General features: G+C 41.7%; 2 protein-coding genes across 3 annotated transcripts; both read left to right on the top strand.

Moving 5' to 3' along the window:
• The first annotated feature begins 42,957 nt into the window (after positions 1-42,957).
• On the top strand, positions 42,958-99,505 carry tnr (tenascin R (restrictin, janusin)). Its single transcript, XM_038963259.1, has 21 exons — positions 42,958-43,474; positions 43,782-44,258; positions 48,389-48,652; positions 49,749-49,864; positions 56,478-56,628; positions 58,879-59,148; positions 60,508-60,693; positions 61,495-61,584; positions 63,797-64,060; positions 66,396-66,662; positions 68,866-68,985; positions 69,449-69,592; positions 75,504-75,623; positions 76,290-76,433; positions 84,962-85,092; positions 87,909-88,041; positions 88,337-88,488; positions 88,649-88,745; positions 97,293-97,454; positions 97,934-98,097; positions 99,383-99,505. The coding sequence occupies exons 1-21, from the start codon at positions 42,958-42,960 to the stop codon at positions 99,503-99,505; spliced, it is 4,092 nt and encodes a 1,363-aa protein (XP_038819187.1).
• A 22,479-nt stretch (positions 99,506-121,984) lies between these two features.
• On the top strand, positions 121,985-125,623 carry LOC120020055 (uncharacterized protein KIAA0040). Of its 2 annotated transcripts, none has more exons than XM_038963490.1 (2): positions 121,985-122,082; positions 124,343-125,623. In XM_038963490.1, exon 2 carries the CDS (start codon positions 124,943-124,945, stop codon positions 125,258-125,260), a length of 318 nt encoding a protein of 105 aa, XP_038819418.1. In that variant the 5' UTR covers positions 121,985-122,082; positions 124,343-124,942; the 3' UTR covers positions 125,261-125,623. The 2 variants fall into 2 exon arrangements, with proteins under 2 accessions (XP_038819418.1, XP_038819417.1); XM_038963489.1 differs by having other exon boundaries at positions 121,985-122,253.
• Positions 125,624-144,179: the final 18,556 nt, after the last annotated feature.

Raw genomic sequence — 144,179 nt, 5'->3', positions numbered from 1 at the left:
CTACATCTGTAGCATTTGGGATATTTCCAGTGAGGGAATGGGGCTTGTATGCCTCCAGAAGGCTGTTGTTGTGTTTGCCACGGGCCATAAAGCCATTAAAAACCTCTTAATCAGATGTGGCTTGCCCACAGCACATTACTTGAACTGTCAGTTCTTTTATGCTGACTTTGATGGATACATTTACTAGTTGAAAGCATGGGAAAAACACTGCTCGTAGCGCCCAGCATGGAGTGCATGGGCTTATTTTAAGGTGTTGCTAATGTGGTGCATTTTAAGAAAATAAATAACTAACTGAATGGACTTGGCAGGTCAAACATTTACCTTTTAGGATGGGTTTTAGGGTATACATTCTTGGGTTTTGATATGTAGCCCATTGCTAGTTCGCTATTTGCTGCTTTCTGACTAATGAACTGTGCTTCATTGAACCCTGCCACTCAATGAAATGCAAGAGATAAAAGCACTTAGAAGATCCTTGAGTATGGCAGGCAGGTAAAAAGAAAACTCTCTGCTCCTGGGGTGAAGACTCCTTTAAAAGCTGAAACATGTCTGCTTTTAATTCACCTCTAAAGATAGAGCAAGTGTGGCATTTTATTGTGCAGATACATTTTCCATCAATGAATACATTTTTATTTTTTTGGTCCCCATCACTCCGCTAGAAATTGGCTTATGTTGTTGCCTCTAACTCCAGGGCTCTAATTTGAAGAGGCCTGTGCTAAAATATTGATTTATGGATTTTAATCAGTTGTCTTATTTGGCATGCAGCAATGTCAGATAGTTATAGATATGCACAGCCAATTTTTTCCCACCCTTGGCCTGCCCTGCTGGGAACTGGCAAAGTCCAGATTAATGACTGTGGAAAGGGCCTGTGGTCTGCTGCGTTCAGGTTAATCATACCTGGTACTGCTCTGTGAGAGTTGGCATCCTGATTAACTGAGGATTCGCTTAACTAGCTTAGCTCTGTAAACACCCTTCAGCAACTATTTTGTTTCCTGCCAAAATGCTGTTTCATATCTCATGGACTAGGCTAATAGCTACATAAAATTAATTACTAAAACATGTCTAACAAGAAATACTTGGCCTGGCCTTGCATAAAACATGTATTTGTATACCTGTGGCATTTTTGTATGCAGTGATAGCTAGCGTATAGCCTGTTGCACACAACAATAAACCAAGAAAACGTCAAAGACAATTGAAAGATAAAATGACAAAATAGCAAGTTTATGTAAATAAAGCCGATATATTAGGCCTATTCTTGGACTAAAAGGATTTTCTTCTATAGTTCAATAGACCTTCAACTGTGTTGTTTTTCCTCCTACTGTAATGCTTAGAATACAACACACTGCCGCTGTCTAAATTTACTGTACTGTACAGTCTCTCCTAATACAGCAAGCAAGTTGGTGAGTGTAATGGATTTTGCAACCAGTGTTGAATTCATTATTTCAGTTAGTAGTTTCTGAAATAAAAGCTTGTGTCAAAAGTCTAAGATACTCAGAGAGCTTTGAACCGCTAACAATGGCCCTTTCAGCTTGCAATTATCCCATCAGCCAGCCCAAAAGATCCTTTGTTTCTAGGATGAAAAATGTATCTTAAATTAAAATGCTCCATTTATCCAGTAAATTATTATGCATATAATCATTTGTGTATTGAGGCATGATGCATTTTCATTATCTAAAAAATAGTTTTTCACTAGCGTGAGAAGTTGTCACATTGAGTGGCTTTTCATTTTCATTTCGTTATGCATTCTGAGGTTGAACTTGATATGTCATAGTCTAGGTTTTGAAACTCCAGTTGTGGAACTAACGGTTTCAATATATTGTTTGAGGAAACCTTTAAAAAATACAGTTAATAACAGCTTTTATTACACCCCCCCACCCCTCCCGCTACCCATTTTTTGTTGGTAGAAAATGACAAAACAGGTTTACCATGACAGGTCATAAATGGAGGCTGTGGGGGAATCTATCTGCTGCATCAACACATTGAAAATGGGATCTCCAAAAGATAACAAATTACAAGAAGCCAGCAATGATTCACACAGACCAGCCACAACTGGTATTGTAGAGATCCCATTTTCCTTCTCCTTATAGTCATACTGCTGGCAAAGTGACAAATTCCCCCCAAAACAATCTGTCATGTATGATAGTTTGAAATGTAATGCATTTGGTGTTTGAATTAATAATATGCATTTCTGTTTGCTCAAAATGACTATCATTATTATTAGCTTTGCTGACCTGCTCAATGAACACCAGGAAGCAGTATGAATGACATTTAAAATCCCTTTCTCTCACAACCATATATAAAACAGAATGACCTAAAACAGGATTATCTGTATCGTTCTCCTCCTCCAGGACTGGGACAGCAGAGAAATAGTAAACAATGTGTGTGTCTGTGTGTTTGCTTTTGTGCATGTGTGCATGTGTGTGTGTGGGGCATAATAGTACAAAGTGTACTGATGCCCTTGTGGCCAAGGGCCTTTCTTTTAGGAACACTGAGATAGGTATCATCAGCACCATGTCATATTTGAGATCTAATCCTGCTGCCGTCCTCAGTGTATAATAAAACCGAATAGCTGTCGGAGAGCGAAAATGAAGCAATTTTGACCTATTTGCAATTCCTTACAGCTGACAACACAAGTTGCAAAGGCTGTCGCTTCATCTCCCAGTAGGTGAGGAAAGACCCTGAGGAAGAGACAAGGCGAGGAAAGTAAATGATGATTTCTCTTTTCATGTTGAGAGAAGGATCATCTTCACTACTTTGTGTATTCCAACAGCAGGAGGGTGCTGGCGTAGTATGCATGTTCTTTACTCTGGCTGACAGAGAGCTCATGTTCAAGGGGATAGGCTATGTGTGTGTGTGTGTGTGCGTGCGTGCGTGCGTGCGTGCGTGCGTGCGTGCGTGCGTGCGTGTGTGTGTTTTGTCTGACTATAACACCTCTCCTCTCTTTGTGTGTTGACAGGTGCAGGATTAGTCATCGCCACAGGAAAACCACTGCTTGAATTTAAGGTAAAACAGCATAATCCATAAAGCTATGGTTTATCATTCAGTATTTATGGTTTGGAAGTCAGCATGTATATTGTGTTGACATGTACAGCTTTGCCTTTTCAATGTATCCCTCAGTAAATGAGATGACAGTGAAAAAGCTCTGTTTGTTATTAAAAAAAATATATATATTTCACCTTTATTTAACCAGGTAGGATAGTTGAGAACAAGTTCTCATTTACAACTGCGACCTGGCCAAGATAAAGCAAAGCAGTGCGACAGAAACAACAACACAGAGTTACACATGGAATGAACAAGCATACAGTCAATAACACAATAGAAAAAAGAAAGTCTGAAGAAATGGCGTGAGGAGGTAAGGCAATAAATAGGCCATAGTAGCAAGTAATTACAATTTAGCAATTGAACACTGGAGTGATAGAAGTGCAAGTGGAAATACTGGTGTGCAAAAGAGCAGAAAGGTAGATCAAATTAAAACAATATGGGGATGAGGTAGGTAGATTGGATGGGCTATTTACAGATGGGCTATGTACAGCTGCAGCGATCGGTTAGCTGCTCGGATAGCTGATGTTTAAAGTTAGTGAGGGAAATATAAGTCTCCAGCTTCAGCAATTTTTGCAATTCGTTCCAGTCATTGGCAAGTCAACTGGAAGGAAAGGCGGCCAAAGAGGTGTTGGCTTTGGGGATGACCAGTGAGATATACCTGCTGGAGCGCGTGCTACGGGTGCGTGTTGTTATCGTGACCAGTGAGCTGAGAATAGGCGGAGCTTTACCTAGTTATAAAGCTATCATCCTTACTACTATACATTCGATGAAGCATTTAGAGACCAGTTTTCTTTCATCTTCAATTAAACCTCTAACTTTTCTAAACTGGTTGAAAACAAGTGAGTTATCACTTGTTGCATGCTGGAAAGTATCCTGATGCTCAAGAGGCCAGAGTAACTGTCTGACTGACCTGGCCACGCTTAATTGTTACTAATGTGTTCAGAGCATCACAGCCAGGGCTTAGCACTGAATAAGTAATGGCGTACTGTAGAGATTCATTTATTCGATCCACACAACAGCAGATTAGGATTTTTTATGTATGACGGGAGGAAGCCGGCTCAGAGACTCTAGATGCCTCTGGGATATGGCATCTTTAACTTCTTAATGAAATACTTTGAGGGATTGTTGCTATTGTGGCGGGGCACCAGACATGAGATGAAAGGGAAGTTAGCCACTGGAAGCCTGCAGTCACACACGCACGCACGCACACACGCACGCACGCAGGCACGCACGCACGCAGGCAGGCAGGCAGGCACACACGCACACACGCACCCACGCACACAGCCCCTAATGCTGATGAGTTGTCCTCCCAGGGCAAGGTACACTAGACCTGGCAGTCTAATGGGTGGCTGCCTGTTAATGAATTAGACCTGGAGTCACCTCTCTGGGATATGTTGGGAACTGAACAGATCAGAATTCAATGCCCCTGGTACAGGCAGTGGTGATACATGAATAATCTAGCCAAATCTTACCCTGGCTTGATCAATAATGGATGGAATGGATTGGTTTCACTTTCTACACGTTCCGCTTCCTACACTGCATCATAAAGCTTGTTTCCAAACGAGTAGAGGTGTATCAAAATATCTTATTCATCATAACCAGTCAAATCTTACTAGGTGGAAGTCACGATGAAACAAAGCTTTATGAGTCTGTAATTGTTAGCTATGTCCATTATTTAGTTGTTAACATGCTCCTGTTGAAGTCCTTTCAGTTTTTTCTTCTTTTTTCCCCCTCCACTCCATATACAAACATACACATACGAACAACAACAACTTACAGATGCACAAAAACAATGACTATGTCTCATCTGCCCAGGCCTGCATGCTCACACCCCTATCTCTAGTGCCTGCATGCTCACACCCCTATCTCTAGTGCCTGCATGCTCACACCCCTATCTCTAGTGCCTGCATGCTCACACCCCTATCTATAGTGCCTGCTTTATTGTTTGCCACTTGGCCTTAAATTGTATCAATGTGTTTTTCCTCGCTCACCAAAGCTATTTCAATATTTCAATAATACAATAATACAATTATTAGATTTTTCATTGTGTTAATGATGGAGGATCTTCCAAGAGTCTTGATGATCATCCAGGTGCTTCCAGGTGCTTTTTGGCAAACTTGAGTCAACGTTTTGGACAAGATGGGTCCCATTATGTCTGGTGAAAACCAAACACTGCCTTCCACAGAAATAACCTTATACCAACGGTCAAGCATGGTGGTGGCAGTGTGATGCTTTGGGGATGCTTTGCTGCCTCAGGACCTGGATGACTTGCCTTCATAATCCCAATTGAGATGTTGTGGCAGGATTTAAAACAAGCAGTTCGTGCTTGAAAATCCACAAAAGTTGCTGAGTTAAAGCAGTTCTACATGCATGACTGAGCCAAAATTCCTCCACAGTGTTGTGCGAGACTGTTCAATAACTACAGGAAGCATTTGGTTGGAGTCATTGCAGCTAAAGGTGGCACAGCCAGTTATTGAAATGTAAGGGGGCAATTACTTTTTCACACAGGGGAATTGTGCGTTCAATAACTATGTTCATTAAATAAAATAAGTATGAAAATGTTTTGTTATTTGTAAACGTATTCCTTTATCTAATATTAGCTTTTGGTTGAAGATATGATAACATTCAGTATCAAAAATACAGACAATCAGAAATGGGGCAAATACTTTTTCACGGCACTGTGTTTGTTGTCACTTATTAAGCATCCTAAGTATTGTTACGGCTTTCATATTCCTCCTCCTCGGACGAGGAGAGGCGAGAAGGATCGGACCAATACGCAGAGTGGTTAGTGTCCATAATTTATTAGCATCGAACTGAACACTATATGAAGCAAGATAACAAATAGAAAATCAAACCGACAAACAGTCCCGTGTGGCACAACGACTACACGGAAGACAAACACCCACAAAACACACGTGAAACCAAGGCTGCCTAAGTATGATTCTCAATCAGGGACAACGATTGACAGCTGTCTCTGATTGAGAATCATACCCTGCCGAACACAAACATCCCAACATAGAAAATCAAACATAGACAAACCCACCCAACTCACGCCCTGACCAACTAAATAAATACAAGAAAAAGGAAAACAGGTCAGGAACGTGACAAGTATTCAATATTGTTAGTGGTCCGCTTACTGTAGATTGTGATTATTTTCTTTTTCCTATTGCCATTATTTAATTATTTCCACATAAATATATATCCTGAGATTTTGGAGCATTCTGAAAATATTTTTAGCAAAGGGGGCATTGAGTTTCAATATTGGTCAGGTATATCAGAAAGATCATCTCCAAATGATCAGGAATCAAGGTAAGACCCAGATGCAGAAAGTAACACTGTTTATTGTAGCGACAGGGGCAGGCAAGACAGGTCAAAGCAGGTAGGGGTCGAAGATCCAGGGTAAGGCAAAAGTACAGGACGACAGGCAGGCTCAGGGTCAGGCAGAGAGGTCAGGCAGGCGGGTATAGGGGCAGGACATGCAAAGGTCAAGAACCAGGAGGACGAGGAAAGAGAAGCTGGGAAACGATAGGAGCTGACAGGAAAAACGCTGGTTAGCTTGAACGAACAAGAGAAACTGGCAACAAACAGACAGAGAACACAGGTATAAATACACAGGGGATGATAGGGAAGATGGGCGATACCTGCAGGGGGGTGGAGACAAGCACATGGACAGATGAAACAGATCAAGGCATGACAGTACCCCCCCCCCCCCTCTAGGGACACCACCTGGCATTCCACCTGGGCGAATACCTGAATGACTGGGGTGCCGGCGGTGAAAGTCGGCGATGAGGGCCGGGTCCAAGATGTCTTTAGCACCTCTCTTCTGGGCCATAACCCTAAAAATCAACCAGGTACTGGAAACCCCTGCCCCGTGGTCGAACCCTCAGGAGGTGTTTCACCGTGTACGCTGGCTGGCCATCGATGACACGGGGGGAGAGATGGGCCTAGAAACAGAAGACAAGAGACAGTTAGACATAGTTTTGACTCTCAACACAGAAAAGGTAGGAAAATACGAAGGGTACAGGGCAACAGTGGACGAACAGCAGAGGGGCTAATGATCTTGGAGCGGGGGGGACAGGTCTCGGCTTCTGGGGGTATAGCCATGACACTATAGCAACTTGCCAGTGCCTCAGACTTGACCTTCCTGGATACCGGTCGGTGCTGCAGAAGCGAAGTGGCCCGGGCCATACTGAACCCCTCCCGGAGATCCTGGTACTCTGCAGAGCTGGCGGAGAAGTCCGGGGCAATTTACAAGCCCCCAGGAAGACGTCCCTGGGGGCAGGCAGAGCTGACTTCAGGCAATGAGTGTGGCAGGACTGGGCTCCAGTCCACGATGGCACCAGTAGCCCAGTCAATGGAGGGATTGCGTCGCTGGAGCCAAGAGAATCCCAATATCACAGGAACCTGCGGAGACTCACCAGCAGGAATTGGATGGCCTCGCTGTGGTTCCCCGACACGCGTAGGCTGACGGGGGTGGTCTGGTGGTTGACACGGTCTATAAAGCGCCCATCCAGCGATCTAACACCCATGGGAATGGAGAGGGGTTGAGTGGGGATGCCCAGCTCGGACGCCAGTGTAACATCCATGAGACTCACATCGGCCCCCGAGTCAATTAGTACCTGGAGAGACTTGGACTGGTCGCCCCACAGCAGGGTGGCATAGAGAGTGGGGTGAGTAAGGGGAGTAGAACAATTATCTTTCAGACTCACCAGTGTACTCACTCCAACGAATGAGCTAGCTCTCTTGAAGGGACAAGTTGACACAAAATGACCGGCAGTACCGCATTACAGGCAACTCTGGGTCTCAAGTCTGCGTATGCGTTCGGCTGGAGGCAGTCTAGCCCTGCCGAGCTGCCTTGGCTCGGGAAGAAGTGAATCGGCAGTCTCCGGAGGCTCTTGGAGGGCCTCGGGTAAGCACGGATCCTTTCGGGGACTTCCAGAGTTTACTAGCTGCAAGGTTGGATCCCTGAGTGAGCGATTGGAACCGCAATCGAACCTCTTCTCCCTCCTACGTTCCCGTAGCCGACCATCGATCCAGATGGTTAAAGCGATGAGTGTGTCGAGATCTGTCGGTAGTTCTCGGGCTGCCAGCTCATCCTTTACCTCCTCCGATAATCCATACAGGACCGTGTCGAACAGCGCTTCCGGTTCCAGGTACCGTCCGCTGCTAGCGTGCTGAACTCCACCGCATAGTCTGCCACACTGAGGGTGTCCTGCCGAAGCTGGAGTAACTTCCGGGCAGCCTTTCTCCCGGGTTGCTCAAACTGGGCATACTTGATTTAGTCAGTAAAGATATAAAGGAGTTGAAGGCAGGCCTGGAAATGACTGACAAAAAAAGCTGTGACAATGGATAAAGAAACAAACAAGCTAAAAGTGACAGTCAATATGAAACAGACGTTAATGAACTTATAAAGGAGAACATCTTTCTGAGAGAAGCATTCCTTGATATACAGACCAGATCTATGACAGAAAATCTTACACTTTCTGGTATTCAAGAAAGAGAACGAGAAGTTCCTGAAAGAGTAGTGAATGAATTCTTTCTTACAGCGCTTCAAATCCCAATCGATGCTGTCGATAAAATCCAACTCGAACATGTACACCCTTTCGAACAACGAGGACAGAGTTATGAGCGCCCAATCGTTGCCAAATTTGCTTTCTTTAAAGATAAATAATGGTTAAAAGTCTGTGTAAAATACTCGCTGGCACGAAAATAGGCATGAATGATCAGTTCATGGTCGCCCCACAGCAGAGATTGCAGAACGGGGCAAACTTCTGTGTCCAATCTTCAAGCAGAATAGATTAAAAGGGAAGCGTGCAGCTCTCGTAGTCGATCAACTGTATATTAACAACCAAATGTTCCCGAGACACAAAGACTACTCCATTGCTATTCTAAAAATGTAAAAGTTCTCATAGATGAGTCGAATAATGGAACACCAAAATCTAGCCATGATAGGGATTGTAATAATATATATTTTTGAAATAGATAAAAAAGCAATCAAATTAAACAAATGTTAAATAAACTACAACTACACTATACCATTCAAGATAGGGAATGTTGTAAAATAATTATTTAACTTTCTATTTAAAGTATTTTATAAGTGGATAAGACAGGATTAGAAGAAAGGAAATCTAGCAAAATAATACATATTCAAATATAATGAATTGGAACACAAAAGTACTCAATCAACATGGTGGAGATGTGTGGATGTATTGTGATGGAAGGTGTGGTGTGTGTTTTTGTGTTTGGAAAAGCGTGGCATTAAGTGAGTGAGTAAGGAAACTGTTGCATATCCCAGAACCAATGTGTATTTGTGAGCAGGGTTTGCGAGAGAGAGCTATCAGTTTTGTGCAGATGAGGGATATACATCTTAAAATAAATTCTACATCTAATTTATTTATTGTCCTATCATGATGGAAGGGTCCCCAACCCTATACCCCAGACACCCATCTGAGTGATCCATACACTAAAGAGAAGTCCTTATCTGTTGTATGGGCCAACTGTAAGTAACCTATAAGCAGCCAAAACAGAAAGAGGAATGTGGACAGAGACCTATTAGAGCAGCACCGCCTCCTCAAGATTCTTAGCCTGCTTAGCATGGTTGGTCCTACAAAGCCAGAGCACCCTGATGGGAGTGCATAATATACAAGGAAATTCTCAATGCTGCTAATGAGAACCTTGACGACCTTGTACCTAGCTGGTGGGGATTCCGGTGGGGTACCCCCTCCCAGGTAGTGGCAGTGCTGGCAACACTTGCTGCAGTAACCCAGGGGGAAGGGGTCACAGTCGGACAATCAGAGAGGGGGCATATTATTGTGACCCTTGTGGCACAAAATAATCAAAGGTCTGACTGCACAGACATGCTTGGGAAAGGGGTCACAACAGGGAATCAGTGTGCGTGTGTTTCAGGGAAAGGAGGTGTTTCTGATCTCTAGGACTTAGGACCTAGGACTTGACATTGGTTAACCTTTCTGAACCACCCATCCCGGTATCGGGATAATTGTCATCAGCAACGCTGAATAGCATAGCGCCACAGTCAAATAATATTACTAGAAAATATTCATATTCATGAAATCACAAGTGCAATATTGCAAAACACAGCTTAGCCTTTTGTTAATCCACCTGTCGTCTCAGATTTTGAAATTATGCTTTACAGCGAAAGCAATACAAGCGTTTGTGTAAGTTTATCGATCGCTCGACAAAACATTAAGTACACTTAGCATCAGCTAACTTGGTCACGAAAATCAGAAAAGCAATCAAATTAATTGTTTATCTTTGATGATCTTCGGATGTTTTCACTCAAGAGACTCCCAGTTAGACAACAAATGTTCCTTTTGTTCCATAAAGATTATTTTTATATCCAAATACCTCCGTTCGTTTGGTGCGTTATCCTCAGAAATCCACAGGAAAGAGCGGTCACGACAACGCAGACGAAAATTCCAGATAATATCCATAATGTCCACGGAAACATGTCAAACGTTTTTTATAATCAATCCTCAGGTTGTTTTTCAAATATCTATTCGATAATATATCAACCGGGAGTGTTGGTTTTTCAATAGGACTGGGAGTAACAATGGCCGCCTTTCTCTGTTGCGCAAAACTCACTCTGAGAGCCCCCACCTATCCACTTACTCAATGTGATCGTTCTCGCTCATTTTTCAAAATAAAAGCCTGAAACTATGTCTAAAGGCTGTTGACACCTTAGGGAAGCCATAGAAAAAGGAATCTGGTTGATATCCCTTTAAATGGGTGATAGGGATGCATAAGAACAGAGAGGTTTCAAAAACAAAGGCACTTCCTGATTGGATTTTCCTCAGGTTTTAGCCTGCAATATCAGTTCTGTTAAACTCACAGACAACATTTTGACCATTTTGGAAACTGTAGAGTGTTTTCTATCCTAATCTGACAATTATATGCATATTCTAGTTTCGGGGGCTGAGAAATAGGCAGTTTCAAATGGGTACGTTTTTTAGCCAAAAACGAAAATACTGCCCCCTAAACTTAAGAAGTTTTTAATCAAGTCACCCCATTTTTGCCAATTTTGCTAAATCATGCATGCTTTCTCAAACAGCTGTAACTGTATAGGCATTCGTAAATCAAGTCCTTTCTTGAGTTGGGCTCTGGGATGTAACAACCGTTGAGCATCTGAGCTTATGGTTGATTGTGGGGGAAATGGGTTGAGTGTGTAAGAGTATGTGTGTGTGTGTGTGTGTGTGTGTGTGTGTGTGTGTGTGTGTGTGTGTGTGTGTGTGTGTGTGTGTGTGTGTGTGTGTGTGTGTGTGTGTGTGTGTGTGTGTGTGTGTGTGTGTGTGTGTGTCCCACATCTGTTGCTAGGGGGTAAGGATGTTAGGGACAATATAGGATGAATCACAATAATTGTTTGCTAAAATAATAATTGCTTGACAAAAATGTAATGCAATGACAATCCTGGTTATAAGTAACAATCCTTTGCATGAACTGTCAACATTATTACGCAATAATTTATTAAGATACGCAAGATTTTTGAATATACGTTGTTTTTAATAGCTATATATGAAGCAAATTGTGTTGAGAGCATTGGAAATGCTTTCAGAGGTTGATCTGCTTCTGTTCTGTGGGTGGCACTGTGTGCTCTTTTTGAAGGATGGGTCCTGGCCTCTCGGGGGGCCTAGGGATCCGGGGGTACGGGGGTGGCCTGCCGGTCGATGGGATGACAACCCAACTTGGGATAGGGAGGGGCTTTAGCGGGTGGAATAGTGGAAAACAATCGGAGGGTTACTTAGTAGCAATGCAAATATCATAGTACAGCTATATGGATACTCAATCACTATGATACTTTTTCATGGTAAATGTACATATATATATATTATGATACATATATTTGAAACTTGTATCTCATTATGGTTATTGTATAGCCAGTTATAATTGTAATGGCTACGCAGATAATAAGAAAAGACTAACAATATTTATCTGAGTTAAAGAGAAGGAATATAATACAATTTGGGGCGGCAGGTAGCCTAGTGGTTAGAACGTTGGGCCAGTAACTGGAAGGTTGCTAGATCGAATCCCTGAACTGACAAGGTAAAAATGTGTCGTTCTGCCCCTGAACAAGGCAGTTAACCCACTGTTCCTAGGCTGTCATTGTAAATAAGAATTTGTTCTTAACTGACTTTCCTAGTTAAATAATGACATCTATTGTTTACAGGAAACTTATTCAACAATTTTAGATGAAGTTGTGTGGAAAAAGGACTGGGAGGTGAAATATACTTCTCCCATGAGCAACTCAAAAGGGGTGATGATATTAATTAACAGTAATTTTGACCCGGACGTGCAAATCGTCCAAACAGATCTGCAAGGTAGATGGATGATTTTAAATATGTTTTTGGACCATAAACAGATATGGCTCATTAACCTTTACGGACCAAATAATGATGATCCGTGTTTCTTTGAAAATATATATAATAAATGATCAACCCTACAAGCAATACAAGACTCTATTATTATGGTGGGAGATAATGATACTGTTTTAAATACCTCAATGGACTGTAAAGGAAATCACACTACAAACTATCACCCTCATGCTCTTAAAGAAATCATGAATGTCATGGATATATTGTAACTAGCGGATATATGGAGGCTTATATATCCTGACCTAGTGAGATATACATGGCGGAGGCTCAATTAAGCTAGTCGTCTTGACTACTTTCTTATGTCATTCTCGTTGGCACCAATAGTTTAACCTCTAACGAGCCTCAACCCCGGATCCGGGATCACCCCCCACCCCCCCCCACACTGATTAGCATCGCTAGCATAGCGTCACAATTAAATAGTAGCATCTAAATATCATTAAATCACAAGTCCAAGCCACCTAATGAAAGATACAGATCCTGTGAATAAAGCCACCATTTCAGATTTTTAAAATGTTTTACAGGGAAGACACAATATGTAAATCTATTAGCTAACCACGTTAGCAAAGGACACGATTTTTTTACTCCCAACAGCTTTTTCCTGCGTCAGTAGCTATCACTAATTCGACGAAATAAAAATATATATAGCCACTAACCAAGAAACAACTTCATAAGATGACAGTCTGATAACATATTTATGGTATAGCATAGTTTTTTTTGGGAAAAATGTGCATTTTTCAGGTATAAATCACAGTTCTACATTGCAGCTGCAATCTGAAATAGTGCTGACCCAGCCAGAACAATTACAGAGACCAACGTCATATAACGAATTACTCATCTTAAAACATTTCAGAAAAATACACAGCGTACAGATATTGAAAGCCCAACATCTGGTGAATCCAAACAATATTTCAGATTTATTAAATGTTTTATAACGAAAACAAAATGTAGCGCTAAATTAGCATAGCTATACCAGGCAGATTCGGCTAGGCGCCCACGGCCAGTTCACATGCACAACAGATATGATATAACATCGTAAATTGGGTCTTACTATGGCTGATCTTTCATCAGAATGTTGATCAAAGTGTCCTTTGTCAAGATGAGTCGTTGGTTCCGTTCAGAATTCTTCCTTTCCCACTCCATTTAGCACAGGTACCGGTCGAGTGGCACGGATCTCTCAAACGTAAAAAAATTCAGACAACGGAACACCACAAAACTCCCGAAAAAATTCAAATAATCTGATTAAACTATATTGAAAAAACATACATTACGATGATCTGGTCACATGTATCAAACAAACTTCGAGACGGAGATAGTTTTCATCCATAATGGCCGCACAACAGAAGACAATCGCAGCTAAAAGTCGCACGATTTAGACAACCGGAAGTTGTCGGTCACGCCAAAGAATTAGCTCTTATTTCACGTCAGTCCCAGATAAACAAGATATTTTTCCTCTGACGTCCTCTTGACACCCGGAGGAAGGCCAATGAGGTGTGTTTCGGGTCATAGGGGGCACGACCATATATAGGCAGAGCGTTGAAGCTGGCATACACATCTTGCTTTTTTCTTCTTGGTCATGGAAAGTGCTGTCAAATGACTTCTGTATCACTCAGAGACAAAATTGAAACGGTTTTAGAAACTAGAGATTGTTTTCTTTCCAATGGTATTATTTATATGCATATAGTAAGAGCAATAATTGAATAAGAGGCAGTTTAATCTGTAGAGCAAATTATGCTAATGGGAAAATAGCACCCCCTGTATTCTCAAGAAGTTAAAAAGTGTTGATAGGGGACAGAATTTGGTCGGACCATCAGATAAATTGGCATATACATTACACTTACTGAATTTCCACATGGGATATTGGAAATTTGATCAAAGCCTATTGGATGATAACTTGTTTTTAACTAGGACAGAGGAATTTATAACTGAATGTTTCCGACATAACATAGGTACAGCAGATCCCCTTATTGTATGGGACACTTTTAAATGTGCCTTTAGAGGCCATGCAATTCAGTACTCAGCTCTAAAACAAAAGCAATTTAGGTCAAAAGGAAATAGAAGGTCTAACAGAACAGATACATAGCAATAAAAACTGTACCATAGAGGCTCAGAATAAGTAAGAAGAAAAACAAAAATAAATGTAGGAACTTATTCAAGAAATATCACGTGTAATAATAAAGCAAACTGGATGGAATATGGGGAGAAATGTAACAAATTATTTGTTCATCTTCAACATAGAAATGCTACCAAATACAATTTACTGAAACGTGCCACCCACGATTCACCAAATGATATTTTGAAAGAGGAAGCAAAGTACTTCAAGCATATTTTTTCATTTCAGTCTCCTCCATCTCCTTTAACTAAGCTAATTGTCTCGATTTTTTTTCTATTAATAATGTAAAGTTAACAGCTGTACATAAAGACTCATGTGCAAAATTACATAGGAGGAGCTTCTTGATGCAATTAAAGCCTTTAAGTCCGGTAAAACTCCAGGGCTGGATGGCATGCCAGTTGAGGTATACCAAACCTTTTTTGATATACTCAGAGTACCGTTATTAGCATGTTTTAACCACTCCTATATAAATGGTAGATTATCGGACTGTCACGCCCTGACCATAGTTTGCTTTGTATGTTTCTATGTTTTGTTTGGTCAGGGTGTGATCTGAGTGGGCATTCTATGTTGTATGTCTAGTTTGTCTGTTTCTGTGTTTGGCCATATTTAGGTAGCCTGTTTTGTCATTGTGGGTTGTGGGTGATTGTCTATGTTAGTTGCTTGTGTCAGCACATTTCTTATATAGCTTCACGTTCGTTGTTCGTTTATTGTTTTGTATAGTGTGTTCAGTGTTCTCTGTTTATTAAATTCATGATGAACATATACAACGCTGCATTTTGGTCCTCCGATCCTTCCAACTACTCCTCCTCAGACGAGGAGGAAGACGAACGTGACACGGACAGTAAACACGAAGGTCTGATTTCACTATTACTGAAACAGGATCCAAGTGGTATATATAAAGATCGAGTCCATTTAAAAATTGGAGGCCCTTTACACTTTAGTGTAATGATGCAAAAATTCTAGCAAAATGTATAGCACATAGAATTAAAAAAGTATTGTCGGATATTATTCATTCTAATCAGACAGATTTTTTACATGGACGATACATTGACCGACCAGCTCAAATCGGTCTTACTGTAAGTAGCAACATTTTAAAGTAGAGACTCAGAGCTACAACATTATATATCATATATACTACAGTTGAGGAACAATGGGAAAGTAATATTGCTTTGAAATTTGATTGACTTAAACTCACTTTTGAGAAAATGGCCTTTGAATGTTTTGGTCTATGACTGGAGAGCCCTTCTGTGTCTACACCCATTCAGCATCGTTCACACCCTCTTAAGATTTAGCCCAACCCATCTCTTTAAGGGTTGACCCGAGCGTTCTGTACTAACAGCAACCAAGCACCCAAGCTAACTTGCTAGCTACTTCCAGACACAAATGAGAGAACAGCTCACTGAACATTACTCACCCTAGGAGAGCCTAGAGTTATGTTAGGCTGTTATAGGCTGTTATGTTATCCAGAGCGTTGGTGACTGCAAATGTGCGTCAGATTGCCTGTTCGTAAATTCAAAGCGTTTTGCTCTCGGAGCGTTCTGAGCGTTCTGAGCTCACACTGGACGCTCTGGCCGATGAGTACGGTTGATCCAAACGTTCTGACCTCACAACGGCAGTCAGGGTGGGTATAATTTGTGGAACGTTCCAACAGGAATCTGTTCCAAAAACTTTGTAAAGTACAAGGATGCCAACAAACAATGCATACAAAGTAGCATGATCAATTCACCTAGCTAACTACCTTGTTCTTAATGTTTGTCCATAGGCTACCAGAATGAGGACAGATATTTTTTGGAATAAACATGGTGAGTGAAAACTTATATAAATAGCACACTCCCTACCAAGTATGTTATTCTGCTGCTATACGACTTTGTATGCATTGTTTGTTGGCAACCTTGTTATTTACGAAGTTTTTGGAACAGATTCCTGTTGGAACGTTCCACAAATTATACCCACCCCAGCAGTCAAGCACCCAAGCTAACTGGCTAACATTTGCTAGCTACTTCCAGACAAATAATGAGAGAACACCCTGTCACGACCGTTGTTGTAAGAATCGGACCAAAATGCAACATGGTTTGGGTTCATCATCTTTTATTATGAGAACCGGCACAAAAACAATAAAGAGCAAAAGAAACGAACGTGCAGCTTTGTCGTGCTCAAAGGCAACAATACAAAAACAAGATCCCACAACCAACAGGTAGGAAAAAGCTGCCTAAGTATGAACCCCAATCAGAGACAACGATAGACAGCTGCCTCTGATTGGGAACCATACCAGGCCAACCTAGAAATAAAGAAACTAGAATGCCCACCCTAGTCACACCCCGACCTAACCCAAAATAGAGAATAAAGGATCTCTAAGGTCAGGGCGTGACACACCCCACTTTTACTCACCCTAGCAGAGCTGGTTAGGCTGTTTTCATGTTATCCAGAGCATTGGTGACTGCAACTGTGCTGCTGGCAACAATTTTATTATGCTTTTTTCCCGACGTTTACTACACCGGCCATATTCAACGTGTGTTGAGCGTTCGTAAATTCATCAGTTATTCTGCACTTTGGCACACTCAGACGAGAGTATTTTGTTAAGACATGTAGCTAGCTAGCTAGCTTGGTAAACAATTAACTATAATCCCAACTCATGATGTTACTACCCTGCATAAATCTGCAGGTAGCTAACCAACCAGGTTCAACGTTAGCTAGGTAACATTAGGTTATAACGAGTCAAGCAAATGGCTCTGAGATATGAATAATACACTCATACATGTAACATTAGCTAGCAAGCCAGCCAGCTAACATTAGCTATCTAGCTAACAGTACACTTTAACTTGAAATGAAAAGACTTTATGTAAACATTTGAAATGTGTAATATCTGAAAATGTAGCTAACTAGACAATCTTACCCGTGGTCTGAAATCAGAGTAGATAGCCAGAACGAATTTACCAGCCAGTGACATTCTGTTGAAATGGATATTTGCATAGTGGAGTCTTTTGTTAAGACATATAGCTAGGCTATAACTAGTCAAGCAAATGGCTCTTAGATACAAATAATAAGGTCATACACGTAACGCTAGCTATCGTGCCACCCAGCTAACAGTACACTTTAACTTGAAATGACACCATTTTCTGTCAAAATTAAATGTAGCTAGCTAGACTATCTTACCCGTATACATCATGGATGGACGTGTCTCCTGTCGGATGCCATGGTTGCCCTTAGTTGGAAGATGTAATCATTAGACAGGTGTTTTCTCCATCTCCTTAGCTATCATACTTGAATTCCACTGATTTCAAAACTCGGTCCTCCAGAAACGTTAGCTAGCTAACAGTAAACTTTAACTTGAGATTAGGCTTCTGCAGTTTTTCTACACAATACATTTAAAAAATGCTGCGTTAGGCAGGGTTACCTAGACATACTGACCAGCTCAAATAAACAGAAGCGTGGTATATGGCAGACCAATCCAAACTCATCTCTCGACATGTCAAGCCCACTCATTATCTCAGCCAATCATGGCTAACAGGAAGGTTCCTGACTTTTTCTGTGGCTAAACCAACTAGGTTCGGAATTGAACAATTATATTTGGATTTACAGATGGCATACACATTTGTTATTTCAGGCACATGAAAGTTTACATGTTCGAGCAGGAATTTTTGCCAAAAAACCGCATATTGATAAAAAAAAGTTTACGTTCAAACGGCTCTCCTGTGACGTAGTGACCTGCTACACATGCCTAGTTTCCTGAAATGGGTCACAAATACTGGAAACAATAGAACACTATGTAAGATCTGGGAAACCAGGCCTGCTATTCATAGCTGACATTGAAAAGGCTTTTGATAAAGTACAACTGGAGTTTATATATAAATGCCTGGAATATTTCAATTTTGGAGAATCTCTTATAAAATGGGTCAAAGTCATATATTGTAACCCTAGGTGTAAAATAGTAAATAATGGCTACTTCTCAGAAAGTTTTAAACTGTCAAGAGGAGAAAAACAAGGTTGTTCACTATCGGCATATCTATTTATTATGGCCATCAAAATGTTAGCTATTAAAATCAGATCCAACAATAATATCAAGGGGTTAGAAATCCAGGGCTTAAAAACAAAGGTTGCATTGTACGCTGACGATTCATGGTTTCTTTTAAATCTACAATGTGGATCCCTCCACAGCCTCATAAAGGATTTAGATACTTTTCTATCCTCTCTGGATTACAAACAAATTATGATAAGTGTACACTATATTACGTATTGGACCACAAAAAAATACAAATGTTACATTATCGTGTAGTTTACCATTAAAATGGTCTGATGGTGATGTGGACACACTCGGTATACATATCCCAAAATAAATAAATGATCTCACTCCAATAAATTACAATGGAAAGTTAGCAAAAATAGATACGATTTTGCTCCCATGGAACGGAAAATACCTGTCTATTTGTGGAAAAATCACCCTGATTAACTCTTTAGTCATATCCCAGTTTACCTATGTACTTATGGTCTTGCCTACACCTAGCGAACAGTTATTTAAATTATATGAGAAAAAAATATTCAATTTTATTTGGAATGGCTAGCCAGACAATATTAAACGGGCCTATTTATATAATGAATATGAATTCGGAGGGCATACATTTTTCAATATTAAAGCATAAGACCTCTCACTAAAGGATTCAGTCATACAAAATTATACTTAAATCCAAACTGGTTCTCTAGAAAATTAATAAGAATATCTCAAAATATGTTCAAGAATGGCCTTTTCCCCTTCATTCAGATTACAACCTCACAATTTCAGTTATATGAAAAGGAAATCATCTCCCAAATATCACTATTTTTAAAACAAGACATAGAAAGTTGGTTGCAATTTCAATTTAATCCACCTGAAGAAAAAAAAAGATTTAAAAAAAATATATATATTGTGGTTAAACTCAAATGTACTAATAGATTAAAAATATATATATATTAAAAAAGGTAAAAAAAAGGTATAATCTTTGTAAGTGACATCATAAATAAGACTGGTGGAGTTACAGTATGTCACACATGCAGTTAACAAAAATATGTGGATATGTCTGCTCTACCCAAAATTACAACCAACTAATTGGCAGCATTACCGCAAAAATGGAAAAGGAAAGTGGAAGTGGGGAAAATCAGGGAACTTGTCTGTCGGCTGTGCATTAAGGACCATAATTGGTTAAAGAAAACTGTGATAAATGAAGAAGTATACCAGTTTAATTTAACCTCTAATTCCTCCCAAACCCGGATCCGGGAGCACCCCCATCAGTAAAAAAGCTGACTAGCATAGCCTAGCATAGCGTCACAAGTAAATACTAAATATCATTAAATCACAAGTCCAAGACACCAGATGAAAGATACACATCTTGTGAATCCAGCCATCATTTCTGATTTTTAAAATGTTTTACAGGGAAGACACAATATGTAAATCTATTAGCTAACCACGTTAGCAAAAGACACCACTTTTTTTACTCCACCATTTTTTTTACTGCATCAGTAGCTAACACAAATTCGACCAAATAAAGATATAAATAGCCACTAACCAAGAAACAACTTCATCAGATGACAGTCTGATAACATATTTATTGTATAGCATATGTTTTGTTAGAAAAATGTGCATATTTCAGGTATAAATCATAGTTTACCATTGCAGCCACCATCACAACTCTCACCAAAGCGACTAGAATAACTACAGAGACCATCGTGTATTACCTAAATACTCGTCATAAAACATTTATGAAAAATACACAGCGTACAGCAAATGAAAGACACAGATCTTGTGAATCCAGCCAATATTTCAGATTTTCTAAGTGTTTTACAGCGAAAACACAATATAGCGTTATATTAGCTTACCACAATAGCAAACACACAACAGCATTGATTCAAGCCAAAAATAGCGATAACGTATAAACCACCAAAATATATTAATTTTTTCACTGACCTGCTCAGAATTCTTCAGATGACAGTCCTATAACATCATATTACACAATGCATATAGAGTTTGTTCGAAAATGTGCATATTTAGCGGCACAAATCGTGGTTATACAATGAGAAAAGTAGCCAAGCTGCCAAGAAAATGTCGGGAGAAATCTTGGGAGAGGCACCTATTCTAATCGATAAATAATCATAAACTTGACTAAAAAATACAGGTTGGACAGCAAATGAAAGATAAATTAGTTCTTAATGCAATCGCTGTGTTACATTTTTAAAATTAACGTTACTACAACATACAGCGTGCGTTAAAGCGAGGCTGCACTGAAATTAATGGCGGCTTATGCATTTTACATTTTTCAACAGAACAACGAATTAACAGCATAAATAGTTCTTACTTTTTGATGAACTCCCATCAGAATCTTGGGAAAGGTGTCCTTTGTCCAAAAGAATCGTTGCTCGGTTGTAGAATGTCGTCTTCAACATTGCAATTAGCAGTAAACATTAGCATGTGAGCCAGAGATACCCAACTACCTAGAACGCCACAAAAAGAAATACCCGAAAATCGCAATATACTGACATAAACTGATATAATTCAGTTTAAAATAACAACATTATGATGTCTTTAAAGCCTATATCGAATAAAAACACAGCCGGATATTTCTAAAAGCTATAACCGAAGGTTCTAGTACGATATGCCAAGGTCCTCCGTGCGTCAGAGCGAAGAGGGAAAAGAACAGACACTTCCTTGCCAAGCTATTTATAACCTTTCAGATCTGCGTAGAGACTCCATTTCAACTCTCACTATTCGCTAACATCCAGGGGAAGGCGTATGCAGTGCATCTCAACCAATAGAAGACAGGCAGATTTATAAACAGATCTCAGAGCAGCTTGCAGAATTCTGCATTCTCACATCCACATAGGAAAATTGCTCTAAGTCCAGTTCTGTTTCACTCACAGATATAATTCAAACAGTTTTAGAAACTAGAGAGTGTTTTCTATCCAATAGTAATAATAATATGCATATTGTACGAGCAAGAATTGAGTACGAGGCAGTTTAATTTGGGAACGTAATTATTACAAAGTGCTAACAGCACCCCCTATTGACAAGAAGTTTTAAGGACCAAAAAATTGACAGCTGTGCCACATAGATTGCAAAATAGTTGGGAAAAGATTTTAGACGTACCGATTCCATGGCACATGGTTTATGAATTCATACGCAATACGACACCGGATTCAAAACTTTGAATTTTTCAATTTAAATTATTATACAAAGTTCTTGCAACAAATATAATGTTATATATATGGGGGATACAACCTTCCCAGTTCTGCAGATTCTGCTTCGAAGAAACAGAATCATTAGATAATTTGTTTTGGTACTGTCCATATGTAGCTTCTTTTTGGTCACAGGTCAAGTGATGGCTGAAGAATTGCAACATTTACCTGTAGCTGAAATTATGAGAACAGAAAGGTTCAGATCTTTTGTGAAACATCACAGCACAGCAAAAAAATATATGACAAATAGGAATCCAATATGGATGGTGAAGAGAAAAATGGGAGTGGTTGAATGGAGCTGAAGGTTGGGAATAATAACAACTAATAACAACAAGATAACTAAAGTAAAACATACAGTGTCCATAAAACGTATATAGGTTCAGAACCTTTGTGAAAGAAATAGATGGGAGAGGTTGAGGTTAGAGGAAGAATGCTTTGGTAGCCATGCTGGTTAAATGTGCCTGGAATTCTAAATAAATCACAGACAGTGTCACCAGCAAAGGACCACACACCATCACACCTCCTCCTCTCCTCCATGCTTCACGGTGGGAACCACACATGCAGAGAGATGTTCACCTACTCTGTGTCTCACAAAGACACGGCGGTTGGAACCAAAAATCGCCAATTTGGACTCATCAGACCAAAGGATAGATTTCCACCGGTCTAATGTTCATTGCTCGTGTTTCTTGGCCAAAGCAAGTCTCTTTTTGTTATTGGTGTCCTTTAGTAGTGGTTTCTTTGCAGCAATTCGACCATGAAGGCCTGAATCACACAGTCTCCTCTGAACAGATGCTGTTGAGATGTGACACGATCGCCGTCGTCGTGGAAATGACCGGACCAAGGTGCAGCGTGGTGAGCGTACATTTTTCTTTATTATAAATGTCGCCAACAAAACAAGAAAGAATAGCAACGAACGTGAAGCTTACTAGGGCTATACAGGCCACTAACAAAGACAACTACCCACACAATACAAAAGGAAAAAAGGCTGCCTATGTATGATTCCCAATCAGAGACAACGATAGACAGCTGTCCCTGAACCATACCCGGCCAAAACATAGAAACACAGAACATAGAGTTTCCCACCCGAGTCACACCCTGACCAACAAAACATAGAGAATAAAAACATCTCTACGGTCAGGGCGTGACAGTACCCCCCCCAAAGGTGCGGACTCCGGCCGCAAACCTGACACTATAGGGGACGAACCGGGTGGGCATCTACCTCGGTGGCGGTTCCGGTGCGGGACACAGACCCCGCTCAACCTCTGGCTCCCCCCACTTTGGTGGCGCCTCTGGTGCGGGGACCCTCTCTGCAGGCCCCGGACTGGGGACCCTCTCTGCAGGCCCCGAACTGGGGACCCTCGACGCCGACCCCGGACTGGGGACCCTCGTTGCAAGTCCGGGGTCGGACTTGCAATGGATCCTCACTGCAGGCTCCAGGCCATGGATCATCACTGGAGGCTCGGTGCCATGAATCATCACTGGAGGCTCGGTGCCATGGATCATCACTGGAGGCTTCGGGCCATGGATCATCACTGGAGGCTTCAGGCCATGGATCATCACTGGAGGCTTCGTGCCATGGATCATCACTGGAGGCTTCGTGCCATGGATCATCACTGGAGGCTTCGTGCCGTGGATCATCACTGGAGGCTTCGTGCCATGGATCATCACTGGAGGCTTCGTGCCATGGATCATCACTGGAGGCTTCGTGCCATGGATCATCACTGGAGGCTTCGAACGTGGAGCCGGAACCGGTCTCACCGGACTGAGGAGACGTATGGGAAGCCTGGTGCGTGGAGCTGCCACAGGGCTTACCAGGCTGGGGAGACATACTGGAGGCCTGGTACGTGGAACCGGAACAGGTCTCAGCGGACTGGGGAGATGCACTGGAAGCCTGGTGCGTGGAGCAGGCACCGGATACACTGGGACGTGGAGGCGCACTGGAGGTCTCAAGCGTAGAGCCGGCACAACCCGTCCTGGCTGGATGGTTACTTTCGCCCGGCAAATGCGGGGCGCTGGCACAGGACGCACTGGGCTGTGCAGACGCACCGGAGACACAGTGCGCAGAGCCGGCGCAGGATATCCTGGGCCGAAGAGATGCACTGGAGGCCAGGCGCGCTGAGCCGGCACCATCCGTCCTGGCTGGATGCCCACTCTAGCCCGTCCAATGCGGGGAGCTGGAATGTAGCGCACCGGGCTGTGCACTCGCACTGGACACACCGTGCGCTTTACCGCATAACTCGGTGCCTGACCTGTACCACGCTCCTTGTTAGCTCCGCCAACCTCCCCGTGTGCCCCTCCCCCAAAAATGTTTTTGAGTGGCTTCCCGGTCTTCCTTGCCAGCCTTGACCCAATGTAACGCTGGTCCCCTTGACTAGCTGCTTCCGCCCTCCTCGCTGCTTCCACCTGCTCCCACGGTAGGCGATACTTTCCAGCCAGGATCTCCTCCCACGTCCAGGATCCTTTTCCTTCCTGAATGTCTTCCCATGTCCACTCTGTCTGCTCCTCCCGGCCACGCCGCTTGGTCCGTTTGTGGTGGGTAATTCTGTCACGTTCGCCGTCGTTGTGGAAATGACCGGACCAAGGTGCAGCGTCGTGAGCGTACATTTTTCTTTATTATACATGTCGCCAACAAAACAAGAAACAACAACAACGAACGTGAAGCTTACTAGGGCTATACAGGCCACTAACAAAGACAACTACCCACAAAATACAAAAGGAAAAAAGGCTGCCTAAGTATGATTCCCAATAAGAGACAATGATAGACAGCTGTCCCTGAATGAGAACCATACCTGGCCAAAACATAGAAACACAGAACATATAGTTTCCCACCCGAGTCACACCCTGACCAACCAAACATAGAGAATAAAAACATCTCTACGGTCAGGGCGTGACAAGATGTGTCTGTAACTTTAACTCTGTGAAGCATTTATTTGAGCTGAAATTTCTGAGGCTGGCATCCCAAATTATATCGGGGGTCGGCTTTTCTCTGTCCACTATCTCTACATTTGTATTTGTAAAGGTTTACGTTTTTTCATTTACGTATTTAAATATATTTCTGGGCTCCAAATTCTGTCCCTAAGTGTATTTTCTATTTGTGTAATTGAGCATGATACCGGAGAATGATCCGTTATCACTATATCATGAATTTTTGTATCCAGTAAATTTTTTGGTGCATTTTTTAAAAATGTAGTCCAATCTTGAGTAAAAGGAAAAGTATTTTGTTGTTGGGAATAGTAATCTCCAGGTGTCCTGTAAATTATTTGTAGAGATTACATTTTTCAGCCTCTGGAGGCTGCCTAAAGTTGCCTTTTTTATTACTGCCAATCGTATCGAATGTATGATTTATGTCACCTGCTAAAAAAAAATTATGTCTGGATTTGATCTAATATAGCTTCAATCTAAAAACACCAGATTTGCCCCTGGTGGGATATACAATGAAATCAATGTATATTTTTCACCACGCAAGGTACAATTCAACATTAGAAAACAGCCTTCTTGGTCCATGTGCTGAGATATAAGGGAAAATGGTGTATTCTTATTTATCAGGATGCCTACACCTCTACTGTTACTACAGTACGTGGCAGCATAGGCCTCTCCAACCCAGCTCCTCTTTAAATGTTCAATTTAAAAACAAATTCAATCTAACTCTTGCAAGAAAACCACATCTGCTGACAATATCTTTAAGTGTTTATGAATCGTATGCTCCCCCCCATCATGTAGCCCATGCACATTCCATGTGACAAATTTACCTGAATAGAATCAAAGTTAACCTTATCTGTTCCGTCTACAGTGTCATTGGAGAATCAAGTAAAACATTTTAGCAGGCATAACATAGGAAGGCGGTGGGCATTCCATAAAATGGGAGGATCATTGTATAAATACATAGTTATTGTATACATTACATACAGTATATACAGTAGAGAGTGTGGGCATGTGGGCTGAGTAGACATTTAATAACTAAAAAAATAAACACATAAAGCAAAATACGTGTACTTGAGATGCTATGCCTTTTTAGGGCTTTTAAGCAACGACTCCTCTCTGTTTCAGTATGATATGTTGGATAAAGGAATAAAGACAGACACCAATGTCAAGTTCAATAGCCTTGTTATGCATTGTACAAATCCCTACACGCAGAGTCTGGGGAACAGTCCGGCTAGTCGAATACCTATCATCATCATCCTTTTCAATAGAAAGTGCAAACATAATGACATAACATTAAGTTCTTAACAGTCAAGTCATAACAATTGAAAAAACATGACCTTTTCTTTTTACCTCAGTTGTCATCTTCCTCTTTTTTAATGTAAGTTTGAAAAAATATTTATATTAACAGAGGACAAGTTAACACAGTCTCTTGCTTACAGAGTAAGCCTGTCCGGTGGCTTGCACAGCCGAACCACCCGTGAGTAAGTATTGGCTCTGACAGGGGTAGGATTAGGGCCACGAGCTGGAGAGCTTGGTGGGGTAGAAGCCTCACCTTCAGTTGGCTCATGTCTCAATTCTGCGCCCCTTACCCTTAGGCCTGGACTGTGATCCAGCTCATCTAGGTGAGTGTATGGTGTGTTCTGGTTTGTCTGCTCTGCTACGCGCAGATCCACCCGATTGCAACGACCGATTGCAACGATTAGTTGGTTCTTGGTTAGTTAGGTTGGCTTTGTGCATGCTACCTGTGCTGTGAAAAATGTCTGTCCTTTTTTGTATTTGGTGGTGAGCTAACATAAATATATGTGGTGTTTTCGCTGTAAAACATTTTAAAAATCGGACATGTTGGCTGGATTCACAAGATGTTTATCTTTCATATGCTGTATTGGACTTGTTAATGTGTGAAAGTTAAATATTTCTAAAAAATATATTTTGAATTTCGCGCCCTGCACTTGAAGTGGCTGTTGTCATATTGCAGCCCAAAGAAGTTAACAGGTTTTTTTGCAATCTTGACAGCTGACTCTGCCTTGCCATTTGCTTTTGGGTGTCTTGGAGAGGAGGTCACGTGGTCAAACTCCCATTCTGAGGTGAAACGCTTGAACTGTGCAGTGAATTGTGGGCCATTGTCCGTGATGACCTTGTCAGGCTGACCTTGCCTTGCAGCGCTTCATGACCGTCTCTGCAGACAAGTCAGGGAGCAGTTCAATTTCCCAAAAGTCAGAGTAGTGATCAACAATGAGAAGATAGTCCTTTTGTCTGTGGCTGAATAAGTCCATGCTGACGATTTGCCAGGCCCTTGTGGGCAGTTCGTGTGACATCATGGTTTCTTTTTGCTGTTCATGAGCGTACTTGTTGCATGTGGTACAGCTGCTGACAACGTCTTTAATTTCTGCTTGCATGTTTGGCCAGTATAATGTTTCACGAGCCTGGCAGTAACATGCGTCACCTCCAATGTGACTGGAGTGTATGCGGGTAAGCATCTCTGGACGTAGTGATTTGGGAATAATGACCTTCTGACCTCTGAACAAGACGCCATTTTGCACGCTGATCTCATCTCGAAAGGTCCAGTATTCTCTCACTGTGAAGGGTGTCTCCTCTGTCCGGTACGGCCAACCTGCGAGAGCCATGGACTTCAGTGACTGTAGGTGTTCGTCCTTGTCAGTCTGTTGCCTGATCTGGGCTAGGCGGTGATCTGTGACGTTTAAGTAGTCTGCCTGATTGATCTGTTGAACATCTTGTTATTCCTGTTGTAGCGAACAGATGACATACCACTGATAGGCAGTGCCTCTGCCTGTACATTGTGCTGTTGCCCTGCTCAGTGTGTCGCAGATGTACATCTCTGGTCCTGGCTTGTAAATGACCTTCAGGCTGTAGTTTTGCAGAGTCAAGAGCATGCTTTGAAGCCTCTTGGGCGCGTTGAGGAGAAGTTAACTGAATATGGCAATGAGTGGTTTGTGATCAGTTTCAGCGGTGACCAGCTCTCAACCATATAAGTAGTGATGGAAGTGCTGGCAGGAGAAGATGATGCTGAGGCACTCTTTCTCAAATTGCATAGTTTTGCTCGGTGGGGGTGAGCGCTCTCGAGGCAAACGCAACAGGCTGGCCTTCCTGCATAAGGCAGCATCCAGCGCTTTGTCAGGAGTCGCTCTAGAATGTGACAGGCTTGGTGACGTCGTAGTAGCACAACACTGGCATGGATGAAGCCAGAGATTTAATCTCCTGCACTGTGGCCTCGTGTTTGGGTAGCCAGTTCCGTGGTGTGTCTTTGTCCAGTACCAGCACAGAGGCTCACAGACTGCTAATAGGTGTGGCATGAACTTTGCAAGATAGTTTGCAAAGCTGATGAGACGCTGTACTCCTTTTGCATCAGACGGGTTTGGCATGTCGAGGATCGCTCTGACCTTGTCTGGGTCCGGCTTCAGGCCTTTGGCTGAGAGAATGTGGCCATGGAAGTGGACGTCTTTTACCTTGAACTGCAGCTTCTTCAGGCCAAGACGAAGCTTAACTGATCGACAGTGCTCCATCAGTGCCAGGAGCTTCACATCGTGGCCACGCTCTGCTTCTTCGTCTGTGTCACCACAGCCTACGATCAGGACATCATCGGCGATGGGTTCAATGCCCTTGAGCCCAGCCAGTAACTCGTGCTGCTTGCGTTGGTATACCTCAGGCGCCACTGAGACACCAAACTGGAGCTTGAGCCAGCGTTTCCGACCTCAGGGGGTCCAGAAGGTAGTCATGAAGCTGCTTTCTTCGTTCAGCTTGCATTGAAGGAATGCATCTCAGGCATGCACCAATGTGAAAATTCTGGCCTTGGGAAGCTTGTAGAGGACATCCTCTAGTGCATGATGTAGTGGGATAGTTTCAGCGCTTGGTTCAGATGCTTTGGGTCGATGCAGACCCTCAGCTTCTCTGTTTTTTTCTGTATGACCATATTGCTGATCCAGTCAGTTGGTTCAGTCACAGATGTCATGTGGCCATCGGCCTCATACTTGTCCAGATGGGCCTTCACAGCCACTTTCATTGCAATGGGCACATTGCAAGGAGCACACTGGACTGGAGTGACACTCTCATCCAATTCAAAGTGTACCTCCCCAGGTACTGATTCAACGGGCCTGTTGAATACATCGTCATATGTGCTGAGTAGTTGTTCTTTGGACGGGGTCCATGCTGGACATGCTCCACAATGTGCAGGTCATTTGGTACGGTGAACTGCATCAGTCCCAGGCATTCAAATGTAGAGCCTGAGAGGAGAGGATGTTGACTGGTTTTCACAATCTCAAACTTCAGCTTGTGTTTGCGTCCCCGAATAACCCATTCGGTCTCAAAGATGCCCATAGAGCTCATTAGTTCTCCTGAGTACAGCTTTAGTCTAGTATCGCTGGGCAATAGATGTGTGTCAGGTGCCAGTTTGATTTTGTCTTTGTTGCTCATTACATTGCATGTAGCACCGGAATCCAGTTGACATTGTTGTTGCTTCTTGTGTAATCGTAGTGTCACAAACCATTTCTTCCCTCTTGAGTGTACAGCCCTAATGGATTCATGCATGTAAATGTCACTTTCACTTTTCTGCTCTGAACATTGAGTGACATCAACACAGTGAATCTTGCCCTCACTCACCCTTCTTTTGCTTTTGAGACACACTTTTGCTAAGTGATTATTAGTTCCACAAGCTCTGCATGGTTTTCCGTAGGCAGGACAGTGCTCTTTGCCTCGTGTGTGTGTGTATTCGCACAGTATTTACATGCTATGGGGCTCAACGTCGGTGCGTGGGGTTTCGATTTCCATTGCTCTCATTCTCATGTCAGTGACTTCAGCAGTGCGGCACATTTCCACGGCAGTTACTAATGTTAAGCCTCTCTCTCTTAGTAGATTCCGGCACGTATCCTTATTTGCAATTCCCAGTACTATTTTGTCATGAATCAATTCATCTTTCAATCCCCCGTATTCACAAGTAGCGAATTTTTCTCTCAAATGGGTTACACAGTTGTGTACGGACTCACCCTCTTCCTGTTTGCAGCTTCCGAAAACGAACCGCTCGTAAATGACATTCCTGGCAGGTTTGAACTAATTCTCCAATGCATCCAATATAGCCTTTGCATCACACTGCCTTTGTCGTGCTGTGAGGGTGAGATTGTGCCGGTAGATATGCCTGCATTCGCTGCCCATTAAACTCCTCAGAGTTGCCGCTTGTACCTCGTTGGGTTTCTCATGTAGACCCGTCGCCAGTGCATAGTCCTCGAATTCATCCCTGAAGTTGTCCCAATTAGTGTTCTAGTCCCCTGTGAGAACCATGGGATTTGGTCGTTCGCTGCCATAGCGATGGAATAGGAGATTTCTTTGCCTTCAGCCATTGAGGTAGGTAGTGATGCTACCTAGCAAGCTAACAACGAGTTGATCAGTGTTGTGACTAGGAGTAGGAAACGAAGTGTGTTCGCATATGGAACGTAACTGTGCCTATACTGTACTTAGAAAATAACAGAAATAAAATAACAGAAATAACAAACGTGTGGTTTTTGAGCCACTTCTGATACCATGTTTCAGTATGATATGTTGGATAAAGGAATAAAGACAGACACCAATGTCAAGTTCAATAGCCTTGTTCAAGCATTGTACAAATCCCTACACGCGGAGTCCGGGGAACAGTCCGGGTAGTCAATTACCTATCAACTAGACTCCGTAACACTCTCCTAATGTAACCCAAAAACTAACTGTGGATACATTGTACATACATTTGAATAAAGACTGCAACATAAGTACTGTGGTTAGTTTGTATTACCTTATACATTAAAAACTTCTTCAGGCTAGGGTCTATTTTTCTCCACTTCCTGTCTGACTGTCATGCCCAAAGTAAACTGCCTGTTACTCAGGCCCAGAAGCCAGGATATGCAAATAATTGGTACCATTGGATAGAAAACACTTTGAAGTTTGTAGAAATTTTAAAATAATGTATGAGACTATAACACAATTGACATGGTAGGAGAAAATCCAAAGAAAAACCATCTGGAAAACCATTTTTTGAGAGCCCATACTCTTTCAATGGAATGCTATAGGTCTAAGCGATGATAGCTCCCAGATTGCAATTCATATGGCTTCCACTAGATGTCAACAGTCTTTGTTCAAGGTTTCAGGCTTGTTTCTTCCCAAACGAGGGAGAATTTTGAGTTTTGGTACAGGGAGTCAGAGTTGGAAATCAGTCTGTGCGTGCATGACGAAGAGGACGCTTTTCTATTGAACATACTTCTTTCGCTATGAAATATTATAGATTAATTACATTTTAGGGTACCCAAGTATTTTATAGAAACGTATTTTGACTTGTTTTAACAAAGTTTAGCGGTAGCTTTTTGGATTCCTTTCTCTGCATGAACAAGTGGATTACTCAAATCGATGGTGCCAACTAAACAGGCTTTTTGGGATATAGAAAAGGATTTTAACTAACAAAACAACCATGCATGTTGTAGCTGGGACCCTTGGGATTGCAAATCAGAAGAAGATTTTCAAAAAGTAAATGAATATTTGTTATTTTACGAAGCCTGTGCTGGTTGAAAAATATTGTGGGGTGGGGCGCCGTCCTCAAACAATCGCATGGCATGCTTTCGCTGTAAAGCCTATTGTAAATCGGACAATGCAGTTAGATTAACAAGAATTTAAGCTTTTAACCGATATAAGACACTTGTATGTACTTAGATGTTTAATATCCATCATTTTTATGATTATTTAATTGAATTGCACACCATCCAATTTCACCGGAAGTTGTTGACAGGTGTCCCGCTGACGGGACGACTAGCCCTGAAATTAAATTATAGTAGAGTGGCTGGTGGGGGTCTACTTGGGGTGAGTGGGTCCTCCGAGAGAATGAAATGGGATGATTGGAGGCCCCACACACACCTCAGAGAAGTGTCTTATGTCCTCCCAGTCACCCTATCCCAATCCCCTGGACATAGCCGTTCTCCATTCTCACCAATAACCACCATTAAATCTTAGTTGTAATAGCAAACAAGGAATAATAATGATTCAACATCCTTTCCTAATCTGTCCAGAACTCTTATTCATTTTAAAACAGGTTTACATTGTAATATAATTAAGTCCTTCTCTCTCTCTCCCAAACTAAATATCCCTCTCCACCACCCCCTCCCATCTTTACTCACCCTTACCCCTACAAACTAAGCTTGTCCAAACTTTCCCCCCCCCCCAAACCAAGCTTATCACTTCCTCCCATCCTTGCCCTCCTTTACCCACCCAGACCAAGTTTATCCCAACCTCCATCTCCCCCCTCCCTTCTTCTCAGACACATTTACTATACATCGATTACTCATCCATTCTCATTCATTCACACACAACATACAGTCTATGCCTCCGCACACCCATTCTCTCCCGTCCTCCTGTACATATGCATATTCACGTCGTTCACAGACCCACACTTGACCTACATGCTATATTTCCTCTTATATTGTCTTTTCAGTGACATGTATCTCATTGGCTAATTCTATCGTTACTTCCTGGAGAAGAACAGTTAATTGTATTGGGGTACAGGTAACAGGTAATAGATTGTATTGGGGTGAGAGGGAAAGAATAGTGTCTGAATTTACGATAAGCTGGGCTTGGGCATCACTGTATGTAGCCTAGTGTGCTTTTCTCTTTTTTCTGCTTCTACCTCTCCTCAGGGCATTGAGCTTTCTTTCAATTGGAAAGGTTTCCTACAGCCTGTTCAGGGCTTCATCGGCGCTTGTGAACTCCATTCTCTGTGTTCTCTTCCATACCCACAGCACTGCAGGGAATCAGAGTTGAGACTTGATTCCTCTTTCCTCTGGTGAATCCGAATGAATTGCTTGCGTTTTTTCCTCAGCTTAGCAGACAGGTCCTGGACCAATCAAATGCACTTGCCATGGATTTTGATTTCCTTTCCCCCCTGTGCCTTCAGAATGTTGACTTTGTACTGATAGTTCCACAGCTTAATTATTACCACTTAAGGGTATTTAGAGATCTTCTGTTTCAGATACTCAACTAGTCTAAAGAAGGCCAGTTGTATTGCTTCTTTAATCAGAACAACAGTTTTCAGCTTTGCTAACATAATTGCAAAAGGGTTTTCTAATGATCAATTAGCCTTTTAAGATTATAAACTTGGATTAGCTAACACAGGAGTGTGGAACACAGGAGTGAAGGTTGCTGATAATGGGCCTCTGTACGCCTATGTAGATATTCCATAAAATATCTGCCGTTTCCAGCTACAGTAGTCATTTATAACATTACAATGTCTACACTGTATTTCTGATCATTTTGATGTTATTTTAATGGACAAAAAATTTGCTTTTCTTTCAAATACAAGGACATTTCTAAGTGACCCCATACTTTTTAATGTTAGTGTACATGCCAAGCTTCTCCGATATCAGCTTGATTACTTAGCTAGAAAGGTCTAGTTTTTTCTCATCTTCCGGTAAAGACAATATTCTCATATTATTTTGTCTCGTTCTGTTTTCTAGCTGGTCAAGTTAATCTTCTAAAGTTCGCACATTTGTTTCCAGGTGGCCAATTTAGTTGTCTTATTTCTCCACTTTTTTCTGTACATGCATATCTGACGTGATACTCTACTTTCCCTTCGAGCAAATCTACTTTTTTAACAATAGATTGTGACAGTTTGTTTTGGTGAGCATTGAGAGCATTGAGAGCATTTAGCTATGTTTTCCTGGATATCTTTCAGCTGTTCGTTGCTCTCATTTGCATCTCCAAGTAGTTTTTTCCTCTAAGGGAAGCCATGTCTTGTTGGGTTTGAGTCGCAGCATTGCTTTACCCACAGATTAGTTCGCTGTTGTACGTATATATTTTTTTTATTTAACCTTTATTTAACTAGGCAAGTCAGTTAAGAACAAATTCTTACTTACAGTGATGGCCTACCCCAGCCAAACTCGGATGACGTAAGGCCAATTGTGCTGCACCACATGGGACTCCCAATCACGGCCAGATGTGATACAGCCTATAACTGACCGCTCACTCTTTCCTGGTTGCTTGGGGATATATTGATCTATTGATTATAAAGGCTTAATTTAAACTATGTTGTCTGGCTGTTACATACAGTTGAAGTCGGAAGCTTACATACACTTAGGTTGGAGTCATTAAAACTAGTTTTTCAACCACTCCACACATTTCTTGTTAACAAACTATAGTTCTGACAAGTCAGTTAAGACATCTACTTTTTGCATGACACAAGTAATTTTTCCAACAATTGTTTACAGACAGATTATTTCACTTATAATTCACTGTATCACAATTCCGGTGAGTCAGAGGTTTACATATATTTTGTTGACTGTGCCTTTAAACAGCTTGGGAAATTCCAGAAAATTATGCCATGGCTTTAGAAGCTTCTGTTAGGCTAATTTACATACTTTGAGTCAATTGGAAGTATACCTGTGGATGTATTTCAAGGCTTACCTTCAAACTCAGTGCCTCTTTGCTTGACATCATGGGAAAATCAATAGAAATCAGCCAAGACCTCAGAAAAAAAACTGTAGACCTCCACAGGTCTGGTTCATCCTTGGGAGTCATTTCCAAATGCCTGAAGGTACCACGTTCAATCTGTACAAACAATAATACGCAAGTATAAACGCCATGGGACGACACAGTCGTCATACCGCTCATGAAGGAGACGCGTTCTGTCTCCTAGAGATGAACGTACTTTGGTGCAAAATGTGCATATCAATCCCAGAACAGAAGCAAAGGACCTTGTGAAGATGCTGGAGGAAACAGGTACAAAAGTATCTATATCCACAGTAAAACGAGTCCTATATCGACATAACTTGAAAGGCTGCTCAGCAAGGAAGAAGCCACTGCTCAGAAACCGCCATAAAAAAGACAGACTACGGTTTGCAACTGCACAAAGGGACAAAGATCGTACTTTTGGAGAAATGTCCTCTGGTCTGATGAAACAAAAATAGAACTGTTTGGCCATAATGACCATCGTTATGTTTGTTACGACAGGGAATTTTTACTCAGATTAAATGTCAGGAATTGTGAAAAACTGAGTTTAAATGTACTTTCCAAGGTGTATGTAAACGTCCGACTTCAACTTTATAATCATATTTTTGATGGTACAAAACGGAGCTACTCCCTCCCCATGCATCCTATCGGTACGCGCATGCTCCTCTGACCATTGTTGCATCCCATCAGGAAGTGTTCGATATTTATGACAGTCGACTCAATGTCCAACCTTTCTCGGAGCATATAGACAGCCTTTTTAAAGCTGTTATTTTTAACCCTATCTGAGTTGACATGTAACTTACTTTCAGTGAATCTTCACAAGGTGATTCTGAGTAGTTCTCACAGACAAATTTCCATTTACAAGAGTAAGAGGCTTAAACATTGCTGGATGCATACAGGAAGTTTGCACTTTTATTTCATCCTTAGACCTTCCCTTAGTCTCGTAAAACTTCATATAAAAACTGTTATTTAGCATTTTATTCATATCATTCCATAAAATATCATGTTACACCTTCCAAGCAAAATCAGTGTATCACTGTGATGTGTATAGAAACCTATTTTTGATGATTGAATGAAATCCTAACAAGGTAAAATGATTTATGATTTCCTCTGGTTTGGCATCTAACTCAAACAGGCACCAACAACAAAACACATCTATCCCGTCTTGATTCCTGTATTTATTTTATCTTGTCTCTGACACCTTGTGGTATTATGTTGTTGTGTTGCGCCCTCATTTCTAACTACCTTAAAATCCCTGACTCTTTTTCGTGGCACAAAGGCAGAGAGAAGACATTTCAAATATTTTCATGAAAGGAAGAACAATAACAGTCAGTTCTGGCCCACAGGAAACAACGTCTTCTGAAAGAGGGAGATGAAAGAAAAAAATGACTTAGAGGGGGTTATGGAGACCGGGCTGTTTGGGTTGGATCAGAACAGTGATGTAGCGTAATAGGGAGGAGGAGGATATTAGTGATTGTCAAGCCACAGCATTGACAGATTATTTTATGCTTTGTATAAGTGGGATTCACTGTCAGGTTTGCAAAGAAAGAGGAGTTACAAAAACATGGGTTCATTGGAATGTCATAGTGTCTGACTTATTGGCAGTCATTGGCTTTACATATACTAAATGGGGATTCTCTTATCAAATACTTGAGAACTACACTTAGCTGGTTAAGGCCCAGCAATCTGCTGCAGGACGCAAGGGACAGAATTCAGTCTTTTAGTTAAATAACATGCAAATAATAACATGTGTTAGATAACACATTCATTATTTTTGCATCCATATTTACTCGTACTGTAAATGTGTTATTTTAGACTTGGGCAAAACAAACTTACATCCCAACAATACATAGCCATATATTTAGACACATCCTAAATATATGGCTCTGAAACAATAGATCACAATAGAAGAAGTAGTTCATCTAAAAGCCATCACAATGGTGCCCAGCCCCAGTATGCCTGCAGCCTCTGACCTGAGATAATACAGCCTTGTTCTGGTGATACAAATATGAAATTCAATTCATCCTGAATCTTAGCGTCATGAACTCAGTGATTCTTCATTTAAATGCACCGTGGCTGTTTCCTACATGGCACCATGTTCCCTATAAAGTGTACTACTTTTGACCACAGAGCCCTATGGGCTCTGGTTAAAAGTAGTGCACTAGGGAACATTTCTGTAGATGGCATCTTTTATAGCATTTAAGCCACAATTTCATTTTTGAGGCTACTGAGGACTGACAAGGTCCTTACTTCATTTGGAAATATAGAATTTACATTATTTGTAGACAGGAAACTTTTCCAAATATAATTTGTTAAGCTATACTTTTTTTAAACAATGTGAGTAGTATTGGTACGCATACTTATGCAAAAAAGGCCTAAGGAGTAGGGAGAAGACGAGACCTTCAACCCCTATAGGTCGCAGGTGCTGAAAATGAACAGTGGCCAATGATCCTGAAAGACAAGGCAATTTGCCAAATGCAGCTGGAGTAAAGAGAATACACTGAGTATACCAAATATTAGGAACACCTTCCTAATATTGAGTTGCACCCTCCCTTTTGCCCTGGGAACAGCCTCAATTCATCGTGGCATGGACTCTATAAGGTGTCGAAAGTGTTCCACAGGGATGCTGGCCTATATTGACTCCAATGCTTCCCACGGTTGTGTCAAGTTGGATGGCCTTTGGGTGATGGACCATTCTTGATACACACGTAAAACTGTTGAGCGTGAAAAACCCAGCAGATTTGCAATTCTTGACTCAAACTGGTGTGCCTGGCACCTACTACCATACCCCGTTCAAAGGCACTTAAATATTTTGTCTTGCCTATTCACCCTCTGAATGCACTTATACACAATCCATGTTTCAATTGTCTCAAGGATTAAAATCTTCTTCTTCTTTACCGAGTCTCCTTCCCTTCATCTGCACCGATTTGAGGTGGCTTTAACAAGTGACATCAATAAGGGATCATAGCTTTCACCTGGATTCACCTGGTCAGTCTATGTCATGGAAAGAGCAGGTGTTCTTAATCTTTTGTAAACTCGGTGTAGAATCGTAATGTTACTAGAGAGAGATTTACAAGGTAGAGAGGGGCAGTGTGTCGGAGGAGGCTGGCTATTGGTATAGTGAACATGTCGGGGTGTTTGCACATTAACCTGTGCAAATAGGGGTTACAGATTCACTTCCCAGGGCCTGGGTCTGTCTGCGGTTAGCCAGAGCCTGACAGAGCTCTGTAGCAACCCAGCTCCATTAGGGATTCAGCACCATACATGCAGACATCTCTTTATTCAGCAGCTCTGGTCTGGACAGATACTGTATACTGTGTGAAATAAAGGAGGACAGTTAGAGAGATCTCAAGAGAACGATGGAGTTGAACAGAACCAGGGGGGAAAGGAACAGGTAAAGGATCGATCTTAATTCGACCAGTATTGTCGCAGCAAATTAATCCTTTAGCAACAGGATTTGAATGTTTAGTCCATAATGTTGCTTGATTGGTGGTTAGGCTATTAGCTGGCCAAAAGTAGGCTACATGAAAAGTGCAATACTGTTAATATAACTGTGTGTTAGTGTGGGTTTTCAGTGAATTTATGTAAGTCATGAAGCTTATCTGCGTTTCCAGCGGTACAGGAACATTTTCAGCAACAAAATTAAGATCCTACATCTGTAGCAGCATTACAGAATCACTCTGGTGCTTTGGCCCCCACATGTTCAATTGTGACACAGGACACTGGGTATGAAGAGATACTGACACTTCATTCCCCTAGCACAGTACGTTAAACAGGCAGTTTGACCTCCTGAAGGATCCAGGCAGCCACTAAGCCTCCAAGGCTGGCTTATTTTTGTAGATAGAAAGTCCTCAAGGGGAAAGATATACACATGTGGATTTTAAAACATCTCACAATGTTCAGTACTGGGAAAAGAGGGGGGGGGGGGGGGGGTGGACAGGAGAAGTCAAAAGGCTTTAGGCCTCTGTCCACTCAGATAAGCTTATAAAGTGTATAAAGATATGCAGAGCGTCGCCTCAGTGTTACAACAAGGATGCTATTCCCTGAGGGTGCCGGGTGACACTGTGATCTAGCATGGCACCAGGGAGGGAAGGAACATCAATGTCGCTCTCATATATAATGCAGCATGTGCTGTAATAGCTTGTGTAACCCCTCTTTAAGAACCTCTCAGTGTAATGGCAGCTGAATGAGAAATGAAAGCAGATCAAAATGAGAGCAAGGTGTTGTATAGACACATTTTACAAAAAGTATATTCCCGTCAGATGAAAGTTTTGAAGTTTATTAGAAGTATATATAAAACAACAAGAGGTAGCTTAGTAATATGATTTCTTTCTAACAATTATCCGGTCCTGGCGTTGTGGTGTATCCCAGCCTTCATATTCTTTAGAATCTGAGAAATTGATCTTTGTGCCTTTTTGTCTAATATAAAACCTTACTGCAGGTAATTCAGAATGTCACTCATTGCACACTGAAAGGTTGCAATTACAGCATCTCTGCTATCTCTTTTTTACAGTATGATTTAGGCTTCTCGAGTTTTAATGCTCTGCAAATAAATAGGATTCTGTGTTATGTTAAGGTAAAGGTTCATGTATTTCTTGACCTACACTAGTTGTAACACCATGTAGTTTTCAGCATATTACTGTACATTTTCTTTTAATACTTCCCTACAGCGTTTCTCTATTGATGAGCTCATTAGACGGTAAATACACTCAGAGTCAGTGTCATAGGACAATTTCACAAAAAACACAAGAACACCTCAGGGTTTTGATTATAATTACTGTTGATCAGATCAGACACTGATGTGCGTTTTCCGTTGGCATCATAAACATAAACATCATAAACAAATGTTTGCATATATTTAACAACATACAACAGTTGTACCAACCTACAACAATCTACCACTAACGGACAACAGAACAATGGTGTTACTTGTGTAATTTCACCATTACTACACAGGTATAAAATAACTGTAACAGAATGAAATATATTTTTTTGTTACATATATATTTGTACATTTTTATTTAGACAGTTGGAAACAGATGGGGAAGACAGTCAAGTTGGAGAACAGTAGGAAAGGTGAACACAGCGATTGAACCCCGTTCTGCAGTGGGGAGCAGTGTGACTGACCAGCAACGTTACGGCTAGCCCACAGGCTCAGCACAGAATTCTATTTTTCAAACATCCAGACATGCTATTTATTCCACATGAGCTTTTGTCATACATGCTCCTTGTCCTGACATTTCAATCAAGCCCCAGGCGTCCTTGTACCTGTTCTCTGTGAGACTGAAAAGTGCTATTGGCCGTCAACAGACAGGAGTTATTTCATGGTCTGGCTTGCTGGTAATGTTATGTTCAAGGTGAAAGCAGATGGTCGGGATATATGGGACGCTCAGTACGTTTGTTATTGGAATGGTTGCTTAAAATGCATGACAAGATATGTGTTTTCATTATTGCCTGTACTGATACTCTGCTTTTGTTCCTCTGTGATATGTGATGAGGAGTGGAGCATTTGTCTCCAGTGAAAGTGAAGCACTCTACTGAAAGACTCTCTCGAGTCATCCCTCTTCACTGCCTTCAATGCAACTTTATAAGAAAAGTTATCTTTTTAAACCTCTCTCTCTACATCATTAAGACAAAACCTGATTCTTTGCATAATTGGAGTATGCATATTTCAACTCTTCTCTTATATCATCTCCAGCCTGAGCCATAAAAAGAAAGCTTTGGATGAAAGGGATATTCAGCTTATGGCTGGTCTCTGAAAGAAAATACGTATCTGGCTCAAATCAAGGCTTTTCAACTCTTTTTAAAACACACTTTTAAGCATGCTTTTGGGTGCACGGTGAAATTAAAATGGCTTTCTTTTGGTGAATTATCTGCCTGCTCAGGTCACTTATTGGTTTTTGTGTAATGCTTGTCAATGGCATCCCAAAGCTGTCGGTGCTTACTGAGTGTCCTGTCAGAGTGTGTTGTCAGAGGGTGTACCCAAATGTGTATTATGTAAAGTACAGTTTGTATATTTGATATTGTTTCTGGCAGCCAGTTTTATAGGGTTCATGATCATAAACTTTGAACAGAATTGCTTTATGCCTCAGTGTTTTTTTTGATCATTCCAGCTAGCGGGGGGTTGAGCTGGGAGAACCAATTCACATTCAATTTCCAGAGAAAATTACCACTTTCAGGAAAACTGACACTATTGTTCTCTGGTCATCTACCTTAGAAGGTACTCTACTCACTTTCACACTACTAGTCATTACAGGATATAGCCTAAAATGGCAATATGCCATAGTAGTGCCAAAATAATTTCCTTACTTGTCAACGTGCTCCCAGCTCCCACAGTGCCTCCTCACTTCCACCCGTTCAGCAGTAGGCAGCCCGGAGGCCGTAGGATTGTGAGTTGCCACGCTGTCAGTTCTCATTACGGTCAAGTCAGGAGGATGACCATTAAGTGCATCCAGGGCGGAAATGCGTGATAAAACACCTTGCTCTTGAAGAGTAAATTGAGATAGTCGATGGTGTTGCCCCGAGCCGTTGATCCTCATCCTCCTCTTTGTCGCTTCTAATTGAGAGGCATCCTAATTGAGGCCTGACAACAGGCCTTGATGAAACCCAATTGTCTCCAAACGCTGTGGGCCCACTGCAAATGCAGAGACCTAAACACCTGAGGAAAACGTCCTATGACTCTGTAGTCTCTCTATACAACTTCAATACATTTAGCCCATATGATGCCTGAGCTGGAGAGCAGGGCAATGAGGGCATCAAATCAAATCAAAGTTTATTGTCACGTACACAGATTTTCAGATGTTATCGCGGGTGCAGTGAAATGCTTATGTTGCAACAGTAAAAAAGTCAAAAAGAAATTAAGAAATACCAGAACGAGCAACATCAGAACATGCAATATATAGAATATGGTGTGTATAGAGAAAATTGGCAGTATATGAATAGAAAAAGTGTGTACAGAGTAACTATGTAGGATGAGCCATGACTAGAATACAGTATATACATATAAAGTGGGTAAAACAGTATGTTTTTTACTTACAGTATGCATATTTGTGCAAATAAACTAAACTAAACTTGGTGTATCTCAGTTGCTGTGGCATAGAGGAGCAAGACCATTATACAAGTCCCCATGTGTGTGGCTGAGAGTGAGTCAGAGAGCCATTCAGGGCCTTTTATTGAACATGTCAATTTGACTATAGAACTGCATGTAACACGTTTCACTTTAATCAAAGGGACCCTGCACTAGTTAATGGTTATGAAAATAATTTTGTCCATTTGATTTATTTCTCATCTTTCTGGTTCTCATTAATTTGGTGGATTCGCTGGTTAAATGGCTTGGGTTTTTCACATGAGGACATTTCCTATTATCTACGGGCGGGGGGGGGGGGGGGGGGGGGGGTTAAAAATGTACCTGTCCCAAGTCCAAAGTTGTGTAGGATGATATAGCAGCCAAACCTAATATGTTACCGTATATCACAACGTATATTTAAGCAATAAGGCACAAGGGGGTGTGGTATATGGCCAATATACCACGGCTAAGGGCTGTTCATAAGCACGATGCAAAGCGGAGTTGTGGTATAGCTGTGGTATATTGGCCATATACCACAAACCCCCGAGGTGCCTTATTGTTATTATAAACTGGTTACCAATGTAATTAGAGCAGTAAAAAGGCATGTTTTGTGATACCCGTGGTATACGGTCAGATATACCATGGCTGTCAGCCAATCAGCATTCAGGGCTCGAACCACCCAGTTTATAATTGAACATATCTCCCAACTCTCAAATCCCTGGAGTGACTTACACACCGTCTCGTCTTCAATTTTTTAATGACTGTTTCAGTTCAGCACACATGCACCAAGTCAGTTGTATGTTCTCACCCTGAGGGTGCAGTGCTCATAAGTAACCTTTAAAGATTAGCAGTAATGACATGAACTGCAAACCTCATGCCTGTGGTTGGTTTCAAATATGCAGTCTAGGGGAATTGCCCTGCTTTGTGATAACAAAACAAGAGAATAATATGAAAGGTTGACTTCCCTTTTCAGTAAAAAAAAAAAAAGCAGATTTCAATATCAGATATATTCTTTTGAAAAAGGCTTAAAGTATTCAGACTCCGCAGGCTTCTTGGCATGCTGTGTTTGACTTCCTAAAGATACATCTGAGAGACACAACCTTATACACAGTTCAATTTGTGTCCTCTAAAAACGAATTGTTCCTCCATGAACAGAGAGCATGTGTCATTTAGTGTAAGTCTCACTTTTATTCTGCTGATTGAGCTTTGATAAAATACTTCATCGTTTTAGAACAGCCCTCTGTCTAGTCTGTCTAACAGAGATGGTAAAACGTCATCGCAGATAATCACTTTCTGACCAGGGGCTTTTCTAGTTGGGAAGCAGTCCCTCAATGTGATTCATTCTGCGGTTTGTTCCTGTCCTCAGCCCAGTCACTGGAGAGAGGATTACAGTAGAAGGAAAAATCACTAAAGCCATGGCTCTATTGAATCCCTGTATCAACATGTTCTATGTGCTCAATATTTCAACATCCCTATCCTGTGGGAAAGATCAAATATTTGGTATTGTGTGCAGAAATATATTTAGGGGTTCTAAACATCCCATAAGCATCCAGTTCTTTTCCACAGCCAATTATTCTTTCACAATAGATCAAAGACTATTTTCAATTTTTGGAACAGAGGCAAACCCCAACACCCTACTCAACCACCCACCACAGTTTTTCACTATTATCTCTTCTCTGTAGATCCTATCAGAAGTCTGCCGGTAAGCACGGGGGTGTCAGGAGAGCCCTATCTCTAGGTACGAGGCTCTAACGCCGTGGTGGTTCACCATGGGCCCTGCACGAGGCTGGCTGCTGGGCCTGGTTCTACTCCTTCTGGGGACCCAGGCTGCTCTATCCCCGTCCGGTGAGGAGGGGAAGCTGGTCCGGACCATCAGGGTCAGACGACAGGCACCTTCAGATGGCCCCACCAGCCAATCTAACAACCAGACCATCAAGGAGCAGCCAATGGTCTTCAACCATGTGTACAACATCAACGTGCCCCTAGAGTCTCTGTGCTCGGTGGATCTGGATTCAGCAGTGCCTCCACCTAGCCAGGCCACTAGAGGGGCTGTGTCCAGTGGGGGTGGGGAGGGTGCCACGGAGTTCACAGAGCAGACAGTGGACGCAGACAGCCAGGTCACCTTCACCCACCGCATCAACATCCCCAAACAGGCCTGCGCCTGTCCTACAGCCAACATCGTGCAGCAGCTGGCCATCCGCATCGAGATGTTGGAGAGAGAGGTGTTGCTGCTGAGAGCCCAGTGCAGCTCTGGCAACTGTGGCTGTGGGGAGAGTTCATCCATGGGTAAGTGCGGAATAATAGTACAGTTTGACAGTATTATTAGAGCTACTGTACCCTGGTCATAGGCTAATTTGAGGCCAATGTGGAATGTCAGGCTTTCATTTCATTCAGTTACTGAGCGTCTTGGTTTGAGTAGATAGCACCAGGATATGAAAGCCTGGCGATTTCTAGGGTTCATAGGTTTATTTTAGACTGTTACTTTGTTAAACAAATAAAAATAAATTACACTGTTACAACAGATGATGTTGACATTAGTAAGCCATACAGTATCTTTAGTGATGTTGTTTTGTGTCCTCCTTTATTCCTCTAGGTCACCTGGACTTCATTCCCCAGTGCAGTGGCCATGGCAGCTTCAAAATGGACCTGTGTGGCTGTGTGTGTGAGGACAGCTGGACGGGCAAGAACTGCTCTGAGCCGCGCTGCCCAGACGAATGCTCCGGACAGGGAGTGTGTATGGAGGGTGAGTGTGTGTGTGACAGTGACTTCGGAGGGGACAACTGCTCGGAGCCCCGCTGCCCGGCGGACTGCTCCGGTCGAGGGCTGTGCATGGATGGGGAGTGTATCTGTGAGGAGAACTTCACTGGAGAGGACTGTACACTGGGTCGCTGCCTCAATGACTGCTCTGACCAGGGGCTGTGCACCAACGGAACCTGCCAGTGTCGCCCGGGATACGTAGGAGAAGACTGCTCCTTGGCCTACTGCGCCAACAACTGCAGTCAGAAGGGCATTTGTAAAGAAGGCTTCTGTGTCTGCCAAGATGGCTTCGCTGGAGAAGACTGCTCTGCAGGTGAGAGAAAAAGGAAACCATAGGAAAACATACAGTAACTCCTCTGAGAGAGGAGACTTACATAATTTTTGCTATTGTAGTTTCCAAGAGTGGATATACTGTATATGGGTGGATATTTGGTTATTTGAGACAAGCCTCGTTCGCATTAACCATAAGCACTCGGTTACGTTGCACCGGATGTCATTCACTTGAATGGTGACGGTCCTCAACGGAGTGGAATCGCAACGGCCCCTTGCGGTTGAAGGCTCCGTTGTGAGACGGATGCCGCATACTTCACATTTTTTCTAACTCTGCCTCTTCTTCAGTCCGGCCAGAGTCCGTCGAAGAATAGGAAGTTAACAAACCACAGAAGAAGATTAAAATATCCCGGTTTATATTATATATCAATGGTTTATATTATGGGATAGGATAGTTAGCAACTTGTAAATAATAAAGTACTATTTTAATAATGGCTGATGAGCCAATTATACTTTATGATTGTTGCCTCCCGTTTTAGTTCATTTTAATGGTAATGACGTTTGTTTTGAGTATAATTATTAGGTGGAGGTCACTAGCTACAGTATAGCCTAGCCTAGCTCCAACCCTGTTCCTGCAGAGCTACCATCCTGGTTGTCACTCTAACCCTAATCTAGCGAACCTGATTCTAATAATTAGCTGGTTGATAAGCGGAATCGGGTTAGTAACAACTGGGGTTGCAGTGAAAATCTACAGGACGGTAGCTCTCTAGGAATTAGATGGGAGAGTCCTGTCCTAGCTTTTAGCTGCTCTGTAAGATAGCTTGACTTGCTAGAAGGTTATAGGAACAAGTTGAGGAGAAAGTAACTAAACAAAACAATATGTTTCTCCTGTCTTGAATAAAAAGGTCATATTTTGCCATCTCCCAAAATCTCTGACGAGAGACTCTCCTCCACATTGTCTTGCGTTGTGGAACCCTATGCTCTCCATCCAGTAGCGGAGATTGCAGGAAGATAAGGAATTATGTCACAATGTAAATGGGGCATAAGGCTCAGCATCCCATCATATCTAAAGAAAGTGAATTTTCACAGAGGTTATGGTAAGCAGTATTTTTTTTAAGAAACCTTTATTTAACTTGGCAAGTCAGTTACGAACAAATTATTATTTACAATGACGGCCTAACCCAGCCAATGCTGGGCCAATTATGCGCCACCCAATCACAGGCAGATGTGATACAGTTTGGATTTGAACCAGGGCCTCTAGTGACGCCTTTTGCACTGAGATGCAGTACCTTAGACCGCTGCGCCACTCAGGTCCCATTGGTTCTTTGGGGATATGTAAGCTTTTATTATCTGGAAAATACTTCCAAGAACAGAATATGTCCCGATAATAGAAATGCTCTCCATGCAATAGCAGCTGAATCCACAGCGCTTGACCAAAAACAGGACTCCTGGAGTCAAACACCTCTTGCAAATACCCTGTGCTTCAAACAGTAGCTATACAATTGGTGACAGCTCGCCGGTGTAACAGCATTCATTTGTCAAAAGTCACATTCGCTGGGGAAGATGTGTCACATTAACCTAAGCTGAGACAATATCTGAATCAAGCTAGCTTGGGTTCACAGCTAGTTCTCAGTAAGGCTTCTGATCCCCCCCATTGCTGTAGACAGCTGTCATCTCACAAGGGAAAGGAAAAAAAGAACAAATCATATTACCTATCCTCTACCTCGCTCCCTCTCAATTTCAGCAGGACCTACCGAAGCCAAAATTGCTTATTTCTTTGCAATTAGAGTTAAAGTAGCAGAGGCACGTTTGGGGGAGGTTGCAGAATACAAAAATAGGCCATTCAATTACCAGGGCCTATTCAGGGCTCATAGGGTGGCAGGCATTGTAAGTGTTTCATATTATCAAAGTAGAAAAATCAGGATATGCTTTTGTGGCCCCGTTTTCTCCTGCTATGAGAATAATGAGACTATGGAATTGAAACAAATCAGCAGCATTCACATGATGAGTTTACCGTTCAAAGTGCTATTCATCATTACTCCACCACTTTTGCAAATTATCCCATTGGAAAATAATTATGCGTGACTAAATAGTTTTTATCCCCCCCCCAAAATAGTTTTTATCCCCACCCCCAAAAATAATATATATGCACCTAATGCAAATGGTTTGAAGTTTGTGCCAGAGAAATACAGGAGCTCTCACTAGTAGTCAGGTTGCATGTGAGCCTGTCCATCCTGTCACCTGTTGTTAACAGAGTTGTTCACTGACTGACAGCCACTTTCAGCCAGAGAGAACATATCAATGATCATTGACATCCAGAATACCAACAATATTGAATTAAACATATTTTTTGTCAAAGCCTTGACTTCATACAGTAGCTCAGCTGCATTAAATGACAATAGATTTTTATTTTTTCTATTCAGACTTCATGACATCTGCATTTTGTATCACACTTTTCAATTATTGCTCAACTTAACTGAGTGATGGTGGAGAGTATGAATGTGTTATCAATAGCTCAATCCAGCAGAGATAGAAGTAGCTTTGCTTACCCTCCTCCAGAGCCATATGACTTCACTGTGTCCTCATTAATGCTTTCACTCCAAAAAGTATAGCTAACTCAACATTAGCTTCAATGTTATGGGTCATTTTTAGGATAACCACATTTTTGTTGTTTAAACAACGCTGTTTATTAGTGCTGTTTATTATCTTCCATAATGTTAGCGTAATACAATGACCTATGACCTATTTATAATCCCATCTCTGATAAACAGTCCCTAAAGATTAAACTCCAATCACGCTTCTATAAGTACTCACATTATCAGTCTAAACCCAATGCAACAATATGAGATGAGTTGAGGGAGTTCACCACTTCTACTAATTGTGTTTTGTCCTAATGTACAATATTGGAGGGCCAACCGCTGCCCCGTAAACAGAAGATCAGTCAAGCAGCGAAGGCTGTATCCTGTGAGCAATAACAAATTAAGTGGATGGAAACAAAAAACAGTGATGTGATGTGGTCCTCAGCTGTGCTGTGGGGCCTTGGTCTCATCATGCCAGAATTCTGACCCTCATGACCCCAGTGTAACGCAGTGCAGCAGTGCAGCGGTGCAGTGGTTCACTCCCCTCCTCTCTCTGTTGATCCAGGATGGATCATCCATCCCAATGAAAGTGTGATTAATGAGAGGCAGACATAGCACTGGAGGGAGGGTCTGTCCTGGCTCAAATAATGCATCCTAAATGGCACCCTATTCCCTTTATAGTGCACTTATTTTGACCATGGTCCATAGTAGTGCACTATTAAGAGAATAGGGTGCCTATTGGGATGTACCCAAAGCCCTTCAGCAGGACCGCTGCTCTAAGCATCTATACACTGCTTCACATGGGCACTCTCTCGTGGGTGTCCTTCATTCTGTTGGAAGGCTTAGTTACAGTGCTCACTCCCTATAACCCATATCAATCACTTTACCACTGGTTCACTTTTTTGTGTCTTACTTAAGACTGAATCTGGTCCATGCGATTAATCTTCCTAAGTGAATGCCGCAGGAGTTTTCCTCACTCCAGGGTCAGTCTTGAGGAGGAGGCAGGCTCGGTTCCATCTGTCGTGTTCGTGTGGAAGTAACTCAAACGCTTCCTCGAGTCCCTCAACGGCTCCCCTAGGAGGGCTTAATGCTCAACCACCACCACCACCACTGAGCCCAATCTACAGAGGAAGGCCCACACCACTAGCTGCCTTCAGGACAAGATCTGTTACTCACTCTCTCTGATTGAGCTATAAACGTATCCACTGTTGTTGATGCAGGGCTTCATTTGCATTCTACACTCAAACCTTCTCAGGTTTATGGCCTAGCTCTGTCTCTATTGCCCACAAGAACATCAAAGCCTTTCACGAATCCACACTCATATGCAAGCTTAGTTGTGGTGGTGACGCCACTGGTGTATTGTAAGTTCAAATGAACAGGTCTTGCACTGTTTGTTTTCTCTGCATGTTGAGTGATGCTATTCCAACACGAAATTGGAAGTCAAGTGCAAATCAGAATCTGTTGTTTTTGTAGGTGGGTCAAGTGGGACTGAACAAGAATGAATAAGATCACCTGCTGGATGTAATGTAATGCATGTTCCTACAAGGTTGCAAGGTTTTGATTTCACACTATGCAAATGACATCTCACCCACAGTGGCTCCGGCTCTGAACTTGCGCATGCGGGGAGTGACGGAGCATACCATTGACCTGGAGTGGGAGGGGTCAGTGTTGATGACGGACTACCTGGTCACCTACGTGGCCACCAGCCCAGGTGGGGTCCAGCTGGAGATCAGGATCCCTGGGAACACCACCTCCTGCAGTATCCCAGACCTGGAGCCTGGCATCGAGTACAACATCAACGTCTACGCTGTGCTCAACAACGTCATCAGTGCCCCCACCAACACTCAGGTGTCAACCTGTGAGTACAACAGGCAGCCATTTTCTATAATTATATTCAGGCCTCATCATGCCAAGTGGACCTCTGCTTAAAGGGGCAATCTGGTGATTTATAATTGGCATTCTTCAAGAATCAATGGGTAGGCCTGTATATAAATAATAAAACATTATCTAAATGTATGTACCAAACGCAGATTAGTCCTTTAAGTCCTACACAATGTATTCATTTTCTGCTTAGTTTTCCTGGATACTGTGAAAAATCCATGCACTTAAATTTCACCTTCAAACAAAGTAACCATATCATACATTCTTCTAGGTATACATCTTCTCCTCACTTAAAAATGTTGAAAGTTTTTGACAACAACAATACAAAAACTCCCATATACGTTCACAGCCACATCTTGAGTGAAATGCTGTTGGAAGGAGGACAGACATTTTTGCCTACAGGATGTGACTAGACTCCTGCCACCTGCTGGGTATAAATGTCAGATTGGCAAATTGCTGCAGGCTCTTAGTTTCCATTCAATGCTTCTCAGACATATGCAAAACTCTCACTCCATCCCAGAATATAAATCGTTTTTTTAAAACAGTAAACATTCAATTATCTGTCATGGAATGATTGGGCCTTCGCTAAAAATTACAATTCCCGTCGGCAGGCAACACTCCTAGTTCTGATATGATCACACATTTTGAGTATGTTCATGCAATTCTACTCAAGCTTTTTTCTCCCGATAATACAATATATTTGTGAAGCTTTACATAGTTAGTTCTTTGCATATCTATTTGAGTCCTTCTGATTTAGACTGATCTAGTGTATTTGGAAATGTTACTTTCATGATGATGTGTTTATAGATCAAAGCTTACCCAATGAGGAAAATGTTTACATAGGGGCTATGCTAACTACCACAGTATTCAACAGTTTGTTTAAAAGCAATGGATGTGCACCTGCTGCCTGGCCTGCCCTCCACTATGAAAGAAACATGGTTTAACCACAGGGTGAGGTATTCTTCCCCCTGCCCCTATTCCCGGAGAGGAATTGTCTCTGCCTCTGTAAAGAGGGTGATTTATTGAGCATACAGAAGATGGACGCCTATAATACATCTCTTCTTGCCTCCTAGATCTCTCAAATCCAGACGGTTTACTCTTCAAATCCATCACGGAGACATCCGTGGAGGTGCAGTGGCAACCTTTCTACTACTCATTTGATGGCTGGGAAATAAGCTTCATTCCCAAGGTAAGGTTTCACAGGCAGAGAGGACAGATGTGGATGGATATTCAACTTTAGCCACATACTGTAAATAAAGCATTTGAATGAATGCAGAGTAAATAGTACAGGGTAGATATGATTTGTTACATTGTACCTACAATCTCTGGAATCCCCTCTCATGTAAATAATCTGTCTCTGTCTAGGGATTTGGGTAAACATATTTCAGGGTTTGGAACCAGTTCAGGTAACAAAACCTGAAAAGACGAATCAAAACCAGGAACCAAAGTGATCTATACTGTTCCGGAACAGAACCGTTATTTTCAAATCATGGGAACTGGTTAATAACGTTATTTTACGTTCCAAGCATTTTCTCCCCACAAAAAACGCTACAACGCAAAGTCCTCACTCTGTCACTCAGAAATGTATTCCAGTGTGTGTGCGTGGACCCAGATAGCAATGAGGAATCGGCCCAGAAGCGGCCTTCTTCCGGGTGGCCGGAACTGATTGAATCGGCCCGGATTCGGGTGTCGGACTCGGCCCGCAATCAAAATGAATGACTGCCCAGAATAGGCTCAAGTACATCGGGCCGTTTCTGTCTACCGGAATTCAGCCGACTTTGCCGGCATCTTACCAGAATCCCCTCAGAAGCGGCCAGATGAAAATTTTAATAAATGTATAAAAAATGACCCAAGTTAGTAATTTTTAACTTCACTATTATACATTTTATACCCATCCACAAAAAAACATTTTGTGTCGGAGGAAACACCATGCCATGTCAGTGTGCATGCGCCTGTCCCCCTAAAGGACTTGCTACTGTACTATGGGACAAGGATATCCCTGCCGGACAAACCCTCCCGTAACTCGGACGACGCTGGATCAATTGTGCGTCGCCTCATGGGTCTCCCGGGCACGGGTCTCGAACCAGCCTCTGTAGCAATGCAGTTTGCATTGCTATGCAGTGTCCTAGACCGCTGAGCCACTCAGGAGGCTCCAACCACAACGTTTTTAATGCTTATCAATGCCTTGCACAAAGTATCACAATACTAAAATACTACACATGACTCTTAATGTTCTTGGATTATTTTGAGAACATTCCCAATGTCGAATAGTTGGTGGACCGAAGCCTTAAAATGTGAAGTTGATCGATTCCTGTAGACAGAGGAGCGGATTTTTGCTTCTATCTATGATATAAACAGCCTCTTGTGAAAATGCGAGCTGCTTTCTGATGAAGAAGAAAAAATATAGTTAGCTAGCTACCAGACTGAAATAAGATACATGTCTGTTTTCAAGTGCACCTGGTGTCCAATTTACAGTAGCTATTACACTGAAAGAACACCATGCTATTGTTTGAGGAGTGTGCACAATTTTGAACATGAAAAGTTATTAATCAACAAATTAGGCATATTTGGGCAGTCTTGATACAAAAATGTTAACAAAAATGCAATGGTTCATTGGATCAGCCTAAAACGTTGCACATACACTGCTGCCATCTAGTGGCCAAAATCTAAATTGCACCTAGGCTGGAATAATACAATATGGTCTTTCTCTTGCATTTCAAAGATGATGGTACAAAAGAAATACAAAAGAACGGTTCTTTTTTTCTTTGTATTACCTTTTACCAGATCTATTGTGTTATATTCTACTACATTCCTTTCACATTTCCACAAACTTCAAAGTGTTTCCATTCAAATGGTTCCAAGAATATGCTTATCCTTGCTTCATGGCCTGAGCTACAGGCAGTTATATTTTGGTATGTCATTTTAGGTGAAAATTAAAAAAGAGGGGCGGATCCTTAAGAAGTTTTAAAGAATTTCATTTTATTGTTAATTGTATTTTTTGATCACAGAAACAATAAGAAAATATGGAAAAATAAATAATGAAATGTTAATTATATAAAGCAGCCCGTGTAATCATCTGCCAGAGAGTAGCCCCAATCGGCCCGGGCACCAGGTAATACATTTGGTACAGATAACTCACAGGGGAATCGGCCCGAGCTCAGTCCCCGCATCCTAGCCATAAGTAATACTGCCAAAGGCGGCTCAGACTTGGGCCACAGGACGTTGGCCGAGTCTGACTCTCAGCCAGAATCGTTCCAGATCCACTGTGCTAGCTGGGTTGGCTACCTGCCCCTTCGAAGCATAGGCTACTGTAGCCTACTAACGTTACAAGCTTTATTCAGAAATAAGGGAGATATTTTTAATTAGAGAAGAATTGATTAACTTTGCTAGTTAAGGATAATATAGTTATCATGTTTCACATTGGATTTACTAACTAGAATAATGCATGTCATAACATTTTTGGTTCCAGCCCCCTAACATATTTTGAACAAAACAGAAGTTTACATAACATGAAACAACATTATACATATTTTGTCATTCAGGAACAAGAAGAATACACAGTCAACATACACTACCGTTCAAAAGTTTGGGGTCACTTAGAAATGTCCTTGTATTTGAAAGAAAAGCACATTTTTTATCCATTAAAACAACATAAAATTGATCAGAAATACAGTGTAGACATTATTAATGTTGTAAATGACTATTGTAGCTGGAAACAGTAGATTTTTTATGGAATATCTACATAGGCGTACAGAGGCCCATTATCAGCAACCATCACTCCTGTGTTCCAATGGCACGTACTGTTAGCTAATCCAATTTTATCAATTTAAAACTCAAAAGATCATTAGAAAAACCTTTTGCAATTATGTTAGCACAGCTGAAAACTGTTGTGCTGATTAGAGAAGCAATAAAACTGTCCTTCTTTAGACTAGTTGAGTATCTAGAGCATCAGCATTTGTGAGATAGATTACAGGCTCAAACCCACAAATACTGATGCTCCAGATACTCAACTAGTCTAAAGAAGGCCCGTTTTATTGCTTCTTTAATCAGGACAACAGTTTTCAGCTGTACTAACCTAATTGCGAAAGGGTTTCTAATGATCAATTAGCCTTTTAAAATTATAAACTTGGATTAGCTAACACAACGTGCCACTGGAACACAGGAGCAATAGTTGCTGATAATGGGCCTCTGTACGCCTATGTACAGTAGATATTTCATAAAAAATCTGCCGCTTCCAGCTACAATAGTCATTTACAACATTAAACTTGTCTAGGACAGGGGTTCCCGCCCACATTCCACTGAAAAGGCAGCGCGCGAAATTCAAAAGATATTTTTTAGAAATATTTAACTTTCACACATTAACAAGTCCAATACAGCAAATGAAAGATAAACATCTTGTGAATCCAGCCAACATGTCTGATTTTTTAAATGTTTTACAGCGAAAACACCACGTATATTTATGTTAGCTCACCACCAAATACAAAAAAGCACAGACATTTCTTTCACAGCACAGGTAGCTTGCACAAAACCAACCAAACTAACCAAGAACCAACCAAACTAACCAATAAACAACTTCATCAGATGACAGTCTTATAACATGTTATACAATAAATCTATGTTTTGTTCGAAAAATGTGCATATTTCAGGTATAAATCATAGTTTTACATTGCAGCTACCATCACAAATAGCACCAAAGCAGCCAGAATAATTATAGAGAGCAACGTGAAATTCCTAAATACTCATCATAAAACATTTATGAAAAATACATGGTGTACAGCAAATGAAAGACAAACATCAAACAATCCAGCCAATATTTCAGATTTTTTAAGTGTTTTACAGCGAAAACACAATATAGCATTATATTAGCTTACCACAATAGCCAAAAACACAACCCATTTATCAGCAGCAAAAGTTAGCGATCGCAAAAAAACAGCAAAAGATATATAATTTTTCACTAACCTTGACAAGCTTCATCAGATGACAGTCCTATAACATCAGGTTATACAATACACTTATGTTTTGTTCGAAAATGTGCATATTTAGAGCTGAAATCCGTGGTTATACATTGTGAAAACGTAGCAACTTTTTTTCCAGAATCTCCGGATATATTTCTGACACTCACCTATTCTGACCAAATAACTCATCATAAACTTTACTAAAAAATACATGTTGTACAGCAAATGATAGATACACTAGTTCTTAATGCAATCGCCGTGTTAGAATTCTAAAATAACTTTAGTACGACATACAGCTTAGGTTATAGCGAGACAGCGCCCAAAATCAGGGCGGAAAATAATACTAAACATTTTCGACAGAAATACGAAATAACATCATAAATGGGTCCTACTTTTGCTGAGCTTCCATCAGAATCTTGTACAAGGGGTCCTTTGTCCAGAATAATCGTTGTTTGGATTTAGAATGTCCTCTTCGTCTGTCGAATTAGCAACCAAAGCTAGCCAAGTGGCGCGAAGCTGTCCATCGTCACCAAACGCGTCACTAAACTTTCAATAATCTGATAAAACTATATTGAAAAAACATACTTTACGATGATATTATCACATTTATCAAATAAAATCAAAGCCGGAGATATTAGCCGTCTATAACGAAAGCTTTTCAGAAGGCAATCCAGAGTTCCTTCCCGCGCCTTGCTGAACAAAGGAAATTGGGGTCATGTCATTCCAAGAGCTCTCTTTTGACCTCAGATAAAGCTAGACACCCCATTTCACCTCTCACTGCCTATTGACATCTAGTGGAAGGCGTATGAAGTGCATGTATATCCATAGATTTCAAGCAAATGAATAGGGAGGCCCTGGAACAGAGCCTCGATTTCAGATTTTTTACTTTCTGACAGGAAGTTTGCTGCAAAATGAGTTCTGTTTTACTCACAGATATAATTCAAACGGTTTTAGAAACTTGAGAGTGTTTTCTATCCAATAGTAATAATAATATGCATATTGTACGAGCAAGAATAGAGTACGAGGCTGTTTAAATTGGGCACGATTTTTTCCCAAAGTGAAAACAGCGCCCTCTATCCCAAACAGGTTTTAACAACGTCTACACTGTATTTCTGATCAATTTGATGTTATTTTAATGGACAAAAAATTTGCTTTTCTTTCAAAAACAAGGACATTTCTAATTGACCCCAAACTTTTGAACGGTAGTGTACATATGCAGCTTCCCCATGGAGTTGAAAACATTCAGTCCCTCTGGCTTCAAAACATTCAGAACATGGTTGGCGATGTTCTGGGAAGAGCAACGTAATTCTGTACACGGCAGTATGCTGAAGAGCAACAAATACAAAAACAACAACAAACTGTACAATAAAACCTGTCTTTGTCAGCTCAGGTGAGTTCTATCTCAGGAGGCTTTAAAAAAAAATTACCAACATTATATTGCCAAACCAAATTTAACATGCATTTTTGATATGCCCATCCTTGGCTAGATTTTGACTCTCGGATTGTTGAAAAAGTGGAACATTTTGGGAGGGGGATTGATTTCTCACCGTTCAACTTAAAGTCTCTGTCAAATTAGATGATGGATTGCCCAAGGCTTAATGACGATTAGGTGGATCAGCAAGCAGGCGCCGTCTTCAAACTCATAACCATAATAGCTACAGGTTCAAAGTTAGGAGAGCTTTCCCTTTAATTCCCTCTATAAACACAAGGTACTCTAATCCTCAGTACCTCTCTCCATAATTGGCTTTCTCATTTAGGTGTTCCCGGCTAGGAAGGATAGAAGTTTGGCTGGGCTCAAAGACTTTAAGCCTGGGGCTTTTAGATGAAAAGCATAAATGCCATGGACATTAACTTGGAAAGCTTTTTTGGAGGTGACAGGCTATGAATACCAAATGGCATGGGAGCAGTTGGGTCACAGTGCACTTCAATCTACATCATTTGGTATGATTCTGTCTAAGAGACTGTCTGCTATCTATCCCCTTCCCCATAAGGGTTTGAGGGGTTCAAGCTCAACGTCAACACTTGGGAAATCATATTAGAAGTCAGAGTCTCAACCTCTGTGGGTTTAATCCAAAAGTGACCTGAAACTTGACAATATCGTAATGGATGTGAGCAGAAAAGCAGTGACTAGTGACAAACAAGAGTTCACAGTGCCAAAAGAAATGAGAGATGAGGGCTCACCCACCCTACACCAACAGCAGTTATCTGAGACATGGTGGCCTGGCAATATTACATATTCACAGTTGTTTACACAATATACCATACCAATGTACTTATCAGGATTGTTCACTTTTCAATCATCCAGTCAGAGAGTCAGTCAGTCAGTTAGTCAATCAATCAATCAATCAATCATCAACCTGTCAATCAAATATTATGTGGATCACCCTTTTTACAATGTCATTTATCACAGAACTCTTAACAAGACCTGGAGCTTAACCGCCAAAAGAACAACTAACTCGAGCTGAATTTATCATAAAGCCAGTCACAATATTATATTTATGGATGCCATAGCTTGGTGCTCGTCAGAGCAGTGAGGTTTGAGGTTTGTTCAGATCCTTCCCCTGCACTACCGTCTGTCCAGGAGTAGCCCAGGTGGAACCATAAATCACTCCTGCACGGGCAGCAGGTGGGGTTGTTTACCTGTGTATGTATATTATAGTGAAGACAGAATGTGTATCCCAAATTGCACCCTGTTCCTTTTATAGCGCACTACTTTTGACCAGAGCCTATGATAAGTAGTGCACTATATAGGGAATAGGATTCCATTTGGAAACCATACTATGTACTGTATGACAAGAGGAGCCCAAGTGAAGCCAAAGCGTTATGCTCGTTTGTGTTCTCTGACAGGACAATGATGGAGGGATGACAGCCCAGCTACCCAGCACCATCACTTCGTTCCACCAGACAGGCCTGAGACCAGGGGAGGAGTATACCGTCAACCTGGTAGCTCTGAGAGACCAAGGCCGCAGCCAGCCTGTATCCGCCACCGTCACCACATGTATGTATGGTTCTGTGATTGCTCAAATCTCACCAAACTATAATTCACAAACTTCTATCTATCTAATATGTCCATAAACATTTGGTTGTTGAAATATCCCTGCTGGTAAGTTTTTGAGGGCATAGACCTGTGGGTATCTTGTGTATGGCATCCATATTAGGAACTCCCTCAGTTGGCTCACAGTTTCCATATACTTACTGCAGCTTTTGTTTCTGTATTATCCCCATGTCACTGAAAATGAGTCTCTTTGCCGCTGTTGTCTCCACAGGATGTGTTCCCGTATGCCCACCCCTATCCTGTTCTTTCCATGTGATAGTCTTCAGGCTAATCAGTGGAGCTCAGAAAAAGACCACTCAAGATGTGGGGGACTCACACATACACATCTCACATACACTACATGCATCACACGGCTGAGACTAATGGGAAATGTCACCTTGACGAATGACTTGGTCTGCCAGCAATTATGCACTTAATGTAAACTTCACCCAGGAATTCCTCAGACTGACAGTTCCAGACAGTGGGATTAGATTCAATTGAACTTTTCCATAACAATTCAAATTACGTGTCCGCAGTGAAAACACCATTAATTTTCCAACCCAGGCCCACTGTCGGTTGTAATTAAGGCATTCATAATTCATGAGCGTTCATACATTTTTCACCATGTCCACCCACAGATACCTTATTGGATAAAGAAAGACACATTTTAAGTCACTCAATTATTTATAGGCGTAAAGATTTAGCCATCCTTCTTTGAGGAAAGAAAAAAAAGAGAGAAAGATACCAAACTTCTGGTGAGGGAATGAGGGAATTCATTCTTGGCCAAGAATCTTGAAACCCCTAGTGTGATCTTCGAGAAAACACAGCAAACTGTTTTCTGTCTGGTTTATCACATTAATAGTTTAGCAGTCAATTACAGTAGGTGTTTCAGGTGTTAATCTTCAGGTCAGAAGAAATGGATGAGGTTTAGCTTAGTTACAAGGCCTTTTGAAGCAGCAGATGTTCCCTGCAGACTCAGTGAAAAACTAGTAAATTACAAGGACAGCCAATTAGCACTCTCTGAGAGAAACGTGACCAATCAGAGGGCACCACTTTGACATTGGTTCCTCACAGAATGACAACGCTATAAATGTAGTGTACTGTTCAGTCGCGCTAACTACACTGCAGCAAATGTTCCTCCACCTCCAATAACATTTAGTTGTTTATGCTTGTATAAACAACAGCATCATTTGTTTTCTCAGATGTAATCAAATTATTTAAGAATCCACACAATTGCCATGGAAACTATTTGATTATTGGGTGTATTTTTGTAGTTATTTCAGTAATGCCCCAAGTCTCTTGTTTTGTTTTACATGGTCAGCAACTACTAAACTGCATTCCCTGCCTATCATGACACAAGGTGAAAACCAGATGCAGACACAGGAGGCAGATGGTTGGAGTCTTACATTATTTATTAATCCAATAGGGTAAGGCAAGAGAATGGTCTTGGACAGGCAAAAGGGTCAAAAACAGTTCAGAGTCCAAAAGGTACCTAAGGGCAAGCAGAATCAAGGTCAGGGCAGGCAGGATGATCAGGCAGGCGGAAAAGTAGTCCATAGTCAGGAAGGGGTCAAAACCGGGAAGACTATCAAAAAGAGAATGGCAAAAGGAAAAACACGCGGGAAAGACACACGAGAAAAACACGCTGGTTGACTAACATACAAGACGAACTGGCACAGAAAGACAGGAAACACAGGGATAAGTACACTGGGGAAAATAAGCAACTCCTGTAGGTGTTGGAGACAATCACAGGAACAGGTGAAACAGATCAGGGCGTGACACTACCAACACTGCCAACAAATTTCAAAAGGCACTTGAGCGAACATCTGATATACTGTACATGTATCTTGCTGCAGGTGCATCATGGAAACAGCGATAATTTCAAAGAAAGAGAAACCCACACACTGCTCTTGCTTGTATCACTTATTTTTTATCGAAGCTTATGTTTCTAAAAGTGCAAAGCAATGGTTTTTAATTAATTCTGGTGCTACTTGGTACAACAATAGTCATGGTGGCCATGCCTCTTGCAGTATTAGTGTGAACTGTATAGATGCTTAAATGGCACCCTATCCCTTATATAGTGCTGTACTTTTAACCAGAACCTTATGTGCCTTGGTCAAAAGTAGCACACTACATAGGGAATAGGGTGTGATTTTGGAATCACATTAGATCATGAACCCTGTCATGTAGATTTACCTCTCCTGTCCCCTACAGTGATTGATGGGCCGACACAGCTGATAGTGCGTGATGTCTCGGACTCGGTGACCTTCGTGGAGTGGACCAATCCCAAGGCCAAGATGGACCAGATAGTGCTGCGTTATGGCCTGGTAGGAGGGGACAGGCCCAAGACTACTTTCCGTCTGCAGCCCACCCTCAGCCAGTACTCCCTGCAGATGCTGAGGCCAGGCTCGCGCTATGAGGTGTCCATCAGTGGTGTTCGCAAGGGCAATGAGAGTGGAACAATCTCCACAGAATTCAGCACCGGTGAGGACCATACAACAATAGGACCGTACTGTACAAGCAGCTGCTTCCACATTATTGTGTTTGATGGAATAAGATGTTTTCTTGTGAATACATACAGCACTGTAGACACAGCCATCACTATAGACACAGCCATCACTATAGACACAGCCATCACTATAGACACAGCAATCACTATATACACATCCATCACTATAGACACATCCATCGAATATACACTACCGTTCAAAAGTTTGGGGTCATTTAGAAATGTCCTTGTTTTTGAAAGAAAAACACATTTTTTGTCCATTAAAATAACATTGAATTGATCAGGAATACAGTGTAGACATTCCATTTTAAATGTAATATCTACATAGGCGTACAGAGGCCCATTATCAACAACCATCACTCCTGTGTTCCAATGGCACGTTGTGTTAGCTAATCCAAGTTTATAATTTTAAAAGGCTAATTGATCATTAGAAAACCTTTTGCAATTATGTTAGCACTGCTGAAAACTGTTGTTCTGATTAAAGAAGCAATACAACTGGCCTTCTTTAGACTAGTTGAGTATCTGGAGCATCAGCATTTGTGGGTTCGATTAAAGGCTCAAAATTACCCGAAACAAAGGACTTTCTTCTGAAACTTGTCAGTCTATTCTTGTTCTGAGAAATGAAGGCTATTCCATGTGAAAAATTGCCAAGAAACTGAAGATCTCGTACAACGCTGTGTACTACTCCCTTCACAGAACAGCGCAAACTGGCTCTAATCATTCTGTGAATGGAGTAGTACGCAGTGTTGTACGAGATCTTCAGTTTCTTGGCAATTTCTCGCATGGAAAAACCTTAATCTCTCAGAACAAGAATAGACTGACGAGTTTCAGAAGAAAGTCCTTTGTTTCTGGCCATTAGCCTTTTAAAAGGATAAACTTGGATTAGCTAACACAACGTGCCATTGGAACACAGGAGTGATGGTTGCTGATAATGAGCCTCTGTTCACCTATGTAAAAATCAGCCGTTTCCAGCTACAGTAGTCATTTACAACATTAACAATGTCTACACTGTATTTATGATCAATTTGATGTTATTTTAATGGACAAAAAATTTGCTTTTCTTTCAAAACAAGGACATTTCTAAGTGGCCCCAAACTTTTGAACAGTAGTGTAGCACCTACTGTACTCTTGGCTCTTGACATTTTCACAATGTCTTCTCTTACAAATACAATAAAGAATGGCATAGAAATAGTCATTAGTAATTTTATTTCTATGGTCATATCATCCTTTTTTACGATCTGACTTGCTGATGGAACTGCACGTGGAAACTATGTCCCACTTCTGATGATTGGTCTCAGTGGCCCCAACATTGTCAGTTCTGGTGTTCCTCTCAGAGATCGACGCCCCCAAGAACTTGCGAGTGCTGTCCAAGTTCTCCACCACCCTGGAGCTGGAGTGGGACAACAGTGAGGCGGAGGTAGAGGGGTACCAGGTGGTCTACAGCACCCTAGCAGGGGACCAATACGAGAAGGTCATTGTCCCACTCAACGATGGACCCACCAGCAAGACCACACTCACAAGTGGGGATAATTTGAGTTTTTGTTACACCTCTGTTTTTAGGACAAATTAATGTAATGTTGCTTACTCATGATTCACTATAGTGGCATTGTGTAGTATGATAAGGATGTCTGTTGAATGACCGAGTGAGATTCAAATGTTGTACACTTTATTAAGACGTTTTAACTAAAGAGTATTGATAAGTTGCCGACATTAACAGTTTTCAGATATTTGAGAAACGGTATGGTGTCTGTCTTACGTAAAGAGCATATCAGAATAAGGGAAGGCCTTGTCTGCGCGGCATGACAGCAATCAATGCTCTCCTCTCTCCATTTCTGTAACCTGATAAGCTTACTGTTGTAATATCGATTTTGACTCTGATTAATTATGCTTTTGGAAAAAGGTTAGCAGAAATTTTAAGAAAACATATTGATGAACATGGTATGTGGCAAGCCCTTCATTATTAATGCAGTTTTTAATAGGCAGTTCTGAAAGGCTCCATCTGCCTGCTCATTTTTCCTCTTTAATATCATCATACTGTATTGTCCGCCGGGGTATTGTATGGAAAGATTAATTCACATAACCAGCTTATGTTTATGGTTTTCTATTCACATACAAATTAAAATCAATAGTTGTTGAGGTATTGTCTATGTTTTGTCTCTTTCCATCTGTCATATTCTCATTCTCATTCTCATTCTCATTCTCATTCTCCTCTCCTCTCCTCTCCTCTCCTCTCCTCTCCTCTCCTCTCCTCTCCTCTCCTCTCCTCTCCTCTCCTCTCCTCTCCTCTCCTCTCCTCTCCTCTCCTCTCCTCCCTCTCACAGACTTGTTGCCAGGTACAGAGTATGGTATTGGCATATCGGCTATGCTTGGCACCAACCAGAGTTCTCCTGCCACAATGAACGCCAGAACTGGTAAGTGAGTTAATCGCCTGGCTCATCTGTGCAAATCAGTGATCTGACACAGAAAATCACAACTACCAGTATCAGTAAACAGAAATTCACCACCCTGTTCTCTTTTGTTTCTTACATGTTTTGTTTGTTTAAATTTTATTGAAGCATGAAAGAAAAGCATGTCAAAATACCGATTTGCAGTGCCTTCAGAAAGCATTCATACCCCTTTACTAATTCCACATTTTGTTGTGATACAACCTGAATTGTCTCACCCATCTACACACATTTCCTCATAATGGCAAAATGAAAACATGTTTTTAGAAATGTTAGCAAATATATTGAAAATGAAATACAGCAATATCTAATTTACATGTGTTTTCACACCCCTGAGTCAATACATGTTAGAATCACATTTGGCAGCCATTACAGCTGTGAGTCTTTCTGGGTAAGTCTCTAAAGAGCTTTGCACACCTGGATGGTACAATATTTGCACATTATGCTTTAAAAATTCTTCAATCTCTGTCAAGTTGGTTGATGAGCATTGCTATACAGCCATTTTCAAGTCTTTCCATAGATTTTTAAGCAGACTTAAGTCAAAACTGTAACTAGGCCACTCAGGAACATTCAATGTTGTCTTGGTACGCAACTCCAGTGTATATTTGTGCCTTGTTTTTTAGGTTATTGTCCTGCTGAAAGGTCAATTTGTCTCCCAGTGTCTGTTGGAAAGCAGACTTAACCAGGCTTTCCACTATGATGTTGCTTAGCTCTATTTAGTCTATTTTTACCCTAAGAAAGTCCCTAGTCCTTGCCGATGACAAACATACCCATGACATGATGCAGCCACCACCATACTTGAAAATATGAAGAGTAGTACTCAGTGATGTGTTGTGTTGGATTTGCCCCAAACATAATGCTTTGTATTCAGGACATAAAATACATTTCTTTACCACATTTTTTGCAGTTTTAATGTAGTGCCTTATTTCAAACAGGATGCATGTTTTGGAATGTTTTCTTCTTTGCAGGCTTCCTTCTTTTTACTGTTTCATTTAGGTTAGTATTGGTGGAGTAACTATAATGTTATTGATCCATCCTCAGTTTTCTCCTATCACAGCAATTAAACTCTGTAACTGTTTCAAATTCACCATTGGCCTCATGGTGAAATCCCTGAGTGTTGTTCTTCTTCACCGGCAACTGAGTTAGGAAGGATGCCCGTATCTTTGTAGTGACTGGGTGTGGTGATACACCATCGAAAGTGTAATTAATAACTTCACCATGCTCAAAGGGATATTCAACGTCTGCTTATTTTTTAACCCATCTACCAATAGGTGCCCTTCTTTGCGAGGCATTGGAAAACCTCCCTGGTCTTTGTGGTTGAATCTGTGTTTGAAATTCACTGCTCAACTGAGGGACCTTACAGATAATTGTTTTTATGGGGTTCAGCAATGATGTAGTCATTCAAAAATCATGTTAAAATCTATTATTGCACACAGAGGGAATGGGAATACCTAGTCAGTTGCACAACTGAATACATTCAATTGAAATGTGTCTTCCGCATTTAACCCAACCCTTCTGAATCAGAGAGGTGCAGGGGGCTGACTTAATCAATGTCCACATCATTGCCGAACAGTTGTTGTTGGGGGTTAACTGACTTGCTCAATGGCAGAACGGCAGATTTTTCCAATTTGCTGGCTCAGGGATTCGAACCAGCGACCTTTTAGTTACTCACCCAATGCTCTTAGTCCATGCAACTTATTATGTGACTTGTTAACTTTATTTTTACTCCTGAACTTATTTATGCTTTGTCACGTACCACGCTGCACCTTGGTCTCATCTTTCCAACGAGCGTTACATGCTTGCCATAACAAAGGGGTTGAATACTTATTGACTCAAGACATTTCACCTTATATTTTTATATAACTATCTATATAAAAAGATAGTTCCGCTTTGATGTTATGTGTAGGCCAGTGACAATAAATCTCAATTTAATCCAATTTAGATTCAGGCTGTAACACAACACAATGTGGAATAAGTCAAGAGGTGTGAATACTTTCTGAAGGCACCTGTATACTGTATGTATATTTTTGTCTCTGTTTTAATTAGCTGCACTAAATCAAATTCTTTACAACTTTGGTTGGTATGGCAATCAAGAATTGAATCTTAAATATAAATCGTTTTATTGGTATGTTTACTATATGTTGATTATACTTGAACTACTCTTTACTGTGCGTTTCAGGTCTGGATGTCCCCATGGACCTGACTGTGACGGCGTCCACAGACAACACCATCACCCTGCTGTGGGGGGTGGTCCAGGGGCCTATCGACCACTACATGGTTACCTACACCTCCTCATCTGGCCTGACCACGGAGGTGACCGTCCCCAAGGACGTGACCACCACCACGCTCAATGACCTGGAGCCAGGCACAGAATACACCATCACTGTAGCTGCCCAGAGGGGAAGGCAGCAAAGCACTGCAGCCACCATTGATGGCTTCACAGGTACTGGAACTGTACTTTACCAGGACCAAGTAACTGACACAACTGACATTACATTGTACTATTATGAATAGCAGAGGTGGAAGTAGTCTGAACAGAGCAATAGCATTTACCCAGTGGTGGAAAAAGTACCCAGTTGTAATGCTTGAGTAAAAGTATAGATACCTTAATAGAAAGTTACTGAAATAAAAGTGGAAGTCACCCAGTGAAATACTACTTGAGTAAAAGTCTAAAAGTATTTGGTTCTAAATATACTTAAGTATCAAAAGTAAAACTGTACATCATTTCAAATTGCTTATATTAGAAAAGCAGATGGCACCATTTTGTTATTGTTAAAATGTACGGATAGCCAGGGGCACACTCTAACACTCAGACATCATTTATAAAAGATGCATTTGTGTTTAGTAAGTTCACCAGATCAGAGGCAGTAGGGATGACCAGGGATGTTCTCTTGATAAGTGCGTGAATTGGACCATTTTCTTGTCCCGTTAAGCATTCAAGTGCTTCTGGGTGTCATGGAAAATGTAGGGAGTAAAAGTACATTATTTTCTTTAGGACCGTAGTGAAGTAAAAGTAAATGTTGGCCAAAATATAAATAGTAAAGTAAAGTACAGATACTCCAAAAAATTATTTAAGTAGGTCCTTAAAGTATTTTTTACACCACTGCATTTACCCCATGAGTTAGCCATGGTCAGACGTTATTTACCCCTTCTAGGGATTCTATTGGGCTCTGATCAAAATTAGTACCCTATGCCATTTAGGATGCGGACTGGACTGTAACTGCACCTGTATCAGTTTCAGCGGCAGGTAGCTTAGCCAGTAACGCGAAAAGTTGTTAGTTCGAATCCCTGAGCTGACAAGGTAAAATAAATATGTTGATGTGCCCTTGACCAAGGCACTAAGTCAATTGTATTTATCACATGCTTTGTAAAACAACAGGCGTAGACTAACAGTGAAATGCTAATGGACCCTTCCCAACAATGCAGAGAGAAAAAACATTTCATTTAAAAAAGAAAATAACACAAGGAATAAATACACAAAGAGTAACGATAACTTGGCTATATACATAGGGTACCAGTACCGAGTCAATGCAGTGGTACGAGGTAATTGAGATCGATGTGTACATATAGGTATGGATAGAGTGACTAGGAAACAGGATAGATAATAAACAGTAACAGCAGCGTGTGTAATGAGTCAAAAGAGTTAGTGAGTTAGTGCAAAAGGGGTCATATAGTCCACTTAGCTATTGGTTAACTATTTACGTAGCAGTCTTATAGCTTGGGGGTTGTTTAGGGTCCTGCTGGTTCCAGACTTGGTGCATCGGTACCCTAATTGCTCCAGGGTTGCCGTTGATAATGGCTAACCCTGGCCATGACCCCACTCTCTGAGTGTGTCTTAGATATGCAAAACCACATTTCCAATTCACACATGCGTTTAATACACACTTGTACATGCAAAATAGTACAAATAGGCATCCACCAAATTAATCTATTAGATGAATAGATGATGTACAGTAGTCTATAAATAAAGGTTTATTTTCAAATAAACTGGATAAAGGTGAGCTTTTTCAGTGAAGTGCTCACATCCCTAAATAAGCAATTATGTTGCTGAAAAGTAGAGATTATTGCTGTACTAGAGAATAGGCTTGACATTGGCATGTCATGTGGAACTACTTTGGGAAGGAGACTACAAATCGAGCTATTAGGTAGTGTCAAGCTTTGATGCAACAATTCATGTTAATAATTGACAGTTAGCTATTTCATGAGGTTGTTAATCGCATAACCGTCCTTCATCAAATTGACCCATCCAATGGAGAAAAACATTATATCAATATTTATTTGCGTTCACTCCGTTAATCTTTCCTGTCCCTCTTTCTTTCACACTCATCTACATCAGACAGCAAACTGTCCTGGCAGTCTTTATATTTCCTATTGCTTCTTCTTGTTCTGACAACACACTTCAACCAGTGTCTTTTATTGGTGAATCTTTCAAAAACAGCCATGCCTCGTTGACAGACATGTTTTCATCCAGTCTCTGCTGTCAACTTTGACATTCGTCCTTTGCTCAGCATTCAGCCTCATTCCATTGTCACGGGCCTTCCACGCTGTGTGTATTCCATTTGCAGCTCTTCACTTCCATGCTCCCCCGTCATGCTCATTACTTTACTGCCAGTCTCACTGAGAAGGAGAGAACCTCCAGAGAGATCTGCCAATTAATAACCAGCCATACCATCCACTGACTGACTGAGAACCTCAGCACCACCTGCCATATTGACAGCAGCTGTCCCTTACAGCCCTTCATGACCATGCAGCCAGTATCTTTGACCTTTGACTTTCAGGCTCCCGCCCCATCATAGCACTCTACTTGTCTGATGTCACATGGGACTCGGTGACGGTGGCATGGAGCGCCCCTGCCCCACCCGCAGACCTCTACATCCTCACCTATAGCTCTGAGGACGGCACTGACACGTCCAAGGTTACCCTGGATGGATCCAAGACCCGGTCCTCTATCAAGGGACTCCTGCCCTCCACAGAGTACACCGTCAGCCTTATCACCATACATGGAGAGGTGAAGTCTGAGGCTGTCACAGCCACGCTCACCACAGGTAGGCTATTTATCTCTGCAAGGGGAAACAAGGTTGTATTCATTAGGCACCAAATGGAAGAAAACAGACTGAAACAATGATAAACAAACAACAACAAAAAATTCCCGCTGCAAAACGTTTCGCTACGGTGTGCCCTAATGCATACGACCCAGAGCTACGCTGGAGGTTCCCATGGTTCATGGAGGGTCAAACAGGAACAACAACAAGGCTAAATAACTACTGACTAATACAAAACTGCTGCAACATCTTATGCATTGATTGTCCACAGGGTGCATTGATGTCTGATTTTGGCTGATTGTTTGCTGACAAGACAGTTGCTAACGAAGGACTACATTTTAGGATATATAAAACTTCCTGTACTTAGGATACACATCACATTATACATGCAGTACGTGCTTGGAGTTTATTGTGGTATTCAAATGGCGTTCTGTTTGTCAGCAAGTAGTCTAGCTCCAGAACAGAACAACATCTTGACACTTTTATGGCATGTCTCCTCTTGCTCATTAAGATTCTTACACACACAGCTGCACTCACTGCAGAACAACGTTCCCCTCCACCTTTCATTTCTTTATTAATGCTTGGGTGTGTAATCCTCCCTTAATTACCCCTGCCTAAACCTGGAGGTGTCAGGAATATTCAGCTGTCGCATCAGCAGGCTGTTACTCACAGTTACAGCTGCCAAGCCCAAGGGAAGATCTATTGTCTGAGGAGGACAGGACAGCTCTCTAAACACTCTGATATTAACTCTGCGGATAGCCACCTGCATACTGCTGTCTGATTACTGCTCTACATGCCAACTATCTTAGTCACTGTCTGCCAGAGTGCCAGCCATTTTCTCTTTGTCTGGTGACATACAGATTTCTGGAATGAAGGCTAGGGGTATCGCAGATTCAGACGGATGCATTTGTTGCAGCTCTTTGGCATCTGTGTGTTTTGTTATTGCGTTGCTTTTTTCAGCTTGTTATCACACTATGTTATTATATGCAAATTAACCACAGGGTTGGTGGGCTTGCTGTGGCACCTGACCGTCTTTGTAGGTTGAAAGTTCTTTATGTTTAAGTGGTAGTTCTTATGGTAAATCTGAATAAAGTGATGACAACATGTTTACTGTACCATATGTTGTAATGCCTCAGGTGAATGCAGGTTAGACTTGGGTTGCATCCCAAATGGCCCCTATTCCCCATTTAGTGCACTACTTTTGACCAGGGCCCAAAGGGCTCTGATCGAAAGTAGTGTAGTTTGTGGGGAATATGTATCATTTGGGACGCACCTTGGAGCAGCAGAGCACATTGATGCAGTCTGTCAGTTTGCACAAATTATCTCATGTCACATGAATACTGAGTCTAAATTCAGAGCTATTACAGCAGCCTGCACTGCTGAATGGGAAATAATTAAAGATAGGCATACATGAATAATCACAACTTATTTACACCACTCTTTCCTACTAGCAGAATTTAAATGAGGCTGAAGCCTAACTTATGAATCGTCGTCAGTGCTGGTGAATAATATTCATTATTGTAATGGAAATTGGAGGGTGGTGGCGTTGGTTTTACAAGCATTTCTATAGCTTCATTCCACAACAATAGAGAGAACCAATCTCTCTATCCCTTCCCTCCATAATGGATGCCGACCTTATAAGTCACTTTAATTGTTTGCTCACATTGTCTCTGGTAACCTTTGCTGTCGCAGCGGTAAGAGCTCTGGGGACACATAAACAAATCATGAACTAATCCCTTATGGGCAACCAAACTCGATCACAATGCAAATATCCCTCTCTGTTCTCCTGGCTCTGGCCAGAGAAGCATGCTATTTTAGTACATATTTTATGATGTACCTAATATGCAGGATAAACACAGTGCTTTTTACACTATGGGAGGAAAATGTGTCCAGAAATGCATTGTTTTTATCAATAAAGAAGCATTTTTATCTACGCTTTATTTAACTTCCAGTGCCTTGAGTGTCCTCCAAGAGTAGCTGAATTTCCTCTTCACTTCTGTTTGTTCCCCAATTCATGCACCTTGATTGGAGACAGAGATAGTGTCAGTGTTCCCTTCCCTTTCATATACATGGAGACATGGAGCTAGCCGTTTTCATGAGAAGGTTATGTCAAATGTCAAGAACATCTTGTATTAGTGTATAGTGTGTGTCTCAATAGCAAGGACATCTCTTCATTCTTAACATGTACTATGATTCTCTATTGGAGGAATGGATCCACCTAAAGAGATGACTGTGTCATATGCCACTGAAGACTCCGTCATCATATCATGGTTGAGACCATTCGCTCCCTTCGACTACTACAAGATGTCCTATCAATCAGCAAGAGGTAAGCAAACATTTCTGGCATGTTTTCATTGAAAAGTTCATTAAACAATTATGGGTAACACTTTATTTGGATAGACCCAAGTAGATGGTTTGTAGATATTCCGTAGATGTTCAATAACTGTCAACCACATTTCAACAAACTATCCACTAACACCGTAACCCAAACCCTAACCTTAACCCTCATCCTAACCCTAAACTTAACCCTTACCATAAGCTTAACCCTTAACCTAATCATTATTCTGAACCTAACCCTAACCGTAACCTTAGTAAGCAGTTGCTTATCAACCTATAGTGTGTTGATAGTATAACCGTCTGTAGATCATCTATATGGGACGATCCAAATCCAAGTGTGACCAAATCATGTTTTTACATTGTTTGGCATTGGAGGAGAAAGTTCAACTTCTTATAAAAGAAAGACTGCGTACTGTAACAGTGCGACATTAAATGAATACAATGTTCTTCAGGGACAGTGGACAGCGTGGTAATTGACAATGACGTCACTAACTACACCCTGTCCAGCCTGCACCCAGCAACAGAGTATGAGATCAACCTGAACGTTGTGCGGGGCAGCCAGGAGAGCAAGTCCATCACCACCAGTGTCTTCACAGGTCTGACCTCTGACCCCTTACTATCTTTTCTGACCCCTTACGATCCTGTACTGCTTCAGCTATAATGCCACTATAGAGAGGAACTGACAATGTATATCATTATATAATCTTTGTCTCCACATCCTATACAACTTCTGCAAACATGCTGTGGTACCCCTAAACTATCAAACAACAACCAATACAATCCTGTTTTGGTAACTTTTCCAGTGAGTCAATGTTTTCTTGACTGACAAGTGAGCTAGCTTGTTTGCTAAAATGATAGCTAGAGTTATTATTATATGTGCTCCTCGGAGTATGAGATTGGGGAACAAAATGTTCTGGAGTCAGACAGAGCGTCTTTCCAAGATAAATGGAACGTTCTGTCTTTTCAGTGAATTTTTTTCTTAGTACCCACTCCGTGGATCTCTCACATTGCCACCTGCACACTAAGAAATTATGTTCAGACACAGACAGTAGAATACCTGCCTCTCATTGCTGCTGTAGCGATTGTAGCTACCATTACCCCCTTGGCCTTAAAATTGTTAGCCTCACCTTATTTCTGTCTCTGCTTCTCCTCTGTCAGACAGGCAGTCAGGCAGTCAGGCAGTTTGTCAGTCAGATAGACAGACCTCCGTAGCATTGAGCTGTGTGAGATGTGAGATATATTTTACATCTAGTGAACTACCAGAGAGAGGTGTGTAGGCTGCAGCAGCTCCTCTGGGTGTGAAGTGAACTCCGCTAACATGGGCTTAACCAGCTCGCCACTGCATGCAAAGGGAGTGCACCACTGCATACTGATGAGCCAGGTAGAGATGTCTTTCCAAAACCAAAAGGTTCAGGACTCCACACACAGAGAGAGACAGAGAGAGACAGAGAGAGACACCCCCAAATAAACAAAAAAGGGAAAACAATCTTCATGTAATTCAAAACTAGAAAACACGCTAACGTTTACTTTGCTATTAACTTATTTTCAGAGAAACAGATGAACACTAGCATTCTGCTAATGCTGCAGAGTCGCAGGCAGTGTTTTACAAAACTATGTGAAGGAGCACTTGGCAGCGCTCATTAAAACAGGGTCATAAGTAGAACAATATCATGTGGTGTGGTTCAGCAAGACAGAGATAAAAACCGTTACGGAAAGAGGAGCTCGCTGTGCCTAAAAGTGTCTCAAAGTCCAAGGTGTGAGATGAGAAGCTCTGCCATGAACGGAGCTGGGCTGGTGCTCCACTTACAGGTCAGAAACAAAAACACAGACAGCTTATTAAGATCCTTAGCGCTAAGGAAGAGTTTTTGTGCAGTCGCTGGAGAGTCCTGCCGGCCGGGTAGCTACTGTTGTCAGGCACTGAGGCACTAGCTGCAATTCCAAAGGTAATGACTGTCCAGGATTCACTCGATCTGAGTCAACTGTCCAGCTAATGGCTGTGGCTGGGTCAGACAGGTACTGTGGTTCAGCAGATTCTGGTGTTTTTACTACGTTGCATTAATATTAGCTATTAAAAAGATTGCCTAGTCAGACCATTACTACTGTTCCAGCTGGCTGGTAGGCGTTATTTCTTAGGTAGTGTAAAGCGTAGCACAGATCATTTTTGAACAACCTTTACTTGGCGATACTTCCTCAATTCCTGACTTGGAAGACAACGCATGTCATTTAAACTTCCATGGCTAGTTGCAGGTTGTTCGTTTGAATTTACAAAATGCTCTGTTATTAGAATAAATATTTTTTTTGCTCCATGAAGTAATCCATCAAATCTTATCTCATTGATTGAGACAGGTGACTACATCACGTGAAAAGGTTATCCCCTACCTTTTCAAGAGACCCAGTTTGCCTGACAAAAACCCAGCATTCTGATTGTTCTAAACTTTGCTACCAACCCTCATTGAAAGTTACATGTACAGTAGTCCATATCGAATTCATAATGATGAAAGATGACAGACGACGTTTATCATGGTAAAAACCATATGGTAACTTTATTGGTAAACCCACAATGATATTTACATAGCAAAAGTCATGCTATAACTAACAGAATGTTGTGTTTGCTATGCTAACGCTGAAGTTTACTTAGAAAGCGACGAAACAAAGCGTTTCCCTTCCTGGTTGTCCACTAGGTTGAAGATAACAAAGGCGCAGTACAGTCAAAACCATTCATTCCAGGCCTCCCGGGTGGCGCAGTGGTCTAGGGCACTAGCAGCTAGCCCTAGTGGTCTAGGGCTAGCTGCGCCACCAGAGACTCTGGGTTCGCGCCCAGGCTCTGTCGCAGCCGGCCGCGACCGGGAGGTCCGTGGGGCGATGCACAATTGGCCTAGCGTCGTCCGGGTTAGGGAGGGTTTGGCCGGTAGGGATATCCTTGTCTCATCGTGCACCAGCGACTCCTGTGGCGGGCCGGGCGCAGTGTGTGCTAAACAAGGGAGCCAGGTGCACGGTGTTTCCTCTGACACATTGGTGCTGCTGGCTTCCGGGTTGGAGGCGCGCTGTGTTAAGAAGCAGTGCGGCTTGGTTGGGTTGTGTTTCGGAGGACGCATGGCTTTCGACCTTCGTCTCTGCCGATACGGGAGTTGTAGCGATGAGACAAGATAGTAATTACTAACAATTGGATACCACGAAACCATGTTTTTTTATGATATTTCCACAATATGAGGTTGAAATAACATGAAATAACATACCCGTTTAGTGTAAGAGCTTTTTGAAATCAACGCCTGGATTTTCAGCCTTGGGATGGAAATGGTTTTGGGATGGCCCACAGCATGACATCACAATCTCATCTGATTATTCTGACCAATGACCAGACATCTTTTATTTTAATATGTATCCTCATACTTTAAAGGGGTAAGCGGGGTAGGCTCTAGAGCCTAGACGATCCTATCTGCCAATCAGAGCCGTGGGTATGTAAATATATTACAATTTGTGTCATCATGAGAATGAGAATTTCAATGGCAAAAGGAGGCTCAGTCAAAACCTACTCATTCAAGGGTGTTTCTTTATTTTTACTATTTTCTACATTGTAGAATAATAGTGAAGACATCAAAACTATGAAATAACACATATGGAATCATGTAGTAACCAAAAAGGTGTTATATTTGAGATTCTTCAAAGTAGCCACCCTTTGCCTTGATGACAGCATTGCACACTCTTGGCATTCTCTCAACCAGCTTCACCTGGAATGCTTTTCCAACAGTCTTGAAGTAGTTCCCACATATGCTGAGCACTTGTTGGCTGCTTTTCCTTCACTCTGCGGTCCAATTCATTCCAATTCATCCCAAACCATCTCAATTGGGTAGAGGTCGGGTGATTGTGGAGGCCAGGTCATCAGATGCATCACTCCATCACTCTCTTTCTTGGTCAAATAGCCCTTACACAGCATGGTGGTGTGATAGTCCCACTAAGCGAAAACCAGATGGGATGGCGTATCGCTGCAGAATCCTGTGGTAGCCATGCCTTGAATTCTAAATAAATCACTGACAGTGTCACCAGAAAAGCACCCCCACACCTCACGTGGGAATCACACATGCGTAGATCATCCGTTCACCTACTCTGCGTCTCACAAAGACAGAGCGGTTGGAACGAAAACTCACCAATTAGTGTTTTTTAAATTTAACTAGGCAAGTTAAAAGAACAAATTCTTATTTTTAATGACAGCCTAGAAACAGTGTGTTAACTGCCTTGTTCAGGGGCAGAACGACAGAATTTTACCTTAACAGCTCAGGGATTCAATCTTGCAACCTTTTAGTTACTAGTCCAACGCTCTAACCACTAGGCTACCTGCCGCACCATTTCTTTGCAGCAATTCAACCATGAAGGCCTGATTCACACAGTCGCCTCAAAATAGTTGATGTTGAGATATGTCTGTTACTTGAACCCTGTGAAGCATTTATTTGGGTAGAATTTCTGAGGCTGGTAACTCTAATGACCTTATCCTTTGCAGCAGAGGTAACTCTGGGTCTTCTTTTCCAGTGGCAGTCCTCATGAGACCCAGTTTCATCATAGCGTTTGATGGTTTTTGCGACTGCACATGAAGAAATGTCTTGAAACTTTCCGGATTGACTGACCTTCATGTCTTGAATAAATGATGGACTGTCGTTTCTCTTTGCTTATTTGAGCTGTTCTTGCCTTAATATGGACTTGGTCTTTTACCAAATAGGGCTATCTTCTGTATACCAACCCTACCTTGTCACAACAACTGATTGGCTCACCTGTTAATTGAAATGTATTCCAGGAGACTACCTCAGTGTTGATGTCTTCACTATTATTCTACAATGTAGAAAATAGTAAAAATAACAAAAAACCTGGAATGAGTAGGAATGAGTAGGTGTGTCTAAACTTGTGACTTTTACTGTATATTTGGAGTTATTTTCATGAAATATACACACAAAGGGATTTATTAGACATACAGTGATGATTTAATAAATAAAATGCAAATTCTCCATGGGGCTTTAAGACAGCATCAACATTCCATACAGAAGGGTTCTGAAATAAACAAATTTGGGAAAAACGAGAATGTCTGGATGTGAATTTTATCAGAACAGTTTGCCATCAAAGTGGAAAATAAATGAACACAAATAAGTACCTTACTGTGATCGTTTTCAATTAAAATTGTCAAAAAGAAACAAAATAGCTTCTTAGCAAAGAGCAATTTCTCAAAAAAGAATTTTGCATAGACTGTCTGGTAGTGGTCTGAGTGGGGAGGAGAAAACTGAAAACTAGCTGTTATTGGCAGAGGTTAGGAACTCTCTTTCTTATTAGCCTATTAACTAATCTACCGCCTGGTGACAGGCAGAACAAAACTCCATACAACCAAAACAGGTGGAAATTTAATGCGGTCTTTACAAACATCTCTTACGCTAAAGGGCATTATCATCACAATTTCACAGTATTATTCCAACCTCATAGTTGGAAAAAGCATTTACTCTATACTTCCGGATGTTTAGCCTACCCGTTTTTTAGTTTATTTGTACTTTATTCTGATTAAGCTTTCTTTTGTCATTTTCATTTTCCCGGAAATATATTTATTTATACATATTATACATGAATTATTTATTTTTGTAACAATTTTTGTTAATAAATCTACCACCTCTTTTGCACCCGATTTCTGGCATTCCGCTTCCATCCTTCTCCATGCGCCATCATCTTTAAAGGTTCATCCAGTACCAACTAGTCACAAACACATCCCTACTCAGTAGTGGTGCTACTGACATCCCCACACATCATTACACACTTTATTCAATCTAATATATATTTTTTATATATATAATTTGTTTTGACATATATTCATTAGTTTCAAATAGGACAATCAACAGTTACAGAAATACAATTATTGTTTTTATTCAAATCTAATCTAATTCAATTTTATTTCACTTCAATTTGGCAGCTTTTATTAGATTAAATTAAATATTTTTGTAATTTAAGTAATGAGTGTAATCAAACACCTTTCATTCACAAGCAGTGTGACTAAAGTTCCTAGATATAATCTTAGCCATTTCCCAGACATGAGGGTATGGTGAATTAACGGTTGATTCAAGTCCTTTCAAGGCAAGCTGTTTATTTCTGTGTTCTCTATACTTTTTCTGTTAAGCCAAAAATCCATATGAAAACTTGGAGGTTAAAACACTAAGTTAAACGTGTAATTAAATTCCTACTCTCTCTTGGTTTTCCGGTAGGTAGGGAGTCTGAAATAAAAGCTTTTAAGAACTCTTCTTCTGTGTACTGTACAGAATATTTGACTGTATAATTTGTCTTTGATTTAAAGTTATACTAGCAAAAAGTGTGATCTCACTGGAGAAGAGAGTCATTATAAATTAGCCTCAATCTGCAGAGTATATAGTCCACATGGTGGTCTGCAAATTGGAACATACAGTTGATTACATTTTGGAAAGTGATGGGGCCATCTTGGTACCCTCTCTGAGCCATACATTGCTTTCATCTCTTTCTTTGATATAGCGATGGACATGCCAATGGAACTAACAGCCCTCAACATTACCCCACAAGGAGCTTTACTCCGGTGGAACCCTCCTCTGTCCAGCGTTGACAACTACGTGTTCACCCTCACCTGCAACCAGGGTAGGTGGATTTATTGTCTTCTCACAGCCACGTTTCTCCGCTACAGGGGTGGAGCGTGCAGAGCACCCTGAGTCTGTAGAGTGAGACCAGCTGGACTGGACTCCTGCCAAGTCGGCTCTCAGAGGAAAGTGTCGCACAGCTACTTGGAAATCAGCTCAGACATCCGCTTGCTAGTCGATGCAGCTTTCATCAATATGGCCACAAATTATGGTTCTTCAGCAACCTCTTGCCAATGTGTTCTATTGACTCTTTGGTGTGTTCATTAGGTGTCCTTTCTAATTTACTCAGCCAGGCAATGAAATCAAGGCTGAACATTTTTGTTAACCTATTATTTTTCACCATCGACATGGATCCTGGTATTTCTGAGGCTACAGCAAGCCATTTATTAAACAGGCAATTTATTTAGATTTATTGTACAAAGTTTAGTCGTGCAAACAAATAAGGAATGATGAATTTGAGCTAAATGGATTTAAACCTGACCCATGTAACACCCATAGGAACCGCAATCTACCAGCCCTGACCGCGAGCATGCATATCCAAGGCAACCGCTATACATTAATAATTAAGACTCCAAATTGTTTAATGTAATCATAAAAGTCAGGTTTGTTTACTATCTCATATATTCTCCTAATCTAATATGTATTTGTGTTCCTCCTACTCTTGCAGTGACAGCTAATACCTTCCTGGTGGAAGGTGTGAAACAGGAGCACCAGCTTAGTAAACTCAAGCCCAGCACCACTTACTCTGTAGCCCTCTACGCCACCAAGGGACCCTTGACCAGTGGAACCGTCATTGCCAACTTTGAAACACGTATGTTAGTTACTTTACTTGCTTAGTTACTTACCTCCTACCTGTTCAGAAGCAACCCACACAGACTAAGAGCAGCTACAGTACATATACAGTGCCTTCAGAAAATATTCATACCCCTTGACTTATTCCAAATTGTATTGTGTTATAGCCTGAATACAACTCATAACACTCATAATACCCCATAATGACAAAGTGAAAACATGTTTTGAAACATTTTTGCAAACGTATTTCAAATTAAAAACAGAAATATTTCATTTACATAGAGTTGAAGTCGGAAGTTTACCTACACCTTAGCCAAATGAACACTGCTCAAAAAAATAAAGGGAACACTTAAACAACACAATTTAACTCCAAGTCAATCACACTTCTGTGAAATCAAACTGTCCACTTAGGAAGCAACACTGATTGACAATAAATGTCACATGCTGTTGTGCAAATGGAATAGACAACAGATGGAAATTATAGGCAATTAGCAAGACACCCCCAATAAAGGAGTGGTTCTGCAGGTGGTGACCACAGACCACTTCTCAGTTCCTATGCTTCCTGGCTGATGTTTTGGTCACTTTTGAATGCTGGCGGTGCTTTCACTCTAGTGGTAGCATGAGACGGAGTCTACAACCCACACAAGTGTCTCAGGTAGTGCAGCTCATCCAGGATGGCACATCAATGCGAGCTGTGGCAAGAAGGTTTGCTGTGTCTGTCAGCGTAGTGTCCAGAGCTTGGAGGCGCTACCAGGAGACAGGCCAGTACATCAGGAGACGTGGAGGAGGCCGTAGGAGGGCAACAACCCAGCAGCAGGACCGCTACCTCCGCCTTTGTGCAAGGAGGAGCACTGCCAGAGCCCTGCAAAATGACCTCCAGCAGGCCACAAATGTGCATGTGTCTGCTCAAACGGTGAGAAACAGACTCCATGAGGGTGGTATGAGGGCCCGACGTCCACAGGTGGGGGTTGTGCTTACAGCCCAACACCGTGCAGGAAGTTTGGCATTTGTCAGAGAACACCAAGATTGGCAAACTTGCCACTGGCGCCCAGTGCTCTTCACAGATGAAAGCAGGTTCACACTGAGCACATGTGACAGACGTGACAGTCTGGAGACGCCGTGGAGAACGTTCTGCTGCCTGCAACATCCTCCAGCATGACCGGTTTGGCGGTGGGTCAGTCATGGTGTGGGGTGGCATTTCTTTGGGGGGCCGCACAGCCCTACATGGGCTCGCCAGAGGTAGCCTGACTGCCATTAGGTACCGAGATGAGATCCTCAGACCCCTTGTGAGACCATATGCTGGTGCGGTTGGCCCTGGGTTCCTCCTAATGCAAGACAATGCTAGACCTCATGTGGCTGGAGTGTGTCAGCAGTTCCTGCAAGAGGAAGGCATTGATGCTATGGACTGGCCCGCCCGTTCCCCAGACCTGAATCCAATTGAGCACATCTGGGACATCATGTCTCGCTCCATCCACCAACGCCACGTTGCACCAGACTGTCCAGGAGTTGGCGGATGCTTTAGTCCAGGTCTGGGAGGAGATCCCTCAGGAGACCATCCGCCACCTCATCAGGAGCATGCCCAGGCATTGTAGGGAGGTCATACAGGCACGTGGAGGCCACACACACTACTGAGCCTCATTTTGACTTGTTTTAAGGACATTACATCAAAGTTGGATCAGCCTGTAGTGTGGTTTTCCACTTTAATTTTGAGTGTGACTCCAAATCCAGACCTCCATGGGTTGATAAATTTGATTTCCATTGATAATTTTTGTGTGATTTTGTTGTCAGCACATTCAACTATGTAAAGAAAAAAGTATTTAATAAGAATATTTCATTCATTCAGATCTAGGATGTGTTATTTTAGTGTTCCCTTTATTTTTTTGAGCATTGTATTTAAACTCAGTTTTTCACAATTCCAGACATTTAATCTAAGTAAAAATTACCTGTTTTAGGTCAGTTAGGATCACCACCTTATTTTAAGAATGTGAAATGTCAGAATAAAAGAAAAGAGAATGATTTATTTCAGATTATATTTCTTTAATCACCTTTCCAGCGGGTCAGAAGTTTACATACACTCAATTAGTATTTGGTAGCATTGCCTTTAAATTGTTTAACTTGGGTCAAACGTTTCGGGTAGCCTTCCACAAGCTTCCCACAATAAATTAGGTGAATTTTGACCCATTCCTCCTGACAGAGCTGGTGGTACTGAGTCATGTTTGTAGGCCTCCTTGCTCGCACATGCTTTTTCAGTTCTGCCCACAAATCTTCTATGGGATTGAGGTCAGGGCTCTGTGATGGCCACTCCAATACCTTGACTTTGTTGCCCTTTAGCCATTTTGCCACAACTTTGGAAGTATGCTTGGGGTCATTGTCCATTTGGAAGACCCATTTCCGACCAAGCTTTAACTTCCTGACTAATGTCTTGAGATGTTGCTTCAATATATCCACATAATTTTCCTACCTCATGATGCCATCTATTTTGTGAAGTGCACCAGTCCCTCCTGCAGCAAAGCAACCCCACAACATGATGCTGCCACCCCCGTGGTTCACGGTTGGGATGGTGTTCTTCGGCTTGCAAGCGTCCCCCTTTTTCCTCCAAACATAACGATGGTCATTATGGCCAAACAGTTCTATTTTTGTTTCATCAGACCAGAGGACATATCTCCAAAAAGTACAATCTTTGTCCCCATGTGCAGTTGCAAACTGTAGTCTGGATTTTTTATGGTGGTTTTGGAGCAGTGGCTTCTTCCTTGCTGAGCGGCCTTTCAGGTTATGTCGATATAGGACTCGTTTTACTGTGGATATAGATACTTCTGTACCTGTTTCCTCCAGCATCGTCACAAGGTCCTTTGCTGTTGTTCTGGGATTGATTTGCACTTTTCGCACCAAAGTACGTTCATCTCTTGGAGACAGAACGCGTCTCCTTACTGAGCGGTATGACGGCTGCGTGGTCCCATGGTGTTTATACTTGCATACTATTGTTGGGTACTTGTGTACAGATTAACGTGGTACCTTCAGGCATTTGGAAATTACTCCCAAGGATGAACCAGACTTGTGGAGGTCTACAATTTATTTTCTGAGGTCTTGGCTGATTTCTTTTGATTTTCCCTTGATGTCAAGCGAAGAAGCACTGAGTTTGAAGGTAGGCCTCGAAATACATCCACAGGTACACCTCCAATTGACTCAAATTATGTCAATTAGCCTTTCAGAAGCTTCTAAAGCCATGACATCATTTTCTGGAATTTTCCAAGCTGTTTAAAGGCACAGTCAACTTAGTTTATGTAAACTGCTGACCCACTGGAATTGTGATATAGTGAATTATAAGTGAAATAATCTGTCTGTAAACAATTGTTGGAAATGTACTTGTGTCATACACAAAGTAGATGTCCTAACTGACTTGCCAAAACTATAGTTTGTTAACAAGACATTTGTGGAATGGTTGAAAAACAAGTTTTAATGACGCCAACCTAAGTGTATGTAAACTTCCGACTTCAACTGTAAGTATTCATACCCCTAGTCAATACAATACAAGTATCTAAGAGCTTTCCACACCTGGATTGTACAATATTTAAACATTATTCTTGTTAACGTCGATCAAGCTCTGTCAAGATAGTTGTTGATCATTGCTATACGGCCATTTTCAAGTCTTACCATAGATTTTCAAGCCGATTTTAGTCAAAACTGTAACTAGGCCCCTCAGGAGCATTCAATGTTGTTTTTGTAAGCAACTCCTGTATATATTTGGCCTTGTGTTTTAGGCTATTGTCCTATTGAAAGGTGAATTTGTCTCCCAGTGTCTGTTGGAAAGCAGACTGAACCACATTTTCCTCTAGGATTTTGCCTGCGCTTAGCTCCATTTATTTTTATATAAAAATAAAAAAAATCCCTATTCCTTTCCGATGACAAGCATAGCCATAACATGATGCAGCCACAGCCATGCTTGAAAATATGAAGAGTAGTACTCAGTGGTGTGTTGTGTTGGATTTGCCCCAAAAATAACGCTTTGCATTCAGGACATGAAGTTAATTTCTTTGCCACATTTTTTGCAGTTTTCCTTTAGTTCCTTATTGCAAACAGGATGCATGTTTTGGGATATTATTATCATGTACAGGCTTCCTTCTTTTCACCCTGTCATTTAAGTTAGTTTTGTGGAGTAACTAGAATGTTGTTGATCCATCCTCAGTTTTCTCCTATCAAAGCCATCAAACTCTGTAACTGTTTAAAATAACCATTGGCTTCATGGTGAAATCCCTGAGTGGTTTCCTTCCACTCCGGCAACTGAGTTCGGAAGGACATCTGTATCTTTGTTAAGACTGCCTGTATTGATACACCATGCAAAATGTAATGAATTACTTCACCATGCTCAAAGGGATATTCAACGTCTGCTTTTATTTTACCCATCTACCAATAGATGCCCTTTGCGAGGCATTGGAAAACCTCCCTGGTCTTTGTGGTTGAATCTGTGTTTGAAATTCACTGCTCGACTGAGGGACCTTACAGATAAATGTATGTGTGGGGTGTGGAGATAAGGTAGACATTAAATATTCACGTTAAACACTATTATTCCAAACAGAGTCCATCCATGCAACTTATTACAGTGATTCCTCCATTAAAAGTTGCGTCATACTGTAGCACACCTTGTGGGCTGCTGCAGCATTCTGTGGCACGTTATTTAATTGTCAGCCAGTTTTTCTGTTAATTCAAGTTAGTGCTAGTTTGACCCTCCAGAGGGCATCTTTGAGAAGCATTTGATAGTCTTCCATATTGGCATTACCAGATAATTTAAAACCTTTTTTGTAATAACATAGTATATGGGATTGATTTGAAGAAATTTAGCTTAATTAATTTGATTAATATTATGGTGTTTCTTTTCCGAGAAAAACAAAAAACGAAACTCTCAGGGTTTCTGTTAGGATGGAATGGAAACTATGGCGCTGTACAACATGACGGTCGGGAGTAGGCTACAGCATAAGAGGATTGGAGGATTCTAATTGTTTGCCTTCATTAGACAACTTTGTTCCAATATTTCTGTAAATCAGTGATAATTATTCCCATAGTAATTCGTTATGGATCCATAACTAAATCAACATCTGCATGTTGAAAATAGTATTTTTATCATAATTCCTTACATAAGGGAGAGCAGTGTCTGTACTAGAGAATGCGGGGATGCAGGAGACCGGGGTTCAATTCCTCGATGGGGAGGAAGGAGTACGCTGTCCTTGTAAATAAGAATTTGTTCTTAACTGATTCCATATGTGTTATTTCATAGTTGTGATGGCTTCACTATTATTCTACAATGTAGAAAAAAGTAAAGATAAAGAAAAATCCTGGAATGAGAAATTGTGTCCAAACGTTTAACTTGTACTTGCTTAATTAATTTGATTAATATTATGGTGTTTCTATTCCAAGAAAAACAAAAACCCCTCTGGGTTTCCATTAGGATGAAATGGAAAATCAGGCGCTTGTACAACGTGACAGTCGGCAGTACAGTACTAGGTTATTTAGCAAAATAATCCCTGTGTCTTGCGGGCAGGGCACGCGGGAGACCGGGGTTCAATTCCCCGATGGGGAGGAAGAAGTAGGCTGTCCTTGTAAATAAGACTTTGTTCTTAACTGACTTGCCTAGTTAAATAAAGGTTACACTAAGAGCATAACATTTCTGCACCCTAATTTTCTAATTCTAGTCTAACCAATACCCAAACGGAGATTAAGTGAAAATAAAAATCTTATTGATTTATCAAGACCAGCCCCCATGCTTGTCTCAGAGCAGCGCAAAACGATGCTAAAATATTTGTAGGCTATTACTTCAAATCCTATTTCTTCTAACTTCAATATGCTATTTAAATAAATAAGACCTACACCACTTTTAACAGCACATTACTCAACACTAGTGAGACTAACTTTGCCTATGGTAGGCCTACAGTATATCTAAAAATACATTTTTCAATGACGTGTCTCTCTGCCAATGATTACATTTAGAGGATTGGAGGATTCTAAATTAATATCTAAGGGGCATTTTCTGTTAGGATCTGTGAGAATATCTGAGAATATCTAAAGGGCTTTTATATAATTCTAAATTCATTAATTATAATAATAATAATAATCTCTTTGTTTAAAAAGTAACAATATTTTGGAGATTTCATTTTTATTTAACCTAGAGTGAATGAGAAAAAGCCAATTCTTGAACTTGGGGTGTGACTTGTTATGCACATTTTTACTCCTGAAGTGATTTAGGCTTTCCATAACAAAGGGGTTGAATACTTATTGACTCAAGACATTTCAGCTTTTCATTTTAAATTAATTTGTTAAAACATAATTCCACTTCAACGTGGGGTATTGTGTGTAGGCCAGAGACACAACATCTAAATATAATGCATTTTAAATCCAGACTATAACACATCAAAATGTGGAATTTCTGATGGCACATGTTCAAGAAGCAGACTACTCAGAGAAAGGCAAGCTACCTGGAGCTACTTGAAACTTGCTCCTATTCAATTAACAGGTGCCCTTTTACACCTCCCAGATAAAGTGTGTCTAATTAGCAACAGGAATCATTGCCCCTCTTATTGAGGCCCTTGCAGTGTGATCACTGACTGACCATGTTTCTACTCCTGCTATACAGTGTCCATATTAGGACAGCCTCAGTCTCAGCAAGATTTTTTTCAATCTCCGCAAGAGTTGCCGAGACTGAGGCTGTCCTAATATGCCGCCTTACTCCTAGCTAACGACCTCCACAAGCCAATGAGATCATACCTACTCTACGGCAGGGGAGGGAGAAGAGGAGGGGAGAAAAATGGTCTAGTTTAGTTTAGTTGGGGCTCTAAACTTATTTTTGAGACAAAAATTCTCTGTCAGCAGCAGGCCATTAATATCCCCAAGGGAGCAGAGCAGCAGAGTTTTACCCAGTCTGCACAGTGCTGGAGCTGCATGAACATTTCCAGAACAAGTGGGCTGCTGCTCTGCCTCTGTAGAGTACAAAAACTTATGTCCAGAAAAAAGAACAACCAGTACTTTTTTCTGGCTTTCTTTTGTATTGTGTCTTGCAGTAAAAGTCTCCCTAGAATGAGGGGCGATTCCCATATGTTTAATCAAACAGTGGCCTTTGCAAAACTTAATTTATAGACACTGTTTTTGGATAAATTAATTTGTTAAAAGTGTCACAGGCCATTGGCTTTGCTACTCCAGTGCCAGCCTTGTTGTCTGATGTTGACACATAATCACTGGATGGGATGGCCAAATTCACCAGACTTTTTTGCTCTTAATTTGCATCTCATTAAATGTTTTTGATGTGGTTATGCATTGCTTATGCTTTGTTTTGCTAGCTGTTATTCTCTGATAAATAGTTCCAGAGTTGATGACCTCTTATGAGCATGAAGTTATTGGTTGACTCACTTTCTAAAATACTTGACCAGTGAGAGACATGTTATTCACAGAAGTTTTTATGTTTCTTCCAAATAACTAAAGTTTGGTTTAGTGTCCACCTGAACCAGTGCATTGGGATTAACTTATTAATGGTTTGATGGAAACACATTTATTTTGTCTCAGTACAATGCATACAGGAGTAATAGTAATAATAATTAATTACTGCCCTTGACATCTGTTTGTCTATTAAGACACCTCTACATTTGCATGTGGCAAAACTATAGAACATTAGAATATTACAGAACGTCCTAATGTAAAAAGTGTTAACACGCCTCCGAGTGCAGGTATACTGTAATTAAAGAGAGGGAATGAGAGAGAGAGTCGAGAAAGAATTGACAGAGATCAGAGATTGAGAGAGTGAGCGAGAGAGAAAAGAAACAAGAGAGAAGTGTAGGCATTGTGATGGCTGAAAAAGCTTCTGAGATGTGCCCTCGGACTACATGAAAATGTTGAATCAGTGTCCATCACAATGAAAGGGGGATGAAAGGAAAAGGAAAGATAAACACTCTCTCAGGCATTGCAGTCATGTTGAGGAGACAGGAGGAGAATGACAGTCTCTCCTGGAAGAGGCAGTCAGGTCAGTGTGGACATCCACATTGTAATTTTCTCTAGTCGGCACTACTGCAGTGTTGAGATGTCATTGCATCTCATGTAGAAAATCCTTCAGTCCTGAGGCTATCAGTGGTAGAACACGCTGTTAATTACTGAACTGTCATAGATCCCCCCCTAAAAACACCTGAGGACAACAGGAGGAGGGAGATATGAAAATGAGAAAGATAGGAAAAGGAGTGCATGTATCAGCTATCTAGATGTGAGAGGAGGATAGGGTCTTGGGTAAAAATCTTCTGTTTGGAATGGCTAATTCTTTTTAGTGTGAATTTTCAGCAGATAAAACATTTTGCAGTTATGGATGCTGGGTAAAGGACATGAGAATGCATGTTCAGAAGGGTGACTTCAACTAAGGTCCGCTAGAGGGGGGTCATCAGATTAGGAGATAGACCATATTTGGGCAATATTTCCAATTTAAGTACAGTATATGGATAAAAAAAATTGGCCACCAGACATAATGATTTGACTCAATGGAACTGTTATGTGATAATCTGCAATTTGATTGGTCCCCTGTAGCCATGGACGCTCCTCTGAACCTGACGGCTAGCGAGGTGAACCACCGCAGTGCCCTCATCTCCTGGCAACCGCCCATCGCAGACATCGACAATTACATGCTCACATACAAGTCAGTGGACGGCAACAGAAAGGTAAGTAGAATACAGTAGGGCTTATCTAACTTCCTCAACAAGAGTTTACAATCACTCTCACACAGACACACACTGAACTGTTACTGTATAATCAAGCCAAAGAGGAATTGAGATGTAGGGCTGTGACGATCATGGAATTTTGGATGAAGGTAATTGGCCTGCCAGATGACCACGGTCACCATATTTTTTTTTTTAAACAGTTGAACATTTTACATTTCAGCTAGGATCAATAACCATACAAATTCCCGTCTGTCCCTGTTCGTTCCACCCAAAACATTTTTGACTTATTTTATTTTCATGAGGGTTTTCATCCATAACTGTCAGTAATTTTTTTTGTTTAAATTTTTTTTTACACGGTTACACTGTAATTGTGCCAGCCCTATTGATATGAGCCATAAGTGTTATGTGTAGTGTTTTCCAGCTGCCAAAATAGCCTGGTCCCGGATCTGTCTGTGCTCTTGTCTTCTCCATTGCTGTCATTGTCAAGTCAAACATTGGCATGACAATGAATTAGTGACAAGGAGTTGGCATCATAGCCCAAACATACAGGCTACCAAAATACTGCCTTAACTTTGTCTATGAATTTCCAATCTCAATCACACACTGTAGACCTCCATGCTGTATCATCAAGCCAAACATGCTCACAGGAGATATGATTGATAATATATGAGCCGTAATGTGAATGTTACCGGTAGCGTTTTGAAGCTACCAAAACAGTATACATCCTGTATCGCCCAGACAAATTGCCTCTTAATACAGACCCATGCAGCTCTACTCCACAGTGGATGCCAAGGCAATAGAGCCGTTTAGATCTTTTCATTTGCCTCCTGGAACATTTTTCATTTTAATAAAATTCTTTGATGTAGCTGGGTAATAATAATAAAGTAGATTAACTGGTCTATTCTGATGCAATACCTCTATTAATGACTCACCAGGAACAATTCCCCTGATATTCTGCAGCAGATATCTCTCTCAACTAATTACATCATACAGACAGAGCCCAAGGATACGTTCCAAATGGTAACCTATTCCCAGAGGGCTCTGGTAAAATGTAGTGCACTATAAAGGGAATAGGGTGCCATTTGGAACGAAGTCACAGAAAGAGCTCAAATCAAATCAAGTTTATTTTATATAGCCCTTCGTACATCAGCTAATATCTCGAAGTGCTGTACAGAAACCCAGCCTAAAACCCCAAACAGCAAGCAATGCAGGTGTAGAAGCACGGTGGCTGGGAAAAACTCCCTAGAAAGGCCAAAACCTAGGAAGAAACCTAGAGAGGAACCAGGCTATGAGGGGTGGCCAGTCCTCTTCTGGCTGTGCCGGGTGGAGATTATAACAGAACATGGCCAAGATGTACTCAAGACTGTACTGTCCTCACTGTCTTCGTCTTTTCTATATCTATCAACACACACACACACACACACACACACACACACACACACACACACACACACACACACACACACACACACACACACACACACACACACACACACACACACACACACACACACACACACACACACACACACACACACACACACACACACACACACACACACTTGCACATCTGTTAAGATGCATGTGTTTTACTATATTGACCTTTTTTGGTGCTTGTGTTTGTCCAGTGGGTGTCAGTCATGTACAGAGGATTTGGTTTAAGTCACAGACTATGTTGTTTTACTCTGTTTGAGTTCATTTCTGTCCCCATAAATTATTCCCAACCTGTTCTCTCTGTTAATATAATGTTCATATTCACCACAGCAATCTGTTTTAGTTTGGTTATGAATCATATGTTGACCTTCCAGATTAGAGCAATACTAGATTATATACAGTAATTAGGCAACCTCTATTGTAAATGATTCCTTGTACACGATCAACAATTCCAAACATGCAAATATTTTATATCAGTAACAAGTCATTCTAACAAAAAATAATAATCTTTACAAAAAAACGACAGTGAAACAGTGTAAGGTCCATTGTGAGAGAAACATCAATTAAAGAGTGGCTTTAACTGCATAATTCATCCAACAAATTGCCTTAAAATGTGTGACTTTTTACAAAATGGCTGAATATTTCATCCAGTTCTTCATAGATATTTCATGTGGCTCAAAGCCCCATTAAATTCACAGTTCACTCTGCTGTCACGGCAGGCTCCTAGAGAGCTTATCAAAGAGATCTCTTTTTCATCTGCCAGAAAAAGAGATCTCTGAGAGAAACATGATGCCATCAGAAGATCCGATTGATGAAAGTCGGTTTGTCAAAAGCAACGAAAGGGAATTGAGCCATCTTGAGATTTTGACAGAAATATAAATTATTCTTCTTCCTGGCAGCTCCTTATAGCACCAGTGTCTGATAAGGTCCTTTCCTCTCCTCAATCTGTGGTATCCTTCTTAACTCTAAGAAAAACACGGGACAGAGTTGTATAAGGGCCAACACCACTGACTAATGAATTCAACATGTAAATGGGCCTGACATACATTTTTCATTTCTGTAGATGTGCCTGGGTGCTTTTGTTGTTTGTTGGTACAGTAGGAGTCAGATAGTGTCCCCTCTTTGGGCTACTGTCTGCTGTACAATTGTTAGGATTGGATCTAGCTAAAACAGTTTGCTGTACCGTATCCACTCATAGTTCCGGTTCCCTGATCTCCGTGTGTGTGTGTGTGTGTGTGTGTGTGTGTGTGTGTGTGTGTGTGTGTGTGTGTGTGTGTGTGTGTGTGTGTGTGTGTGTGTGTGTGTGTGTGTGTGTGTGTGTGTGTGTGTGTGTGTGTGTGTGTGTGTGTGTGTGTGTGTGTGTGTGTGTGGTACTATTACAGGAGCTGATCCTGGATGCCGAGGACACTTGGATCCGTCTGGAGGGGCTGGCAGAGACCACAGAATACACTGTGAGGTTGCAGGCTGCCAGGGGATTAGAGACCAGCGGAATCGTCTCTACGGCCTTCACAACAGGTAAACACACACACGTACGCAAGCACACAGATATACACACACACATTTACCATTTATCCCCATATCCACAATCTCTATCTAAAGTCCAGTCCCATATTCAATAAGCATCTCAGAGTAATATAGCTAATCTAGGATCAGATCTCCCCTATCTATATAATCTTATTCACTATAATCCTATATCAGCAGTCCTATATAAGCAGTCCTACTATGACACACTTTATGAATACGGGCCCAGTCCTAATGATTCTCCATTGTGTTGAGCTGATCTCATGTGCTCTGTTCTCCTCTTCTCCAGGAAACCGTCTGTTTGCCACCCCCCAGAACTGTGCCCAGCATCTGCTGAACGGGGAGTCCCTCAATGGCGTCTACACCATCTACATCAACAGAGACACCAATCAGGGAGTGCAAGTCTACTGTGATATGACCACAGACGAAGGAGGTTGGATCGTAAGTGTCTCATAGCAAGATTTATACCTTGCAGACAAACACCCAACAACACCCAACATTTCAGTGCAAAGGGTGCCATTTGGGACATGTACTTTATCAAAATGTAGGTAGAATAAAGTTTTGTCACCTGGTCTTATCTCTATCTGTATCTGTGTTTCAGGTGTTCCAACGTCGTCAGAACGGCCTGACAGATTTCTCCAGGAAGTGGAGTGACTACAGGGTCGGCTTTGGAAACCTAGAGGATGAATTCTGGCTCGGTAAGACCGTTTTCTAGATGACTCATCTCAACCCCATAACACTTTTTCGGAGGTACTTTATATCTAGCTCTCTAGAGAGGTACCCCCACTCCTGGGATAGAGAATGTAGTTTGTACACTACTTAATTGTACACTACTTAAATACATGCTCCAGTACTTTGGAGACTAAGAAAGTATTTTTTAAATACTTTGGGCTGGATGTGTCAATGTGTAGTTAACGCATAAGCTATGAAAATAATTACTGTCTCACCTCAATTTGCCACGAAATCCATAGTTTGAAAGCGACTGTTTTCCTGAAGTTGGGCCTTAACATTTTTTTTTTTTTTTTTTTTCACCTTTTTTTCACCTTTATAACAAGTTATAACAAGTTCTCATTTACAACTGCGACCTGGCCAAGATAAAGCAAAGCAGTGCGACAAAAACCACAACGCAGAGTTACTCATAAACAAACGTACAGTCAATAACACAAAAGAAAATTAAAAATTAAAAATCTATGTACAGTGTGTGCACATGTAGAAGATTAGGGAAGTAAGGCAATAAATAGGCCATAGAGGTGAAAATAATTACAATTTAGCATTAATACTGGAGTGATAGATGTGCAGATAATGATGTGCAAGTAGAGATACTGGGGTGCAAAAGAGCAAGAGGTTAAGTAATAATATGGGGATGAGGTAGTTGGGTGTGCTATTTACAGATTGGCTGTGTACAGGTACAGTGATCGGTAAGCTGCTCTGACAGCTGATGCTTAAAGTTAGAGAGGGAGATTTAAGACTCCAGCTTCAGAGATTTTTGCAATTCGTTCCAGTCATAGGAATCAGAGAACTGGAAGGAAAGGCGACCAAAGGAAATGCTGGCTTTGGGGATGACCAGTGCAATATACCTGCTGGAGCGCGTGCTACGGGTGGGTGTTGTTATGGTGACCAGTGAGCTGAGATAAGGCGGGGCTTTACCTAGCAAAGACTTATAGATGACCTGGAGCCAGTGGGTTTGGCGACGAATATGAAGCGAGGGCCAGCCAACGAGAGCATACAGGTCGCAGTGGTAGGTAGTATATGGAGCTTTGGTGATAAAAGGGATGGCACTGTGATAGACTACATCCAGTTTGCTGAGTAGAGTGTTGGGGGCTATTTTGTAAATGACATCACCGAAGTCAAGGATCGGTAGGATAGGCAGTTTTATGAGGGTATGTTTGGCGGCATGAGTAAAGGAGGCTTTGTTGCGAAATAGGAAGCCGATTCTAGATTTCATTTTGGATTGGAGATGCTTAATGTGAGTCTGGAAGGAGAGTTTACAGTCTAACTAGACATCTAGGTATTTGTAGTTGTCCACATATTCTAGGTCAGAACCGTTCAGAGTAGTGATGCTAGTCGGGCGGGAGGGTACGGGCAGCAATCGGTTGAAGAGCATGCTCTTAGTTTTACTAGCATTTAAAAGCAGTTGGAGGCCACGGAAGGAGTGTTGCATGGCAATGAAGCTCGTTTGGAGGTTAGTTAACACAGTGTCCAAAGAAGTTCCAGATGTATACAGAATGGTGTCGTCTGCGTAGAGGTGGATCAGAGAATCACCAGCAGCAAGAGTGACGTCATTGATATATACAGAGAAAAGAGTCGGCCCGAGAATTGAACCGTGTGGCACCCCCATAGAGACTGCCAGAGGTCCGGACAACAGGCCCTCCGATTTTAACCAACAAGGTTGCAGGGTGGGCCCAACAGCTCAGTGGACACAGCAGAGAGAGAGAGATAGAGAGCAATGACGTGGTGCACGTAGTACAGATTTCAGGGGACCACTTTGGCTCGTGAGTACTATTTTCAGAACTACAGGCTAAAAAGTACAAAAAGTACAGAAGAATCTCTTTAAAATAGGAATAGGAGGCCCTTGTGTTGCAGTCTCTGCTTCTGCTTATCTCTCCCAGAGCAGGGATAACAGTTGACTTCATTTAGACATTTGTTTGTAGTCTGTTCTCTCTCTCTCTCTCTCTCTCTCTCTCTCTCTCTCTCTCTCTCTCTCTCTCTCTCTCTCTCTCTCTCTCTCTCTCTCTCTCTCTCTCTCTCTCATTTTATTACTTCACAACACTAGGTCTGTGATTTATTAATGGATGTATTCTGCTCTCATTTCTCACTGCATGGTAATTGTTTTTCATAAATTCTCTGATTCTGAAACAAAACAAAAGGCTCACTCCTTTGATGCACTGTGAAACATTTCTGCAAATCTCATTATAAAAGCCATAATTATATTCATTAGAAAAGCTGTTTCTTCATGGGCCAGTTTTCATGTTATTGTTTTGGAAATAGATAAAAGATTGTACCCATGAATACTTCATAATAGAGATCCCAACCTTGAGAAATACTTTTGGTACTTTTAATTAGAAAAATAGAATGACAATACAGTACACTTTCAGAACCAAAATCTGTTTGTTTGATAAAAGGATTGTTAAATAATTTAACCTTTAGAACATTACAGAGTCTTGATGACCCTGCATTTACGTCAGAGCGTTCATCCATGCCTCTTTCTATATCAGCAAATGCCACTAAGCCCCTATTCAGGCTGTACCACATGTACTAGTGACACACAGATCCTGGTAAACGACTATGATTCATGACTCCTTCCTGATTGGTAAAAACACTTCTCATCCAGTAAATATTCCTTATGACTTGTTTCATTTCCCCTGACTCAGTGCTGTGTTCACTCCTGCTGGAAGGCCCATGCTGCACCCCAAATGGCTGATCAGGGGTGTATTCATTCTGCCGATTCTGTTAAAAACGTTTCTTAAACGGTAGTAAACCGAACAAAACTGGGATAGACATACCTGAATTTGTCCAGTAGAAACTCTCATTTGCAACTGTTGGACTAATGATTACACCCTATATCAGCTAGATGCAGGCAAGAGTGTGCAAGGCGTTATTGAATGTCACTGTCTGTCCATGTGTCACTGTCTGTCGCCTCAAATTTGTCTCTTGACCTGTGTGCACCTACGTTGTAAACTTTCATTCATAGGCTAGGTTGTAGCAACCTCATGATGGGTGTAGCAAACAATTTGAGTATCATGTAGTAGCCTAAACCTATCACTGTTACATTGAACTGGGTGAATGGAATATGAATGAGAGTCATCCAAGATGCTGTAATAGAAATCAATTGGTATAGATAGATATGACCATGAGAGGAGAATAGTGGTGCTCCCGGAGGACAGCATAGTGGAGCTTCAGATGATGTAAGCACGCAGCACCTGACCTTATCTACAACATCCTGCAGTACATGCTGCTGTTGTGAGACCCGGGAGACACAATAACATTTGGTTTAACTACCCTGATATGGAGGAGCTCTATCTACTGGGACACTTAAGATTAAGATTTGCTCACACTGAAGAAACGGGAATTAGCGGATGCTATTATCAGTAGCCGTTTAAAAAAAGCCAATTTTTGTTACAGTTGTGGCGCTATCCATTAATCGGACTCATTGACCTGACCCTGGCCAAATATATTGTCAATTTGAGGTCGTAATATAAAGAAATTGATGCAGTTGTGCAATATGCAATTATTATTGCTCTTTTTAATTTGCCCCCTCATTTCTGTGGAAGTGTAGGAGTAAGATGGGTAATAAAATGATAAGAGATGTTAATTTAGGAGATAAAATTAGAACAGAATACAGCCTCTGAATGCATTTTTAATCCTGCTGGCAATTTGTAATGAAAAACTAAGCTATCTAAGCGATGAATAGCAGATGATCCTGCATTCTGCGATGGCAATTCTGAGTTCACTCAATGTTTAACACATCTTATTACAGCAATTGCTTTTCCCCTGTCACCACCAAGTGCCTTCTTTGCTTTCTAATGCCGACTGTATCTTTTGCTGACATATCGAAGACCAAGCCCAGTTTTGCCCTGGTTCAGCCCAATGCTTGTCATCGGAAGCTTGACGTTTTTTCATATGGTTTCAAAAAACTGCCATCTGCTATCATGAGGCATCTACAACATCATATGATTTTCAGCTTGAGGTTAAACAGGAAACATCCATGCCAAGCAGGAAGGTTCGTTATCTTGGGAAAGATAGGTATAATCTCCCTGGTCCTTATCATCACAGCCTGGCTAGGCTCTGGGCTGGCAACAGCAGCAAGGCCAAATCCGCCACAGACTGTTGACTGGAAGATATGGACAGTTTTCAACATTTGCCCGTTATCTCTACATGTCATTTGCTGTGTGCATCAGTTTTAACCATGTCAAGGTACAGGTAGAAGTTAATTTTAGACTTATGTAAGTGACAGTTATCATTTGAAATGAGCAATGATTTTATATACATAGAGTACCAGTCAAAAGTTTGGACACACCTACTCCAATGGTTTTTCTTTGTTTTTACTATTTTCTACATTGTAGAACGATAGCGTAGACATCAAAACTATGAAATTACACATATGGAATCATGTAGTAACCAAAAAGTGTTAAACAAATCAAAATATATTTTATATTAGCCACTCTTTGCCTTGATGACAGCTTTGCACACTCTTGGCATACTCTCAGCCAGCTTCATGAGGTAGTCACCTGGAATGCATTTCAATTAACAGGTGTGCCTTGTTAAAAGTTAATTTGTGGAATTTGTGGAATTTCTTTCCTTCTTAATGCATTTGAGCCAATCAGTTGTATAGTGGCACGGTAGGGATGATATACAGAAGATTGCCCTATTTGGTAAAAGGCCAAGTCCATATTATGGAAAGAACAGCTCAAGTAAGCAAAGAGAAATGACAGGCCATCATTATTTCAAGACATAAAGGTCAGTCAATCCGGAAAATGACAAGAACTTTGAAAGTTTCTTCAAGTGCAGTCGCAAGCGCTATGGTGAAACTGGCTCTCATAAAAACAGCCACAGGAAAGGAAGACCCAGAGTTACCTCTGCTGCAGAGGATAAGTTCATCAGAGTTACCAGACTCAGAAATTGCAGCCCAAATAAGTGCTTCACAGAGTTCAAGCAACAGACACATCTCAACATCAACTGTTCAGAGGAGACTGCGTGAAACAGGCCTTCATGGCCGAATCGCTGCAAAGAAACCACTACTAAAGGACTCCAATAAGAAGAGGAGACTTGCTTGGGCCAAGTAACACGAGCAAAGGACATTAGACAGGTAGAAATCTGTCCTTTGGTCTGATGAGTCCAAATTTGAGATTTTTGGTTCCAACCGCCATGTCTTTGTGAGGAGCAGAGTAGGTGAACGGATGATCTCTGCATGTGTGGTTCCTACCGTGAAGCATGGAGGAGGTGTTTTGGTGTAGGGGTGCTTTGCTGGTGACACTGTGGGCAATTTATTAAGAGTTCCAGGCATTCTTAACAAGCATTCTGCAGTGATACGCCATCCCATCTGGTTTCCGCTTAGTGTGACTATCATTTGTTTTTCAACAGGACAATGAACCAACACACTTCCAGGCCGTGTAAGGGCTATTTTACCAAGAAGGAGAGTGATGGAGTGCTGCATCAGATGATCTGTCTTCCACAATCACCCGACCTCAACCCAATTGAGATAGTTTGGGATGAATTGGACAGCAGAGTGAAGGAAAAGCAGCCAAAAAAAGTGCTCAGCATATGTGGGAACTCCTTCAAGACAGTTGCAAAAGCATTCCAGGTGAAGCTGGTTGAGAGTATGTCAAGAGTGTGCAAAGCCGTCTTCAAGGCAAAGGGTGGTTTCTTTGAATAATTACTACCTGATTCCACATGTGTTATTTAATAGTGTTGATGTCTTCACTATTATTCTACAATGTAGAAAAAAGTAAATATAAAGAAAAACCCTTGAATGAGTAGGTGTGTCCAAACTTTTGACTTGTCTTGTATATATATACTGTATATATATACACAGTGCACTCGGAAAGTATTAAGACCAATTTCCTTTTTCCACATTTTGTTACGTTACAGCCTTATTGTAATATGTTTGAAATAGTTTTTCCCCCCTCCTCAATCTACACACAATACCCCATAATGATGAAGCAAAAAATCAGTTTATATAATATCACATTTACATAATTATTCAGACCCTTTACTCAGTACTTTGTTGAAGCACCTTCTGCAGCGATTACAGCTTTGAGTCGTCTTGGGTATGACATGCTTAACACACCTGTATTTGGGGAGTTTCTCCCATTCTTCTCTGCATATCCTCTCAAGCTCTGTCAGGTTGGATGGGGAGCGTCGCTGCACAGCTATTTTCAGGTCTCTCCAAAGATGTTGGATTGGGTTCACGTCCAGGCTCTGCTGAGCCACTCAAGGAAATTCAGACTTGTCCCGAAGCCACTCCTGCGTTGTCTTAGCTGTGTGCTTATGACCATTGTCCTGTTGGAAGGTGAACCTTCGCCTCAGTCTGAGGTCCTGAGCGTTCTGGAGCAGGTTTTCATCAAGGATCTCTTTCTACTTTAATCCGTTCATCTTTCCCTCGATCCTGATTAGTCTCCCAGTCCCTGCAGCTGAAAAACATCCCCACAGCATGATGCTGCCAACACCATGCTTCACCGTAGGGATGGTGCCAGCTTTCCTCCAGACGTGACGATTGGCAATAAGGCAATAGAGTGGGGGACCTTAAATAGACAGGCGGTGTGCCTTTCCAAATCATGTCCAATCAATTCAATTTACCACAGATGGACTCCAATCAAGTTTTAGAAACATCTCAAGGATGATCAATGGAAACAGGATGCACCTGAGCTCAATTTCGAGTCTCATAGCAAAGGTTCTGAATACTTATGTAATAAAGGTATTTCTGTTTTTTTTATTTTAATACATTTTCAAACATTTCTAAAAACCTGTTTCCACTTTGTCATTTTGGGGTATTGTGTGTAGATTTATGAGGAAAACATTTATTCAATTAATTTTAGAATAAGGCTGTAATGTAACAAAATGTGGAAAAAGTCAAGGGGTCTGAATACTTTCCGAATGCACTATATATACTACATGACCAAAAGTATGTGGACACCTGCTTGTCGAACATCTCATTCCAAAATCATGGGCATTAATATGCAGTTGGTTTCCCCTTTGCTGATAAAACAACCTCCACTCTTCTAGGAAGGCTTTCCACTAGATGTTTGAACATTGCTGAAGGGGACTTGCTTCCATTCAGCCACAAGAGCATTCGTGAGGTCGGCACCGATATTGGCCGATTAGGCCTGGCTCGCAGTCAGCGTTCCAATACATCCCAAAAGTCTTCGATGGGGCTGAGGTCAGGGCTCTGTGCAGACCAGTCAAGTTCTTCCACACCAATCTCGACAAACCATTTCTGTATAGACCTTGCTTTGTGCACGGGGCATTGTCATGCTGAAACAGGAAAGGGCCTTCCCCAAACTGTTGCCACAGAGTTGGAAGTACAGAATAGTCTAGAATGTCATTGTATGCTGTAGCGTTAAGATTTCCCTTCACTGGAACTAAAGGACCTAGCCCAAACCATGAAAAACAGTCCCAGACCCTTATTCCTCCTCCACCAAACTTTACAGTTGCCACTATGCATTGGGGCAGGTAGCGAACTCCTGGCATCCGCTAAACCCAGAATTGTCCGTCGGACTACCAGATGGTGAAGCGTGATTCATCACTCCAGAGTCCAATGGCGGCGAGCTATACACCACTCCAGCTGACGCTTGGCATTGCGCATGGTGATCTTAGGCTTGTGGGCGGCAGCTCGGCCATGGAAACCCATTTCACGAAGCTCCCGAGTAAATAGTTATTGTGCTGACGTTGCTTCGAGAAGCAGTTTGGAACTCAGTTGTGAGTGCATTACGCACTTCAGCACACGGCGGTCCCGTTCTGTGAGCTTGTGTGGCCTATCACTTCGCGGCTGAGCTGTTCATAGATTCCACTTAACAATAACAGCACTTACAGTTGACCGGGGCAGCTCTAACAGGGCAGACATTTGACAAACTGCCTTGTTGGAAAGGTGACATCCTATGACAGTGCCACATTGAATGTCACTGAGCTCTTCAGTACTGGCCGTTCTACTACCAATGTTTGTCTATGGATATTACATCGCTGTGTGCCCGATTTTATACACCTGTCAGCAACAGTATGGCTGAAATGGACAAATCCACTAATTTGAAGGGGTGTCCACATACTTTTGTATATATAGTGTGTATACACAGTATCAGTCAAATATTTGGACACACTTATTAATTCAAGGGTTTTTCTTTATTTTACTATTTTCTACATTGTAGTATAATAGTGAAGACCGCAGTGTGATGGAAAAGCCGCCAACAGGTGCTCAGTGTATGTGGGAACTCCTTCAAGACTGTTGGAAAAGCATTCCAGGTGAAGCTGGTTGAGAGAATGCCAAGAGTGTGTAAATCTGTCATCAAGGCAAAGGATTGCTACTTTGAAGAATCTCAAATATAATATATATTTGATTTGTTTAACACTTTTTTGCTTACTACATGATTCCATATGTGTTATTTCATAGTTTTGATGTCTTCACTATTATTCTACAATGTAGAAAATAGTAAAAATAAAGAAAAACCCTTGAATGAGTAGGTGTGTCCAAACTTTTGACTGGTACTGTATGTATGTATAATATTTGTGTGTTTTTATTGTCACTTCTTTTTCAGGTTTGGACAACATACAGAAGCTCTCAGCTCAAGGTCGCTATGAGCTCCGGATCGACATGAAGGATGGCCAGGAGTCTGTCTACGCCAGCTATGACAAGTTCGCCATTGGAGACGCCAGGAATCTGTACAAACTCAGGATAGGAGAGTACAATGGCACAGCTGGTGAGCATTTATGTACACTCTACTCTATGTGGTGCTGATTTAAGACTAATCAACTGATCTATTGAACATATATGACCTCTAACAGCCAAGACATTTTTTTATTTTACCAGGCAAATCAGTTAAGAATAAATTCTTATTTACAATGATGGCCTAGGAACAGTAGGTTAACTGCCTTGTTCAGGGGCAGAACAACAGATTCAGAACAGACCTTGTCAGCTCGGGGATTCGATCTAGCAACCTTTCGGTTACTGGCCCAACACTCTAACCACTAGGCTACCTGCCGCCCCACTGAACAATAAAAGCCGTTTTCCTCCATCTTCTTTATGGTTTCTTGAGGAAACGTGTTGTACTTATTTTATCTCCCATCCCTCAACACTCGGCTCCAGCCCTATAGTATTATACGCTTCAGACTGCCAGTGTACGTACCCATGTCATGTGCTGGTTCCGTCAGTTCAATTCATTTTCATTCCCTGTCACAGGGGACTCGCTGAGCTATCACCAAGGCCGTCCCTTCTCCACCAAGGACAGAGACAATGACATTGCCGTGACCAACTGTGCTCTGTCCTACAAAGGAGCCTGGTGGTACAAAAACTGCCATCGGGCCAACCTGAACGGGAAATACGGCGAGTCGAGACACAGTCAGGTTGGTGTCCCTGTTATCATCCGCACTGGGACTGAGCAGTGGGACTGAGCAGCTGCCTCAGCTTACCACTGTGATGACTGGCATTAAAGGCCACACTCTGTGAGATTCCCAGTCATTTCCATTAAAGACGTAAAGAAAACTTTAAATCTGCTACTGCTTTCCCAACAGTGTGATATTTGTTACAAGTAAGAGTCTTGTAAAGAGCTTTTGATGAGACTACTACAGAAGCCTTGCAACATTACACAGATCAGCAGTTTCCAATATCTTTAACCTTTTGATGACATGAAATGATCTCAGACATAAAAAGAGGAACTAGCTACAGGTAACTACCAAAATAAAGGAAACACCAACATAAAGTATCTTAATAGGGCGTTGGGCCACCACGAGCTGCCAGAACAGCTTCAATGTGCTTTGGCATAGATTCTACAAGTGTCTGGAACTCTATTGGAGGGATGCGTCATCATTCTTGCATAAGAAATTCCATAATTTGGTGTTTTATTGATGGTGGTGGAAAACGCTGTTTCAATGGCCGCTCCAGAATCTCCCACCGGTGCTCAATTGAGATCTCGTGACTGAGACACACACACACCCTTTAAACCCCCTATACTCCTTTGAGAATCTTCTGTCAAAGTCACTGAGATCTCTTCTAGCCATGGTAGCCAAAATAATGGGCAACTGGACTTATTTATACATGACCCTAAGCATGATGGGATGTTAATTGTTTCATTAAACTCAGGAACCACACCTGTGTGGAAGCACCTGCTTTCAATATACTTTGTATCCCTCATTTAATCAAGTGTTTCCTTTATTTTGGCAGTTACCTGTGCATTGTACTGTAGGTAAGATAAGAATGTCTGCATTATTTTTATCCACTAATTGAGTTATGGTCTACAATGACCATAGTGAGATCAAACCACAAATAGCATTGAAAATGTTTACACATTTTTCTGAACACCACAATGGGCAATATTAGAAATACCACTAAGGTTGGTCTGAGTCAGCTGAGGAAATGGGAGACCGCTGAGGAGACAGGAGACAGCTGAAAAGACAGGAGACAGCTGAGCATGTCACATTTGAATTAGTAGTGAACTGAACATTGAGCACAATATCCATATTAGACATACTGTATAAGTCATATAGTAAAGTTTGTGGCCGTACGCACATCCTTGATAAAGAAGTGCACTGTACATATTCTAAGAAAACCATGTTGTGTCATATCAGATATCTCTGTTTCCAAACACTGTTCTCTCTTGATCCTACATTGTCCTCTCTTCATCCAATACAGGGTATCAACTGGTACCACTGGAAGGGCCATGAGTTCTCTGTCCCCTTTGTGGAGATGAAAATGAGGCCGTTCAACTACCGCAGCATCAGTGGCAAGCGAAGGAGGTCCACTCCTCCAGAATAAACCCCTACACCTTACCCCTCAACCCCAATCCAGCTTGCTGTTCCTACTTTTACATAAGGCTGAAAGACAAAAGGAGGAGCTATGCAATTTATACAAAATTTGAATGACAATGGTTCTGTTAGCTAGCCTGGATATGCAGACTGAATTCAGCTCTGTTTCATGTTTGTTTCACAATCCATTCAGTCTGGATTTTAAGGCTATCTATTTGCTAAAATAGGGAGGTAAACCATAAGATTTTTGTGTTTAGTTATTTGCCCTGTCCTGGAAGGTGAAGAGATGAACTCAGAGTAGCTGTCATGAACTTCTCTCTATCTATACAATATAAGTACATGAGAGCTAGGATTATTTTCCCCATTAAAAAAAGTAATTTTAACAAAATTCTATATGCCCGTAAACAAGTAAGATATCTCTATTTTTATAACTGATATTGTAACAAAGTTAATTTATTACATGATATAATTTGATGCCTTGTTATTGATATTTTTATTGAAATAGCAACCCTCCATGAGTTTCATAGTCAAATGCCTGCATGGAGCAATTCATTGGACATTGACAAAACATTGGCACTCATAATGAGCCAATCAGCATTCACCAAGCTACACACCAGCCTGTAGCAGTGGATTCAACATCAGCTATTGACTTATTTATTTATGTCCATTTGTCCAATTTGCTTTTGAATGTACAATAAAATCCCAAATCCACACCCTGGTTGGAATGGAAGAAACAGGATCATCAAACAATAGCTGCTCAACTTGAAATGTATAGGCCTAGACTCCAGTGCCCCATTTAGTAAGAAAATAACAGTGAGCAAGTTATTTGCGCTGAGGTAATACATAGTATGACCATTGTCATTCAATACTTGTCTTTACACTGCCCTGCATAACTCAAATATATAACATTGTTGACCAATATTCACATACGGTATTCTCCATGAGGAAATTCCAACTCCACAAACAAATACAAAGCTGTGTGAAGATCCTGTATAGGAGGTAGCGCTCTCAAATGTTTCCACACTATGTTACTTGCATTGATGGTGCTAATAGTTCTGACATGAAACCAAAGATTTGCTGAAGAGAAAATGCGCTGTCGACAGAGCTCTCTTTCTTTGTAACCTCATCATCACCTTAGCAGATGTTTCTGTGATCCTCGGTTTTAGGCCCAGCAACAATTCTCGTGGTTACTTTTTGAACATTAGTTCTTTGTCAGTATTTTAGTAAATGATTTGAAATTGATAAGCTCATTTACTGTATGTTGGTGTTCGATAGTCGTCCTGTACATTATACAATCCTCCTGTCTCACCCGTATTTAATGTTTAACTATGTTATGCCACCAGTGCAAGTAACACTTGGCCTGCTGTAGAGAACCCCTCATGTCCTCCATGTACATCTGATGGATACACTGTAATCCTACTTATCCAATACTTTCATCAAATCGTTTAATTGTGTTGTTCTCCTTAGTTGTTTTTATTGACTAATTGACTAATATTTTCATTCAGATATGGCTTAAATACCCTCACCCAATCTCTACAAACTGTAACAACCACACAGTGGGTCATAATCATTTTGTACATTTTATGTCGTTCATTGTCCTTTAGACTTGATGACTTGAAACAATGGTGATTGTCCATCCTATAGACTACTGGTACTAATATATCCATATAAGAATTAGGAGGAGGAGACATATTTCAGTATTTACCCTTGTAGATGCAGAGTAATATAGAAGCATTAAGAAACGCTGATACTACTTCCCCTATTGTTCTAACCATAGTTGTTAACACAGACTTGTTTTGAAAAGCGGTGAGCCTACTGCATGCTAACAATCATGATCAACACCTTCATGGTAATAACAAACGTGTCATCAGAATCTGCATCGTTGGGAAGGGCTCGTAAAGCAAGCATTTCACGGTAAATTCCACACCCTTTGTATTCAGCGCATGTAACAAATAAAATGTGATTTGATTTTGATTTACTTTTGAATTTAAATGTAGAAATTCTCCTCTGAATTCTGCTTGTCAAGTGACTGTTTCAGATCTGTTAATGCAATGCATCTCCCAGAGCAAGACATAGTGTTTTCTTTTTCACTAGAATAGGATGTGTACTTATTTATTAACTACTTAGACTAACTTTGCCTCATGGCACTTTTTGCAAGGAATGAGAGTGATGAAGCTCTGTAGATAACAGATGGAATGTATGTAACATAAGATATATCACTTTTGTCAAACGCTGGTGTGCCCGAATTGTAATCCAAATGCTTACTGACTCCTGCTCTCTTTTACAGAAATCTGAAATTAATGAATTGTCAATCAATCAATCAGAATGACACAGTCTTATTTTGCAAAGCCTCAAGCTTGGTCAAGTGAAGTGTTCTGATTATCCAGAAGATTATCCAGAAGTTGTTGCAGGCCTATTCCAAGCTGTAGGACAGGTATTCTGTAGTTCTTATTTATGTTATGATTCCTTTCAGTAACTTAACCTTTTCCTTCACACCCCTGGTTTAGCAGGGCTGTGTGCAATGTGCACACACATTAAGCTAGTTGTCACTATTTAAACCCCCAGAATCTCTGCCAAGAATTCAAGTTGAGGTCTGAGCTGGAAAAGTTATATTTCAAATGCAGTGACTAAATACCCTTACCTGTTTTGATTTGGTTTCAGGGGAGCCTAAAGAGAGAATATCTACAAAGAACTAGAATTTTGATCGAACGGTGTTAGAGTAGTAAGATACTGTTATCTTGTGTTAGGCTTGCGATGTAAAAGCACATCTAACTATTGAAGGGAACCTCAAGTGCAAATGCATGTAATCAATGATGGCTGAGAGAATGCTGAGTGCTAAAGAATATAAACAGATTGAGGGATACTGAGGAGGAAAATAAAACCCACAAAAAATGTATTGTCTGTAAGAAAGGTAATAGAATCTCAATATGCTGAATATAACGTTGTTTAATCATGCCTTTACAAATCAGGACAACACTTTGCACATGCACAAAATTGTCAAAAGTATGTGGACACCCCTTCAAATTAGTGGATTCAGCTACTTCAGCCACACCCATTGCTGACAGGTGTATACAATCGAGCACACCGCCATGCAATCTCCATAGACAAACATTGGCTGTACAATGTCCCGTACTGAAGATCTCAGTGACTTTCAATTTGGCACCAACAAGTCAGTTCGTCAAATTTCTGCCTTGCTACAGCTGCCCCGGTCAACTGTAAGTGCTGTTATTGTGAAGTGGAAACGTCTAGGAGCAATAACTGCTCAGCTGCAAAGTGGTAGGCCATACAAGCTTACAGAACAGGACCACCGAGTGCTGAAGCGCAAAGCGTGTAAAAATTGTTCAACCTCAGTTGCAACACACTATCAAGTTCCAAACTGCCTCTGGAAGCGACGTCAGCACAGCTTCAGCACAGCTTCATGAAATGGGTTTCCATGGCCGAGCAGCCGCACACAAGCCCAAGATCACCATGCGCAATGCCAAGTGTCGGCTGGAGTGGTGTACAGTTCGCCACCATTGGACTCTGGAGCAGTGGAAACGCGTTCTATGGAGTGATAAATTAGGCTTCACCATCTGGTAGTCCGACGGACAATTCTGGGTTTGGCAGATGCCAGGAGAACGTTCCCTGTCCGACTGCATAGTGACAACTGTAAAGTTTGGTGGAGGAGAAATAATGATCTGGGGCTGTTTTTCATGGTTCAGGCTAGGCCCTTTAATTCCAGTAAAGGGAAATCTTAACGCCACAGGATGCAATGACATTCTAGACAATTCTGTGCTCCGAACTTTGTGGCAACAGTTTGGGGAAGGCCCTTTTCTGTTTCAGCATGATTTCAGGTCCATACAGAAATGGTTTGTCGAGATTGTTGTGGAAGAACTTGACTGGAACTGCACAGAGCCCTGACCTCAAACCTTCGGGATGAATTTGAACGCCGACTGCGAACAAGGCCTAATCGACCAACATCAGTGCCCGACTTCAGTAATGCTATTGTGGCTGAATGGAAGCAAGTCCCTGCAGCAATGTTCCGACATCTAACGGAAAGCCTTCACAGAAGAATGAAGGCTGTTATAGCAGCAAAGGGGGACCAACTTCATATTAATGCCCATGATTTTGGAACGAGATGTTTGACAAGCAAGTGTCCATATACTTTTGGCCATGTAGTGTACGTGACAGGAGTATTTGTGAAGCTGGTACTAATTCCATAAACTGTGGAAACCGAACCGTGTAAATAAAGTATACCTCTACCAGGCATTGTCAGACCTCTACTAGACAGCAACTGTGAAGCAGAATAATAGACAGTACCATTCAAAAGTTTGGACACACCCACTCATTCCAGGGTTTTCTTTATTTATCCTATTTTTTACATTATAGAATAATAGTGAAGACATCAAAACAAAAAAAAATACACATACGGAATCATGTAGTAACCAAAAAATTATTTGAGATACTTCAAAGTAGCCACCCTTAGCATGGATTACACCTTTGCACACTTTTGGCATTCTCTCAACTATCTTCACTTGGAATGCTTTTCCAACAGTCTTGAAGGAGTTCCCATGTCTAATGAGCACTTGTTTGCTGCTTTTCCTTCACTCTGTGGTCCAACTCATCCCAAACCATCTCAATTGGGTAGAGGTTGGGTGATTGTGGAGGCCAGGTCATCTGATGTAGCACTCCATCACTCTCCTTCTTGGTCAAGTAGCCCTTAAACAGCATGGAGGTGTGTTGGGTCATTGTCCTGTTGAAAAACAAATTATAGTCACACTAAGTGCAAACCAAATGGGATGGTGTATCACTGCAGAATGCTGTGGTAGCCATGCTGGTTATGTGTGCCTTGAATTCTAAATAAATCACTGACAGTGTCACAGCAAAGCACACCCACACCATCACACCTCATCCTCCATGCTTCATGGTGGGAAACACACATGCAGAGAGCATCCGTTCACCTACTCTGCGTCTCACAAAGACCAAAGGACAGATTTCCACCGGTCTAATGTCCATTGCTGGTGTTTCTTGGCCCAATCAAGTCTCTTCTTCTTTTTGGTGTCCTTTACTAGTGGTTACTTTTCAGCAATTCGACCATGAAGGCCTGATTAACACAGTTTCCTCTGAACAGTTGATGTTGAGATGTGTCTGTTGCTTGAACTCTGTGAAGCACTTATTTGGGCTGCAATTTCTGAGGCTGGTTACTCTAATTAACTTATCCTCTGCAGCAGAGGTAACTCTGGGTCTTCCTTTCCTGTGGTGGTCCTCATGAGAGCCAGTTTTATCATAGCGCTTGATGGTTTTTGCGACTGCACTTGAAGAAACTTTCAAAGTTCTTGTCATTTTCCGGATTGATTGAACTTCATGTCTTAAAGTAATGATGGACTGTCGTCTCTTTGCTTATTTAAGCTGTTCCTGCAATAATATTGACTTCGTCTTTTACCAAATAGAAACATCTTCTGTATACCACCCCTACCTTGTCACAACACAACTGATTGACTCAAACGCATTAAGAAGGAAAGAAAATCCACAAATTAACTTTTAACAAGGCACACCTTTTAATTAAAATGCTTTCCAGGTGACTACTTCATGATACTGGTTGAGATAATGCCAAGCGTGTGCAAAGCTGTCATCAAGGCAAACAGTGCCTACTTTGAAGAATATAAATATAATATATATTTTGATTTGTTGAACACTTTTTTTGGTTATTTAATGATTCCATATGTGTTATTTCATAGTTTTGCTGTCTTCACTATTATCTTACAATGTAGAAAATAGTAAAAATAAAGAAAAACCCTTGAATGAGTAGGTGTGTCCAAACTTTTGACTGGAACTGTATAGATGTTTTTATTTTATTTAACTAGGCAAGTCAGTTAAGAACAAATTCTTATTTCCGGGTTAGGCCAAACCCTAACCCGGAGGACGCTGAGCCAATTGTGCGCCGCCCTATGGGACTCTCAATCACAGCTGGTTGTGATACAGCCCAGGATCAAACCAGGGTTTGTAGTGACACCTCTAGCACTGAAATGCAGTGTCTTAGTCTGCTGCTCCACTCGGGAAGAATGTGGTTAATTCTTACATTTTGGGGGAAAAAATGTATTTCCCCTTAGGGCCAACTCGATCTGTCCTACTATTGCTCCCATGCCATCACTTTCATCATAAAGGAAAAGGAATAGTTCTGATCTTAGAAATATAATCACGAGAATGGGTCTAACACACACCGTTGTGATTCCATTTCTATGGTTCTGATAATAGGACTGCACATAATCAACCTCACAGAAAAGACTAATGCTTTAGTTACAGTTTATCACAGATCCTATGTAAATTAAATGACGGACAATTGCATGGCTGTATAAAACATCATGCAGATTATGGGTGAATTATCTCATCACTTTAGGATGATTATATCACCGACAGAAGAAGGAGCTAGATGTCTCACAAGATGCATTAATCTGAAGCATTGTTTTACAATTTCCACTCACCATCAAATATAATGATGAGAGGAAGTCCAGTGGCGAGATGTGGGAGAAAATTGATCTAGAAGAAAACTGGCCGACATTCTGCTAATTAACATTGCTCTCAGTACAGTTTTCTGTTCCCAAAACTAGAATCTGTTACGAACAGAGTGCAAATAATGTGTTGTTAGTAGGAGTACAAGGGCGAATTGAGTTATTGCACACACGTACTTCACAGAGAAGGCGTTCCCTAACAGAAATATGCAAATACATGCTAAAAAGCACCAGTAGGATCTCACTAGCTCGTGCTTGGCTCTGCCCACGTCCTTGCTTGTTCTGCCACAGTGCTTCATTTGCTCCCCTTGGAAACAACGGCATTTAGATACCTTGGTTTGTTTACTAGTATCTTTGATTACATTGCCCTAGAATCATTAGTGCTTAGTGCTCAGAAATATAGATTTGATATGCTGTAGGAATAACATTGCTGTTACTCTGTTAGTAGGCATTCTAAATTAATGTTGTTGCCCTCTCTACCCAGTAGCTGATGTAGGAGGATCAGGACAATAGTCAGATTGGACCTACATCCCAAATGGTACCCTATTCCCTGACCAGGGTCAAAAGTAGTGCACTATATACAGAATAGTGTGCCATGTGGGATGCAGTTAGGGTTTTGAATGTGATAGCCTGAGGCCAAGTTAGCATCTCGACCTTAAAGGATTTATGAGCGGTGACTTGTATGAGAAGCTGTGGTCTGCTCTTCTATTTGAACAGATGAGATACTGTGAAGCGTCTCTGTTTTATCTGGAACACATACAGCAGATCTTTGTATTTATATCTGAGAGAGGTTTCAAGATTTTTCCTGTGTAAGGATGGGAGTGAAATTAAGACTGCATTTTTCTAACAATGTTGAGGGCAGACTTTACTCTATTATTCATTTGCATAACAGATGGTAGCAGCTCATCTAGTGCTTCAGAATGTTCCATATTTCCCCGTTACTTAACCAATCACAGCTTCCCAATTTACTGGAACAACAACTCGCACTGGCTCACAACTCAAACCCACAATCTGTTCCTCTGTTGTGTCATTTAATCAGGCTTATAGTAAGTGTGTGGAATATTTTCCTGTCATTTATTTATATTGTGGTATATATGACTACTAGACACAGCTATGTTATTAATTTTTCAATTGATGCAACACTGTTGTATAGCTGAAAAGAGCCCCAAGGAATGTTAAAAGGTGTACTTTACCTGTTTGGCTTAAGATCCCATGAAGAATGTTGAGGAAGGTTGAGACCGTGGAAAAGCTACTTTGATTAGTATCTGGATTGTGTTGTATAATCTTGGATATTACTGATCAGATTAGTTCTAGTTTGACTTAAAAACATGTACTGTATAGTAAAATTTTTAATACATTTTCTACATATTAATAAAATATTCCAATAGTCAATGTTGCTGTTTACAAGTGCAGTTATTTCAGATGTTATTTTCTGTTTCAAGTCCATTTACATGTTTTATAAATGAACACAACAATCTAACAATAATTTCACTTACACTAATAGTTGTTTTTTGCTTGAATATATATCATTCAATATCTTTCAAATCTCTTGGCCTATTTTTTTTACAGAGAATGTATTCTCAGTAACTCACATGTACAGTATGTTGTGAGTTCATGAAAGTGTGTGAGTGATTTTGTGTTGTGTTGGGTCATGCAATGATGGGATTCTCTGTGATGGCTGCAGCAAAGAGGCTGCCATCAAACCCAACACTAACTGACCCACAGAGGAAGAGCCTGACGGAAACTTGAGGCTGTGTCCCAAATAGCAACGCGACCGATCCCGGGAGAGTTATCTTTTCTTTGTGAAGGGCAGGGCACCCTGGAATGGGTTTGCTCCGAGAGGGGCCCAAGCCCTGGAAAGCGTTGTGGTTCCGGTGGCGTCCGGTGAGCTCTCGCTGGCCCTTGAAAATCCGTGGGAGAGGGTGTAAATCTCGCGCCACCCTATTCCCTATATAGTGCACTTATTTTGATCAAGTAGTGCATTACATAGGGACACAACCTCAGAGTCTGACAGACACTCACACAACCTGGATATCATGCTTAAGCTTTAAAAATTAAATAAAATCAAACTTTATTTGTTACATTCGCCAAATAAAACAAGTGTAGACCTTACCGTGAAATGCTTACTTACAAGCCCTTAACCAACAGTACAGTTCAAGAAGATATTGACCAAATAACTAAAGTAAAACATAAAAAAATATTAAAAAGTAACACAATAACATGACAATAACGAGGCCATATACAGGGGGTACCGGTACCAAGTCAGTGTGCGGGGGTACAGGTTAGAGGTAATTTGTACATGTAGGTAGGGGTGAAGTGACAATGCATAGATAATAAACAGCGAGTAGCTACAGTGTACAAAACAAATAGAGGGGGGATCAATGTAATAGTCCGGTGGCCATTTGATTAATTGTTCAGTAGTCTTATGGCTTGGTGGTAGAAGCAGTTACGGAGCATTTTGGTCATAGACTTGGCGCTCCAGTACCGCTTGCCGTGCGGTAGCAGAGAAAACAGTCTACGACTTGGGTGACTGGAGATTCTGACAATTTTAATGGGCTTTCCTCGGACACTGCCTAGTATATAGGTCCTGGATGGCAGGAAGCTTGGCCCCAGTGATGTACTGGGCCATACACATTACCCTCTGTAGCGCATTATGGTCAGATGCCTAGCAGTTGCCACACCAGGCAGTGATGCAACCGGTCAGGATGCTCTCGATGGTGCAACTGTAGAACTTTTTTGAGGATCTGGGGACCCATGACAAATCTTTTTAGTCTCCTGAGGGGGAAAAGGTGTTGTCCTGACCTCTAAACGACTGTCTTGGTGTGTTTGGACCATGATAGTTTGTTGGTGATGTGGACACTCTTGACCCGCTCCACTACAGCCCCATTGATGTTAATGGTGGCCTGTTCGGCCAGCCTTTTCCTGTAGTCCACGATCAGCTCCTTTGTCTTGCTCACATTGAGCGAGAGGTTTATGTCCTGGCACCACACTGCCAGTTCTCTGACCTCCCATAGGCTGTGTCGTCATTGTCGGTGATGAGGCCTACCACTGTTGTGTCGTCAGCAAACTTAATGATGGTGTTAGAGTTGTGTTTGGCCACGCAGTCGTGGGTGAAAAGGGAGTACAGGAGCGGACAAAGTACACACCTCTGAGGGGCCCCAGTGTTGAGGATTAGCTTGGCAAACGTGTTGTTGCCTACCCTTACCACCTGGGGGCGGCCCGTCAGGAAGTCCAGGATCCAGTTTCAGAAGGAGGTGTTTAGTCCCAGGGTCCTTAGCTTAGTTTTGAGCTTCATCGGCACTATGGTGTTGAACGTTGAGCTGTAGTTAATGAACAGCATTCTCACATACGTAGGTGTTCCTTTTGTCCAGGTGGGAAATCATTAAGGCAGGTTACCTTCGCTTGCTTGAGCACAGGGACTATGGTGGTCTGCTTGAAACATGTAGGTATTACACACTCAGTCAGGGAGAGGTAGAAAATGTCAGTGAAGACTACCGAGAGCATTATCACACAGTCATCCAGAACAGCTGGTGCTCTCATGCATGCTTCAGTGTTGCTTGCCTCGAAGCGAGCATAAAAGGCATTTAGCTCATCTGGTTTGTTCGCGTCACTGGCAGCTCACGTCTGGGTTTCCCTTTGTAGTCCGTAATAGTTTTTGTAATAGTTTCCTGGCCAGCCGACTGAGGCATAGGAGCCTGACGTCAAGGCTGAGGCATGAACGCCTGTCGATCCCGCCGCGTGTGAAAGCCCGATGATCCGTCGGAGACGGAACAGTCTAACGAGCCAGCTGGGTGAACAAGACCTGACGATCCGGCTGAGGCCCAACGTGGGATGGGCGGAAGGAAACCTCTCGAGCCAGCTAGGGCGTGGAAGCCCGACGAGCTGGCTAGGCACCTCCAGTTCCATCGGCGGCGACCCAGGACCGACGTCACCACCAACCGGAACACCAGTACTCCCCGATGCTTCGTGTCATGGCTTTGCGATTCTGTAAGGGCCAACGCCGGACAGGAGAAGTAGGTAGTCAGACATTTATTCGGGAACAGACAAGGAAACAAGACAGGAACAGCGTTGGAACATGGGTAACACAGACATGAGACAATTAATCCCAAAGCAGGGAACAGAGCTTGGGAACAGACGCAAGTAATTGAGTGAGTCCAATGATCGCTGATGCGCGTGACAGGGGGGTGGCAGGTGTGCGTACTAATGGTGGCTTGAGTGCGTAATGCTGGGGATCCTGGCGCCCTTGAGTGCCAGCGGGAGGAAGAGCGTGAGCTGGCGTGACAATAATGGCATGTCTTAATTAGTCATTAATTAAATAAAAATGTCTAGCGAGCAGAAATGATGCACTAAATAATGAACAACACAATTACTGCCGGAAGTAGTTATGTTAAAAACAGAACAGCATACTGCGGGAAAGACCAAAGATTAGGCCCAAGTCATGGCTATCTATACTCTGTCCTTATCCAAATATAACATGGACAGCGCTGCTTTTGAAAACATAATTCTGTCTGCCTTAATTGAAAAAACATGTCACTGACTCCAGGTTGTCACGAGGTATTGCAATATACTGTGGTAAAACAATAATGAACCTATAACAAACAGTAACATAGGATAAATGTCAACACCTGATGTTTGGTGTCTGTAGCCAGCTTGAGCTTAACACCAGAATAGGACTCTTGGTATTCTTCACTGTGCTCGTCATAACGTGTGTGTACTCCTGCTTAACTGCACAATTGTCTCACACATACTGTATAAGGACGAAAACCATTAATGGGTCCTGAGGTCCCTCTGTCCCTCTTCCAACACACCAGTCATTTCACAGATCACTGGGAGGAATGTGATGAAAGGCGACACTGTAAAACCAGCCCCAAACCTCGGCCTGGTTGGGCGGCTTGCGTTGGTTTCACAACTCACTGAGCCCTGGAAGCAAATTGGGTCTGACAAGTGCTGCTCTCCGTTGGATTGTGTAATAGTGCCGGTAACACGTTGGCTTAATTGAGAATTGAGGGACCGGGAACGGATTGATGGGCAGCATTGATACTTCTGACATAGCTAACATTTAGTAAGCCAGTGGGGCTACTCAACATGAATGTTTCCAGGCCATGAAGAAGACTAGTGACAACTCCATTGGAGGCAGGAAAATAAGAGGTATGAGTTTTTGGCTACATGTTGTGCTGTCTCTCTCTTGCTTTTTCTCTTCTTGTAGGGCGCGATTTAGTCAGTGATCTAGTGTTGTGTATGTTTGTGTGCAAGGTGACGATGTCATTATCTGAACTGATCACATAGAGTTTTGCCAGCAAATCACTGATAACTCATCAATAGTGAATAGCCATGATTACAAAGGCAAACTATGTCAGCATTATGCAGTTATTGAAATGGGCTTGCATGTTATAATTAAAGAATCATAAGATATCCGTCCTCATGTTTTGTTAAACAGTCCATGACGAGGACTATGACAAATGAGGACTATGCAATACTTGCATGTGGCGACATGCTTACAAAGCATCATTTCTGGAGTGTAAATATTCTGGTCAGAGTTGACTCCTATCACATGCTGAGATAATACAGGAAAGAGAGCGTCTGTGTATAAGTCAACATGGCCAGAAGGTATAGAATTACTCTACAATGTGCAATCTTTTGTTGTAATTGATGCTCAAAGGCATCATCTCTGTACAAATCCCATCCTCCTTCCATCCATGGGTCTATTCAAACCATTCTCTTTTGTCCCATTTATTAATATGCCACAGCATAGACAATCACAAAAGTGCCTCTTAAGGCTGTGGACTGGGCAAGCATTGTTAATGCTTTGCTTCTTCGTCTCCAAAATAAGTAATGTTTTGTCCTGGAGACCTTATTGCTGCCCCTCTGGAAGGAGTCCAAGTAAGCACTTCCTGGTCCATGTGAATGTGAAGTCTCAGGCCCACTTTATCGTTCTGCCTCAAGGCTCTGGGCTCTGTTCTATATCTGTCCAGCTCAGAGCTGTTACAGGCCGTTCAGGGTGAAAAAGTATAGGAATGCGCCCCAATAGCACTATAAGTAGTAGTGCACTATAAAGGGAATAGGGTTCCATTTGGGAAGTAGACTAGAAGTAATAGAATTGAAATCTCAGGACATGCCAGTGAAAACATTCAAGACACAGCAGCATTTCATTTTAACTGCTCTCTAGTTCTATTTTGTGGGTTAAACCATACAGTTAGATAATGTCATGTTATACGACGGAACGCACAATGTTTGACCTCTGTTACTGTCTCTTTAATGTAATTTTACATTGATGATTGAATCATAATCTAAGTCATGCTGTGTAGCATGTGCCTCTTCTAGACTCTAGCTTGGAGCTAGAGCTATTATTATGTTTGTATTATTTTGAGTGAGCTCATTGCTCTTGAAGAATTTTAGGCCAGGAATGAACATGAGGTCAATCCACTGCCTGGTGGGAAACTCTCTACAATGTGTCTGTTCTTTTAGAGGAGGGGTAAAATATGCCTATTTATTTAACCAGGCAAGTCAGTTAAGAACAAATTCTTATTTACAATGATGGCCCAGACCCAGACGACGCTGGGCCAATTGTGCAACGCCCTATGGGACTCCCAATCCCGACTGGATATGATACAGCCTGGATTCAAAACAGGGACTGTAGTGATGCCTTTTACACTAAGATGCAGTGCCTTAAAACTTCTTGTCAATAGGGGGGGCGCTGTTTTCACTTTGGAAAAAATCGTGCCCAAATTAAACTGCCTCGTACTCTATTCTAGATCATACAATATGCATATTATTATTACTATTGGATAGAAAACACTCTCAAGTTTCTAAAACTGTTTGAATTATATCTGTGAGTAAAACAGAACTCATTTTGCAGCAAACTTCCATACAGGAAGTGAAAAATCTGAAAACGATGCTCTGTTCCAGGGCCTGCCTATTCAATTGCCTTATATTTATTGATATGCATGCACTTCATACGCCTTCCACTAGATGTCAACAGGCAGTGGAAGGTGGAATGGGGTGTCTAGCTTGATCTGAGGCCGAACAAGAGCTTTTGGAGTGACAGGTCTGGAAATTTCTTTGTCTTCTCTGGCGCGCGAAGTACGTCGACATTGTCTTCTGATAAGTGTTCGGTATACACGGCGGATATCTCCGGCTCTGATTTTATTTGATACATGTGATAATAACATCATAAAGTAGGTTTTTTCAACCGAGTTTTATCAGTTTATTCAACGTTTATTGGGACTTTTGGAATTTTCCGTTCTTTGCGTCAAGAGAAGATGGGCATGTTCGCGCCACATGGCTAGCTAAGGTTGCTAATTCGACAGAAGAAATGGACATTCTAAAACCAAACAACGATTTATTCTGGACCACGGACTCCTTGTACAAGATTCTGATGGAAGCTCAGCAAAAGTAAGAACAATTTATGATGTTATTTCGTATTTCTGTGGAAAATGTTGATTCCTATTCTCTGCCGTTTTGGGAGCGCTGTCTCGCAATAACGCAAGCTGTTTGTTATGGTAAAGTTATTTTTTTAAATCTAACACGGCGGTTGCATTAAGAACCAGTGTATCTTTCATTTGCCATACAACAAGTATTTTTATGTAAAGTTTATGATGAGTTCTTTGGTCAGATTAGGTGAGTGTCCAAAATAGCTCCGGACATTCTGGTGAATCCATGCTACATATTCACAATGTATAACCACGGTTTGCAGCTCTAAATATGCACATTTTCGAACAAAACATAAGTGTATTGTATAACCTGATGTTATAAGACTGTCATCTGATGAAGTTGGTCAAGGTTAGTGATTAATTTTATATCTTTTGCTGGTTTTTGCGATAGCTACCTTTTGCGGTGAATAAATGCATTTGTGTGTTTGGCTATTGTGGTAAGCTAATATAATTCTATATTGTGTTTTCGCTGTAAAACGGATATATTGGCTGGATTCACAAGATGTTTATCTTTCATTTGCTGTACACCATGTATTTTTCATAAATATTTTATGATGAGTATTTATGTATTTCACGTTGCTCTCTGTAATTATTCTGGCTGCTTCGGTGCTATTTGTGATGGTAGCTGCAATGTAAAACTATGATTTATACCTCAAATATGCAAATTTTTCGAACAAAACATTAATATAACATGTTATAAGACTGTCATCTGATGAAGTTGTTTCTTGGTTAGTGACTAATTATATCTCTATTTGGTCGGTTTTGTGATAGCTACCTATGCGGTAGAAACATGGTGAAAATATGCGGTTGAGTCTTTGGCTATTGTGGTTAGCTAATAGAAATACATATTGTGTTTTCGCTGTAAAACATTTTAAAAATCGGAAATGATGGCTGGATTCACAAGATGTTTATCTTTCATTTGCTGTATTGGACTTGTGATTTCATGAAAATTATATTATATGATATCCCTGTCCCGTTAGGCTAGGCTATGCTAGTCAGCTTTTTTGATGAGGAGGATCCCGGATCCGGGATGGATATTAAGTAACCGCTGTGCCACTCGGGAGCCCTATAATCATAAGATTCCACAACTGCCTGAAATATAAAGTTAGGAAACATCCAGTTACATATGTTGTGGCAGGTATCCTTATGGGAACTGCATAGATCATTACCAGCAATTCAGTTATTGATTATTTGAGTTGCATATAATGAAGGTAAAGTACCTACTTTAATATATTGATTAATGACAGTTACCTGAAAAATAGATGTCACTGGCATTCATAATAAAACAAACTAATACGAGATTAACCAAGCTTTTCAAATGAAAAAGTATCTCCAGAATTATTGGCATCCTTGATGAAGATGATAAAAAAAAGACTGTATAAAATATATACAGTGCCTTCGGAAAGTATTCAGACCCCTTGACTTTTTCCATATTTTGTTACTTTACAGCGTTATTCTAAAATGGATTACATGTTTTTTAAATCCTCAGCAATCTACACACAATACCAATCTACACACAATACCCCATAATGGCAAAGCAAAAACAGGTTTTTAGAGATGTTTGCTAATTTATGAAAAAAAACTGAAACAGAAATAATTTATTTACATAAATATTCAGACCCTTTGATATGAAACTCGAAATTTAGCTGAGGTGCTTCCTGTATCCAGGAATCATTCTTGAGATGTTTCTTGATTGGAGTCCACCTGTGGTAAATTCAATTGATGTAACATGATTTGGAAAGGCACACACCTGTCTATATTAGGTCCCACAGTCGACAGTGCATGTCAGAGCAAAAATCAAACCATGAGGTTGAAGAAATTGTCCGTAGAACTCAGAGACAGGATTGTGTCGAGGCAGAGATATGGAGAAGGGTACAAAAGAATTTCTGCAGCATTGAAAGTCCCCAAGAACACAGTAGCCTCCACCATTCTTAAATATGGGGAGGCAGGGTAGCCTAGTGGTTAGAGCGTTGGGCTAGTAACCGAAAGGTTGCAAGTTCAAATCCCCGAGCTGACAAGGTACAAATCTGTCGTTCTGCCCCTGAACAAGGCAGTTAACCCACTGTTCCTAGGCCGTCATTGAAAATAAGAATTTGTTCTTAACTGACTTGCCAAGTTAAATAAAGGTTAAATGTAAGTCGCTCTGGATAAGAGTGTCTGCTAAATGACTTAAATGTAAATGTAAATGGAAGAAGTTTGGAACCACCAAGACTCTTCCTAGAGCTGGCCACCCGGCCAAATTGAGCAATCAGGGGAGAAGGGCCTTCGTCAGGGAGGTTACCAAGAACCAGATGGTCACTCTGACAGAGCTCTAGAGTTCCTCTGTGGAGATGGGAGAACCTTCCAGAAGGACAACCCTCTCTGTAGCACTCCACTAATCAGGCCTTTATGGTACAGACGGAAGCCACTCCTTGGTAAAAGGCACATGACAGCCCACTTGGAGATTCTCTGGTCTGATGAAACCAAGATTGAACCCGTTGGCCTGAATGCCAAGCGTCACGTCTGGAGGAAAGCTGGCACCATCCCAGGTCTCCCGAGTGGTGCAGTGGTCTAAGGCACTGCATCTCAGTGCAAGAGGCATCACTACAGTCCCTGGTTCAAATCCATGGCTCAATCACAGCTGACCATGATTGGGAGTCCCATAGGGCGGTGCACAATTGGCCCAGCGTCGTCTGGGTTTGGCCAGGGTAAGCCTTCATTCTAAATAAGAATTTGTTAGTTAAATAAAGGATAAATGAAAATCCTCACGGTGAAGCATGGTGGTGGCAGCATCATGCTGTGGGGATGTTTTTCAGCGGCAGAGACTGGGAGACTAGTCAGGATCGAGAAAAAGATGAAAGGTGCAAAGTACAGAGAGATCCTTAAAACTTTCTCCAGAGCGCTCAGGACCTCAGACTGCAGCAAATGTTCACCTTCCAACAGGACAATCACCCTAAGCACACAGCCAAGACAATGCAGGAGTGGCTTCGGGGCAAGTCTCTGAATGTCCTTGAGTGGCCCAGCCAGAGACCGGACTTGAACCCGATCAAACATCTCTGGAGAGACCTGAAAATAGCTGTGCAGCTATGCTCCCCATGCAACCTGACAGAGCTTGAGAGGATCTGCAGAGAACAATGGGAGAAACTTCCCAAATAAAGGTGTGCCAAGCTTGTAGCGTCATACCCAAAAAGTCTCGAGCCTGTAATCACTGCCAAAGGTGCTTCAACAAAGTACTGAGTAAAGGGTCTGAATAGAGCTGACGCTTTCAAGGAGCTGGACTCTAACCCAGACACTTATAAGAAATCCCGCTATGCCCTCCGATGAACCATCAATCGTACAACACCGGCTCCGACGCTCGTCGGATGTGGCAGGTCTTGCAAACTATTACGGACTACAAAAAGGCAAGCAACACCGAAGCATGCATGAGAGCATCAGCTGTTCCGGACGAACATCTGATCACGCTCTCCGTAGCCGATAAGAGTAAGACCTTTAAACAAGTCAACATTCACAAGGCCGCAGGGCCAGATGGATTACCAGGATGTGTACTCCGAGCATGCGCTGACCAACTGGCAAGTGTCTTCACTGACATTTTCAACCTGTGCCTGACCGAGTCTGTAATACCAACATGTTTCAAGCAGACCACCATAGTCCCTGTGCCCAAGAACACCAAGGTAACCTGCTTAAATGACTACTAACCCGTAGCATTCACATCTGTAGCCATGAAGTAATTTGAAAGGCTGGTCATGGCTCACATCAACACCATCATCCCGGAAACCCTAGACCCACTCGCATACCGCCCCAATAGATCCACAGACGATGCAATTTTAATCGCACTCCAAACTGCCCTTTCGCACATGGACAAAAGGAACACCTATGTGAGAATGCTGTTCATTGACTAAAGCTCAGTGTTCAACACCATAGTCTCCACAAAGCTCATCACTAAGCTAAGGACCCTGGGACTAAACACCTCCCTCTGCAACTGGATCCTGGACTTTCTAACGGGCCGCACCCAGGTGGTAAGGGTAGGTAACAACACATCTGCCACTCTGATCCTCAACCCTGGGGCCCCTCAGGGGTGTGTGCTTTGTCCCCTCCTGTACTCCCTTTTCACCCACGACTGCGTGGCCAAACACAACTCAAACACCATCACTAGGTTTGCTGACGACACAACAGTGGTAGGACTGATCACCTACAACAATGAGACAGCCTATAGGGAGGAGGTCAGAGACCTGGCAATGTGGTGCCAGGACAAAAACCTCTCCCTCAATGTGAGCAAGACAAAGGAGCTGATCGTGGACTACAGGAAAAGGCGGGCTGACAGGCCACCATTAACATCAACGGGGCTGTAGGGGAGTGGGTCGAGAGTTTCAAGTTCCTTGGTGTCCACATCACCAACAAACTATCATGGTTCAAACACACCAAGACAGTTGTGAAGAGGGCACGATAACATATTTTCCCCCTCAGGAGACTGAAAAAGATTTGTCATGGGTCCCCAGATCCTCAAAAAGTTCTACAGCTGCACCATCGAGAGCATCCTTACTGGTTGCATCACTTTCTGGTATGGCAACTGCTAGGCATCTGACCGTAAGAGGCTACAGAGAGTAGTGCGTACGGCCCAGTACATCACTGGGGCCAAGCTTCCTGTCACCCAGGACCTGTGTCAGAGGAAGGCCCAAAAAATTGTCAAAGACTCCAGTCCCCCAAGTCATAGACTGTTCTCTCTGCTACCGCACGGCAAGCGGTACCGGAGCGCCAAGTCTATGATCAAAAGGCTCCTTAACAGCTTCTACCCCCAAGCCATAAGACTGCTGAACATATAATCAAATGGTCTCCCGACTATTTACATTGACATGTTTCAGTATGATAATACACAACCCCATATCACAAGGCTCTGTACACAATTCCTGGAAGCTGAAAATGTCCCAGTTGTTCCATGGCCTGCATACTCACCAGACATGTCACCCATTGAGCATGCAAATGGTGGTCACACTTGATACTGGCTGGTTTTCTGATCCATGCCTCTACTTTTTTTAAGGTGACTGATTTCCTTATATGAACTGTAATTCAGGAAAATCTGTAAAATAGTTGCATGTTGCGTTTATATTTTTGTTTTTGTTTGAACTTGCAGGTTATTGCGAATACAATAACATAACAACCCACTAGGCTGTTATGTTGTTGTTTCCACATAATTTCAACAAAAATAAATAAATGTGATGATGTTGAATCAACATGGAAAACGGATTGAATTTGCAAAAAGTCATCAACGGAGGGAATTTAGTATATTTTTCACCCAACTTTTATCCTAAAACCAATAACATAGTGATTTTTTTGGTTGATTTCACGTTGAATTCACATTAGTTGACAGCGTTGGGCCAGTAACCGAAAGGTTGCTAGGTCGAGTCCCCTAGCTGACAAGGTAAAAATCTGTCGTTCTGCTCCTGAACAAGGCAGTTAACCCACTGTTCCTAGGCCGTCATTGTAAATAAGAATTTGTTCTTAATTGACTTGCCTAGTTAAATAAAGCTAAAAATAAATAAAAATATATACTTTTTTAAAAACTCAACCAAATGTCATTCAAAACTAGACGTTGAAATGATGTCTGTGCCAAGTGGGTAAAGTTACTCCCCCCCAAAAAAATATGCACTTCTTTAGGAGTTTCTGCGGAATTACTTCCTTTCTGTGTACATACCACATGGTGATACTGGGTAACTTACTGAGAAATGCAACAGAACAATACAGACAGAGAAACAGAAAGTAAGTTGCCAGACCACACAAGTTCCTGTCTCCATCTTGCTGATTTCCTCCTGAAAACAGACGCTTCTATTCATACTATAGATGTTGTCTGACTTACTGGACTGTATGTACCAGACAGTATACCCTAGTAGTCAACTACTGAGAATAACAAATCCAAGCATTGGTAGGGTCTCTTAATCCATGTCCGGACAGGTTGACAAGGTGCCTTCTTTATTCTGCCTTTTAAAATACTTGAATAACGGGAAGGAAGAGATGAGTCATGTGGGAATAACCAACCGGTTTAAACAGTGTGTCCAGTATATCATGTGGTCAAATGTACCTTGAGTCAGTGGTGTAATTTCAGCTAATCCACGTCATTTTTATAAAGTTATTTACTGCATTTCTACACAATTTAAAACCATTCGTAGAACACCTTGGCTGCTGTAGCTTCATTCACCTCAGCTGACAAGGGACATACATTTTGACGACAACAATTCATACAGCACGTCATACAGCAATTTGTTTCTATGCACTGGGATTAAAAACTGTAGTTTCGTTTCATATCAAGTCAAACAGGAGTTACGTAGTCATCTACAGCCATCTTCCACCTCTGCATTCTTTAGAGCTGTTCACTGCAGCGAGGCAAACAGCCTCCCCGTCCACTCTGAGCTGCCCGCATGGTCTTAAAACCAGCCCGTTAAATGTTAAGTTTTAATATTGCATGCAAAAGTATAGTGAAATGCCTTTCTTGCAAACCTAATTTCCTTTTAATCGGGATTGGAATGATTTTTGTAGCCTATTTTAAATTGTTGGTGTTGAGCTAGGGTATGTTGTCTGCTGTACTCTGCCATACCCAATTGACGCCCCTGCCTCAAGTTCGACCTTTAGCCTGGAATTGATTGGCTACTTATTGACGTACTTTCGAAATCAATAGTCTCTTTAACATGAATCTGATATCACAGTCAAATTACTTTCATCCAGTCACATTTACACAAGCTGTATGTTGGACCAGTCAGTCAGAAAGTGGATTGGAAAGTTCCTAAACAGGCCTTTGTTTACATCAGAGCTAATAACTACTTTTTTTACAATGCCATCACTGAAAATACAGGAGAGGTACTTCCATATATAGAGTAATCTCCATCAAATCAACTTTGTGTGTTCTTCAGATCCCTCCTCCTGTTTTCATTGCACTGGGCCAAAACATTTTACAGGAGTGACTCATGGCCTGCTTTGCTTTTGGGACTGGTTAGCAACGGAACGGCCTAGCCTATTTTTGGCCTCCGCATCCTTCTGATTTACTTTTCATTAGCACACGAGCTCATAAAATGTGCAGAGTAACGTTTCAAAGGCACCCTAATGCTGCTGTGCAGGGCAATATTTAGCCTACCCCCAAAGATTCCCAAGAAGAGCCACTTCTTTATGAGAATGTTTTCTGCTGAGCAGTGTTCTTGGTTTCTGCCACATATTATGAAAATTGAGAATAGAGTTTCCAAACAGGAAATTAGGAGAGATAATGGGTTGATTTAGCAGCACAAATAGGGGAATCCTAGCTTTGAGCAATGACTGCGGTAGTGCTAGTCTTTACATCCTGATTACAGTTCCTTTACCTCTTTACAATCTTTGAAAAAAGGGTTCCAAACGGGTTATTTGGCTGTCCCCATAGGAGCACCCTTTTTGGATCAAGGTAGAACGAACCCTTTTCGGTTCCATGTAGAATCCTCTGTGGAAAGTTTTCTACATGGAACCCAAAAGGTTATACCTGGAACCAAAAAAGGTTATTCAAAGGGTTCTCCTGTGAGGACAGACAAAGAACACTTTTCTAAGAGTGTACGATTCAGTCCTCACCCCTCAATGTGAAGTACGACAGTATATAGCCTACAGACAGGTAACTGGGTGTAGCGTATCCCAATAAACTCCACATTAAAACAAAGCCTGGAGCAAACAGAATAAATCTCACATTCTTATTGCAAAATGAGGATTACTGTGATCATGAAACACATATACTCACTTGGCCACAGCCCGCGTATTCATGGTTCATTAGGAGGTTAACAAAATAATACATATTTCCAATAGGGGACACTTTTTGGTGTCAGTCAGACAGTCAGAGCACCTATTTGGTTTAGAAGAACATATTTCAGTGTGTATTTTCCCTCTTTCTCTCCTCATCTCTCTCTGTGAATTACAGTACAAGGGTCAAAGTGTGTATGTTGTGGGATGTGACAGTCTCTTACCAGTGAGTGCATGTTGTTTGCCACAGGCATGGATGAGGTCCATTCTCCTCACGAACAGGGTCACATGATCTCTCACAGATTTCAACAAAGCAGTCACACATCAGTGCATCTCTCTCTGCTTCACCTGTTTCCCTGCTCTGTCCACACCCTGAGCATACAGGACTCACACACGCACACACACACACACACACACACACACACACACACACACACACACACACACACACACACACACACATACACACACACACACACACACACACACACACCCACACCCACACACACCCACGCATGCACACACACTTTCATTTCCTCTTTCCAATTAGAGTTAGTGAGGTAGCGCTGAAATGGGTGAGGTGTTTTGGTTAATTTTAGGTTTATAACACTTATAATTATGTGCATTAATGTTGTGGTAAAGCGTTCAAACACTAAAGTCAGCAGCTCTTTAGAATATGAATTTGAAAACATCAAGTTACAAACTGCAGACAAATCCAATTAATTATGAGCAGTGGGATTCTCAGGGGAGCTCTCTGTCCTCTCTCTTTTTTTCTCTCTCGCTCTCTCTCTGACATCACTGGGAACTTGTGTGTATAAAGTAACCACAAGAATGCAGCGTGTCAGGCAAGGGAACGCGAATACAGACAGAGGGCCCTTTCTTACACAGGGTGTGCAGGGCAGAGAGAAGGGACGCTGCACTGAGAGAGTGACACACACGGGCAGAGAGAGGTAAAGAGATACAGGCACAAAGAGCACAGTTCAATACATACAAGGTATGGGGCAACATTGAGAGCTTAGAGAATATCAACAAAAAGCAGCAGCCGATATTAAAGAGGATTTACAAGAAAGAGGAGAGGGAAAAACAGCTTTACTGGCCCGGACTTCTAAAACCTTTTGCCGGTAAGGTGTACATTTCAAAAGTCTGTTGAGAAATGATGAATGGGAAGCTGTTGATCTTGAATGCTGTTGATCTTATTTGGTTGAGTATCTGTGGCTAAGGAGTCAATGTATATACTTATAATACTATGCGTGAACTGGAAGTCTGTTGTTTTGGAAAGTCCCCTCCATCGGTTTAACAGGTATTGTGATGTACCAGATGATATGTTGCTAGTCAGTCACTACTCAGTGCCATTCTATAGCATATCTCTTTCAGGAAATGTAAATCTTAAATATAGCGTTGGGCCATTGCACAATGCTTTGCACATTGTCTATGACTAGTGACATTATGGTTTCGATGGTTGAACCTAAGGTTCACCTAAGATCTTAAATGTCTGAGATTTCTATAATTTGATTTGAAACTTTGCCTCGTTATGCTCTCTCCTCTACTTATACTATTTCACTCTCCCTGACTCAAAGGTTACCTTTCAGCTTGAACTGTAATGCATTGAGACAATGTCCTCTCTTATACTGTGTGGAGATATGGTCATGTTCCCAACTGTTCCCATCAAAAATATGCAATCTTGTGTTTCTTACCACGACACTGATTTTGAGTAAAGATATGAATTTGGTACACTAATGCATGACTTTTGCTGTCTCTAAACTTTTGACTATCCCTGCAAAAGACTGTTGACTGACTCTTATTATTAAGATAATTAGAATTGAACATTCGCCATTTCTTTTTCATAAGGGTTTTTCAACAAATTACCGTGGGCCATTCATTAAATATTCCTGTTTTGCCTTGTGTTGCCTTCTGTCATTCAGGCTTTAAGGTTGGGCAGAACAGAGTTCCAAGTTCCATAAATAGCTGTAGCTTACTGATGAAGTCATAAGAGTTTTTTCCCCATCCTGGCTTTGTGAGCCACTGAAAGTATCTTCCTGTTTACAGCTGATCATAGGCCAAGACAATGTTATGTCAATTTGTTACATTGTTGTTATTTTACATTCATTCCACAGCCTGACCAGAGTGCAAAGACCGTCTAATAGCATGACACTCTATGGAATGGGGATGTTGTGATAGAGAATAAGATCTTGATATATTTTTCAATGCATTGAGATTTCATTGATTCTCTTCATTCTCAATTTCTGCTTGAAAACTACTCTCCAAGTTCTTCACAGCGTCTGTAAATTGATGTGGTGTACACTACAACAAACCTCTGACCATTTTCTACTCTAGCGAGGAAAACTATTCTTACACCTTGCTAGACAATGCTAATGAGTGATATCCTACTGGGAACAGATGTAAACTCAACATCTATTTTACATTGAACCAACATTTCATTGAAATGGCGTGGCATTGATTCAACCAGTGTGTGCCCAGTGGGATTGTTACTCATTCCTTCCAGTCATCATACCTTGTATGTCTCAACTTTAGACTCAACATCACCATAAAACAAATGCATAGACCTACATACATGAATAATGGAGAAGCTTACATTTAATGGATTTGGTGAAAAAATGTGTTTAGCTGAAATGGGACCTTCATTTTGACAAACTGCAAGTAGGTGCAGCCTTCTTAACTCAATGCAACAAAGTAGCAGCAGCGCGCAGTTTCCTGTTTTGTTATGCTAGGAAGGAAGTGAAGCTGACTATGGGTAAGCCAATTTCACACATGGGCTGTGAGACAAACACAACCTTCTTGCTGTTCACTTGCAATCAGATACATATGGCTTAGAAAGTGGAGCAGGCAATATAATATTTTTTTTAAATCTTTCCTCACAGGGCCATAATCCTAGTCAACATAAACCTATAAACTACCCTTTGACCTCCTGGATACCCATAACGGTTACCATTGATCCAAGTTACGGTGGAGTGCTACACTCAGTCAATGTTAAAGTCAAAACCATCAAAGCTAGGCCGCCATTAGCCGGCACATTTAAATGTATTTCCCTCCATGGTGCATTCAGGCAGCCAGAGCCATGACATTTTCCTGTAACTTTAATGAGAGTTAAGCTGAATAAGATACTTGAGCAGGGGAGGGAAGAGAGCGAAAAGGCACCAGTGGGACTGGGGTTCACTCTGCTCACCTTCTTCTCTCTAATTCTCTCCACAGAAAATGTCCTCATTCCATCACTTCTCCCAGAGGAGAATGGATTAAAATAGAGAGGAGACTCCAGAGGACGTGAGGTAGGATCCCAAATCCCAAAAGAGGAAACAAACAAACTACACAAACAGGCAGACTTCATAGACCTTCCCATCAAGGCAAGGAGAGATTGGAATCATTACAGCAACTGAAGGATTACAAAGGAAAACCCCCCCTCTCTCATAAACAATTGATCTTTGGACTTCAAACTTTCATAAAAAAATGCGTTGGTCTTCAAACCCCCAGATAAGGCGGTTAAGGAAGGAGGGGAGGATAAAGAGATTCTCCCTGCATCAATGATTTTTCTAGTCTGTCCCATCCTCCCTTTCCTTCATCAGATATTCATTGTGACTGGGATGTCCTACTATATCAGCGAAATCTTCAATGTCATGAGTTCACCAGGAAACTGAAACCAGCACTAGATCAGGGTCAAATCACCACAAGAACAATCCCCTGATAACAGCAACACCCTTGCTGACTACTTCAATCAGAACGTGTTCACTATTGTAATTGGTTTCTTCTTCAATAGATTACCCTCAAGAGGAGTTGTTCAGACACTGTCAGTGAACCATGAAGGAAGACATCTTGGATTTTTTCAGTGACTTGTGGAAGGTGGCCACCACTAAGCATGACCAGGGGATCTATAACACAGTCTGCCTGGTGGTGCTGCTAGCCCTGCCTATGGTGGTGCTCTTCACTTCTCTGGTGGTGTGCTGCCACTGCTGCTGCTGTCGCCGGGCCAACTCCGCTGGTTGCTGTGCAGACAGCCCCAGCTCAGCCACAGCAAAATCAGACAAAAATAAGAAGATTCCGAAAGATGAGGACTTGTGGATCTCGGTCAAAACAGGACCTATGACACCAGACAGGGTTGCCCTGACGATGGTGTAAGGTTCAGATAAGGTTTTATCCTTTTGTATTCACATGAAGCTCTTTTTTTACTGCAAGGTACAGGTGCATGATGCCGAGCACTGGTGTTCAATATGCTCGACAGAAACGGTTGAAAGACAGTAAAAGAGCCAACGATACGTCATTGATTGTGTGTGTGTGTGTGTGTGTGTGTGTGTGTGTGTGTGTGTGTGTGTGTGTGTGTGTGTGTGTGTGTGTGTGTGTGTGTGTGTGTGTGTGTGTGTTGGTTCTTCTATCCATGTCGGGACCTAAAATCCCCAAAAGTCCCCACAACGATAGTAAAACAAGTCAAATTCCCATGTCCTCATGAGGACAAAGACTATCGGGTTAGGGTTAGGGTTAGAATTAGGGTTAGGGTAGGGATTAGGTTTAGGGTTAGAATTAGGGTTAGGGTAAGGGTAAGGGATTAGGTTTAGGAGTAAGGTTCAGGGTTTGGGTTAGGGTTACAGGTTAAGGTTAGGGAAAATAGGATTTTGAATGGAAATCAAATTGTAGGTCCCCACAAGGATAGAAGAACAAAACTTCTGTCTGTGTGCGTGTGTGCGTGTGTGCTTGCATACGTGGGTGTGTGCGTGTGCATGAGCAAATGGGTGTATGTGCATGGGAGAGTGATAGATGGCACATGGCGTATGTGTTAGTGTGCACTTCTGTGTGAAATTCACTGTCTTCACATTTGGGGACTATTTATATTTCCAATGCTGGAAGCCAGCAATCTAGTATTGTGATTCAGTTAGAAGACTATTTTTAATAGGTTAGACCATTTTAAGTTCAAAGCACTTGCAGTTATTGCACTTACAACAGAAATTTGTGTAACTACTTTGAAATATTTTGCTGTATTTGCTATACCCACTGAATGGAGATCTTAATTACATTTATGAGTTAATTATCAAACGCAGAATTTAATAGAACCAAGTGAAGCACTGAGATCTTTCAATTACATTGCTCAATGTATATGTTTCTTTCCCCGTAGAGTATCCTACATACAGCAGCTAGTATTGTTGATGAAAAAATGTATCTAACAGTTCCGTGTTTTACGCTGCCTTATGCTCAGATTGATGACACAGATTCATGTTTACTGTCTTGCACTGTCCCAATTGGTTCATAATATCATTATGCATGGACACCAGGCTCTCAGATTTATGGGGCGCTGAGTGGATCCTTCTTATATCATCATCCCTCAGTGCCAATGTAGCCCTCTGACTTAAAATAATAGTTATTCTATCTCAAAACTGTGATTCCTAAAAAATGTGTCCGAAGATTTGGTCAACTTCCGTCAGATGTTTAAAATCCTATATTCATCAGGAATGAGCAGGGTCAGCTATACCATAAGGACCCCTTATTCATGTCCTCATTACATGTAGTGTAGCAAGACCACTCCTGGTCTGTAAAGTTCTCTACTTTTGATAGATTTAAACAAACAATATTGAAATCACAATGGTCACAACCATAAACGGTCAAGAAAAAGGCAATTTTTGTCAATTCCATTAAACTCCGTCAGATTTTTGTCTGACGTCAAGTCCATCAGAGTGCTGTAAGATCTGAGAATTGTTGTGTTTTTATTGGGGATTTTCAAATGAATCATTTTCTATATTTTACAAATGTTTGTATTTTTGAAACAAAAGTAGATATTGTTCCGTCTTTCAAGAATCTCTGAATTGATTTCCAATTTACAAATCCAGTGACAAATCAGTTTTATTTGTTATGTATTCATGATCCTTATTTTGAGCTTAAAGACTTCTGCATTAGTTATTCATCTATAAAAAGTCTGAGGGTGGAAAAATACTTTTCCTTTGTAAAGTTTTTCTTTTCAATTCACAGGATCGGGGTGGGGGGGGATTTGCCCTTTGTTTAAACAGTAAATCTGCCATAGATGATAGTTTCACATTCTATCACTGAAGCTGTGATCTGTCCCAATTATGCATGAGAACATACTGTATATTCTGGCTGTTTGTTATTACACAAGAAAAAGCTGAGGCAATCATTCAAGTTATGAGCTCAGGCCAAGGTGGATACCGCATGCATAATTTATCCTATCATTTGATTTTACATAACAGCTATATGGAGAAAAGGGAGACAAAAAATAAAGTATTTTTTATGCATTGTTAATTATTTGTTGTTTGGTTAATGTTTGGCTCAGGCTCACAATATGTGCAATTAGATTAGGGCTCTATTCAGTCTATATCGCTGAAGCGGTACAGATTGCACAATATAAATGTGAAGGCAATTTCCGATTGTGTATCACAATCTCAACTAACGCGGGAAAATTGCATTTAAATTTCAATGACGCTGTAACGCTGAACTTCTGCGATATGAATTGAATAGAGCCCTAACAAAATATGATACATTATATAACGGAAAGTGTAGGCCTTTACCTTGAGAGCTATTTCCATTTTGTTATTAATCATGTCCTGGCCTCGAAAGTAGTTTATGGACACCAACTAGTCGCTGCAATCCAGTGATTATGCCCATTCACATATCAGACCCATCTTCACTTGGAGATCATCATACATCATTTCTGTCATCTTTGTTGTACAAGTTGACTTCATCCCTACAGGGTTTGGGCAATTTTATCATCATTTTATCTGATGTTTGGTAACTGACAAACCATTAGCATCCACACACACTGGATTTCGAATTGATACATAATGATACATAGTCTGGCTCGGTAACAGTGACTAGCTAATGGTGTGTCAAGTGTATGGTGTGGGGGTTTCCCACTCTCTGTCACACATACTGTGTAGCTGAGTCCTACAGCGCTGACAAGCCCAACCATCCAGAGGCAGAACACAGCCATGCAGTGGAAAGTGTCTGCGAGCTGATGGCAGCTTGTCTGCCATGACACACCCCTCCCACTAACTACTCCACCTCTGAACAAAAAAGCCTTGTTCGAATATTACACTACCACGCATGGAAAAAAATACATAAACCCTACGCATAGCCGCCTCAACTGTTAATCAGTTTATGTTCATGGGTACACAGTTGTTTGAAAGTCCTCGTCAGATGACACATGCTTTGGAATCTGTTGAAGTCCAAACTTGTGCTCATGTTAAACTTGTTCCCTGGGAGTGAGACAAAAATAGACACATACTAAAATCAAACTTTTGAGCTTCTAGTCATGAAATCTATGCAGCCTACGCAATCACTTTTTATAGCTACTGTTGACAGGCCTCCTGGGCCATATTGTAACGATCTGGGTGTAGTGGGTGCGAAGTCAGGCGTAGGAAGCAGAGAGTTGTGGTATTTAATGCACAAAACGGCGAACATAAGCCACCCCACAACACACAGGGAGCACACAAAACAAATGCCCCAAAACCGGGGACTGAAACAGTCCAGCAAAACCCACAAAATAGGAAACACGTAAACCTCAAACGTGCACCCTAGTCACACAAACAATCCCGCACAAATAGCAGGCGGGCCTACTGGTTAATATAGCCCGACTAATCAACCAAACACAAAACAGGTGAAACCAATAAACAGAAAAGTGGAAAAAAGGATCAGTGACAGCTAGTAGGGCGGTGACGACGACAGCCGAGCGCCACCCGAACAGGAAGGGGAGCCACCTTCTGTAGGAACCGTGACACATATACAGCGTTCCTCACTGAGTTCCCTGAATTCCTATCGGACCGTGTAGTCATAGCAGATAATATTCTAATTTTTGGTGATTTTAATATTCACATGGAAAAGTCCACAGACCCACTCCAAAAGGCTTTCGGAGCCATCATCGACTCAGTGGGTTTTGTCCAACATGTCTCTGGACCTACTCACTGTCACAGTCATACTCTGGACCTAGTTTTGTCCCATGGAATAAATGTTGTAGATCTTAATGTTTTTCCTCATAATCCTGGATTATCGGACCACCATTTTATTACGTTTGCAATCACAACAAATAATCTGCTCAGACCCCAACCAAGGAGCATCAAAAGTCGTGCTATAAATTCTCAGACAACACAAAGATTCCTTGATGCCCTTCCAGACTCCCTCTGCCTACCCAAGGACGTCAGAGGACAAAAATCAGTTAACCACCTAACTGAGGAACTCAATTTAACCTTGCGCAATACCCTAGATGCATAGTTTGCACCCCTAAAAACGAAAAACATTTGTCATAAGAAACTAGCTCCCTGGTATACAGAAAATACCCGAGCTCTGAAGCACGCTTCAAAATTGGAACGGAAATGGCGCCACACCAAACTGGAAGTCTTCCGACTAGCTTGGAAAGACAGTACCGTGCAGTATCGAAGAGCCCTCACTGCTGCTCGATCATCCTATTTTTCCAACTTAATTGAGGAAAATAAGAACAATCCTAAATTTATTTTTGATACTGTCGCAAAGCTAACTAAAAAGCAGCATTCCCCAAGTGAGAATGGCTTTCACTTCAGCAGTAATAAATTCATGAACTTCTTTTAGGAAAAGATCATGATCATTAGAAAGCAAATTACGGACTCCTCTTTAAATCTGTGTATTCCTCCAAAGCTCAGCTGTCCTGAGTCTGCACAACTCTACCAGGACCTAGGATCAAGAGAGACACTTAAGTGTTTTAGTACTATATCTCTTGACACAATGATGAAAATAATCATGGCCTCTAAACCTTCAAGCTGCATACTGGACCCTATTCCAACTAAACTACTGAAAGAGCTGCTTCCTGTGCTCGGCCCTCCTATGTTGAACATAATAAACGTCTCTCTATCCACCGGATGTGTACCAAACTCACTAAAAGTGGCAGTAATAAAGCCAAACCTTGACCCAGAAAATATAAAAAACTATCGGCCTATATCGAATCTTCCATTCCTCTCAAACATTTTAGAAAAATCTGTTGCGCAGCAACTCACTGCCTTCCTGAAGACAAACAATGTATACGAAATGCTTCAGTCTGGTTTAAGACCCCATCATAGCACTGAGACTGCACTTGTGAAGGTGGTAAATGACCTTTTAATGACGTCAGACCGAGGCTCTGCATCTGTCCTCGTGCTCCTAGACCTTAGTGCTGCCTTTGATACCATCGATCACCACATTCTTTTGGAATGGACAAGTTCTGGCCTGGTTTAGATCTTATCTGTCGGAAAGATATCAGTTTGTCTGGTTTGCCTTCTGACAAATCAACTGTACATTTCGGTGTTACTCAAGGTTCCGTTTTGGGACCACTATTGTTTTCACTATATATTTTACCTCTTGGGGATGTCATTTTAAAACATAATGTTAACTTTCACTGCTATGCGGATGACACACAGCTGTACATTTCAATGAAACATGGTGAAGCCCCAAAATTGCCCTCGCTAGAAGCCTGTGTTTCAGACATAAGGAAGTGGATGGCTGCAAACTTTCTACTTTTAAACTCGGACAAAACAGAGATGCTTGTTCTAGGTCCCAAGAAACAAAGAGATCTTCTGTTAAATCTGACAATTAATCTTGATGGTTGTAAAGTCGTCTCAAATAAAACTGTGAAGGACCTCGGCGTTACTCTGGACCCTGATCTCTCTTTTGACGAACATATCAAGACTGTTTCAAGGACAGCTTTTTTCCATCTACGTAACATTGCAAGAATCAGAAACTTTCTGTCCAAAAATGATGCAGAAAAATGAATCCATGCTTTTGTTACTTCTAGGTTAGACTACTGCAATGCTCTACTTTCCGGCTACCCGGATAAAGCACTAAATAAACTTCAGTTAGTGCAAAATACGGCTGCTAGAATCCTGACTAGAACCAAAAAATGTGATCATATTACTCCAGTGCTAGCCTCCCTACACTGGCTTCCTGTTAAGGCAAGGGCTGATTTCAAGGTTTTACTGCTAACCTACAAAGCTTTACATGGGCTTGCGCCTACCTATCTTTCCGATTTGGTCCTGCCGTACATACCTACACGTACGCTACAGTCACAAGACGCAGGCCTCCTAATTGTCCCTAGAATTTCTAAGCAAACAGCTGGAGGCAGGGCTTTCTCATATAGAGCTCCATTTTTATGGAATGGTCTGCCTACCCATGTGAGAGACGTAGACTCGGTCTCAACTTTTAAGTCTTTACTGAAGACTCATCTCTTCAGTGGGTCATATGATTGAGTGTAGTCTGACCCAGGAGTGTGAAGGTGAACGGAAAGGCTCTGGAGCAACGAACCGCCCTTGCTGTCTCTGACTGCTCTCCACTGGGATTCTCTGCCTATAACCCTATTACAGGGGCTGAGTCACTGGCTTACTGGTGCTCTTTCATGCCGTCTCTAGGAGGGGTGCATCACTTTTTTTATTTTATTTTATTTCACCTTTATTTAACCAGGTAGGCAAGTTGAGAACACGTTCTCATTTACAATTTACAATTGCGACCTGGCCAAGATAAAGCAAAGCAGTTCAACACATATAACAACACATAGTTACACATGGAGTAAAACAAACATACAGTCAATAATACAGTGAAAAATAAGTCTATATACAATGTGAGCAAGTGAGGTGAGATAAGGGAGGTGGAGGCAAACAAAATATATATATAAATAAAAATATAAAAAATGGCCATGGTGGCGAAGTAAATACAATATAGCAAGTAAAAACACTGGAATGGTTGGTTTGCAGTGGAAGAATGTGCAAAGTAGAGATAGAAATAATGGGGTGCAAAGGAGCAAAATAAATAAATAAATACAGTAGGTAAAGAGGTAGTTGTTTGGGCTAAATTATAGATGGGCTATGTACAGGTGCAGTAATCTATGAGCTGCTCTGACAGCTGGTGCTTAAAGCTAGTGAGGGAGATAAGTGTTTCCAGTTTCAGAGATTTTTGTAGTTCGTTCCAGTCATTGGCAGCAGAGAACTGGAAGGAGAGGCGGCCAAAGGAAGAATTGGTTTTGGGGGTGACCAGAGAGATATACCTGCTGGAGCGCGTGCTACAGGTAGGTGCTGCTATGGTGACCAGCGAGCTGAGATAAGGGGGGACTTTACCTAGCAGGGTCTTGTAGATGACCTGGAGCCAGTGGGTTTGGCGACGAGTATGAAGCGAGGGCCAGCCAACGAGAGTGTACAGGTCGCAGTGGTGGGTAGTATATGGGGCTTTGGTGACAAAACGGATGGCACTGTGATAGACTGCATCCAATTTATTGAGTAGGGTTTTGGAGGCTATTTTGTAAATGACATCACCGAAGTCGAGGATTGGTAGGATGGTCAGTTTTACAAGGGTATGTTTGGCAGCATGAGTGAAGGATGCTTTGTTGCGGAATAGGAAGCCAATTCTAGATTTAACTTTGGATTGGAGATGTTTGATGTGAGTCTGGAAGGAGAGTTTACAGTCTAACCAGACACCTAGGTATTTGTAGTTGTCCACATATTCTAAGTCAGAGCCGTCCAGATTAGTGATGTTGGACAGGCGGGCAGGTGCAGGCAGCGATCGGTTGAAGAGCATGCATTTAGTTTTACTTGTATTTAAGAGCAATTGGAGGCCACGGAAGGAGAGTTGTATGGCATTGAAGCTTGCCTGGAGGGTTGTTAACACAGTGTCAAAAGAAGGGCCAGAAGTATACAGAATAGTGTCGTCTGTGTAGAGGTGGATCAGAGACTCACCAGCAGCAAGAGCGACATCATTGATGTATACAGAGAAGAGAGTCGGTCCAAGAATTGAACTCTGTGGCACCCCCATAGAGACTGCCAGAGGCCCGGACAACAGACCCTCCGATTTGACACACTGAACTCGATCAGAGAAGTAGTTGGTGAACCAGGCGAGGCAATCATTAGAGAAACCAAGGCTGTCGAGTCTGCCGATGAGGATGTGGTGATTGACAGAGTCAAAAGCCTTGGCCAGGTCAATGAATACGGCTGCACAGTATTGTTTCTTATCGATGGCGGTTAAGATATCGTTTATGACCTTGAGCGTGGCTGAGGTGCACCCATGACCAGCTCTGAAACCAGATTGCATAGCGGAGAAGGTATGGTGGGATTCGAAATGGTCGGTAATCTGTTTGTTGACTTGGCTTTCGAAGACCTTAGAAAGGCAGGGTAGGATAGATATAGGTCTGTAGCTGTTTGGGTCAAGAGTGTCCCCCCCTTTGAAGAGGGGGATGACCGCAGCTGCTTTCCAATCTTTGGGAATCTCAGACGACACGAAAGAGAGGTTGAAAAGGCTAGTAATAGGGGTGGCAACAATTTCAGCAGATAGTTTTAGAAAGAAAGGGTCCAGATTATCTAGCCCGGCTGATTTGTAGGGGTCCAGATTTTGCAGCTCTTTCAGAACATCAGCTGACTGTATTTGGGAGAAAGAGAAATGGGGAAGGCTTGGGCGAGTAGCTGAGGGGAGGGCAGAGCTGTTGACCGGGGTAGGGGTAGCCAGGTGGAAAGCATGGCCAGCCGTAGAAAAATGCTTATTGAAATTCTCAATTATAGTGGATTTGTCGGTGGTGACAGTGTTTCCTATCTTCAGTGCAGTTGGAAGCTGGGAAGAGGTGTTCTTATTCTCCATGGACTTTACAGTGTCCCAGAACTTTTTTGAGTTTGTGTTGCAGGAGGCAAATTTCTGCTTGAAAAAGCTAGCCTTGGCTTTTCTAACTGCCTGTGTATATTGGTTTCTAGCTTCCCTGAAAAGTTGCATATCACGGGGGCTGTTCGATGCTAATGCAGAACGCCATAGGATGTTTTTGTGTTGGTTAAGGGCAGTCAGGTCTGGAGAGAACCAAGGGCTATATCTGTTCCTGGTTCTAAATTTCTTGAATGGGGCATGCTTATTTAAGATGGTGAGGAAGGCCTTTAAAAAAAATAACCAGGCATCCTCTACTGACTGGATGAGATCAATATCCTTCCAGGATACCCCGGCCAGGTCGATTAGAAAGGCCTGCTCGCTGAAGTGTTTCAGGGAGCGTTTGACAGTGATGAGTGGAGGTCGTTTGACTGCTGACCCATTACGGATGCAGGCAATGAGGCAGTGATCGCTGAGATCTTGGTTGAAAACAGCAGAGGTGTATTTGGAGGGCAAGTTGGTTAGGATGATATCTATGAGGGTACCCGTGTTTACGGATTTGGGGTGGTACCTGGTAGGTTCATTGATAATTTGTGTGAGATTGAGGGCATCAAGCTTAGATTGTAGGATGGCTGGGGTGTTAAGCATGTTCCAATTTAGGTCGCCTAGCAGCACGAGCTCTGAAGATAGATGGGGGGCAATCAGTTCACATATGGTGTCCAGAGCACAGCTGGGGGCAGAGGGTGGTCTATAGCAGGCGGCAACGGTGAGAGACTTGTTTTTAGAGAGGTGGATTTTTAAAAGTAGAAGTTCAAATTGTTTGGGAACAGACCTGGATAGTAAAACAGAACTCTGCAGGCAATCTTTGTAGTAGATTGCAACACCGCCCCCTTTGGCCGTTCTATCTTGTCTGAAAATCTTGTAGTTAGGGATGAAAATTTCATCAGAATTTTTGGTGGTCTTCCTAAGCCAGAATTCAGACACGGCTAAAACATCCGGGTTGGCAGAGTGTGCTAAAGCAGTGAACAAAACAAACTTAGGGAGGAGGCTTCTAATGTTAACATGCATGAAACCAAGGCTATTACGGTTACAGAAGTCATCAAAAGAGAGCGCCTGGGGAATAGGAGTGGAGCTAGGTACTGCAGGGCCTGGATTCACCTCTACATCACCAGAGGAACAGAGGAGGAGTAGGATAAGGGTACGGCTAAAAGCTATGAGAATTGGTCGTCTAGAAGGTCTAGAACAGAGAGTAAAAGGAAGTTTCTGGGGGCGATAAAATAGCTTCAAGGAATAATGTACAGACAAAGGTATGGTAGGATGTGAATACAGTGGAGGTAAACCTAGGTATTGAGTGATGATGAAAGAGATATTGTCTCTAGAAACATCATTGAAACCAGGTGATGTCATCGCATATGTGGGTGGTGGAACTGAAAGGTTGGATATGGTATAGTGAGCAGGGCTAGAGGCTCTACAGTGAAATAAGCCAATAAACACTAACCAGAACAGCAATGGACAAGGCATATTGACATTAAGGAGAGGCATGCTTAATCGAGTGATCATAAGGGTCCAGTGAGTAGAGGTTGGTTGGGGTCACGGCGATCCAGACAGCTGGCCGGGTAGCTGGCTATCGGTAGCAAGATAGCATAGGATGGAGGTCTATTTTTAGTCACCTCGTGCGTTTCCGTCGGTAGATTAGTGGGGTTCCGTGTGGTAGAGGGGATCAATCCAATTGGCAAAATAGATATAGTTATAGTGACCCAAGAAAAATTGTCCGATATACTTATTCAGATAGCAGCCGATTAGACAGCTAACGATTAGCGGGCCCCAGATGAGCGTTCAGGTAACGTTGCGACGGAGGTGCCAGTTGGATAACTCCCTCGGGCAGATAACGTCGGTAGTCAGTCGTGAAGGCCCGGTGGGGCTCCGCATTTGTAGTAAAAACGGGTCCGGATAGGTGATTGTAGCCCAGGAATGGCTGATGGAACTCTTCAGCTGGCTAGCTCCGGAATAATTTAAGTTTGCTCCGGGATCGACGTAAGCCAATAGACACACGGTTTGCCGCTAGCTAGCTGCGAAATCAAGGTGTAAATGTCCAGAGCTTGCGGTTGAAATCCGGGGATATTGAGAAAAATAGGTCTATGTTCTGGTCTGAGTCGCGTTGTACAAAAGTGCCGATAGATTATCGAGCTAAAGGAATAGCTGATGACCACAAAACGTGGTTAGCTGAAATACTAACGTTAGCCAGTAAACCGGCTAACTTCTGGCTAGCATTCAGGTTAGCTTCTGGCTAGCTTCTGGTTAACTTCTGGGTAGCTTCTGGCTAGCTTCTGGTTAGCTTCTGGCTAGTTTCTGGCTAGCTTCTGGCTAGCTTCTATTGTGGATTTTCAGATTTGAGGTAAATAATACTTTTTTTTGTAATTGGTGAGGCGGGTTGCAGGAAAGCTTTTTGTAGTTGAGTTCTTGGATAATAAAATATATAAAAGATATGCGAAGAAAGGTGTAAATATATATATATATACAGGACACGACAATATGAGGACAAAATGACGTCTGACTGCTATGCCATCTTGGATGATTAAGAGTGGGTGGGTTGAGTGGGTTGAGTCACTGACGTGATCTTCCTGTCTGGGTTGGCGCCCCCCCCCCTTGGGTTGTGCCGTGGCGGAGATCTTTGTGGGCTATACTCGGCCTTGTCTCAGGATGGTAAGTTGGTGGTTGAAGATATCCCTCTAGTGGTATGGGGGCTGTGCTTTGGCAAACTGGGTGGGGTTATATCCTTCGTGTTTGGCCCTGTCCGGGAGTATCATCGGATGGGGCCACAGTGTCTCCTGACCCCTCCTGTCTCAGCCTCCAGTATTTACGCTGCAGTAGTTTATGTGTCGGGGGGCTAGGGTCAGTTTGTTATATCTGGAGTACTTCTCCTGTCTTATCCGGTGTCCTGTGTGAATTTAAGTATGCTCTCTCTAATTCTCTCTTTCTCTCTTTCTTTCTCTCTCTCGGAGGACAAGAGCCCTAGGGCCATGCCTCAGGACTACCTGGCATGATGACTCCTTGCTGTCCCCAGTCCACCTGGCCGTGCTGCCGCTCCAGTTTCAACTGTTCTGCCTGCGGCTATGGAACCCTGACCTGTTCACCGGACGTGCTACCTGTCCCAGACCTGCTGTTTTCAACTCTCTAGAGACTGCAGGAACAGTAGAGATACTCTTAATGATCGGCTATGAAAATCCAACTGACATTTACTCCTGAGGTGCTGACTTGCTGCACCCTCGACAACTACTGTGATTATTATTATTTGACCATGCTGGTAATTTATGAACATTTGAACATCTTGGCAATGTTCTGTTATAATCTCCACCCGGAACAGCCAGAAGAGGACTGGCCACCCCTCATAGCCTGGTTCCTCTCTAGGTTTCTTCCTAGGTTTTGGCCTTTCTAGGGAGTTTTTCCTAGCCACCGTGCTTCTACACCGGCATTGCTTGCTGTTTGGGGTTTTAGGCTGGGTTTCTGTACAGCACTTTGAGATATCAGCTGATGTAAGAAGGGCTATATAAATAAATTTGATTTGATTTGATTTGAAACACTGCTGCAATTATAGACAAAAATGTAAGTGTAACGTGGGATTTAACATAAAATTGTATTCCTGTACCTGTACTACACCACCTTTTATATACTCGAGGTGAGGTCCTCTGCATTTATCTAAAATACACAGGTTCTTTACATCCGGGAGTGGAGCATGGGAATGATCAGGCCAGAAATATATGTTTTATTCACAATCACAATTACTCAAGCAATTCAATGAAATCTTCTCATGAACATCTTCTGCACCTAGTTCTCTGTACAATTACTGCTGACAAGCACAACGGGGTTAAATCATCCTCAGAGTTCCATTAGCACACAGGCATTCATACATCAATGAATGTTTTACATTACAATCAATATTCTTATTGTTTCTGGCCAACACAAAAAATACGTATTATATCTAGGGAGTCGTGCCATGGGAGAAGGGGAGCAGGTACCAGTGGCTATGGGCAACCTTGCTATGAACATGCTCACAATTCATTGTCATCACTTTGGTCTAGGCCACAGTCGCCACACCCGTCCTCCCAAGGCACGCTAGAGCGTAGGTGTTGTTCATCTTCTCTGGTTGCGCCATGATTGGCTCAGGGTTCTGTCACTCATGGGGACACTACATCACAGCAGAATCTATGGGAGAGCTAGGCAGTTCATGTCCCCTTGGGTGCTCTCATAGATTTACAGCAGAAATGTCCGTCCAAGAAGGCTCAAGGTCATTGGTAACAGATTAAATATGTCAAATCACGTAGATTTGATTGGACGGATCATGTCAACATCATACTTTAAAATCGTAGCTAGCAAGCTAGATAAGCTGTGATCGTCATGAATCACGTCGACAATCTACTGGCAAATCCTATTCAATCTTTGTCATATGAAGAGAAATCAGAGATAAAATGTGTTGTTGCTCATTGGCCATTGGGCATAAACATTACACAACAAGTCGGAAATTGCAAATTTAACAATGAGTGGTTTGAAAAGAATCAGTGGCTAACTGCGAGTGTCGCAAAGCAATCACTATTTTGCTTCCCCTGCCTGCTATTCGGTGCAGAGGGTGTGATCCATGTCTGGGTTATTTTGCCATTTGTCAGTGATTTAGCTAGCAGCCAGACGGATAACAACACTGAACTCAGAAGTTCCCTTACTTAATATTATTTTCTGTTTTAACACACTCTATTTCTCTCCACTAGGACGCAGTATTTACACTTACACTAATTGTATGATTGCTTCATTCTAGTCATGCATTAGTTTAAAGTGCATTCGGAAAGTGTTCACACCCCTTGACTTTTTCCACATTTTGTTATGTTACAGCCTTATACTAAAATGGATTCAATAATTTTTTCCCCTCATCAATCTACACACAATACCCCATAATGACAAAGCAATCATTTTCTTTTAGAAATGTTGGCCAATTTCTTAAAATAAAATAAAATGAAATATCACATTTCCATACAGTGGCTAGAAAAAGTATGTGAACCCTTCGGGATTACCTGGACTTCTGCATGAATTGGTCATAACATTTGATCTGATCTTCATCTAAGTCACAACAATAGACAAACACAGCCTGCTTAAAACTTCTTATGGCTTGGGGGCGCTATTTTCACGTCCGGATGAAAAGTGTGCCCAAAGTAAAACTGCCTGCTACTCAGGCCCAGAAGCTAGGATATGCATATAAATGTAGATGTGGATAGAAAACACTCTAAAGTTTCTAAAACTGTTTGAATACAGTCTGTGAGTATAACAGAACTGATTTGGCAGGCGAAACCCCGAGCATAATCCATCCAGGGAATTTATTTTTGAGGTCAATCTGTTTTTCATTGGGTTTCTATGGCAAGGCCGTTTTAATAGAAATATGCTTGCAGTTCCTTTAGCTTCCACTAGATGTCAACAGTCTTTAGAAATTGGTTGATGTTTTTCTTTAGAGAAATGAGGAGGTAGCCCTGTTATTTTCCTGTGTCACTCCAGGTGCACTCTAATGTTTTGGTGCGCGCGACCTGGAACTTGATTCTTTGTTTTCCTCCGGTATTGAACACAGTTTATCCCGTCTTAAATTTGATCGATTATTTACGTAAAATAATACCTAAAGTTGTATTAGGAAAGTTGTTTGAAATGTTTGGACAAAGATTACAGGTAACTTATGAGATATTTTGTAGTCATGTAGCGCAAGTTGGAACCGGTGTTTTTCTGGATCAAACACGCTAAATAAATGGACATTTTGGATATATAACTAACTATAATTAATCGAACAAAAGGACTATTTGTGATGTTTATGGGACATATTGGAGTGCCAACAGAAGAAGCTCGTCAAAGGTAAGGCATGAATTATATTTTTATTTCTGAGTTTTGTGTCGCGCCTGGCGGGTTGAATTATGATTGTCTGTCTTTGTTTGATGGGGTGCTGTCCTCAGATAATAGCATGATTTGCTTTCTCCGTAAAGCCTTTTTGAAATCTGACACTGCGGCTGGATTAACAACAAGTGTAGCTTTCATTTGGTGTATTGCATGTGTGATTTCATGAAAGTTTAATATTTATAGGAATTTAATTTGAATTTGGCGCTCTGCCATTTCACCGGATGTTGTCAAATCGATCCCGCTAAAGGGATTTAATCCATAAGAAGTTAAACTAATAACACACAAACAATTATATGTTTTCATGTCTTTATTGAGGGTGGTATTTAATAACTGGCTGACCATCCTTTGGCAGCAATAACCTCAACCAAACTTTTTCTATAGTTGCAGATCAGACCTGCACAACGGTCAGGAGGAATTTTGGACCATTCCTTTTTAGGAAACTGTTTCAGTTCAGCAATATTCTTGGGATATATGTCTGGTGTGAACCGCTCTCTTGAGGTCATGCCACTGCATCTCAATCGGGTTCAGGTCATGACTCTGACTGGGCCACTCCAGAAGGCGTATTTTCTTCTGTTGAAATCATTCTGTTGTTGATTTACTTCTGTGTTTTGGGTCGTTGTCCTGTTGCATCACTCAACTTCTGTTGAGCTTCAATTGGAAGACAGATAGCCTTACATTCTCATGCAAAATGTCTTGATAAACTTGGGAATCCATTTTTCAGTCGATGATGGCAAGCTGTCCAGGCCCTGAGGCAGCAAAGCAGCTCCAAATCATGATGCTCCCTTCACCATACTTTACAGTTGGGATGAGGTTTTTATGTTGGTGTGCTGTGCCTCTTTTTCTCCACACATATTGTGTGTTCCTTCCAAACAACTCAATTTCAGTTTATCTGTCTACAGAATATTTTGGAACATCCAGATGCTCTTCTGCGAACTTCAGATGTGCATCAATGTTTTTTTTTTGGACAGCAGTGGCTTCTTCTGTGGTGTCCTCCCATGAACACCATTCTTGTTTAGTGTTTTACGTATCATAGACTCGTCAACAGTGATGTTAGCATGTTCCAGAGATTTCTATAAATCTTTAGCTGACACTCTACGATTCTTCTTAACCTCATTGAGCATTCTGCGCTGTGCTCTTGCAGTCATCATTGCAGGACGGCAACTCCTAGAGAGAGTAGCAACAGTGCCGAACTTTCTCAAAGTATAGACAATGTGTCTTATGGTGGACTGAACTCAACAATTCTTAATCTTGGGTCTTCTGAGATCTCTTTTGTTCGAGGCATGGTTCACATCAGGCAAATGTTGTGAGTGTTTTTTATAGGGCAGGGCAACTCTAACCAACATCTCCAATCTCGTCTCAATGATTGTACTCCAGGTTAGCTAACTCCTGACTCCAATTAGCTTTTGGAGAAGTCATTAGCCTAGGGGTTCACATACTTTTTCCAACCTACACTGTGAAAGTTTAAATGATGTATTCAATATAGACAAGAAAAATACAATAATTTGTGTGTTGTTAGTTTAAGCAGACTGTGTTTGTCTGTTGTTGTGACTTAGATGACGATCAGAACTAATTTTATGACCAATTTATGCAGAAATCCAGATAATTCCAAAAGGTTTACAAACTTTTTCTTGCCACTGTAAGTATTCAGACCATTTACTCAGTATTTTGTTAAAGCACCTTTGGCAGCGATTGCAGCCTCGAGTCTTCTTGGGTATGACACTACAGGCTTGGCACACCTGTATTTGGGGAGTTTCTCCCATTCTTCTCTGCAGATCCTCTCAAGCTCTGTCATGTTGGATGGGGAGCGTTGCTGTACAACTATTTTCATGTCTCTCCAGAGATGTTCGATCGGGTTCAAGTCCGGGCTCTGGCTGGGCCACTCAAGTAAATTCAGAGACTTGCCCTAAGCCACTCCTGTGTTGTCTTGGCTGTGTGCTTAGGGTCGTTGTCCTGTTAAAAGGGGAACCTTCGCCTAGTCTGAGGTCCTGAGCACTCAGGAGCAGGTTTTCATCAAGGATCTGTCTGTACTTTGCTCCGTTCATCTTTCCCTCGATCCTGACTAGTCTCCCAGTCTCTGCCGCTGAAAAACATCCCCACAGCATGATGCTTCCACCAGGTTTCCTCCAGACATGACGCTTGGCATTCAGGCCAAAGAGTTCAATCTTGGTTTCATCAGACCAGAGAATCTTGTTTCTCATGGCATGCGAGTCCTTCAGGTGCCTTTTGGTAAACTCCAAGCGGGGTGTCATGTGCCTTTTACTAAGGAGGGGCTTCCGTCTGGCCATTCTACCATAAATGCCTGATTGGTGGAGTGCTTCAGAGATGGTTGTCCTTATGGAAAGTTATCCCATCTCAACAGAGGAACTCTGGAGCTCTGTCAGAGTGACCATCTGGTTCTTGGTCACCTCCATGACCAAGGCCCTTCTCCCCCGATTGCTCAGTTTGGCCAGGCGGCCAGCTCTAGGAAGAGTCTTGGTGGTTCCAAACTTCCATTCAAGAATAATGGGGACCTTCAATGCTGCAGAAATGTTTTGGTACCCTTCCCCAGATCTGTGCCTCGACACAATCCTGTCTCGGAGCTCTACAAATAATTCCTTTGACCTCATGGCTTGGTTTTTGCTCTGACATGCACTGTCAACTGTGTGACTGTATATACTGTAGACAGGTGTGTGCCTTTCCAAATCATGTCCAATCAATTGAATTTACTGCAGGTGGACTCCAATCAAGTTGTAGAAACATCTCAAGGATGATCAATAGAAACATGACGCACCTGAGCTGAAAGGGTCTGAATACTTATGTAAATAAGGTATTTCTGTTTTTAATTTGAATACATTTACAAACATTTCTAGTAAACCATTTTTGCTTTGTCATTATGGGGTATTGTTTGTAAATTGATGAGAAAAAAAGTATCATTTAATACATCTTAGAATAAGGCTGTGTCACGCCCTGATCTGTTTCACCTGTCTTTGTGATTGTTTCCACCCTCCTCCAGGTGTCGCCTTTCTTCCCCATTATCCCCTGTGTACTTATACTTGTGTTTTCTGTTTGTCTGTTGCCAGTTTGTCTTGTTTGTCAAGCTTACCAGCGTTTGTTCTGTCAGCTCCTGTCTTTTCCCAGCCTCTCTTTTTCTCGCCCTCCTGGTTTTTGACCCTTGCCTGTCCTTACCCTGAACCCGCCTGCCTGATCACTCTGCCTGACCCTGAGACTGCCTGTCATCCTGTACCTTTGCCCCTGTCTGGATTTCCGACCTCTGCCTGACCTGAGCCTGCCTACCATCCTGTACCTTTGCCTCTGTTGCTGTAATAAACATTGTTACTTCGAGACGGTCTGCATCTGGGTCTTACCTTATCCTGATAGCTGTAACGTAACAAAATGTGGAAAAAGTCAAGCGGTCTGAATACTTTCCGAATGCACTGTATGTTATTTATTCATCATATGCACATAATTGTCATAGCATGTTGCTTGTATCGCTGGCAAGAGCACGCGTTTTAGGGCATGGTGATATATTTAGGCTACTAATGTTTTGTTGTTCCACTATTGCCCCATCAATGCACTGGCCTGAGCCTTTCTGCCCAAAAACGTTGGACATCTGTGTTTTATTTGATTGTTGTAAACATATGCTTGCACACAAACCCTGTAATTCAACCATAGTTTTACTGTCATCCATAGCTGTTCATTACATTAGTGGTCACTTCTCCGGCCTTTCCCCAGCTAGTATCAAATAGTGGTGGGATAATCGTGTTGGTTTTATCCCAGATTGGCCCTTGGATAATCTGGGATAATGATATGCATTATTAAGTCTTTTAATTACTGTGGTCATCTTTATTCTTGCTGTCGTGCACATGAAACATTTAGGTAAAGCAGTATCTTGGAGTGTCTTTATTCTAGCATAGCAGTAAGCTGTTTTGTGCATGCAAAGTATCTTATAGCCTTATACAGCTCACTCGGCTATAGTGTTTTTTATCATGCTGTAGGTCACGAGCTTCATGCACAGTAGCTCACTTCTACTACCATAGTGCTGTCCCAAATGCTGTGGACCGCCATATGCGCCGTTCACCAGCCGAGCAGCGTGATATCTCCAAATATTATTACTGGGTTTCCGTCACTAAGCATATTCACAGCTCATTAAAAAAAGTATTACTACTTCGAACCCTAAAATTAGATTTTTCTCAGATTTCAAATGATCACCTTTGACCTTAGTGGGGAAGCTGACACTATACCGTGGTGCGATGACCAATCAGGCTTGTTATACTGTAGCTCCCAGCTGTGTTGTATGGCTGTTGATATGAGCATTATCTAACATGCTGAGGGCTTGTTAATCACCCACATGGTGATTAGCTGTTGGCTATCAAGCGTTGTATCACTTTAATGAAACGTTATGTCCAAGAGGACTATTCCAGACAACTCTAATCTGCAGGTCTATTCTAGTAATCTCTGGGGTCTATTTCTCTGGTTATCAAGTCATCTATTCTTCTCTGATGGCATACTGGCATATCCATTTTGACATAAACCAATATCCAGTGGTGTAAAGTACAAATATTGTAAAGTACTAAAGTACACTACCATT

Source organism: Salvelinus namaycush, chromosome 25 (assembly GCF_016432855.1).
Source record: "Salvelinus namaycush isolate Seneca chromosome 25, SaNama_1.0, whole genome shotgun sequence".
NCBI classification, from domain to species: Eukaryota; Metazoa; Chordata; class Actinopteri; order Salmoniformes; family Salmonidae; genus Salvelinus; species Salvelinus namaycush.
Note: the sequence above shows the minus strand (reverse complement) of the source record. Positions and strands in the feature narration are given on the sequence as shown.

Bases quoted from the DNA above. Each gene is read 5' to 3' on its own strand.
- LOC120020055 (XM_038963490.1), top strand. From the start codon at position 124,943: ATGAAGGAAGACATCTTGGATTTTTTCAGTGACTTGTGGAAGGTGGCC.
- tnr (XM_038963259.1), top strand. From the start codon at position 42,958: ATGGGCCCTGCACGAGGCTGGCTGCTGGGCCTGGTTCTACTCCTTCTG. The intron at 49,865-56,477 runs GTAAGGTTTCAC...GTTCTCTGACAG, and splicing joins AAATAAGCTTCATTCCCAAG to GACAATGATGGAGGGATGAC. The intron at 88,042-88,336 runs GTAAACACACAC...CCTCTTCTCCAG, and splicing joins CTCTACGGCCTTCACAACAG to GAAACCGTCTGTTTGCCACC.